The 144179-nt window shown below is 41.6% G+C and overlaps 2 protein-coding genes and 1 pseudogene across 7 annotated transcripts in view; all 3 read right to left on the bottom strand.

Annotated features, from left to right (window-relative positions):
- C3H1orf115 (chromosome 3 C1orf115 homolog) overlaps positions 1-763 on the bottom strand; it is a 6637-nt gene extending 5874 nt beyond the window's left edge. The window contains exon 1 of the mRNA XM_054022063.1: positions 404-763. Coding sequence (XP_053878038.1) covers positions 404-661 — 258 coding nt within the window. The 5' untranslated portion in view covers positions 662-763. The remainder of the gene's footprint in view (positions 1-403) is intronic.
- Positions 764-26008: 25245 nt separating this feature from the next.
- MARK1 (microtubule affinity regulating kinase 1) lies at positions 26009-136074 on the bottom strand. 6 transcript variants are annotated; one of them, XM_054021839.1, is made up of 18 exons: positions 135727-136074; positions 86810-87013; positions 86028-86081; positions 70686-70734; positions 69478-69543; positions 68189-68259; positions 65895-65951; positions 57596-57832; positions 57399-57518; positions 51502-51601; positions 50954-51066; positions 49857-50031; positions 48043-48236; positions 44409-44509; positions 36067-36228; positions 35115-35369; positions 29860-29904; positions 26009-26460 (listed from the first exon to the last, which is right to left on the bottom strand). In XM_054021839.1, the coding sequence occupies exons 1-18, from the start codon at positions 135775-135777 to the stop codon at positions 26106-26108; spliced, it is 2409 nt and encodes an 802-aa protein (XP_053877814.1). In that variant the 5' UTR covers positions 135778-136074; the 3' UTR covers positions 26009-26105. The 6 variants fall into 6 exon arrangements, with proteins under 6 accessions (XP_053877814.1, XP_053877815.1, XP_053877816.1 ...); XM_054021840.1 differs by having other exon boundaries at positions 35115-35366; XM_054021841.1 differs by having other exon boundaries at positions 49878-50031; positions 135727-136073.
- On the bottom strand, positions 47702-47871 carry LOC128835168 (U2 spliceosomal RNA; annotated as a pseudogene).
- Positions 136075-144179: the final 8105 nt, after the last annotated feature.

The raw sequence follows: 144179 nt of genomic DNA, 5'->3' as shown, positions 1-144179 counted from the left end.
TGGCACGATTGGAGCGAGCTATTAACCCCTTCCTAGCTCGCCCTCCGCCCAGCGCCCCGCCCCCAGGAAGGCGCCCAGCGCCTGGCCAGGCAGCAGAGCCCGAGCCCGGCGGTGCTCAGCACACGGGCCCATGGCTGGGCTGGGCTGGGCTTGCTCTGTGCGCGCTGATCGCTAGCCGGCGGCTCGCCCCAGGGGCCAGGGGCTGACTGCAGCCTCCGGCCACCTCCGAGCACTCGGAGTCTAGGGCCACCGAGCAGCCGCGTGCCAAGGCCCAGCCCAGCGCCGGCAGGGGCAGGCCCGGGACTCCCTGTGGTCCCGGGAGCGGCGTTTGTTAGCGGCTCCCCCCGAGCCCGGCGGAGCTCGATCCGGGGGCAGCGCCAGGGCTGGGCAGCCGGCTCCTTACCTTGCTGTACTTCCTCAGCTTCCTCTTGCACTTGCTCCTGCCTGCCGAGCCCTCCTGCCGCAGCGGCTCGTAGTTGTCCGGGAGGAAGGCGAAGCGCACTTTCTTGGAGCGGCAGGTCTCCTCTGCCCGGCTCCCCGCGGCTCCCAGGCTCTCCTCCTCCTGCTGTTGCCTCTCCAGGATGGAGATCTTGTCCTCACCAGGCCCCGAGGGAGAGAACTTGGCTTTCACCCTCCCACCCAGCTTGGCCCCCACTGTCATGGTGCCGAAACTCGCTCCCGGGGTGGGACGGCTGGCTTAGAGTCAGGCTAGCTGCACCTTTGATCCCTTTCTGCTTCCCAGGCACAGGACGGGACTTCCCAGTGGCCTGGCAAGGGAGAGCAACAGGTGGAGCTAAAGCGAAACATATTTACATCCCAGACTGGATTAGAACCTCCCCTGCCCAGCCCTGAGTCCCGCAGAGACAAGCAAGTCACAGCAGCCTTGGTGCCATCCTCCTGCAGGGGGCTTGGGCTTTGATCCCTGCCCCTCCTTGGCCTGGGAGAAATTAGAGCTAAGCAGGGTTTTGGTCAGTGTTTGACATACTGAAAGTATTGGGGAGTGTAGAAAGCTTCCTGGTTACCCCCAGCTTTCTAAACCCATTGGAAGTACTTGGCCCCTTAGCAGGGGACATGCTTCCGCCCCTTAGGATTGAAGGAGACACTAGCAGCCATGCCCACAGCTGGCTTTTCTAAAACAAGGTCAGCCCTGCCCTTCAAACACTGGTCAAGGCTGGTCTAAAGTTTTCTGCAAGCCACCAGACTCAACTGGGCTTTGCTTCCGGCCCTGTGCAGAGAACTCACTCTCTAGCAGCTCTGATAGGCAAGGTGGCCGGCAGTTATTAGGAACCAATATGCAGCATTAAGGACTGATGAAGCCGGAAGGCCTCTACCTTGTGGTGAGAGTAACAGAGCACAGATCAAAGGCTGTTCCTGATGTCACAATTATGAATGAATTGATTCTTGGAGGCCTGCATGTGCAGAAGACATCCCTGTAATTCCCCAGAGCTGCCTGCCTTAAAACTATTAATTTGAATGTCAGCCAAAGTGTTGATGTTCTTATCCCCCATCCCCCTTCATTTGTTAGAAAACTCCCCTGGCTGCAGCCCTCTCTGCTAAGGAACCACGGGGTGTGGGGGAGGGGGTTAAAGAGGATTTGAAACCTTTAACTTGATAACACAGATGACAAGGAGGCAGGATCTAGACAAGTATAGTGGGTAGAAGTGCAGCTCTTCCAACGAAAATCTCACTCATTCTTACTGGGGCAGTTGTAGGTGACTGACCCTTGACTTTCTGACTGAAATTCATTAATAAGCTTATCCTGGTTGGCTTTGATGTAGCTACTACAGAAATTTACCCAAGGCCTTAAGCCTTGTTGCATACATCATTGTTCACATATAGATTCTGAACTGTGCTCTTAATAGCCAAGATATTAAAAATTACACGCACTTCCCAGCAACAGCTGTCAGAAAAATCTAATCCTATTGTGCATGCTCCCTCTCCCAAGAATCTAGGCCTCAGCTTCATTAAACGTGAGGAAAGCTTAAGCCAGGCCACAAACCTTCAAGATAAGAAATTTCCAAGATAAAGGCAAAATATAGGGCCCCATTGCTAATGGCATATTAGGGAAATTCACATTGACCTTTAATTGATACTGCCTCCAGTTAGAGCAGACAACAGGCAGGCTGAGCTCAGAGTGCTCTTCTCGGCTGTGTAAGGGAAGAATTGCCTGACATTGATCTCTCTGTTCCTCATTTTCCCCAATCTCAAAGGGGACTTGTGGGAGACCCTTGTTTAACAGGGGCTAGATAAAAGTCCACACTTTTCAGCCATGTCTACTCTACCGATTTGTGTCAACAGTGATGTCAACACCCAAAAGTCGACATAATAAAAATCACAATTTCGTGTTCATGCTTGCTCCCTCTGTCGGCAGATCGCATCCACAGTGGGGGCACCATCATCGATAGTGTGAGCAATGCACTGTGGGTACCTAGATGTTGTGGGATAACAGAGCGGATCATAGCACATCTTGGGACAGTGTTAAATGTCCCATGATGCATTGGTTTCTGTCCCAGCATGCCATGGGCTTCTGGCTTTCTTTGGTGGTATTTTTTCCAATGGCCCCTCTTTGCTGTGCACCCTGGCATTTTTGTGAGAAGAGATGGATCCTGTACTCTTCTCCTGTGCTCTGGTAGCTGTCGTGAAGACATTGCGGATGGCAGTGCAGTTAATCGTGTAGTTCCTAACTGAAGATGACACACAGATGCCCGACCTTCTGCGTGACATGGATAGGAACAACTTTAGATTGTTTTTGGCATTCACAGAGCAGGTGCATAGGGTAGATTATTGCTTTTGGGCTTGTGAAACAAGCACTGAATGGTGGGATTGTATCGTCATGCAGGTGTGGGATGATGAGCAGTGGCTACAGAACTTTCAGATGCGGAAAGCCACCTTCCTGGAACTCTGCGCGAAGCTCGCCCCAGACTGTGGCACAAGGACACCAGAATGAGAGCTGCCCTATCAGTAGAGAAGCATGTAGCAATTGCTGTGTGGAAGCTGACAACTCCAGACTACTACTGGTCAGTCGTGAATCAGTTTGGAGTGGGGAAGGCAACCGTTGGGGCTGTGTTAATGCAAGTGTGCAGGGCAATGAATTGCATCCTGCTACAAAGGACCGTGATTCTGGAAAATGTGTGTGAAATAGTGGACAGCTTTGCAGAAATGGGTTTCCCAAACTGTGGAGGGGTGATAGATGGCACACACATTCCAATTTTGACACCAGACCACCTTGTGATGGAGTACATCAATAGGAAGGCATACTTCTCCACAGTGTTGCAGGCACTTGTGGATCACCGTGGGCGTTTCACTGACATCAACGCGGGGGGGGGGGGGTCTAGGAAGGTGCATGATGCATGAATCTTCAGGAACACTGGCCTGTACAGAAAGCTGCAAGCGAGGACTTTCTTTCCTAACCAGAAGATTACAGTGGGAGGTGTTAAAATGCCCATAGTGATCCTGGAGGACCCTGCATCATGGAACCTTGCACGGGACACCTGGACAGTAGTAAGGAGCAATTCAACAACAGGCTCAGTAGGTGTTGGATGACACTTGAATGTGCCTTTGGCAGATTAAAGGTGTGCTGGTGATGCCTTTATGGCAAGTTGGACCTCACTGAGGATAATATTCCTATGGTCATAGCCACGTGCTGTATGTTGCATAATCTCTGTGAAGCTAAGGCTGAAAGGTTTGCTCAGGGGTGGAGTGCTGAGGCAAACCGCTTGGCTGCTGATTTTGAGCAGCCAGATACCAGGGCTGTCAGAGGAGCCCAGGGGGGCTATTTGAATCAGGGAGGCTTTGAGGCAGCACTTTGACAATGAGCACCAGTAAAGTGTATCTCTGTCTGAGTTGCTTCAATGTTACATTACGTGTAGTTTTCCTAGGAGACAATGGTGACATTTTGGGCCTTATATTTCAGTAATAAAGTGATTAAAATGCCTGTGCATGTATCGGCAGTGCCTTCAATCTCACCGTGTAGAAAAAAAAGAAAAATGATTTGCCATATAAAAGTTTGCTTTTATTGCACAAGAAACAACACACACACAAACACAGATTCTTGGTGGGAAAGGAGGAACCAGGGAAGGGAAGACTTTCACAGCTGTGTGCAAGTCCAGCTATCATTGTGAAAGTTGTCTGAGGGGGTGGAGTGAAGGGGAAACCAAGAAGTCCCAGAAGGTGGAAAGGAATGTGCGGGCAGAGTTGGGGGAGGGAGGCCATGGAAAAGAGTTTTGAATGTGCTGCAGTGGAGGTCGAGCACTGATCTGCCCAGTCTGCAGCATTATTAAGGACTTCAGCATCTGCATTTGCTCCTCCATTACTTCAAGCATCTGCTCACTAGCGTCTTTAACAAACGCATGATTCTTTTTTCTGTCCTGCCGTTTGGCTTCCCAGCACTCCTTTCATTCCCTTTTTTCTGCACTGCAGGACCTCACGGAACATGTTTTCTTTGCTGCATCTTGAGCACTTTCTTATCTGGCGGAGACCCTTGGCTGGGGTGCGTGGGATGTTCCTGAAGGCTACATCTGGCGAAGCACAGTGGACAATGCACAGAAGCAGGATTATTAAATTCACACACAGCATTGAAACATTTCTGTTACACAACCTTTTGCAACATTGCCATCACTTTCTCACTGATTCTAGTCAGGCAGGGGGGACGCTCCACATGGGGAAAAGAGCACACACTTTTTGCAAGAGTCATGGTGCTTCATTCTAGCGAACAAATTCTAAAATTCTCCCACACTTTTCCACAGGCAGGAGTAATTCTAGCAGACATCTCACTGCTAAGGGTAAGCAGAGGAACAAGGGTACATCTACCAGTAACATAGCTAGGGGCGGTGCAGGGGAAGCAGCCGCTTCCCATCAGCACATATTTCAAAAGCGGTGCCTTAGTTAGGGGTTACCATGGCGCCAGCAGGCGTCCCTATAATAAAGAATCCCTAGGCGAGGCTGGCGGTGGACGTGAGCGGTTCCAGTGAGGTCAGCGGCAGGCGAGCCAATGAGCAGGGTGTCTGGGAGCTGCCGAAGCTCTGGGTCCCTGCGTGGTGCAGCTCGGCAGCAGGAGGGGGGAAGCTGCTGTTGCGGCAGCTCAAGACATTCCGGCACTAGGCAGAGTGCCGGCGGCTTCACGGCGTGGAGGGGCTGCAGCAGGGCACCTGGCTCAGAGCGCGGGAGACAAAAGTGAGGGACGGGAGGAGGTGCTGCCACTGCCCGGGCACAGGTGCTGCTGCTGCTCCAGCTCTCCGGGCGGTGGGGTGCAAAGTGCCCCCTGAGCAGCGCCACCTGCAGAGGGATGTACCAGCTGCTTGGTCTCCGTTCCCTGTGGGGAGCCGGCTCCTAGGTCGCGCCGGACTCAGCGGGAACCAGCAGGAGCTGGGCACCCTGGCACTGTGGGGGAGGAGGAGGTCGCTCATCGGGGCACCTGGGCAGCCAGGTAAGCGCGGACCCAATGAGCAGGGTGTCTGGGGGGGGGAGGGGGTTAAGGAACCGACCGTCTGCTCCCCGCTCACGTCACGTCCGAGACTCCAGCCTGCCTGGAGCTTCCCGTGTGCCTCTCCCCTCCCCCTCCCCCTCCCGCGGTGGCCGCCTGCCGCGGTGTCATGGCTTCCTCCGAGGTCGCTCAGCAGCTAGTGAGTCCCGCCCGGGGGTGCGTGAAACTTTCTCGCCTCTTCTCCCCCCCTCCGACCGCACCCTAAAAACTTCCTTGGCCTGGCCTCCCTCCCCCGGACTGAGCTCCTCAAAGGGGGGCGGGTGCAGCATGGCCGCAGTGTGGCCGGAGGAGCCAAGGGGGGGCGCGCGGCGCAGGCGGAGGAGCCAGTGGAGTGGGGGGGCCTGGAGTGGCCAGAGGAGGAGCCAAGAGGGGGCATGGCCAAAGGAGGAGCCAAGGGGGGGGCACCTTTTTTATGTTTGCTCCCCCTGCACTTAGAACCTGGCTATACCACTGACATCTACTCCATGATTGTGGCTTCCGCCTTGCTCCCCATGCTGTTTGCCTATATGCTGCTTTGGTCCCTATGCAATTGATTGCTGAGTGGCATGGGAAAGTTTCCTACAATGGAGGAAGGAACAAAAGTGCTCTGCCATGGAACCTTCGGCAGAGGATTACCGAGTACCTCCAGAAAACTTTCCTGGAGCTCTCTCTGGAGGATTCCTGTGAGATCTCGGTGTGCATCAACACCCTTTTCCGCCATACTGATTAGCTACACAAGGAAATGTCCAGCTCACAGAAACACAGCCAGCCTCCCACATTTTTATGCCCTGAACCCACCTCTGCACTACAAAAGCCACAGCCGCTTACCAGGAGTCTCATCTGCTTCTTGCTCGCTGGAGAGTAACTGCTGAGACTGGCTAGACACCTCTGGAGTGGAGAACAGTTCCTGGCTGCCTGTCCCACCGGGCGACCCCACCAGGAGATGCACATCCTCATCTAACTCCACCTCTTCATCAATAACTTCGTCCTCTGGATTAGGTCCTCTTTCCGTTGCCTCTGTGCCCCTCTGAAGTATCCACAAGGCTCTTGGCGATGAAGGTGGAGTCGCCACCGAGGATAGCATCCAGCTCCTTATAGAACCGGCAGGTCTTAGGTGAAGCACCTTAGCGACAGTTTGCCTCCCGTGTTTTATGGTACGCCTGCCTCAGCTCCTTTATCTTCGCTCTGCACTGTAGCGTGTCCCAATCATAGCCCTTTTCACACAAGCCTAGAGAAATCTGCATGTAGGTATCCCAATTTCTGCGGCTTAAGCGCAGCTGGGACGACTCCTCTCCCCATATACTGAGCAGATCCAACAACTCTGCAGTGGTCCAAGCAGGAAAGCGTTTGCTGTAACAACCCTCCCTGGTCACCTGGGAAGATGCAATGAGACTTCTCCATGCCGAGCAAACAGGAAATGGAATTTCAAAAATTCCCGGGGCTTCTAAGGGTGAGGGGTGGATGGTTGTTTATCTGGCTGAAGGGCAGTGGAGTTCAAATTGCTGACCAGAGTGGTCAGGATGTGCATTGTGGGACACCTCCTGGAGGCCAATTAAAGTGATGAAATGAAGCGTGGTGTCTACACTTGCACGTTGTTGACAAAAATGTACAGGGAAAAGATGTAAATCTCTCGTGAGGGTGGATGCATTTTGTCACCAAAACCGGGTATTCTCCCTGGCAAAAGTTGCCTCGCAGTGTGTTTGGGCTGACAAACGGCAGTTTTGGTGACAAAACTTAGTAGTGTAGACAAGGCCTTCCTTTTTACTACAGTATGAGGGGACATATACCTACCATCATTGGCATGTGCGGTACACACAAAGGTTAATCGGTTTTTCTCCAATGATTTATAAACTGGCTCTGTAGAGTCATATTGTGAAGAAAGTTGATGAACAAGATGCAACGTTACTGTAATTGTTCTTCAAACTAACAGTCAGACTATGTAGGCAGTTTCACGGGTTAAGATATTCACAGCAGTTTAGGATCTTAAACGTCTTCCAATAAAATGAATGGATGACGTGTCTAAATCCTTTGGCTGCTTTGAAAAGTCTCAGCCATAGCCTCTAATCTTACAATTGTCTAGTTTCACTGAAAGCAAAGGATTGCTTCCCATATAAGAACTGTGATATGTATGCACAGTGGCAGTTCTTTAGGAGTCCAATTGCCTCATGGTCAAAGGAGCTGAGCCAGTGTTGAGAGGAATCTCTTGCCAAAGTCACGCCACTGCCCTCATGCTGGATGATGGTGCCTCCATTGCTGAAAGAAGCATTGTCACGATCAAGGAAAAACAAGAATTGCTACAAAACCTCATTTAAAAGTAATTTTCCGGTATTCATAATTTTTGCTGGTTACCAAGATAGAAATGAGGAAAAGAATGAGGCTAATGATCGACCACCACTTCCTCTCAGTAACAACTCAGCACTTCTGAAACTCAAAATCACTCCTGAGAATTATTTGACTGTCAAGTGACCTCCAGTGGCTCATTTAGTCTGTTTCCATTCCCCCAGGGTGGCAGGATCAATTTCATTAGCACTGACGCAACTCTGCTGGGGAGGATTTAAGTCAGCCTCAAATATCCGAAGAGGATGTAGAGCCCCTTGTTCCACTTCCAGCTCTTTTTATATACAGTTTTTACCAGTATTTCAGTTTAAATGGTCTCTGCTGCTGCTTGCTTTGACCTCACAATAGTAATAATGTGCATTTAAGCCTCAGTTCAGCAAAACACTTATTAGCTTAAGCACATTCTTAAGTGATTTGATGAATCATGGCTTTATATAGCATCTTCCCCCTAAAACTTCAAGGCACTTTACACATACAGATAAATTAAAGTCTGTTCTACACACTGAAAAGCAACATTGGCCAGGGTGTGAAAAAACACACATCTCTGACGGACGTAGCTATGCTGATATAACTCCCCAGCGCAGACACTACTATGGCTTCCCTCGACAGAGCTAGCTTCGTTTGGGGCGAGGACATTCCTACACCAATAGAAAAGCCCCTTCTATTGGTCAATCTCGGGTGGCTGAACGCCACTTGTCCCTCTAAGAAGTTGGACGCCGACCGCTCGGGGGTCGCATAACTCTGGCCTTCTATTGGGATAGGCTGTGTATAGATATACCTAAAGTCTTGCAACATCTGTGTGAGTAGTAAACTAGGCCTGTCCTCCATGCAGCATTCCTTTTTTATGTTTGTACATAAGAATTTCCTCTGTTGTCTTTTCCAGCACCAACATCTGCACGCAAACACTACCTGCTTTTTATAGAGATCCCGCCAATGTGTCAGATTGGCAGGAAATGGGGTCTTTGCTGTGGTGAGTGCTGGGGCTTGGAGCTCAGCCTTTCCTTTTCAACTTGTAAAAGAAAGACTTTTGTGCACTATGAGCCTGATCCAAAGTCTATTCCAGTCTGTGGAAAGACTCCTGTTAACCCAAACAGGTTATGGAGCAGGTCCCAAAGCAGTTATTGACCACTGTACGCCTCCCAGGACCTGCTCTTCTTACCCCTTTAGATCTTTGTTCACCTGTTTTTCTTGTTTAAATATTCATGCTCTTAAATTTAATCCTGTTAGTTTTTAGGTTACAATGCTCTGCACTCAGAGTACTTCAGTAGCAGCTAGAGCAGTACATTTTCCTCAGCTCTCTCCACGTAAAGGTGGATTTTTCAAAGGATATAAACTTTGGTTCATAATAAAATATCTCCCTCACACATTCAAATACTGAAACCGGAGGGGAACCAGTATGAACCAAAGGAAAAAAGTTAGTTTGCTTTTCTTTCCTCTCTTCCATTTCAAAACATGACATTTGAAAAAAAAAAATTTTTTTTCAACAAGTTGCTCAAGTGGAAGATTTTCATGATTTTTTTTTTTTAAATTCAAATTTCAAAGTTTGAAATTCCAGCAACATTAGAAAAAAAATTGTTGACCAGCTCTAACGAACATACTTGTTAGAGAAGAGTGCTAGTGATTTCACTCACACAAGTAATCCCATTGAAGTTTGGAGGATCACCTGGTCAGCAAACCAGCAACATGGTAGTCTGCATTCTTTGAGGCCTGACTATACTTGACTTTAATAACTTTGCTTTGTAAATGGGGACAATTTCTGACAAGCAGCTGAAATAACCAAAAAGTATAATAAATGGCAGTTTCCTTTAATGAGGTTTTGCTAAGCAAATTGCCTGAGTAGAGATATGCTCGTTTACAGATTAAGCACCATTAAATTTAACATGAGGCTTGTGTTCTGAGCACATTTTTTGCATTGAGATTAGGGTTGCCAGGTGTCCAGTTTTTGACCAGAACGCCCGGTTGAAAAGGGACCCTGGTGGCTCCGGTCAGCACCGCTGACCGGACCATTAAAAGTCCACTTGGCAGCACAGACAGGCTCCCTACCTGGCTCCATGCGACTCCCAGGAAGCTGCTGACATCTCCCTCTGACTTCTGGGTGGAGGGAGAATCATGGGGGCTCTGCACGCTGCCCCTGCCCTCAGTGCCAGCTCAGCAGCTCCCATTGGCCAGGAATTGCAGCCAATGGGAGCTGAGGGGGCAGGCGCAGGCAACACGCACAGCCACGTGGTCGCGCCTCTGCCTAGGAACCAGAGAGAGATGTCACTGCTTGCCAGGAGCCGCCTGAGGTAAGCGCCGCCCAGCGCTCAAACCCCAACCCCCCTCCCGTGCCCCAACCCCCTGCCTAGGCCTGGAGCCCCTCTCCTGCACCCCAAACCCCAGAGCCCGAACACCCAGCCGGAGCCCTCACCCCCTCACGCACTCCAACCCCCTGCCCGGAGCCCTCTGCTGCACCCCAAAGCCCTCATCCCTGGTCCCACCCCAGAGCCTGCACCCACAGCTGGAGTCCTCACCTCCCCCTCACCCCCGCAACCCCCTGCCCCAGCCCAGTGAAAATGAGTGAGCGAGTGATGGAGGGAGGGGGAATGGAGTGAGCAGGGGGCATGGCCTTGGAGAAGGTGTGGGGCAGGGGGCGGGCCAGGGTGTTCGATTTTCTGCAAATAGAAAGTTGGTAACCCTAATTGAGATACCCCCTGCCATTACACTGCTAGCAGCATTAAGTGATTAGCTCAAGTGCTATAGTAATTTTTGGAATTATGTTGCAGTCATGTACTGAAGTAGCTATGCTGTGGCAGACCAGCAGAGTGTTCAGTGGGCAAATAAGAAGTACAAAAGAGTGGTCAAGAAATGTAGGTCCTTAAACTCACTCCCTTAACATGCCACGCAAGTTACAAGGTACAGAAATGAAGGTTACTTACTTGTAACTGGAGTTCTTCAAGAGAGAACTTCCCATATATCGTATTGCTCCTCCTGGTGGTGCCTAATGGTAGAACCTTCTCCAAGCAGTGCCAATTCAAGAGTACATGGGGCCCTTGCTACTCCTCCTTCCCCTCAATATTTCTGGACGTTCTACCGGTGAGACTATATAAGGGAGCACTGAGCCCTCCATCCTCTCGGTTCCTTCCACTGATAACCCAGAGAGACCATAATAGGCCTATGAGAAAGAGGGGAAGGGGCGGGGGTGGGGGACGCAGGGAGCGGAGGGAAGTGTGAATTTGCAGAACCATCATGAAGATCTGTTTATAAATAACTAACCTTCATTTCTTCTTCCAGTGTCTCTGCATATTCCCATTTGTGGGAAGTTTGACAAGCAGTGCGGAAAAATGCCAGAGGTGGGAAGAGAGTCCTAATTAAATAAGGAATGAAGCACTGCTCTGCCAAACTTGGCATCCGCTCTAGAAGCTAGATCCAGAGCATAACATTTAGTGAATGTATGCAGGGAGAACTCTTGCAAATTTCCTGGTCTAAGGATCAGGTCTAAGAACCACGTTATCTTTATGAATGAGGAGTGGATCTAGTTTCCTTGAATTTTTCCAAAATTTTGTCAGTCTTATTGCTGACCAGACCATCCCCTTTGAAGGGGAAATCTTCCACCTTCACTTGTGTCCTCAGCCAAAGAAGCGTAACAAAGCCAAGCATGCCTCTTCAAGGTAACTGTGGAGACCCAGGCTCTGGTGAAAGAGTCTGAAGCATCGAATGATGCTCTGCTTTGCCACATTCTGCCCTTCTATCAAAATAGCATTAGCCAACCTTTTATTATCTGGCAAATCTTGGACAAAGAAAGCCATCCTTTCCCGCAGGTGGAATTGGTTAAGGGCCATCACCGGCTAATTAGCCACTCTAATTCCCAGAAAAGAACAAGAAAACTTCCCCCACAATTTGTATATATTTTCCTCCCTTCTCTATCAGGAGTGCAGTGAGCTTGGCCAGAGCCAAGCCTGTTACTGGCAGGAGCCACCACTGGGGAATTTGGTACACAATGTATGTGAAAGTTAGAAAACCCTTCATGGGGAATCTGAGACAGTTTGTCTGCTTTCTTGGAAATTGGTCAGCTCCTGCTTCTGGACAGCCTAAGAGTCAGAGAGTGACATCTTATTCATGGAGGTACCCACAAGGATAGGAGGTTTCCTCCACAGCCTCCAAAGGTAAATTTAATGGGGCAACCACATCCAGGGACTGTTGAGCCACTGGATCCTTATTAGATTAAACTTCCCTTCTCCATCTTTACAGGAGAATGATCCAGAAATTCTTGTGGTGGAACCTCTGTCTGGTAGCTGGGATCTGGAAACAGGAGGAGGAGCAGAAGTATAAGGAGGCATAACTTGGCATGAAGAAGGTTCTTGCTTTATCCTCTTAAAGAAGGAGTTGAGCTCATATCCGCAATGGAGCACTGTAGAGATAGCAACAGAACTGTCGGGTGAAGAGAAATAAAAAGTGAGAAACATCTGCCTGAGTTCTTATTGGAGTCTTAGGAAGAGGGTGCAGAGGTGGATCTGGAGAAAGACCAACAATCTCCTCTGCTTGTCTCTTTTCAGGAGACAGAGAAGCAGATAGTAGAACCCTATAAGACTGTCTCTTCCTCCTCATCAAGTTTCTCTCAGTCAGATCAGGGGAACACTCAGACGCAGGAATCTAGGCTTTAGCCACTACTGTTAACAAGCTCTTTGGATCTGAGGAGGGGCCCAAAACAAGAACAGAGTTCGGAGCCAATGCCACAGGCCTGGGGAGTATCTGATTAGAAGAAACACTCAGCTCCACGACACTGGACTTTGAAGTGGAATCTGGAAGAGATTTAGGTTTCGAAGTTGGAATCGTAGAGGCCATGTCAGAACTGGAGAGAGCCGATAAGTCTGATGTGTGGGATCTAGCACTGCTAACAGTGACAGTCTTCTCATTCTGCTTCTCATTAGGAACCGATACACTCAGAACTGACATGGCTTTAGGCTCTTCAGCAGACAGACAGCCCTTTTCTTTCAACGGTGCCTTCAAAGCCTTGACAGCTTTAGCTGAAGGATTGGAAGCCGGTACCAACAAAGATCCCAATGACCTGGAACCCTTAGATAACTTAGCCTTGCTGACGGAAGCCACTGGAGCCAAACAGGCCTTTTAGTCTTCAGATCCAATGACCCTCCGGAACCAGACAGCTTAGCAACAAGAGATTCTATAAACAGAAGCACCTGTACTCTGTTTTGCCTGTCCTTGTGTGCTGTATTTTCCAGACTATCACGCCTGGAACACCCAGGAGGAGAGTGACACGTAAAGCACCTAACATGTTCGTCTGACATTAAGACAAGAGCTGGGCATGAAGCACATCTCTTAAAGCCATTCTTCTTTTGTGATCCCACCATCACACATGGATTCTCACAAATTATATTAAACTATCTATACTAAACTAAACAAACTGCTTATACTAAAAAGTGTATGAAGGACAACAACTATAAAGTAATAAGGCACTACCGCTGGAAAAATCCCAGATCTGAGGGACCGGAGCTGTTCACTTCCATCTGGTGTAGCAGTTGGCAGGAAATGAAGCGGTAGAGGGCACAGCACCCTCTTATAGAACCTAACCTTTGGAATCTTTGGAAACACTGAGGGAAGACATAGGAGGGAGCTTGCACACACTCTAATGGACACTGCTTAGAGAAGAGCCTATCAGCATGCACCACCAGGCAGCACAATACCCATAAGTGGGAATATGCAGAGCCCCTTGAAGAAGAAACAGAATACGTTGATATCAATGCAAAAAGGTTACTTTCCAAGACCTATGACAACAGTGACGAAGAACACAGCACCATTAGGTCAGAGGCAAAGCAAAGCACTTAATTTTTTTTTGCAGTATGCAGTTGTACCTTGTAGACCGTGCCCTATAGTAAATTGACCAGCCAGAGTTATAAAGCTACGCTGAGGCTAATCGCCAAATGCAGCCACGACAGTACTTTGAAGTCCGAGGGGAACAAAAAATAATAATAAACACCTACTGAAGCACTCAGTCTCCTTCCTGAGCTGAGTGAGTCATCAGAAGAGGTTCAAAGCACATAGAAATCATGCAAACACAGAATGCGGTAGAGCTTTTGTGAAGGAAAGTAGAACCCTGATCAGCCTAGTTGAAAAGATGACAGACCCCGAGCAATTAAAAAGAAAAGGGGGGGGGGGAGGGGAATCTCTCCCCTGAAAGTTAATGATTTGACAATACCTGCACGTAGCATCTTACAAACCCAGTGCACTTTAAAATTTAAGATCGTATAAAGACAGTCGATTGACATAATGCAGCTAGTTCTGGGCTGGGAAGCAACAGCCATTTACACCTATGCTACACAAGAGAGTTTAGTAAGGGTATCAAAGTCAGCGAACGCTGCAATGAAATTGGGCAGTTAGATTGTTTACTAAAGCTGCAATTTTGTCTAGAACAAGATTGAACACCCCAACCCATCTGAAAAGTGTCCTGGGATCTTTATTGACCATAAGCAATCAGGATATCAGTTTTAGTGTCTGTCCTCTGGAACAGCAATGCCAGCAGGACAGCATTTACCAGCGTCATGCTGGGGCATTAGCTCAGTATTGATTCAGAGAGTAGAGTGCCACTGACTGTATTGCCAATACCACTTCCTATAGCACCCTTAAGAAATGGTCCACACTAGAATTTTTTTGACAGTATTATAGCTGGGGCTTGTCTTTGCAACCTTAAATAATGTTCTTTAAACAGGTGTGTGTGTGTGTGTGTGTGTGTGTGTGTGTGTGTGTGTGTGTGTGTGTATGTATGTATAATAATATCATTTAGGGGAGTGATTACTTTTACCACATTTTTATACTGGCAAAACCCCAACTGTAACTGCAGTTCTACTGACACTGAAATGCGTTTGCCAGTATATTTAGGTCACAGAACTGGTATAAAAGTCTGTGGCAAAGGTGGGAACAGACCCAGGTCTCCTGATTTTCATTCCACTATCTTAAGCTCAGGAGCATCCTTCCTAACTCGTCTTGGTCCGTCCTTGCTTAGCTTGTGGGGTCTGACAGGAGAATAGAAAAAAGTGGTAGGGCTGCAGACATTCTCAGGGCTGGTCTTCACAACCCGCCCGGATTGGCAGTAGAAAAATCAATCTCTCGGGGATCGATTTATCGCGTCTCATTGGGACGCGATAATCGATCCCCGAATCAACGCGCGTACTCCTCCAGCCCACGTAGGAGTAAGCGCCATCGACGGGGGAGCCACGGCAGTCGATTTGCCGCCATCCTTACAGCGGGGTAAGTCAGATCAGATATGTCGAATTCAGCTACGCTATTCCCATAGGTGAATTTGCATATCTGAAATCAATCCCCTCCCCCCCTAGTGTAGACGTAGCCTCAGATTAACAAAAGGAATGGTATTAATGCTGGTCTGAGCAAGAGTTTGTCTAGTTTACAGCAACTCATCTCAGACTTCATTTGTACCATACTATTGTTTTCTTCCTTGCTCCCGCTTCAGTTCCACACTGATTTAGCACATGTGAGAGCTGGACGGCTTCTCTAGGTATCTTGATTTTTTCTTAGGTGAAACGGCAATACAAAAATTACTTCTATGAAATATATGCATCAGACAGGGTACAATGGGACTAAGTTCATTGTTAAGTCTTTCTTAAAATATAGGAAGATCACTAGCCTCTGGAAAGTAAATATCTGAGTACTTGACTGAAATGACTTAATTGGTGTCACCATCAGTGCCTAGCACGAAGCATCAGATCACATAGCCGAGCACATTATCATACTCCTTCGGAAAAGACAATGAAAGCTTTGTGTGCAGAAACCACAACCTATCATAATGAGAAGCAGCCCAAAAGTTTCACATTGCAGCTACCAGAAAATAGAACACAGAACTAGCAAGATTGTCCTTCCCCCAGCCCACCCCCCACTCCCAATGCAAGGTATCTGGGTATTGAGAAGGAGCTGGTTTACCAGGGTCCATAAAGATGCTTAATGCATGTAGAGGAGGTGGGGATTGAGATGCGTAGGGGAATGAGTGAATGTATATAATCAAGGTGATCAGACTTTATGATCATAATGGTCTCTTCTGGTCTGAGAAAAGGCAGTCTAATGAGGAGATCTGGATTCTATTCCCAACTCTGCCAACCTGTTACTCTCAATCTCCAGCAAGTCACTTACTATCCCCATTTGACAGATGGAAAAAATGTGAGTATAGTGGGGGTGAGTTTTACTCCCTATTGTAAAGAGCTTTGAGATGTATAGGTAAAATGCACTATGTAAGTACTAAGTATTACTCACCGCTTATCCAACTTAAAAAAGGCAATCACAACATGTACTCACTTTGGGAGCTAATATTAAACTAAGAAAACCCTGCTTATTCCCAGTGCTTGTGGTCCAGTATCATCAATACCCACACAGCTCTGGTATTAGTCAATTATTGCAAACACAGTGTAAGTAACTTTCTATTAAAAACCCACACATTTTTTGACAAAGCAATACACTGAAATATTTTCTACCTATAAATTTCTCTTCTGCTCTAGGAGTCATGGGGAAAAAAATCAAATAGAAACATTCAATCTATTTTTAACTTCTGAAATGAGTGAAACAATTCTAAATAGCGTTCACATTCACTGAACCACATTCACACTGGAACTTATTCCAATCACGGCCATTTACTAACTGATTGATTTCATTGCTTTTTACCTCTAAGATAGTATATTCTAAAGTGTGGGATTAACAGAACAAGGTGGGGTGGGGGTGTGGATGGACCACCACTGTTCCAGAGTCTGAGTTTTAATTAAAAACAAGAAAAGACCATATTCTGAAGAGCCACGCTATCAGAGTGACAGTTTGTAGCTTATTGCCTCTCCAGTGCCCCCTCATGGACAGAGGTTGCTCTACAGCACCCTGCCTCTCTGGTCATCCAGTCTCTTCAGGGGCCCTGTAAGAATCACAGGTCACAAATTTCTTTAAACAAACAATCCCCAGAAGGGAACCCATTTATTGAGCCTTCTGGTGCATGCTGGTCCTCCAGGTCCCAAACCGAGTTCAGTTGCCCTCTCCCAGTAGTCAAACACAAAGTCTTTCAAAACAAAAGACAAACTAATGGAATCTTCTTCCCAGTTTCAGGTGGGCACCACCCCCTCCTCCCTGCGGGTCTGCTCTCAGTGTCTCGCCTGCTTCCCGGACAGGGTGTCTCCAGGCCTCACTGCCTAGAGAGCTTTCTCCTGCTTGTAATTTTGGTTACTCTCTCTCAAAGGAATAGGTTACCTAGGGAAGTGGTGGAATCTCCATCCTTAGAGATTTTTAAGGACCGACTTGACAAAGCCCTGGCTGGGATGATTTAGTTGCGGTTGGTCCTGCTTTGAGCAGGGGGTTAGACTAGATGACCTCCTGGTCTCTTCCAACCCTATCTTCTATGATTCTTCTATGAACCCCCAACTCCTGCAGCTTCCTGCTGCCTTTTAACCTGGGATCACTTGATTCCCCTCAGGTGCAGCTCATTATGTAATCAAGGCTGTCTTAGCTCCAGGCTCTCCAACCCAAGGGCAAACAACTCTTACATTCCTGATCAAGATCATCCATCCCACTAACCAACCTCAGAGCTCCCTTTGAGATGTTCTGTCAAGAGGAAAAAAGTATGTTGCCACTTTGCAAGAACAATTAAAATCATTGTTAGATAACACTATTATGAAACTTGAAAACTAAATGTTTTATTTGTTTTAAACAACACAAATAACTTGTGTGCATACATTTCCCACCACCTAATACTGAATATACATTATTCCTTAAAATAAGAACATAAGGATGTTGTAGAACACAATTTAAATTCTAAAACATGGCTAGCCCTCTAACAAATGGAGGTACAGGGGGCACCAGTGATTTAATTTTCTCCAAGTGGGGAGGTTCATCTTTCAGACTTTTGGGAAACGCCACTCTAAACCATGAGTTACTGTTTCTCCATTTGTTAGATGAGGGGAAACTCAAAGGTAAGTGCCTCAGCATTTTTGTGATGACCAATCATTTTTCTCTAGGTCAGGATGTGTGGGTCTAAAGCTCCTTTTAAGACAGGATAACCTGCCTTGATAAACAGCACAATGCACAAGAGAAAGATTCCATTATGGGAAAATGTTTCTTTACATATTACTGTCATCTAAGTGTTGTAAAGTGATGCCATTCTCATTTGTTCTTGTGCATATTTTCATTCAGAGAAGAAAAAATCAAAATTGAGAAAATTTTTCATTGTCCTGGATGCTTTCAATCAGACTCTATGAAGGGTTAACTGGGTTTGGAAATGATAGCATAAGTTCTTACAGTGGAGGTATGTTGGTTCTGAATTTGGCTTTATGCACCTAGAAATGCAGCCAATGGAATCACCATCAAGAATGTAAGGCGATCTGAAGACAGACATCTTTGTCACTTCCTGGAGCTGTAGAACTTGATATGGCATTTATCTCTGCATGTCAGATTTTCTCCATGTTTAAGAAAGCCAAGCACAAATGAACGTACTGATATTATGGTACATGATACCTTCCCATATAAGAGTCAGATTGCGTCTTAAATCAGAACATTCTTATCCCTCTCCACTCAAATTGTAAGGTGTAGAGCTATAACAGGGCTGCTTTAAAGTGACTATACAATAGGCATTGATGGTTCTGTCCTACTAATTTCCATATGAAGTTTGTTCAGTTTGCACGTACAAATGAATTTTTAAACTGCCAACCCTGCAAGTTTGCTCTGGGATCTTTCTATCTCATGCATCCCTTCCAGTAACAGAAGTTCTGAAAGTCAAATGACATCCTCAGGTACACCAGTGCTTCCCCACTATCTCCAGATTATTTCCTCAACAAATTCTGCGGTGTCTAATTGCCGCTGAGAACATCATTTGGTCCACATGACAACTATTAATGGTGGCGATGCACAAGACAGAAAGAACAAACCCTTACTTGGAAACATGGGTAAGTTTGCTGTGCTGGCAATTAGAGGAAAGATTTTACTTGAAAGTTAATCAAGTCTGATATAGAAATCAGATACACAATGAATATGGAACCCAGTGAAATAAATTGATTAAAAATAGTAACCATAATAATATAATATATGGAGATATACCTATCTCCTAGAACTGGAAGAGACCCTGAAAGGTCATTGAGTCCAGCCCCCTGCCTTTACTAGCAGGACCAAGTACTGATTTTTCCCCAGATTCCTAAGTGGCCACCTCAAGGACTGAACTCAACCCTGGGTTTAGCAGGCCGATGCTCAAACCACTGAGCTATCCCACCCCCCCATATAGGACAAAGGTTAACTGTTTAAAACAAAATATGTGAAAGGTAGCAGAAATATCAGAAGGATTTAATATATTCCATCAACATGACAATGTCATGATTTTATGCAGAATTTTCCAAAAAAGGATAGAATTTTATTTCATTACTAAATTCAAATATAGTCTCAGACTATTACTATTCATTCTCGTTGTGTATTTTCACATGGAAGGGATCAGTCCAAACAAACGAATAAAAAAAAAAAAAACCCACACAGCCATCATCTCTCACTGTAATAGAGGAGATATAAGCTTTCCCCCATGGACTTGATATGTGAGTTTTGGGCATTTTGCAAGGGAGTGCTTCAGGTGAAGGATCAGCAATTACGTGGCCCCTGGGATGAGTTTGTCATCTGTTTGTTGTTGTGTGCTTGCTTGACGTGTGTCTGCTTGGTTGAAGTTCATAGTGTGATCTTTTTGGGGGGCCGTGCGCCGAGCCTAGAGGCATGCTAGGCAAGGCTGAGTGCTTCCTAACAAGAATCTAGTCGGCCATCCTTTGGCCCCTAATCCCTTTAGGATCCCTTGATAAGGGATCGGGGCTTACCCAGGAAAAACAGGGGGGGTTGAAAAGCCAGTTTGTAAGTGACCAGAGGAGCAGCAAGCAGGGAAGTTTTGTGAGGGAGTTTAGAGAGGGAGTGTGATACACCTAACATTCTCTAAACTTAGGCCAATAAACCGCCCCAAAAAAACAAAACCCTGCAGAAGTAAAAAGAATACAGGCTGAAGTTCAGCAGCAGAGTTGGGGCTATCCAGTTTATTGCACTGAACACAGCATGTACAATTACCTGCCTTGTGAGCAGGTGACATATGTTCATTCACTGCAAGTAGCTCATGGACCTCAAAGACAATACGGGCTCTTGAGATTAGAGTGGTTGAACTGAAGGAGCTAAGAGAGCTAGGAAGATACATAGGTGAGACTTTCAGGGACCCAGTAGAGCAGTCCCATCCTCAGTCTGACAGCCTCTGTGCTGTTGAGAAGGATGAAAGTCTCAGGGAAGGAGAACATCAAGCTGGAGCGAGATCCCATAGTTGGGATCCTCCTTCCAGATGTCATGGTATCCACTCACACTGAGGATACCTTTCTGAGGATACCGAGGGAGCCCTGTTATTAGGAAGAGACAGGTAATAGCAAGGGGGGATTCATTAGAAAAATAGCTAGTTGGTTTGTGATGAGTGGGAGAACCGCATGATGAATTGTCTGCCAGGTGGAAAGATTGCAGATCTCTCCAGACATCTAGCCAGATTTATGTGCGGTGCTGGGGAGAGCTGGTGGTCATGGTACACATAGGTACCAATAACATAGGGAAAGGTGGGAGAGGTCCTGGGAGGGAGGTCAAATTTAGCCTGCTGGGTAAGAGATTAAAGTCCAGGACCACCATGGTAGCATTCTCTGAAATGCTCCCAGTTCCATGTCAGGGCCACCTAGACAGGCAGAACTGCAGGGTCTTTAACGCGTGGATGAGAGTATGGTATTCAGAGGAGGGGTTTAGGTTTATTAGGAACTGGGGACCTCTTGAGAAGGAAGGGCCTATACAGGAAGGATAAGGCTCCACCTAAACCAAACCAAAACCATATTGCTGGCATGTAAAATTAGAAAGGTCATAGAGGATAAAAGCCAGCAGGGGAAATGTGACAAGTGGGGAGGAGCACACGGTTCAGACAGATACATTCCATAGGGGAGGATTTATTAAAGGGGATACTCTATCAACTTATATCCTCTCCTCTTTATTAGGACATACAGTACAGGTGGGAAGTGAAGAGAAACAGTTAAACAAAAAAGAGTCCCATTCAAATACATCACATGAAGGCAGATGAGTAAATATTGACAAATTTTAATAAGTGCTTGTATACAAACCCTAGAAGTCTAAATACTAAGATGGGTGAACTTGAGTGCTTGGTATTAAATGAGGATATTGATATAACAGGCATCACAGAAACTTGGTGAAATGATGATAGTCAATGGGACAAGGTAATACTAGGGTACAAAATATACAGGAATGACCGAGTAGGTTGTGCTGATGGGGGAGTGGCACTGTATGTGAAAGAAAGCAGAGTCAAACATAGTAACAATCTTAAATGAAGCAAGTTGCACTATGCTTGAATAATAAAGAGTGTAGCTGTAGGAATGGAGTACTGACCACCTGACCAGGATGGTGATGGTAATTGTGAAATGTTTAGAGGGTACAAAACCAGAAAAAAATAAAAATGGGAGGGGGGGAATTCAACTATCCCCCCATTGACGGGGAACATGTCACCACAGGATGGGATGCAGAGATAAAATTTCTAGACACCACTGCGGACTGCTTCTTGCAGCAGGTATTCCTGGAACCCACAAGTGGAGAGGCGATTCTTGACTTAGTCCTCAGTGGCACACAGGATCTGGTTCAGGAGGTGAATATAGCTAAACCACTCAGTAAATTTAATTACATTATGGCCACTATTAACATCCTTGGGGGGGAAATACAAAAGCAGCCCATCACAGCAGCATTTAACTTAAAAAAGGGGAACTACACAAAAATGAGGAAGCTAGTTAAATGGAAATTAAAAGGAATAGTCACAAGAATGAAATGCCCGTGAGCTGCATGGGAACTATTTAAAAACACCATAACAGAGGTTCAAACGGAATGTTTTACCTCTTCCCCCCCCCAAAAAAAATAAAATAAAAAAAAGAACCCCACACCAGTAAAAGGAACAACAAAAACAGCCATAATAGCTAAACAGAGTAAAAGAGGTGGTTAAAGAAATCCTTTAAAAATTTTAATTCAAATCCTACTGAGGAAAATAGAAAGGAGCATAAACTCAGGCAAGTCAAGTGTAAAAATATGATTAGGAAGGCCAAAATAGAAATTGAAGAGCAACTAGCATAAGACACAAAAACTAGCAGCAAATATTTTTAAGTACATCAGAAGCAGGAATCCTGCCAAACAATCAGTGGAGCCACTGGGTGGTCCAAGGGGCTAAAGGAGCACTCAAGGAAGGCAGGCCATTCCGGAGAAGCTAAATGAATTATGTAATTCAGTCTTCACTTCAGAAGATATGAGAGAGATTCCTACACCTGAGCCATGATTTTTAGGTGACAGATTTGAGGAACTGTCCCAGACTGAGGTGTCAATAGAGGAGGTTTTGGAACAAATTTATAAGTTTAACAGTAGTAAGTCATCAGGACCAGATGGATTCACTCAGGAGTTCTGAAGAAACTCAAATATGAAATTGCAGAACTACTAACTGTGGTATGTAACCTATTGCTTAAATCAGCCTCTCTACCAGATGACTAATGGATAGCTAATGTGACACTGATTGTTAAAAAAGGCTCTAGAGGTGATCCTGGCAATTACAGGCCAGTAAGTCTAACTTCAGTACCAGTCAAATTGGTTGAAAGTATATAAAAAAGACTAGACTTATCAGACACATAGATGAACACAATATGTTGCGGGAAGAGTCAACAAAGGCATGATTTCCCTTTACAAATCTATTGGAAACACAACCTGGGTCAGGTAATATTTTTTATTGGACCAGCTTCTGTTGGTGAGAGAGATAAGCTTACAGAGTTCCCAGACCTGAAGAAGAGCTCTGTGTAAGATTGTCTCTCTCACCAACAGAAGTTGGTCGAATACAAGATATTACCTCACCCACCTTGTCTCTCTAATATTGTGGTACCAACATGGCTACAACAACATTGTATTCAACAATTAGAATTCTTTGATGGTACAACAAATAATAGGACAAAGGTGATCCAGTGGATATAGTGTACTTGGACTTTCAGAAAATCTTTGACAAGGTTGCTCACCAAAGGCTCTTAAGTAAAGTAAGGACTCCTGGGATAAGAGGGAAGATCATTCCATGGATCAGTAAATGGTTGAATAATAGGAAACAAAGGATAGGAATAAATGGTCAATTTTCACAATGGAGAGAGGTAAATAGTGAGATCCCAAAAGGATCTGTACTGGGACCAGTGCTATTCAACATATTCAGAAGTGATCTGGGAAAAAGGGGTAAACAGTGAGGTGGCAAAGTTTGCAGATGATACAAAATTACTCAACATAATTAAGTCCAAAGCAAACTGCAAAGAGTTATGAAGAGATCTCACAAAACTGAATGACTAGACAAGAAAACGGCAGATGAAATTCAATGTTGGTAAGTGCAAAATTATGCACATTGGAAAACAATCCTGACTATCCATACAAAATGATGCTTACCACTCAAGAGATTTTGGAGTCATTGCAGATAGTTCTCTGAAAACGTCTGCTCAATGGGCAGCAGCAGTCAAAAAATCTAACAGAATGTTAGGAACTACTAGTAAAGGGATAGATAAGACAGAAAATACCACAATATCACTATACAGCTCCATGGTACACCCACATCTTGAATACTGGGTGCAGTTCTGGTTGCCTCATCTCAAAAAAGTTGCATTAGAATTGGAAAAAGTACAGAGAAGGCCAATAAAAATGATTAGGGGTATGGAACAGCTCCCATATGAGAAGAGATTAAAAAGACTGTTCAGCTTGGAAAAGAGAGAACTGAGGGGGGACATGAATGGTGTGGAAAAAGTGAATAAGGAAGTTTTATTTACCCCTTCCCATATCATATGAACCAGGGGTCACCCAATGAAATTAGTAAACTGCAGGGTTAAACAAAAGGAAGTATTTCTTCACACAACCCACAGTCAACCTGTGGAACTCGTTGTCAGAGGATGTTGTGAAGGCCAAAAGTATAACTGTGTTCAAAAAATTTTTTTTAGATAAGTTTATGGAGTATAGGTCCATCAATGACTATTAGCCAAGGTGGTCAGGGACGAAACCCTGTGCTTTGGTTGTCCCTATATCTCTAACTGCTAGAAGCTGGGATTGGATGCCTGGGAATGGATCACTCAATAAATTGTCCTGTTCTGTTCACTCTGAAGCATCTGGTATCAGTCACTGTCAGAAAATGATACTGGGGTAGATGGCCCATTGGTCTGACCCAGTATGGTCGTTCTTATGATTCATGGATAAATTGACAGAGATCTAAATCATTCCTGAAGCAGACTGGTGGTGAACATATGAAGGAGCTCCTTGGGAAACTAAGAGATCACTTTCAAAAAATTGGGATATGGATCTAGATGTGTCCCAGTGACCCAATTCTATGAGATGCAAAGCACCCTGACCCCCCACTGGCACCTTCTAGAAGATGCTCAGCACTTTGATGAGTGAGACCATAAAAATTATGCAGGGACTGATTTTGCACAACATAGAATTTTTTTTTGTAAACCAAAGGAACAAATAAAATACATAACCGCAAGAGGAGACCTTTAGGGCTGTTGCATAATAAAAATATCTACTTGGAATAGATTTTCATTTTGATTAAGGGCAAACGACAACCACTTTAGTATGAGAACTGTTCAAGTAAGTTTTAATAGAGTGCACCAGTGAAAGTGAATCAAGATGACTTGCATCAAAATTTGTTTGAATAAACACCAGGTAAAAAGGGGCTACAGTTGTTTCTTTCCAAACACCACCCTTTTTCTAAGGCAACAATACACGTTCATTTCAGAATATAACTGTTACAGAAAGCTACATCACAGTATAGTACAGCATGTAAAATCCACCTCTGTCAAGAAGCCATTATTGAATGGCACATTAGCTACACTTACAGCCTTCTAATTTAGAGTTACAGAGTTTACCACAGCTTTTAATTTTTTTTTTAAAGTGACAGATTTTGAATGAACTTTCTATTCTCCACAAGAGTGTGCATATGGGGGGATATTACAGTAATTACGACATTAAATAACATTGCACAACCAACCTCTATGGTTAATTCAGTACAAAATAACAAGTATTAAAAGGTACCATTACTAGTGGTTTTACATAGTTTATATTACTAATTATGGAAGGAATTTTTTTTTCCATAGGCAAATGCCTAAATTACAAAGCTGCACATTACAGGCATAATGATGTGGTATAAATACAAGAAATCTGGTAAAATATTAAACACAAACAAGTTACATGGGAACAAATTGTACAACCACATAAGATAAATCAATCATTATTGTTTAGCAGTAAAATATCATAAGGAATTGCATGTTGTCTTTGGGGGCAAATATTCCAAAAGCCAGTAAATTCCTGAGGTGGTATTATTAACTCATACAATTGGTCAACACTTCAAATTATTTTGTGCTATGAAACAGTCCCAACATTAATATATTTCCATATGCTAGAATTTGCAATATATTGAAGGCAGCAAACAAGTGATATTTTACATCATATTATTTAAATGAAATAATTTGCTCTTCTCCATTTTGATGCTACATTTTCAAGAGTAGAGTAAGCATTATAATTTGCACACAATAAACATTACCTAGATGTGATTTCTGTTCCCAAGCAGCTCTCAGCTGGCCCAAGGCAAAATCTTTTTAAATCTGTAAGTGCCAACACTGTAAACATGTTTGTATTTTTCAGCTAAATACTGTCCAATACCAAGGAGAAGAACCAAACATAAGCAGGAACAGTCTTGTGTACCACAAAAGCCGATTTATCGACTTCTGATTCAAATTCACATATGATTTTTAAATAACTAAAAATGGTCATGCTACAGTTGTGAAAACTATTTTTGTGCATTTTGACTCTGGACACAGTTTTAAAAAAAATGCATGATAGAATTATTAAAACCACCAAAAATGTAAATAGTGATAGGGAAGAACTTTTTCAACTCAAAGCATCAAACATACACTTTTGTGCAGAAATCTAGACAACTATACAAGATCTGTATTTAAGCAATCATCTTTTTTATTATACAACTCTATGAACATAAAATGAACAGAATGCTCTATATACTTACCTGTACATGTGAACATAACTTCTTTAGCTACAGTTATTTAGTATAGGTCATACTGAATTTAATTTTACAATTCAGAATAACTATGTATAACCTTATTGCAATAGGGACAATTTCTACATGGGGAGTTTCACAGGCCAATCACACTAGGCGTAACCAGTACATTCAAAACGTAAGTGTAGTTCACGTATGAATTTTCCCTGATCCCATAAACTTAGTTTTTCTTTACAGCTTAAGCTCATTTGCAATTTTGGATGCAATGTTCTTAAATGCAATAGAAGTCCCAGATATTCTCTTGAAGCGGACTCCATTGAGTGACAATCGTGGCAATTTGCAGACTTCCATCTCCCATTGAACAAGACTATCCTGTCGTGCATCACCATGAACACAGAAGAGCAAAAACCTCTCTTTTTGTTCATAGTCACAGTTATTAGCATCTAACACTTTTCGAATCTCTCTCATCATATCATTCGGGTCCATGGAGCTAGTGGTCTTCATACTCCATGTGAATCGCAAAGAACGTGGTTTGGAATCTTTGCTATCCTCCTTTTCTCGGTCTTTTGGTTCCCCAGAAGCACTCCTGGAGAGAGAAACATGTTGCACACTCAAAAGTAAAATCCAGAAAATAGATTTAAGTGCTAGAAAGTAATAAAGTTTAAGAAAATCCTAACTGTAATACAGTAAAGCTGTGTTATCCGGCACTTTACCAACCAGAAAGCTCTAGAAACTGGCATTTCAGGAGGGGGTTAGGAGTGTGGGCTCTGTGAGGGAGTTTGGATGTGCGAGGGAGCTCGAGGCAGAGGGTTGGGGCATGGGAAGTGTTTTGGGATGCCAGATCCAGGCGGCGCTCACCTTGGGCAGCTCTCTGCAAGCGGCAACCTGTCCCTGCTGTTCCTAGGTGGAGGTGTGGCCATGGGGGCTCCGTGCATTGTCCCTACCCCATCCTGAGTGCTGGCTCCGCTGCACCCACTGGCCAGGGACCGTGGCCAATGGGAGCTGCAGGGGCGGTACCTGCAGGTGGAGGCAGCGCGCAGAGCCGCCTGCCTGCCATCTGCCTAGGAGCAGGAAGGACATGTTGCCACTTCCAGGAAGCCGCCCGAGGTGAGCACCGCCCGAATCCGGCAACCTGCACCCCCTCCCGTGCCCCAACCCCCTGCCCCAAGCCCCCTCCTGCACCCAAACTCTCGCCCAGAGCCCACTCCCCAACCCTCAGCTCTGAGCTCCCTCACACACCCAAACTCCCTCCCTCTTAGTTAACCGGAATTTTTGACTTACCGGCACCCTCCATTCCCCCAACATGCCGGATAACATAGCTTTTATTATATATGCAATGGTAACCACAGATAGATACACATCCCTTTGCACTGCTGTAGCAGGAGACAGTGGAATCTACATTTTAAGGAGTATCTTTTGATTTCTATTGAGCTCATCATTTGGAGCACACCATACAGCAACAAAAGGTATTAATTTGTGGGACACATGGTCTGGATGTGTAAACATGCTGTAAAAGCAGCAAAGGAAGGAAACCCACCCTGCATTCCATACAGAAGTTTTTGCTTTCATGCTTGTGCATGAAGAGAAACTCATTTCCTATATTTACAAATTGGGGAGCATTATGCTCACAATTAACCCAATTTGTTTTTACAGATTCTTTAGGGACTTTTGACCCCTCTTTCTCCTCTTTTTTAAAAGTGACCTTATATTTTGGCAACATCCTATTTTAACTGATGCAGTAGAATTTTATATTACAATTACTCAACTGGGTGGGCAAACAGCTTCTTGGTCTCTCATAACAATACAAAGCCAGAAGACACGTAACGGAATAGTGAGGGAGAGAGACAAAAATGTAAATTTTAGTTGATAAAATGACAGATAAAATCCCAAGTAATTATCTTTTCATGAACACAAACAGTGGGACTATAAAGCTTCTTTACCCATCAGCTCACTCAGCATAGGTAAGTTTGGAACGCAGTTTTGTAAAATATTACTCATTTTAAATTTAAAAAGAGTTCCAGATTCTGCTATTTCTTTTCCCAGATGCCCAAGAGCTGCTGATGCTACCACCCACTATTGAGGAGAAGGTGTTTCGTTGGCATGGGCTGTTAAATGAAGAGTGGAGGTCAATTTCAGACCAGATTTTCCTCACCCTCATTTTCCCCATTTCCTTTCCTTGCATCTCTGCTGTTCTCCCTTCATTCCCCACCTCCTGCCCACTTGTACTTCTCGGGCAAGCAACTTAGTTCTCAAAACACTGCCTCACTCAATCACGCTAAGGCCAACACTGCTGGGCAAAGCCCTGCACGACAGTTGTTACTGGTATTATTTTTACTTAAAATGTGCCAGTTGTTACACAAACACATAGGAAAACAGTCTCTTCCCCTATATTTAAAGTGCTATATTCAACAATGAGGTTCTCTCCCCCCCCCCCCCCCAAGACAATAACCTGCCACTTCATTTAATAAACTTTTCACTATTCAGAGAGGAGCAGAACCACTCTAGATAATGTTTAAAAAGCATGCTTTTTTAAAAGCTAACAATTGATGGTTTATTTTCATTGCTGCCACCACATCAGTATTAGAAGACTTGGCACAGCAGCACAGTCGAGATTTGGACTCGTAGCATTTCAGGAAGTGGCCTGATGCCCAAAACATACTAGGCTGGAAGATAACCAGGAGGCAGCAGAGAGAAAGTTAGAGAACAGGAATGAGTGGTGAGATCAGAGCTGAAATCCACTGCCATGATTAATTAAATTAACAGACTTGACTATACTATAGTGTCAGCAGCTTAAGGACATAGGGGAAAAAATGCTGAAACAGGTAATTCAGAAACACACAGTATATTAGTTATACTAAGGAATGTATATTGTTTAAAGAGCTGCTGCTCTTTTAAATACAGATGCTTATTAAATGTTTTCTCAGAAATAAGCCATTCTTTTTTATATTTAACCATTTTAGAGTATAACAATAACTGCAGTGTGTGTTCATTGTTTATTCATTAGATGCTTCATGAATGTACACCTGCTTTACCAAGCACATTAAAAAGGCAGAGTCAACATGCTGAGACATGCTAGAAGAGAACATATACTGAAAGGCAAACACACTGAAGAGTATGTTATTGCTTATGTTACAGCTACAGTTTTGTTTGTGTGTGTAGTGGTTGCCACACAAAGTCAATATTTACAATTACCACCCAACAATATCTGAATACCACTGTTATTTTTAAGTGTAAAGAAACACTGATACCTCAGACATTACAGGGTGCTCACTGTTGGTGAACAGTGACTTTAAAATGATGAATACAATATATGACTATATTAATATTTTTACTCTACATGTACACATTAAGTATTAAGTATCAGAGGGGTAGCCGTGTTAGTCTGAATCTGTAAAAAGCAACAGAGGGTCCTGTGGCACCTTTAAGACTAACAGAAGTATTGGGAGCATAAGCTTTCGTGGGTAAGAACCTCACTTCTTCAGATGCAAGTCTGCATCTTGCATCTAAAGAAGTGAGGTTCTTACCCACGAAAGCTTATGCTCCCAATACTTCTGTTAGTCTTAAAGGTGCCACAGGACCCTCTATTGCACATTAAGTATTAACCTATATATTTGCTACTTAAACCTATATTATATTAAACAACATTAAACATAAGAAGATGAAAGAAGAGCCCTATGATTTGGTTTAATCTTGTAGCCGGGATTGCTTTCATAGTACTGTGTTAACTTATCAAGTTTGCTTCTTTACAAAATGTACAATACAAAACACAGTTTTGAACATATATCTACAAGTATTTAAAAATCAAAAAGTGAATTTCCAGGGAATTAAGAGGGATGGGCAGGGACCCACACAAAACATAACATTTTAAAAATACAAATTATTTAGGCACTATTCTATTTTAAATCCTGGTTAAAAATCTTTCAGAAATCACTTAAACTTTTAACACAAAGGACCTAGCAGCGAAGTATTAATCGTGGCTCCTCACCTTGAGGTGTCAGTTCTGCCACTGGCTTCGCCTTCACTTGGATCCCTCAAAACAAAGTTAAGGTTGAGATTCAATGATAAAGACGAAAAAATAAAAGTCAAGAGAACCCATATCTATTACAGAGTTAAAGTAACTACCGAGCAAAGATTCAGCATAAAAATGTCATATTTACTAATTTTTGTTAAGTACTATTTTTCACAGCTGCAAATTTGACTTCCGTTTAGGATACCTCAATTTATTGCAACACTGATATGTAATTTTTTTTTTAAAACTCTTGGTAAGATTAGCATAAGTTAAATTAAATTAAATAATGGAGATATCCTATCTCCTAGAACTGGAAGGGACCTTGATAGGTCATTGAGTCCAGCCCCCTGCCTTCACTAGCAGGACCAAGTACTGATTTTGCCCCAGATCCCCAAGTGGCCCCCTCAAGGATTGAACTCACAACCCTGGGTTTAGTAGGCCAATGCTCAAACCACTGAGCTATCCCTCCCCCCTAAGTTACAGAGTTCTGACCTATTACAGACTGAAAAATGGCCATATACGATTCCAAAAAGTATAGTTATAGCACTTTAGTCAATGAGGACCTGAACCAGAGAGGTGCTATGAGCCCTCAACTACTATTGAAACCAAATATAGCCAGCTGCAGTGCTCAGCTCCTCTCTGGGTCAGGCCCTTGGGCTCTAATCCTGGAAACCTTAGGCATCTGCTTAGCTTTAAGCATGGTCACATATTTAGAGCTAAGCATCTGCCCATGAGTTTCTTGGATCAACCCGAGACCCTAATTCAAAAGGTTACGTATGCATCTGTTTAACTTTAAGCGAACAAATTATCCAATTGAATTCAACAGCACTACTGATGGGCTTTAAGTTAGGCAGGTGCTTAGGTCCCTTGCTGAATTGGCATCAAGATTTGTAAAATAATTACTTAACAATATGCTTTAGTAGCCTCTGGCTGTTTGGGAAAAAAAAAAAAAAAAAAAAAAAAAAAAAAGATATGCACAATGCATATTATGTAAGCCAAGGTATCAAAATCCAATAAGTGGGTACATTCCCAGTGCTGCATTACAAGCATTTTAGTAAATATTTTAAAAGATTTATTTAATCAAGCACATAACACCCTTCAAAATTATTCTATATGAACAACTAATTAACTGACCATCTAGATATCATTTGGCACAAATTGTTAATACATATTTCAACAAAATGCCTCAATACTCTGTATCCTAAGCAAGATGCATTTTAACTAATGTATAAAAGCATTTACTGTATATAAATACCCTACATACTTACCAGAAAAACACATGCAATTGCCAGAAATAAAATAAAATAAAAACAATCCTTCTGGATACCTTTGTAAACAATATACATATAAAACTATTGCTCACTAGGGTAATGTTTCATATTATTCAAAGACATTAAGAAATAAATTACTAACATCAAGACTGAGACAATCCAAACACAGTCAAAACAGTTAATTTAAGATTGGTAGAATATAACGAAATATCTTTGAGGCAAGCACTCCCCCGCCCCCCAATCACTGATCTGAGAGGCAGGGAATGTCAAGCTTTTTTAGTTTGATGAAATTATTAACACTGCTGAGAAACAATTCTAACTACCTGTTTCGGGAGCGTTTATTTTTTTTAAGAAGGGGTTAACAGCAAAAGTCTCTGAGGTTTGAAATTTAGGACTTGTAGTCACGGACACCAAGAAAACACCAGAAGTTAGTGCTAAAATTCTAAGAAAAAGCTATAATTAATAATCAGATCTAAAACAAAAACAATCCCCCATCATGCATAGAAGTAATTTTTTGTTACAGTTTGATTTAATTAGGAGACAACACTGTCAGTGTGTCCTATATAAATCTATCAACTGCATATGATGAAAAAGCAGAAGTCTAAAATTGGCTATTAAAAAAAAAAAATCACCATGCTTCGCAATGTTACATGCATACCATTTTATTTAATACAGTCTCAGAATGACATTTATAACGACTAACAATTAATGTATCCTCCTGAAATGATTAATTACTTAGTGGAAAATGCACTTCACCCCATTTGGAATTTTGTTGCACAAATAGAATGACAGAGCACTTAGTAGCGGGTTGTAATGTTCAGAAAGGGAACAGAAAATGAAAATGTTTCCACTATATATATGCTGCTAATGCCATTAATGTAGGTTCAAAGTTCTGTATCCTCAAGTTTGGAAGAAATTCTGGCAAAGGTAGATAATACATCTTATTTAGATAATTAACCACACATTGTCAGCATCTTAGATTAATCTTATTTTAAGAGGATCAGACTGATTTTTATTCTGAACCTGTCATGCTATTTAATTCCATCTCCCCCTTCACATTTTGTTCATGAGATCAGCTTGTACATTGCAAGAAACTATTCTTGTCACCTTATAACTATTCTTATACTAAAATGGCAAGTTTCACTTATGAAGGGATTTAAGACTAGAAAGCATATCTGTGGAATTTAATATAAGATATTATGATTCTCCAAAGAAAGCAAAGATCTATGAGATTTAATTTTGTTGTGAAATTGACAGTTGCGCAGTAGAGTGCTATTTGTAACCTCTGTAACTTGCCTACTACTTTCTGAAAATTGTAGGTAAATCCCTGCAGCGGTTTCAAACGAAAATCAATTGATCAGCTACTGCCAGACATAAGTGAAATGTGAAAATTAAATTTTCTGTAAGAAAGCTTTTAAGGTAATCGTGTAAACAGTCACTTAAGATCAAATAATTTATCTATATATCTTATGTTTTTCTATGGCATCCATCATGGTTATATGTAAACATTGCTGTGCTTCCTTGACTTTCAGATTCTTTATCAATTGCTTCAAAAATAAGTTTAAATGAAAGAAAAAAGGTTACTTAATGTTGACACAAATGAGGATTTCCAGATGCTAGCAGTTAGTGTACACTTTTACATGTCATTTTTACTGTCCTCAGTGAGAAACCAAAATTCTCTACAATAACCTGTGAATAGGGAAAACACTGATTTTGTTTGAATAGAGAAAGTTCTCTAGTGATTAATAATCTTGCTATTGTAGGAATGGGCTTTGTAATTAATTACATCACTTGATTACAATTCATCATTAAAATGTAAATGTTCTCTTTAATGTTACATGATCACTTGTTTAATGAGAGCATATCAATTTTGCAGATGGAGATATTAATTTTTTCATGTATAGATCAAACTACCCTTTCAGTTGTGCAAACCAAACCCCATTTTTATTTTTTTTCCTCATAGTGATGTAAATAGGAAAACATTGTAGTTACTGCATGAAATATATGTGACTATTTTGTTTAGGACTGTTGATTAATCACAGTTAGCTCAGGCGATTACCTCAAAACATTAAATTGCAATTAAAAAAATTAATTGTGATTAATTGCACTGTTAAACACTATAATACCAATTCAAATTTATTAAATATTTTTGGATGTTTTTCTACATTCTCAAATGTATTGATTTCTATTACAACACAGAATACAAAGTGTACAGTGCTCACTTTATATATATATTTTTGATTTACAAATATTTACACTGTAAAAATGATTAAAAAATAGTATTTTTCAATTCACCTCATGAAAGTACGGTAGTGCAATCTCTTTAGTGTGAAAGTGTAACTTACAAACGTAGATTTTTTTGTTACATAACTGAACTCAAAAACAAAACAATGTAAAACTTTAGAGCCTACAAGTCCACTCAGTCCTACTTCTTGTTCAGCCAATCACTAAGAGAAACAAGTTTGTTTACATTTATGGGAGATACTGCTGCCTGCTTCTTATTTATAATGTCACCTGAAAGTGAGAACAGGCATTCGCATGGCACTTTTGTAGCCAGTGTTGCAAGGTATTTATGTGCCAGATATGCTAAACACTCATATGCCCTTTCATGCTTTGACCACCATTCTAGAGGACATACTTCCACGCTGATGATGCTTGTCAAAAAAATAATGTGTTAATTAAATTTGTGACTGAACTCCTTGGGAGATATCTGTATGTCTCCTGTTCTGTTTTACCCGCATTCTGTCATATATTTCATGTTATAGCAGTCTCGGATGATGACCCAGCACATGTTCATTTTAAGAACACTTTCACAGCAGATTTGACAAAAAGCAAAGGTACCAATGTGAGATTTCTAAAAATAGTTACAGCACTCGACCAAAGATTTAAGAATCTGAAGTGCTGTCCAAGATCTGAGAGGGATGAGGTGTGAAACATGCTTTCAAAGTCTTAAAAAAGCAACACTCCAGTGTTGAAACTACAGAACCCAAACCAACAAAGACGAAAATCAGCCTTCTGCTGGTGGCATCAGACTCGGATGATGAAGATGAACATGCGTCAGCACGCACTGCTTTGGATCGTTATTGAGCAGAACCCGTCATCAGCATGGACACATGTCCTCTGCAGTAGTGGTTGAAGCATGAAGTGACATATGAATCTTTAGTGCATCTGCACGTAAATATCTTGTGACGCCGGCTACAACAGTGCCATGTGAATGCCTGTTCTTACTTTCAGGTGACATTGTAAACAAAAAGCGGGCAGTGTTATCTCCTGCAAATTTTAACCAAACTTGTTTGTCTGAGCAATTGGCTGAACAAGAAATAGGACTGAGTGGACTTATAGGCTCTAAAGTTTTACATTGTTTTACTTTTGAATGCAGTTTTTTGTACACAATTCTACATTTGTGAATTCAACTTTTATGATAAAGAGATTGTTCTACAGTACTTGTATTAGGTGAACTGAAAAATTTCTATTTCTTTTGTTTTTTACAGTGAAAATATTTGTAAATCAAAATTATAAGTGAGCATTGCACACTTTGTATTCTGTGTTGTAATTGAAATCAATATATTTGAAAAACGTAGAAAACACCCAAAAATATTGAAATAAATGGTATTCTGTTATGGTTTAATCATGTGATTAATTTTTTTAATTGCTTGATAGTCCTAATTTTGTTCTTTTAAGATAAAGAAGCAAGAGAATGGCTGGCCAAATCTGGATGGATATATACAGAGAAAAGCAAAGCAAAGCAAAGCAAAGCAAAGCGGGTTCTGAAAGGGTAAAACAAAGCAAAAAGATAATCCTATTCTAATTAAATTTACATTTATGCTAGATTGTCACATTGGCAATCCTCTAAAAGAATTAAGAATTTGAAAAATAAATCTCATTTATTATCTTAGAGGAAGTGAAAAATATCCAGGAAATAAAGCAAACACAAAAAATTCACAGAAGTCTGGTACTAACCTGCGAACAAACTTGGAAGTTATCTTGCTTATAATACCAGTTGAAGTGCCCCTTCTAGCGTGTGTAAATGCACCAGTTTCATGTGAAGGTGAGGCAGGTGGTCCATTGTAAGTGGCATTGCGCCGCTCCCGTAACTGCTCACCGTGGAAAGTGCTTCGACTTGAACTCCCACGAGGAAAGCGGGTTCGGTCTGGAGTAGTAGTGCTAATACTATGAGCTGATGGGGAAGCAGCAGGCACTCTCTGAGTTGCACTGCTGGGAAAACAGAAGAATGCTTAACACAAGACAACCTCCCATGTTATTTTTATTTATATATTTGGGAGACTGTTCACTCCTCCTATGAAAAAAAAAAAATGCTGACTGATTTCAAACTCTAATACACACAAGTCAGGTGGTCAGAGCTGAAATCTTTCCAGCATTCTCCTTGAGGAACACAGTTGAAAAAAAGCCATATGCACCGCCCTTCCACAAATATATATGAATATATATATATATATATATATGATATTGTGATACCAGTTTTAAGCTCTTGACACTGAAAGGGGAAATTTTATAGTGTTTTTCCTGACACCAATAGGTGCAAAGTAATCTTCAGTGCTAACAGGTTTACAATTTATAATTCAGTTTAAATATGTCAGCATATATATTCTATGGATTGAGTCTGCATCAGATAAACATGTAGCTATTGCTGTTTTTCAGGAATTATCTGATGACTGAGATCTAGTTCAGAGATATGTTTATTGTGTGATATGAGCAAAATATGATGTGTCCTGGACAAAACTGAACCTAAACCACATGTAGCATTGTTACTCAAACGAATGAATTTTAAAACTATATTGGAGTACTGTATGACGTAATACATTAACAATATATATACTATATTATGTTAACAATAGTTTGTACAGAATTTTGAAGATGTAAAACACTATGCAGCCGCTATGTATTATATTACCTTGGTCGATAAGCTTCAGTGCCATCTTTGATGGTTGGTAGCGTAACTTTTATAGGATGACCAGAGGCAGACATAGATTTCTGGTGTCGAGGTCGTGTTGATACAGCAGGAGCAACAGCAGAGCCTGCAGAAGATGTGCTACTCGCAGACATTTCGGTTAGGCTTTTATCACAAGAAAGGAAGGAGGGCCACAACAATAAGAAAAAACACATTAGATGTGCTTAAAAGTCAATTCCAACAACAGAAAAGTTCATGTCAAACCCTGCAACTAGATAAAAAACTCTGCAATAAAATTAAAAACACAAAAACAACAAAACAGACTTACAATGATTAGTCATAAAAACAATGTTATTTTTGGTAAAAATGCACATTTTTATAATCGGTTTCCATGGAAAAAATCTCATTCAAGGATACTGCAGGATGTTTTTTTATTGCTTACATTCATATAGAGAAGACTATTTTCCTTTAAATATACAAGAAGCTAAACAATAACTTTTTTCAGTAAGATTGCCAGCATATTTTCCATTATAACTTTGCCTAACTTTACCTGTTTGGGCTTAAATTTTCCATGCTAGGTATCTGCCTCAGCCTGATTTTTTTGTGGGGAAAACTTCAGCCAAAACACAGTTTGGTTGTTTCTCAGAATGACACTAGGGAAAAATACCTTCTCTAATTTAGAAATAGTCTGCCACTCTAGTAAATGAAAACTCTAGTTTTTTTAAATGAAAACTCTAGTACCCTCATGCTTTCCGATAGGGACTTGAAATTGGTCAGAGATGTGCCTTCTACAATTCTTGTGAAAATCTGCCCAAATTTGGCCTTTGAAATATCTCAGTTCACACACACTCATTAGAGACCTGTTAGAGTTTAGCATCTAAAACCTCCAAAGATAGTATGTGATCATGTAATTAAAGACTATATCATAATGCATGTGCACAGAGGGGCCAAATTAAGGCTGTACAGACAATTCTGTCATTGCCTAGCTTTTTAGCGCTTGACGTTGCATCTTATATGCTCTTTTAATGCAGTTTTTCTTCAGTATCTCCCTGTCTCTCTCACACACACATTCCCATACAGAATATTTCCGTCAGAAGTTGATCATCCTGAGAATGTGCCTTATGTATCACATTACTGCCTCAACCTTGCACCTCTGGAGCCATAGGCTCAAATAGTTATTGTGTTTTTAGTCACTAGTGGACATTTGTCCGCCTGTCAAAGTGACCACACAATTTTTCATAATTCATAGCCTCTGCTTAATTTGTCACAGGACTGAAATAAGCAAAACCACTGCAAGTTAGGACTGGAGTACAGGGTATTAGGCAGAGGTGTACGGAGAAGATGATCCTGTACTGCTTACTACAGTTACCAAAGATAACTAACTTCAGGATTGACTCACTTTCATGCATTCAATTGAAACACTAAATACAAACTGAACATCAAATAATAGGGTTACCATATCTCATAAATAAAAAAAGAGGACCCTCCACGGGCCCTGGCCCCACCCATTTCCCCACCCCTAGCCCCGCCCCAACTCCGCCCCTTCCCCACCCTCACTCCACCCCCTCCTCCCTCCCATTCCCAGCCAGGGGGAAAGGGCTGCCCCAGTGCTACTGGCTTCAGGGTTTGCCGGGCAGCCCCCAGACCCTGCGCCCCCAGCCGGCGCTCCCCCAGCGCAGCTGGAGCCCGGGAGGGGAAGCGCCCAGCCGGGGGCACAGGGTCTGGAGGCTGCCCAGCAAACCGTGAAGCCAGTAGCGCTCGGGCTTTGGGCAGCCCCTATGCCTCCGGACCCTGCGCCCCCAGCCGGGCACTTCCCCTCCGGGGCTCCGGGGGCTCTGCGTAACTTACACTGTGTAAGTTACACAGAGCCGAAGAGGAGCAGAGCCACCGCGGCTGGAGGCTCTGCTCCTCTTCAGCTCTGTTTAAGAGCCAGGCTGCCCCAGCGCTACCGGCTTCGGGCAGCCCCCGTGCCTCCGGACCCTGTGCCCCCAGCCGGGCACTTCCCCTCCCGGGCTCCGGCGGCGCAGGGTCCGGAGGCACGGGGGCTGCCCAAAGCCGGTAGCGTTCGGGCAGCCCGGCTCTTAAACAGAGCCGAAGAGTCAGGGAGGAGCAGAGCCGCCATTTTCCCGGACATGTTCGGCTTTTTGGCAATTCCCCCCGGACGGGAAAAAGAGAACATATGGTAACCCTATCAAATAAGTATAGCTAATAATTGCAATTTCCCTAAATCAACCACTTCTTACAAGCACTGACAATCTACATTAACAGTTAGGAAATTCTCACTTTTTATATTGCAGGTTCCTAAATTAATGGATGGTAACCAACACATAAAAAGACTCCTACAAAGCAGCTCATAGGAGTAGACTGCGGTAAGTTAAAAACTCTATTGAATTCTCCTCATGATGTTTTTAGGAAATTTCCCTGTAGTGGGGCTCCCCCACTCCAGCAGAAAAAGGGTTAAAGTCAGCCCTGGGAGAACGTTGTGGCTGAGAGCTGCTAAGCTGGGCCATGCCCCAATTAGGCCACAGCTGGCCTGTATAAAAAGGCTGTGAGCCAGAGGCCCAAGAGGAGTTTCTCTCCAGGCTGGGAGAGAGTAGGGCCTGGCTGCCTGCAGAAAGGGTACTGGGAGTGAAGCAGGGCTGGGGAGAGCCAGAGGAGCAGGGGAGCTCCACGCTGGCAACTCCCCAGGCTGCAGGGCCTGGTCCAAGGCCCACAGAGGTACTGGGAGGCAGAGGAAGGCAGCAGGTCCGAACCCCCTTGCCTATGATGAGTGGCTTTTACACTGCAGTCTGCCCCAGGGAGCAGGGGCTTGGTGATGAGTGCCAGTAGCCCAGACTGAGGCAAGGCGGGGATTAGAGGGTTAGGGGTTTCCCAGAGAGGGGAGACCCATAGAGACTGGTGGGGATATTGCCAGGGGTCAGCCCCAGGGTAAAGGAGCACCGGGGTCCGGGAGGGACACAGGGCCAGCTACAAGCGGGACACCAGCCCTGCAGAGGGCGCTCCGGAGGCTGGAAAAGAGCTAATTCCCAACGACCAGCAGGAGGCACCAGTTCTCTAGTCCCTATTGTACTTTGATAACTACAACCATGTCACCAATACTACTCCACAAGCTTATCGTTTAGTAATTGTTGCTACATAAATGGGTTTCTTCCATGCTTCTGGAGATCTAGAACCTATACAAATTATACAGGCTCCAATTGCTCAAGAAAGACTTCCAGTCAAAAAGCTATAAAGAGTCCTGTGGCACCTTATAGACTAACAGACGTATTGGAACGTAAGCTTTCGTGGGTGAATATCCACCTTGTCAGACGCATGTGACACATCTGACGAAGTGGGTATTCACCCATGAAAGCTTCTGCTCCAATACGTTAGTCTATAAGGTGCCACAGGACTCTCTGTTGCTTTTTACAGATCCAGACTAACATGGCTACCCCTCTGATTAGGGTTACCATACGTCCTCTTTTTCCCCGGACATGTCCGGCTTTTCGGCACTCAAACCCCCCGTCCGGGGGGAATTGCCAAAAAGCCAAACATGTCCGGGAAAATGGCGGCTCTGCTCCTCCCCTGACTCTTCGGCTCTGAGCGTTATGGGCTTCGGGCAGCCCCCTTGTCTCTGGACCCTGCGCCCCCAGCCGGGCACTTCCCCTCCCCGGCTCCAGCGGCGCAGGGTCCGGAGGCATGGGGGCTGCCCGAAGCTGGTAGCGCTGGGGCAGCTCAGCTCTTAAATAGAGCTGAAGAGTCAGGGGAGGAGCAGAGCTTCCGGCCGCGGCGGCTCTGCTCCTCCCTGACTCTTCGGCTCTGTTTAAGAGCCGAGCACTAAGGGCTTTGGGCAGCCCCCATACCTCCAGACCCTGCGCCGCCGGAGCCCGGGAGGGGAAGTGCCCGGCTGGGGGCGCAGGGTCCAGAGGCAAGGGGGCTGCCCGAAGCCCAAGCGCTACCAGCTTCACGGTTTGCCGGGCAGCCTCCAGATCCTGCGCCCCCGGCTGGGCGCTTCCCCTCCCGGGCTCCAGCTGCGCTGGGGAAGAGCCGGCCGGGGGCGCAGGGTCTGGGGGCTGCCCGGCAAACTGTGAAGCCAGTAGCGCTCGGGCAGCCCTTTCCCCGTGGCTGGGAGTGGGAGGGAGGAGGGGGCGGAGTTGGGGCGGGCCTGGGATGGGGAAATGGGCGGGGCCAGGGCCTATGGAGAGTCCTCTTTTTTTATTTATTAGATATGGTAACCCTACCTCTAATACTAGTCAAAAAGCTGTTCATTGACAGAAAATTGGGTTTTCAATAAAACAAGGATTTGGGGGAAAGTGTTTGCTTTTTGCAGAAAATTTAGAATTGTCATTTAAAAAAACACCTAAATATTGCCTTGATGGTGATATAGTTAGACCAAGGAGCCTGGTTTGTAGAGGAGAAGGGGAATTTAAGGTACTCGTATTACAACTTCAATGAGGTAATGCGACAGCATTTCAAAATTGAAATGTTTCTGTATTTGGCCAAAATTTGTTGGTATTCAAATTTCCACTAAAAATCAAAAATTTCTACAGTAAGAAGAAACATTTTTGACTACTTCTAATTAAATTTTCCGAATATCAACTAGTTAGCTTTGTTACATAAAAAATTAAAAGTTAAATCTACCTGAAAGAAGAAATAAAAATTGCAAGACATAAGTAGTCTTATGAGGTTTACCATATTTTGGATTTGAATTTTTGAATACTTGGGTATTTCTAAGGCAATCATCACAATGCTGTCTGAGCACCCTACAAATTACTTCAACCTTTTTGCTATACAATGCTTTACTGTAACCCTTAACCACCACAAAGTTATACATTAGTTCTTTAAAAGAGCCCATGTTCACTATGTAAAGCATACGACAATAAGGCAGAAAGCACTGTAGTTTTAAGAGACATTCTATTACTTGAAAAATACCACAGCATCAGAACTCCTGGCTGCTGTGCTACATAGACTCCATGAGATGAAGTCCCTGTAGGAAAATTTTACAACTTAAGAAAAAAAAAATTGAATATAAGAATTTTCAAATGAGCTTTGAAACTGAAAAAAGCTCTAACAGCTATAAAAGCAAGCCGGGGGAGATACTTCTCAGACAGAAGGAGTCTAATATCGCAGACAGGGTTTCAAAGTTTTCACATGACCCCCACAAGAACCCGTGTCCTGTCCCATGAGGCCACAGTACTTAAAATGACGACACCGTACATTCAACAAGAGAACATTCTTTCCTGAACTTCCTAGAACAGACACAGTGGTGGTTTTGCCCTTAGGTCAGCTGGGGCACCACACCATTTTTTTTTTTTTTTAAATTAGAGAAATAAAGTTTCCTTTACTTCTCTTCCATACATCATTCATAGCTGTTCAATTAAACATGCCCCTTCATGATATATTCATGCATGGGAATCTGTGCTAGTGCTTTAGTGCCTTCTGTATACTAAGCAGACTGAAGCAGCAGCAGGACTTCACTGAATAATCTGCTAGCCACACTGAAGAGCACCAGGAGTCACTGATAAAACTCTCCTACATATGGCGAAGAGTCCTGTGGCACGTTATAGACTAACAGATGTTTTGGAGCATGAGCTTTCGTGGGTGAATAACCACTTCTTCGGATGCATGTATTCACTCACGAAAGCTCATGCTCCAAAACGTCTGTTAGTCTATAAGGTGCCACAGGACTCTTTGCTGCTTTTACAGATCCAGACTAACATGGCTACCCCTTTGATACTCTCCTACATATGTGCACCTAATGTAAATTATATTGTTCCCCCAAAAATTTAGGCTCAGGGGTGCCTCTGGATGGAGAACTATGGTGTTATGAATTTTGTAAACCAAATTCAAGTTGTCAAAACTGAACAACTACTGTGTGTCCAAGAATTTTTAGACCCTTAACGTAAAATGTTTAGCTTCACCAAAACATGAATGAAATCCATCAAAAATGCAGTAGAAACAATAGTCCCAAAGCTAAATTACACCAGATAGAAATTGTTATAATAATGGTGTTGTAGAAAAGCCAAAAAACACACACATAAAAGGTGAAAGGAAAAAAACCTTGTTCAGCTAGTTTCAAAATTCAGTTTCACAAGAAACCAAGCACATGACAAAAAGCCAGCCTTCTCTTAAAAAGAAAATCACAGAAAATTAATAATAAACTGTAAAAAATAATAAGTCACCCATGGTGGTCTGCCTACCTACTTCTGTACAGAGAAGTAATGTGGATCTTGGGGAAGCAAACACTCCCAGTAGCAAACCTGCTGCATTTGGAGATGGGGAAGCCAAGAGAGAATTGATTCAAGTAGTCTGAGCAGTTACTTCTGAAATTGTTTCTGCAGCACTACAAAGCTTACAAGATAATGGGTCACCCAGATCCAGGATATTTGAACGAACAGACCGCAGGACATGAGAGCAACGCAGCTGGCAGGGACAAGTGTGACCATAGCTATGAGAGAAGTTCTATAAATTTTGTGCAATTTTAGAAGCAGGGAGGGCCTGTCACCAATATGGCCCAGTATGGAGGAACAGGTGCGGCAGTATATGGTGCTGTTAGCAACTGGGCAAGTGACATCATCAACCATTTCCACCCATCTGTCGGCCCTTACGTTTGTCAATATGATGACTAGTTACCAAGATCCTTTTGGTTTTTAGTTGGAGGTTTCTAGCAGGGTGGTCTCAAAGCACTGGTCGTAGGGAGGATACACACTGTTCCATCCCTGTTAATACACTTAGGGATCTGGTGCAGATCCTAGAGCCCATACATCAATTTGGACAAGAGGCAGCCTTGTTCAGGGCAGCATTTCTGGTAGCATTTTCTGTGACTTTGAGGATCAGCGAACTAGTACCTGGGTCCTGCAGTGACTCTTGTAGAAGAGCTCTGGCATTAAGGGATATACATTGGCAGGGTGAGTCTGGGATATTAACTTTGATCCATTTTTGACCTCTTCAAAGAGACCAAAGTAAATCCAGTATCTCTTCAAAATCATGGGCAATTAAGAATAATAAATTGTAAAAAATAATAAGTTTCCTATATACTGTACTATATATAGTTAAATCTATTTAAAAGAAAACATCAATATTTTGTGCAATCAGAAACTTATGATCTATTAGATATTTTAAACTTAAAACTATTTTACCCTATTTTTAACTACCACCTCAGTTCTAATATGCAGCAAGGAAGCCCATCAGTAACCAAAATATAATTCTTACCATGGAAATAATGGATGTCTAGTCCTCTATAGATTCAGATGGAAATGTGGATCAACTGGTTACACTATTATACCCAAAGAGTTCAAAAACATATTTCTAACCCATCCTTCTGTGCTGCTGTGTTAATTATATAGTAGTGTTAGAATGTTCTAAGTGTCATAAAAAATATTTTAAACAATCACTTCTCCCCCTTTCATATGTTACATGGTTCTTTATAAATGCAAATTAACAACCCCATTCTTCGGGAATTCAGAGAAAAATACTGCCTGTGCAGTAAAATTGATCAATATGAAACTTCCAACACTACTGATACAATAAGAGTGGATAATGGAAACATAGTAGTTTACTGGCTTTACTTTGATGGGGCTTTTCCATCCTTTTCAACTTTACGGTTTTACATTTAAGTACAGCACTCACAGGCATGTAGGTTGGTGCTTTAAAAATACAAAAGAATTTGTATGCTCCTTCAAATAAATCTCGATATAAATTTTATAGATATACTTTGCACTCAAGTCAGACACTGCAAATTACAACTCCTATTTTGTGAATATTTTGTAAGCTAAAAGTAATTTTAATGGTCTGTGTCCATTAACGTGAAAGATGTTTTGTTAAAAAAAATAAAAAATATTTAATACACAGTAATCACCCCAACTACCAAATACAGTAAAAGGGCAGAGTCAACTACAGAAATATTTGGGACAAATGAGATAAGCAAGACTCACAAAGCCCTTTTATGCCAATTAAATAGTTACATCTTATTCAGTAGTTATTAGGGAACTTAAAAAAATAAATAAAAAAACCACACATAAAAACTTAGCTATACTGTAAGAAAGAACCATCCTCTGGATCATCCAGAATATTTTAATGTCTGAATTGTTTTTCTCTTGTACTCTTTGTACAGTGATGGAGGCAACTCCTGACAATATTATTGCATGGAGAGGGTTAAAGGCAGAATCACAATATTTGTCTAATTTGTCTATCTATGACAAATATTCAGGCACAAACTTTTCAGCAAGATAAAACAAACACGTGTAAAGTTTAACTTGCTCCACACCACAGCATCTTTCATAAGCATATTGGCTAAATGTTTGTTTTAACTTCTGTGTCATACCTCAGCACAAACTCTCAGATTTTTGGCTAAGTCAACTGAGTACCTGTTATCTTTCCCATTCTGTATTGCAGAATAGCGATCTGAAGAGCGCTCACAAACATACGTGTTCCTTCTGGTCATTCCACCAACAGGAAATACGTTGTTCTAGAAGGAGAATAAAAATGAGTGAAGACAGATACAGTTAATTAATATATACACAATTTAAATGAAGTTATCCAGAAAAACACAACTCAGCATACAAGAATATATTTGATTTTAAAGTGTGGCATCTAAATTCCAGACCAGTGGTTTTCAATCTTTTTTCATTCGCAGATTCCTAAAAGATTTCGAATGGTGGTGTGGTTTCCTTTGGAAATCTTAGACATTATCTGTGGACCCCCACAGGTCCACAGATCACAAGATGAAAACCACTGCTCTATGGTAACAACAATCTTTCGCAGACATAGTCTACGGACCCCCAGGGTCCGTGGACCACAAGTTGAAAACCACTGCTCTAGACTGTGTGAGAGAAGACATTAAATGTACAGAACAACTTAATTAAACCTGTTGACAAAGTACTTATTCGATCATCTATCCATTTCTAATGCTCCCATCACCATACTGTGTAGGTTCCACTGGAATTCACTGAATAAAAGCAAGGAAACGTGTAGTTAAGGAGAAAACTTGCTTTATTAACATCCAATTCCTGCACACAATAAAGAAGTCCTATAGGTCTTGCTCATCCAGTGCGACAGGGACACCCACACAGAAGTCACACTGAAGTCAACAGGACTCCATGCATGTTTAAGGGCTTCCCTGTGTAGATTTAATTGCCCTCACAGCTTCAATCCTACAATTTGTTGTCCTTTGTTGATAATGACAAAAATCTTTCAATCTGCACTGCAGTATTCAATGTCAGTATTCAGCTAAAGTCAGGTATTAACAAGAACTAAGGAGGATTTTGTCCTTAGCCACCATAGTGATGGGTGCCAAATAAATATGTGTAATATTAATAGTAAGAAAAACATTCTCATTGATTTTTTTTTTTTGCTAGTTAAATGTGCTTCCCTACCTAAAACCTATTTTTAAAATGTTTCTGACAGCTAATTATCTCTTAAAGAGCTAATTATAGTATAAAAATTTAAAGTAAAATTCTCAATTTTTAGATGGGATTAATTGAATTTTGATTTTTCAAAATGTTTGTGTAGTTGACGGGTTGCCATTAATTCATAATTACATGTTAAAATAATTAGTGTACTGTAAGACAGAATGAAGTTTGTAAACATGCAGTACATCTTATAAAGTGTTTTGGAAAATATACTACATTAATGCAGATCATTATATTTCAGCATGGCCGATTAAAATACTCCACAACCTATGTAAATGCAAGAAAGCGTGTGGAATAGGCTGTGGTCATAAGACAGACAGTTACTTCAGCAAGGACAAGGCACACGAACACTTGGATCCATACTTTCATTCATTCTAAAATTACAAAAATCTCTCGTACACAATGGGAAATTTGGGATAGCTGCTATGAATTTTAAATATTGTGTATAGTAGAATCATAGAATCATAGGACTGGAAGGGACCTTAAGAGGTCTTCTAGCCCAGTCTCCTGCACTCAAGGCAGGATTAAGTATTATCTAGACCATCCACGACAGGTGTTTGTCCAACCTGCTCTTAAAAATCTCCAAGTACGACTGTTATGCTTATGTGTCAATGTTAAAGACAAAAACAGGCATATTTATGTGAACAGTGCCATTGCCTGCATAGTTCTTTACAGCCAAGAAGAGGGCAAGTTCTTCTCTCTTGAAAGTTTCAAAGGTTTTGCTTATTCTTTTAAAAATGCTTTCAGGCTTATGTATTTTTTACTCTTTTAATGATACATTTGAAGTGTGCTTTTTTTAAAATTACAAACAAGGGGGCCTTTAGACCCAGACAATCCTGAAGTATGGATTGTTGTACAGGAGTTTGAATTTTCAAGTCAATCCACTGTGGTTTTTGATGCTCTTTTAAAAGTAAGCTGAAGCTGCTCTTGAAAGAAACTGAAGTTATGCTGTTTTGAATACAGTACATCTGTCTCCTTTATCCCCCCCTCACACCATAGAACAAAAACTGCAAAGAACTACTGAGTAATCTGAGAAATACAGTTTCCTCATCTGATGTTATTTTATAATATAGATTAACCAACTGCAACATTTGGTTTTAAACTAAACTGTTACATAATAGGAATCAATGTGTGTTAGGGACAATAAACATTTTCTAACAAATCTAGTCTTTCCCACCACCATGTTAGCCTTAAAATGATTCAGAAATGGGTGAATTTTTTTCACCCCATCCCTCTTTGGCAAATTACAGTTAAAAATTATTTTTTTTACCAACAAGTTATATAGAAAGAGGGAATTTATAAAGGAAATGGTTGTTCAACCTCAACTACAGCTGTAATATCAGATGCCACTACATCTTAGTCTTGCTCATCATGAAACCTCTTTCACAAGTGCTCTAAAATAGTAACGGATTTACAATGAACAATTACTGTAGTGCTTATTAGCAAGTAAATCAATTTCTCACTCTACCACTAAGATACTTCATTTAATTAGTTCACCGTAAGCAAAGAAATGTTTTTGACATATCAGCCTACAACACACATCAGCATAATCAGTTTTTGGGAGACACAGTTTTGGGAAAGCATGGAAGATTTACAATCCAATGAAATCTAATCTAACAGGACAAAAAGTTCCAGTACATGTTCCACACAGCCACCACTTCGAGTCCCCCCAGGGAGAGATTTTAAAACAAAATGAAGGCTTAAAAGCAGCTGTGTGACGTATTACAGACATGGTCTGTGAGATTAAGGAATCCTTATAATTTCGCAGATTTAAAAGTTGATTTTGTCTGAAGAGAGAATTTCTTTAGCAGCGGCATGGATTCCATCCTCGGAATCCAACATGGAGGTCACAGTGTACTAAATCCCAATGGAAAAAGCAAATTCTTACAGTCTATCACATGGATACTTTTTCCCTGACTGCACTGTACAAGCACTACTATCTTGATACTTAACCAGTTTTTGTCTTCTCTTGAAAAAATTAGCACAGGTTTGAGTCGTATTACAAAATCTGAGACTTCTGTACTACAAATAAATTTTTCTTATTACGAGTTCATGCTTTTAAATGAAGTATCATAAATTCCTGTAAAGGTAACAAGCAAAAAAATCTGACTGTATGCCCCGAAGACCCATGATACTGCACAAGCCTGCCAACATTTTTAGGTTAAAATATTAAAGTATAAGAAAAAATGCTTCCAATAACTAGTCCAACAGCTGTCTGGAAGCTTTTTTTTTTTTTTATTCTCCCCAAAAGGAGATGCACCGTTTCCGGAGACAACACAATATCAGGTCGATGCCTGCGGTGGACAGAGCAAGCTGCTATTCCATCCCTGTTTCAAAAATAAATTTAATATACAGTCCTCAAATGAAGGACGTATCAGATATTAAACTGATAAGAACAGATATAAAACTTAGAAGATAATTTATTTTATTTTTAAAAAGCATATACAGCATAGCTTCTTATTGGTACACAGGAATAAGCTACCAAAATACACAGTTAACAGAATATTCACTAACTAATATAAGGCTAATGCTTATATAAGATGCCAAGTATACAGCAGATATTGCCCCAGCCGATTTAAAAAACACTCACACTTGGAATTGCAGGCGCTTTCTTTCTTTCTGGACCTACAAGTGGACTTGCTGCCATTTCTCCTTTGGATCCAACTGTAGTGCTGCTAAGTTTACGTGACACATCTTTGTCCCATTCCTCTTTCTGTTCACTTTCCACACTATTTGCCTGAGCCCTTTTTGTGTATGATACAGCAGGAGGAATTGATGGACCAACTGTCAAATAAAAACAAAATTATACTATCTAAAAACAATCATTGCTTCTCCCTCAGTCAATATACTCTGAAGTATGATTCTCTACATGTGGAAAAAAACCTTTGGAATGACTGTAAGACTGCAAGGCTGCTGTATATGTTACCTGTAAAATGTGATCGTTACACACATTGTTATCTTTAAATCAATTTGAACCACCTGTCTCTTCATTACAAATTTGAAGACATGTAGTGTACGTTCAGTACTTCGTGTTACATATTAGTATTGATTTAGAAGTTTCGACTTATATTTTAGTTCTAATTTTAACCGATTTTAACCATCGATTTGCTAAAAAACAAAGCAAAGAAAATGAGATGGGCAAAATGATGAAAGGGAAACTGTTCCAAAATATTTTTATTTTTTAAAACCTTTCCCTACTTTAGGATGGCCACTAACGCATCTCCTGAATACTGGACAATCCAATACTTTTGGGAATGGCATGGGCCCATTCCCGCCTGTGTGACCTCATCTCCATCAGCGTGACCTTGCAATCACCATCTGTGCGAGGTCATGCTGCATGCAGGATCCCTGTATCCACTGGGACAAAAGGGGTGGGGGTCACACACAGGCAAGACCAGAGCAGCACGCTCTTCAAAATGGTGTCCTCCATGCGTGAGACTGGATAACGTCACATCTGGTTTTACATTAGTGTCAGACGGGACAATCTGGACAAAAGCAGAACTGCTTTGCTTAAAAGCGGACATATGGCCTGTCTACCCTATCCTCACTCTCCTTAACCCATGAGTAAAGCTTTTGTCCACAGAATAAATTAAAACTATTTTATTTACTTTATGCTTATGTGGGAGAATCGCAGCTCTCCCCTCACAGTTCTTTCTGGGCAGATCCTCAGCTGGTGTAAAATACACAACTCCATTTATTTCAATGGAGTTCGACAGTTTGCACTAGCTGAGGATCTGCCCCAATGTATTATTTACTTCTGTGAAAAAACCCCCACTACTGACCTGTACAGGAGGGAACAGGATTGGTGAGAGGTGGAAGTCAAAGTAGGAGGAGGAAAGGGTCAAGAGTTTCTCAATAAAAAAAGTTTTAGCATTTGACTGCCTGGGTTTTTTTGTTTGTTTTTGTTTTTAAACTTTTCATATTTAAAATGTGAATATTTACTCCATTTTGTATACCTACTACCACCTGAAGATGCTTCCCAATAACTCTGTAAAATGATTATCCCTGGTTAACCCAATGATTTGGCCTTCGGTCTCAGAACGCATAAAACACAATAGCCTGCAGTCTTGGAGTTTATTCAGATCAGGAGTTAACGAACTCTTCCATGAACTATGAATTTGCAATACAGTGTTTTTTTAAAAAAAGTATAGTTTTGAATATAACAGAAAATTAGAACTTGTATTTAATTCCATACAGAATTTAGAAGGTGATAGCTACACCAAAGTAACAAACCCAAAAGGGTCAATTCTATTAAGCTGGCCCACATTTACCACAGAAGCGCTCGTACGGATAAGAAGCATCATGGTGTGGCGTGACGAGGCACACAAGAAATGCACAGAGAGGTGGAGTGCCAGGCTCACAAAACACTGCACACTCAGATTTAAATTGTGTGGGTTACTTTACTTGTTTGAATGTCATCCCCACCATGATCACTGAACCGTCGTTGTTTCTGATTGGTCGATATACTCCGCTGGACTTTCAGGTGAGCAGGAGACTGCATAGAGCTGTTGTTGAGGTCACTGCTGGGTCGAGACCTTTGACTCAGGTTACTACTGGACAGGGATTCACTTCCTTCAAACTACAAGCATAAGAAAGCATTTTAAATATTTTTGAAATGTAGACAAATTAACATTATCAGCACTACCACATTATTATATAGTGAAGGATTCCTATATAAAGCACTTAATTTGGTCGTTAAGGCTTTTAAATTAAATAGGTTGGAATAGTCATCTCATGTCCATTAATTCTTGGTGTGGCTGAGGAAGTACTGCAGAAGAGTTTTATTCAGTCTCTTTCATCCTATAGTGCTCTTAGGAGGCCAAGAGAAGCCAAGCGTAGATGATGCTGATTTACAATTAAACAGGTTGCCCAGGTTTCATCACTTTGCCCAGTGAATATTTCAAAAACCATTTTATTGGTAATGATTTTTTCTAACTGATGTCTGTTATTTCCATAAAACACTTCGGACGAGATCCAAAGCCCATTGAAGTCTACAGAAAGACTCTTGGGAACTTAACGGGTTTTGGATCAGGACCTCAGTAAGTCTCTTCACTTTGAGTAGTGGATTTCTCACCTCTCTCCAATTCCATAATTTTAATGGACACAACGGACAACAGTGAATAGAGCTAAATTTCCAAGTGCTATGTAATTTTCCATAAACACCACCACCACTGCCAATGGAACTCAATCCTAATAATTAATGCCACCACTGTTACATTCTTGGACCTCTCCTGAATACCATCAAATCACGTACAATGGCTAACTGTCTTGTAATGTGGAAAAATGGAGACAATTACATTTTATTTGTTCGTTAAAAACACACTTAATCCAGGTCTGCAAAGCAAGGGCAGAGCATAAATAAACTGTCACCCAACCCAAGCTAAACTAATTTCTGAAAGTCTTATGCAAAGTGAATATAAAATAAAAAAACCAAATATAGCATGTTCAGTACAACTAGATTTAGAACTCAAACTGGCAGATATAAATTAGATAAAACTTACTTCAGGTGGTTTTCTGCCTAGAAGCAGGTAAGTAGCCATGACTTCATCATACTTTTGCTTTACTAAAGACTCATGGATCTCCTCTCTTGAAAACCCCATAGTGACCATTATGTCTAAAAATAAAAAAATAAAAAGCATAGTTTATTCTTAGCAGGACAGGTGCCCTAGAGATTCTTGGCAATTTCTAACACTGAAAATTGAAAACATAAAATTAGAAGATAACTGATGATTCAAATGAATCCACATTGTATTTATTGTTCAGTAATGGACAGACTACAGCCCCATTGTTTTCATTGTTAGTTACTACTTTCTTGAAAACTTTGTGCCTATGCTATTTAAATGAATAAACTAAACCATACCTAACCTGGCAAACACAAAGTATCTCTAGAAAGGGCACCGCGACTAAGTTAAAGTTTCTCTTTTAAACAAACAGCAAATACATTTTACTTTTGTAATAAACCAATTCCCTTTGTGGCACTTTCTATCAAATTGTTTTATTTGCAATAAAACATTTATCATCTATTTCCACATAATAGGAAAATCCTTACCTATTCTTTTGGTGTCATTAAAATCTGGTTCTGGCTCAGTATATGGCTTTAATTCTTCCTCGTCATGGCCAACATTCATCCACCGATCCTTCATAATTTGCTAGGAAATTAAACAAATCTCAGCTAAAGCATTACACTGTTTATTCAATTAGGGCTTTAAAGTAAATTGAAAGCCTCCCATTGATTTTAATGGGAATTGAATCAGCCCCTGTAAGCACCAGTTTAGAAAACAAGATGTTTCTTAGTTCCAGCATCAACCAATACATATTTATGTGAACGACAACAATACTGCTTGGCCAATTAACTAACCAGGAATAGGACCTTTATAAAAGGAGATCTTGTATCACAACAGAGCTCAAAAGCTTCCATTATCTGCATGGTAAAAAGCTGGACATAAGTTGCCCTTTAATGTAGTTACCATAATAATAAACCACAGTGATTGCTATTAGGAGAGACGTTGAAGGAAATTTTTAGGAAATTATCTGAAACTTATAACTTGAGATGGAGCCCTGCTAGCTTAATAGGTTCTTTCTATCTCTATAATTTTCTACAAGGCTTTTCAAAGAAAAAAAATGAAACAATTATGCTCTGTCATTATCTCATTAGAATATTCTATTACTGTACATCTTTACACACACTGGTTACACAGGCTGACTTGCATGTCATAGTTGTCTAAAGCAAAAAGGGTCAAGCAGCAGCATCTAAACAAGGCTCAGTGGCTGCTTAACCCTGCTCAGGAGCAAAGACAGACTCCCTTCAGTGTGTGCAGCTGGAGCTGCACTAGTGTATCTCTGGTGACGTCAGATTGAGGTTTCCAGTTTAGACTCTGAGCATTATATTGTTTTCTGATGAGCTGTTTATTCTGACCTCCTCCCACTCTCTTCTTAACTCCTTGTGCCCTCAATACTCTTCTATACCCTTTGCTTCCCCATCTCTTCTTCCATGTCCTGGTCTTTTGAACTCCTTTGTTCCAATTCATTCATCCCTCCTTACTTTCTCCCTCACCCCTTAAAATATTTAACATGAATTAAAAAAATAAATAAAAATTAAAAAAAAAACCCAACCAAACAAAACCCCCCCCCCCCCAAAAAAATCAGATTAAAAAAAAAAAATCCTAACACAGTACATTTGCCAATCAGCAGTATGATTGGATGCTGAAACCCTGTCTCTGCCTCCCCTATTTGTCTCTCTCACACTCTCTGCTTGGACATTACCTAGTACAACGGGACCCTGAGTTTGGTTGAGACTTCTATGTGCTACTGCAAAACAAATAATTTATTCCAAAACAATTTTTATAACAACAATTTCTTTACATAATTTAAGAGCCTGTGTAGAAATGCCACTATGTTCCCAAATGACTGTTGTCCTTTGCAAGCTAGGACAATAAACACTGGCTATGACCATTCATCTTTTCCTGTGGATTGTCTCTCTTTAAAAAATATTCACAGTTCATCTCAAGAAAGAACTTTGCATTTAACTATTTCCATGCTATGCAACCATCTTTAATATTATAGATTGTATCTATACATTTTTGCGAGATTTCTTCCTGATACACCTTGCCATTCCTGAACAATTATTCAGAGGGAATCCCAAAACTCCACCAAATTTACTCCTTAAACACATACCTACCTCCTGCTGAATAGCTAGAAACAATACTTATCCTTCAGCTACGATGACAGGTAGCAAAGCCTCTTTAGAGATCGACACAAATGCCGCTCACCAGGTTGCCAAAAGAGAGACGTGACCACCAATCTATCCTCCCCCCACAAATTCCAAAAATGTCACCTCCAGAAAACACTTCAGTTGAATCCCTCTAAGAGAGAAAGGCTCAATTTTCCTAGGATGTAACCTGGGTCTTGCACTACTACATGGCTGCCAAACTAAAGACCCATTTTTGTCTTACTGCTATTAATAGCACAGAGAACAAAATCTTAAAAACAGCTATTCAGATATGTCAGTTCACTTATTAGCCAACTAATGTTTTGCTGACAGTAAGATCACCAGATATATGATTAAAATTCTGCCTCAGAAATAATCTTCGTAATTATTTTTGCTAATGGACACAAACTGCTGCTGTCTTCTGGCCACAGACTCAGCTGACAGTTGACTGATTATTTACAAGGAGTCTTATCACATGATTGTCGCTAGGACTATTACTATCCAACTGCAAGGTTCACAACAGACAGAAGATGCTGGAATGCTTCAGTTCATTAGTAGTATTCTCAGCAAATAGAGCAGGAATGCAAAACTATTTCTACAATGATATTTTTGGCAAGAGGAACCACCCTTCTGAGAAGCATCCCATTCCTCCCTTCCATCCCCACTAGATCTTCCAGCAACATGACTGGACCAACACCATTTTTGATGCAGTGCTATTAGTTTTGTCCCTCTCCTTGCTATTCAGTTCTATGGTTCAAAAACTTCTCTAATCTAGTTCTCCATATTTTAAAGATGAGTATGTTTTTAAGCTAAAATTCAATTTTGTCAATTAAGTACATTAATTTAGAGATATTATCTAGTTATTGTTCAATATCCAAAAGAGCCCACTTGCAGTAAAAGCACTTTTAAAGCGTATGGAGATGATCTAGCCTCAGAAGGATCAGTATTACATTTGTAGGGAGTTCAGTCTGGCTTTTGGTCAGCTAATTGTACAGCAACAGCTTTGGTCGGGATATTTTAAAATCTGATTATCAACCCAAACTATATTTCAACTGACTAGATGCTGTGCAATGCACTTTGCCTGAAGTCTTAGGGAAGGACTATCTAGTAATGTTCTGGCTTGGTTTGAGACTTGCTAGTCTCAAAAACATTCATTTTGTTATTCTTCGTAACTGTAAATCTGCCCTGTTGCAACTTCCCTGCTTCTCATTTCTTTTAGAGAACTTGAAATCTTGTCAATTTAAAGAAGTCCCAAGTAGTTTCTGGTATTGTACCTGCCCCTAAATCAGGGGTTTTCAGGACAATTTTTTTGGTGGCCTCCAAGTGCAGCCACCAACTCTTGCTGGTGGCCGCTCTCACACTTTTCCCTAAAATACCTGATTAGCTTTAGGAAAACCAAATACATATGCACATATACATGTCCAAATCATTGTAATTTATTTATTGCTAGCTAGTATGTCTGTTGTGAAAAATGGTATAAACAAACATACAAGTATCACTTTTCACAGCAGACTGACTTAGCCCTGGCAAGCCTGGGAACAAATTAAGCCCTGGATGCAGGGTTGGGGGAGGCAGTGGGGCCAGGGGAGACAGGAAGGCAGTGGGGGGCCAGAGCCCGAAGCCCCACAGCTGGAGCCCAGGGACGGAGCCTGAAACCATGTGGCCAGAACCTGCTGCCCCTCCACCCCAGGGCTGAAGCCCAAAGCCTGAGCCCCACCACCCCTGGGAAGGTGGGGAACTCACTGGCTGCCTGCTCCTCCAGCGTTGTGCCCAAGGTATCTCCTGAGTGGAGCAGGGCACAACCCTTGCTGCTGGCCCCAGCATCCAGGAGCAACAGAGAGGGGGAGAGGGTTCTACTTTGCCTTCCCCACCCCACCCCCCCATCACAGCCCAGGAGGCTAGGCTGCAAGAAAAGCCCCTGGTGGCCACATTTGAGAAACACTGCCCTATATATCCCAGCAACATTTGTGATTTAAAAGTAGGAAAAGGTTGTTTTACAAATATGTTTCCCTGTTCCCTGTTTGTATGGTTTATAATATTTACATAACACATACCAGCCCAAGGGCTAAGCCTACTGCTTAAGGCGCTGTTTCTTCAGTTCCAATTTTGTTACTGTTGTTACTGGTAAACACCCTCTGGGGGTGGGGGGGAAACAAAAACAAACAAACAAACAAAAAAAACACACACTGGATCTCTTACCAGAGCAGCATGAGAGTGTCATGCTAGTGCATGGCTCAGAAACAACAAATGACCAGTAACAAAAAAAAAAAGTGAAGCGGACTGAGCAAAATACTGTCAAAACACACAAACTAAAAAGAGAAAAATATTCTCAAATCTTTTCCAGTTCCAATAACCATATATATTAATTGTAACAGTAACAAGTGCAGCATTTTCTGATGGAAATGTGAATTTTAAGTTGATTTTGTCCCTATAGTTAACATGCTGAAGAGGACTAGAAGCAGCACTCAGGCAGGTATATAAAACAATTTATTTCCAAGCTAAACTTTTCACCCCAAATAATACTTCATATCTCATTAATAAAATGCATTTTTGTGACGGTGCTCATCTTCAAATTAGAGGATGGATTCTTGCCCTATGTTTCATTTCAAGAGTGCCTCAGATTCTGTTTATTCACTCCCTTTTTGCAGATATTTGGCAGTAACCCATTTTCTACCCTAGAAAAGTCGGCTCCTGTATGGCTGCCATCAGCAACACTCTACAGGGACAATGATGGGTTTCAAAGAATAGGAGTATATGATTGTCATACTCAAACACTGAGGAGCCCAGTTATGCCTCCAGGGTTTCCAAGAATCTTTAATCTGAAGTGCTAGACCTGAATCTCTTTACAAGAAGAAACTTATAAATGGAAGGCTGGAAGAAGCCATTCATTCTGACGTCAGTCTTTCAGCTTCTTGCAGTTACTAAGCTCTTATCAATGTATTCTCTAGGCAGGAATATAATGTAATTTATTACAATCAACCAATCAGAAAACGCCATTACCCAACTTCCATCCAACTGTTGAACACAACAGTTATTCTGAAATGAAAAATACTTGTGCCAGAAAGCTCAAACTACTACACTGGAATAAAAAAAAACCTGCTTAAATAGGATGAATTCTCTGGAACACCACCCCCTGCTAGGAAAGCAAACACGCGAAGATAAAATAAAGGTCACTAGTGACTAATGCACATTGTACCTCAAACATTTTATCATCCGTTGTACTTTTTATTTCAGATACGGGATGGGCATTATCAAATAATAAATCTTTCTTTGCCAGAGATCTCCAAAAGCAATATAAAACGGCAATTAGATTTGTGGTCTAAATCTATACATAAAAAAATATTTGGTGTAATATACTACATCATCCCCGGAGCCAATCAGCAAACATATGCTGTTACAGGAAACGGCATTTTACATTAAACTACTTGACTAAATTGTACATTTTGAAGCACCTTACAAAACTGTTAAATAACTGCTTAAAACCAGATTTCCCCACTCCTGGTAAATCTCGCATACATTTTTACAGACAAAACCGCATGACTCAATTCACTGTAAATTCTCATAAAATAGATTTTTAGCTGAAGGACAGGACAGAACTAGTAGTATTATTTCTTGGTTACCAAAAAATAAAATTATTAATGTCCAGGAAATTAGGAGAGGAAACAAGATTAAGCAAAACTAGCTAACAACTATCAAGTTTACCATTGTAATGGCTTTCAATATTTGTGTTTATGATACCAGACAAATGAAAACTCATTTCCAATTATAGTCAGAGCTATTCATCTTGCCTCCACTCTCTAGGCAGTAGGCTGGCAATTTTAAATCATGGCAAGAACTCTTGGGGCATTGCTTCGCACTGCTTTTTGTTTTACCTCAACCAAAAAAATGTTCCCCAAAACAGCCATCTACAACCCCATTCTGCTTTCCACATTTTTTTGAACTAGCTCCATGTTTGACCATTTGCAAGAAGCCAAATGGAAGCAGTTTGCACTTTGTAATGCTCTTAAAGTGACAGTCCTTTGATCAGCCAAAAGTTAAGAAAGGGAAAAGACTCCACAGCCTCGCCTCATATTCAAACTGCACTGCCCTCTGCAATGCTTCCTGACAATCCTAGGAACTGCAGGCCTCTACAACAGAAATAAAGTGGGATCTCGCTTTCAGAAACAATGTCCTGTCTAGTTATTGGAGTAAATAGCTCATTCTTGCTGTGAAGATAATTTCAGAAAGAAATTACTTACTTCTAAGCTCCCTCGTTTGATTGGATTCAGTACCAATAGTTTTTTCAGTAGATTTTCACAGTCTGTGGACATATAGAATGGAATACGGTACTTCCCCCGTAATACTCGCTCCCTCAGTTCCTAGATAGAAAAGAAAATATATTCTTGACGCTGAAAAGTTAGCAAATTGAAATTGAGATGTCAAATTTCAACTGTACCTTTAAATTCTGACCATCGAATGGCAAGGAGCCACTGACTAGTGTGTAAAGAATAACTCCAAGACTCCATACATCCACCTCTGGGCCATCATATTTCTTTCCTTGAAAAAGTTCAGGAGCAGCATAGGGTGGGCTTCCACAAAAAGTGTCTAGTTTGTTACCAATTGTAAATTCATTACTAAAACCAAAATCTGCAATTTTAATGTTCATGTCTGCGTCAAGTAGAAGGTTTTCTGCCTAAGAGAAAAATATTGAAAGAAAAATGGCCAAATGTATACATCACAATAAAGATCAACATATAAGTGTGCATCGCTTGTTGAGAAGAAAAGTTACATTTTCCAAAATAGTCAGTTTGACATTAGAGAACAAAGGAAACAAAACCTGTGAATTCACTACTTAGAGTATTGCTATTTAAAATATCTGGAGTTCAATTTTGAGGTGCAAATAAAGTTAAATTCAAAGGATTTATTGTTCAGACAATAATTTACAGTGTATAAAGCTAGACAGCAGTTAAAACTAGTTGACTGTGGATTCAAAAGCAATCTAGTGCTTCTAAATTGAAAGCTTTGCCTAGAAGACTTAACTGGTTTGCTTCCAAAGGATATAAATTGAGTCCCAGGCATTTTGCCATGTGTATGGGTAGGTGTGGGAAGAAAAGGGGTTGATTCTCATTGATTAGTAAAGCATGTTGATTTGCCATTAAATATAGCTTTTACACTAAACTTGGTACATTTTGTTAACTAAGAGAATACACAAAAAGAACAGGAGTACTTGTGGCACCTTAGAGACTAACAAATTTATTAGAGCATAAGCTTTCGTGGACTACAGCCCACTTCTTCGGATGCATATAGGAGGATACGCTACATCTATATGCATTTATTTAAGCCGTTAAATAGATTAAGATATTTATTCTTATTTTTACATTTTTATTGTGTTAGAAAATAGTGAATGATGCATTTCTTATTTACTAGATGATTAATATTTACTTGTGATTTATGTTGTGATGTATATGGATGAAAATTGGAATTCAATTAACTGCATGAAAACAGCATTATAATATTGGTTTTTTTTAATCAGTTAAATAGAACTACCTTAAACATGCCACATATGTAAGTAAAAAGGTTGATCAAAACAAGTTCTGCATGCAAAACTAACTGATTTATTAGACAAAGAAGGTACCTTTAGTTAGTAAATGTAACTGTTTGTTTCTGGTCACCATGTCCTTCAAGATTTTTAGAACTAGAAGATCATCCTCTCACACCTCATTTTTATTTAGAGACTGGAAGAGGAAAACAAGCTTTCCTTGTTTTTTCAACTCTCAGCCAGACTAGTCTTTGAACTGTATTAGTTGGATAAACTGAAATGAAGAAAATAGTCCCTGCACCAGGAGAAGAGGTTACTGCTATCAAAAGCTGATTTGGCATTTCAAACAAAAGTTCTGGGTGCCTAGCCAGTGACTTCCACCATTTCAGTGGTTTGACTTTCTTTAAAAACTTCAGCAACAAATATGTATTGCTTAATTACTTAAAATTAATTATAGTAAGTTTAAGTCTTACTTCATTTTTAAACAGGTTTATTTTAAAAAAGACAATTAAATATTTTTTTTATTTTAAAAAAAACTTCAGTTTTTTTCCACCCTCATTTAGGACTTTAAAACACAAGTGTCTGTTTGGACAACAGATATTTCCTGATACTTTCTGTACTTTATTTCATCATCCTTTGCCAAAGTTTCCCCTCCTCCATCATTACTCAGCATGCTTTAATAGCAGCAGCAGCCAGGCAAATCTCAGAAACATTTACTTCAATAATGTGCTGTGTGTATTTACACAGGTGGAATACAGGATAGTTACTATAAAAGTTTTGTCAGCTTGAGTTTGTGATAGTCACATTACTCAGGAGCAGTGAAGCTACAATGAGTTATGCAGGTCAACACAAACAAGTGCTAAAGAAAATCTTCATACCACAGCATTCCCCCGTCTTTTGGATATGCGATGTGTTAAGGAGAAAACTGTTTTAAAAACCTGTAAAAGGTTCCCAAGCAGTTTTATTTTGACTATTTCTAGTATCCATCTCCCTGCAAATCCAGGAGCCTTGGTTACCATGAGTACAACTGTATAAGCCTCAGAGGGAGAGAAATTCAAAATTAATATAAACACACCTCTATAAATAATCAAAAATAGAAAACATCCAATGTCTCGTGACTTTATGGAATTTGAAGTAAGTGCTGGGTCCCACTGGGAAGCCAGGAATCTCCCGCTTCCAAATGGCATAAAGTTCTCAAGTCTAACCCTGGAATAGCTCAAGACATTAGACTTTAAGGCTGTCATATTTTAATATCTACAGCCACTGTTACTATCCCAGCATTGAATCCTACCATACCAGGTGCAACTTTGGAGGAAATAGAAAGGCTGAGTGGAGGAGGAAATACTTCTCTGGAAGGTTGATTATTTAAATCAGCTCAGGGATTTGGAATGTTAGAATATGCCCTGGGCTTATTAGAGGGCAGAGGACAGGGACATTTATCAAAAATGTATGATAAGTACAATTAGCATGTCTCTAACTTCTCACATGGCAATCCTGTATGTGTGTATTATACCGTATACATATAGATACATATAAAATATTTTGTCACATTCAAATTTAGCAAAGTTAAACTGCTAAAACTACAAATGGGTGAGATATGGTGAAGACAGCTGCAGAAATGCTAGTAATTTTTTGGTGAAATGGAATGCCTCAGCCACAATGCAGAGTTACTCTTCAGTTAACTGAAACAGCACTAATTTCTGATGGTATATTACAAGGAACTATACAACTATCAGAAGTGAAAGTAAGCCGGTATGCCCCAGAGCCGGTACAGCATACCGGACTGGCTTCCCCAGGCGGCAATTTAAAGGGCCTGGGGTGCCCAGTAGTGGCTGGAGCCCCAGGTCCTTTAAATTGCTGCCAGAGCCCCCAGGTAGCGGAGGTGGCCAGGACCCCGCTGCGGTAGCCGTGGTTGGGAGCCCCTGGCCCTTTAAGTCACCGCAGGAGCCCCGCTGCTGCTACCCCAGGACTCCGGGAGCAGGGCTCAGGCAGCGACTTAAAGGGGCGGTAGCAGCGGCGGAGCCCTGGGCCCTTTAAATCACCGCCTGAGCCTCACTGCCGGAGTCCTGGGGTAGCAGCAGCAGGGCTTGGGTAGCAATTTAAAGGGCCTGTGGCTCCGTCCGCCGCTACCGCCCCAGGCCCTTTAAATTGCCACTTGAACCCCACTGCCAGAGCCCTTGGATAGCGGTGGCAGCCGGGACCCCCAGTGGCAATTTAAAGGGCCCGGGGCGCCGCTGCAGTAGTGATGGCCAGAGGCCCATGCTCTTTAAATGGCCCCCGAGCCCCAGGGCTCCTAGCCGCCACTACCGCAGCCCAGGGCCCTCTAAATCTCGATTTAAAGGGCTTGGGGCTCTAAAGGCCCCACCCCTTCCGGTTGAGGCCCCGCCCCCTGCTCAGGACTCCTGAGTACTGGTAAGTCCTTTAAGTTACTTTCACCCCACGTGCCAGTTCTGGAAGTGTGATTTGCCTAATTACTGTATTGTTATTTCTCAATGAACCGGTTGTTGGATGTTTTTTCGCGTTAATCGCACCCCTTTGATTCATTCTCCAGGACTTCAGTATCGCTTGCCCTGAACCCCATGGAGTTCTTTTAAAAATCAAAGTGAACCAAGATTGGCCTACCTCATCATTCCTTCCAACTAGTCCAGCAAGGTTCTTGGCACACAATGCCTTTACATTATTCACACTGGGCGAATCCCTGACTCTCCCTTCTAATTTGTTTTGAAACCATTGAAAAAATAATACTGAGTTATTTTGGAGAAAAGAACCTTTGCTAACCTGTAGGAAGTAATTAGGTAGATTGAAGGAAGATGATGAAAAGCAGGAGTGGGGGAAGGAAATACACAAGGAAAGAAAAAATTCTTGCTTATGTTAATTTTTAAAAACTATCTTTAAACAATTTGATAGACCATTTTTGTAACCTTAAACCTGGACTCGTCAAACAATTTCATTATAACTTGAGGATGCTTCCTGTTAACTTTAACCAACATATCCTCGGCTATAAACAGTTCAGCCTTTGTTTGTTCACCTCAGGCTATAATCATTATACATTAAAAAGGAAATATCCTCAAGTTATAACAAACTCTTAAAACTTTCTCTTTATTGGTTAATCCTTTACTGCTGCTTCTTTTAGTTTGTTTGGTTGGTTTTTGCGCAAGCAAGAGACACCCCTATAACCAATGACAAACACATTGCGGTCCTATACTGCAGCATACTGCCGTCGTGACTATCTACGTTCACACATGTGGAGATGATGTGCAGCATATTTATTACCTAGCTCAAAGCTTCTCTTTCTTCCCCCTTCAACAGCTCTTGGTAAATATAGGAATAACTAGAGAGGAGGGCATGTCTCAAGATATTTTTTCTCCGGCTTGTAAAGTTTCAATTCCCATGTCATGGAAGTACAGTACAATTTGGAATAGGAGTCAAGTTTCAGAAAAACACATTCAAACTATAAATTAGTCATAAATTGTAGTCCAATATTACATCCAAGAGAAAGGATGATTCCGCTCTTTCTTAACACAGAGTTACCATCTGAAAAGCATGGCTGATTTACTCATACTATAGCTGGATGCACCCTGAGGAACCTGTTTTGTAACAAAGGACTGTTATAGTCTGTTTTTCATTCCTCGGACTTTTTATGTTTCAGCAGAATCAGGTACTCTTAATAAAAAGCCAATATACTGCTATTTGCTTTATTCTGCTTAGTTCCACTATGCAAAGCAATAACATACTTTATGTAGCAGTTCAAAGCAAAGAAAAATTTCCGGAAATGCTTCAAGAAACCACGATACAGAAATAAACTGATATTTGCTGTCCTTCTACTAGGCCAAAAACTGTAGTTTGTTGATCAACAATCAGAAAGGAAACGGATATAAAAGTATCATAAGACAAGAAGGGACATTAGAGAGAGATCAGATGCATAGAGACCCTGGATCAAGACCTCCTCTCAGGCAGAAGTTTTGACATTTCTTGTGTGACATCGCTAACAGATCTGTAGACTGTTGATTCCAATTGACAAAATAGTTCTTGAATGTGAAGTCCTTCACAGACTATTCAAGATTGCTTGCAGGTTTTCACCTAAGGCAATGGGAAAGCACAGTCTATAGGCCTAGAGGGTGGAGCGCCACTAAAGTTATGTTGCAAGTATAAATTCCCGAAGACCTTAGCATTGCATGAGAATATTTTCAAAGATTAAGGCCTCATCAATCTTTGTATTCAACTCACATCCTTCAAAAGGCCAGTCTTCTCTGGTAACCTGTACCTCCTTAGGAACACCAGACACTTGTAGCTAGGATGACTGTCCATGTCAGCTGAGGTTGCCATAGACCTAGCTCCTACATCCAAAGCATCAAGCTCTGCTTGAAGGGAAATGCATGTAACATGCTGTCCTTCAGTAATCAGCTATTTAAATTCCTCTCTGCAGTCCTGCAGGATCTTGCCAGTGAATGCTGCAATATTTTCATAATTCAGAAAGTCATTTTGCCAACAGCAATTGATAGTTGGAGATTCTCATCTGTAAGCTTGCCGATGAGTAGTTTTTACATCCAAAAATATTAATGGATCTGACGAAGTGGGTATTCACCCATGAAAGCTCATGCTCCAATACGTCTGTTAGTCTATAAGGTGCCACAGGACTCTTTGCTGCTTTTACAGATCCAGACTAACACGGCTACCCCTCTGATACTTGATTAATTTTCTGGGCTCCTGTCCCAGGGGATAACTTTCAAAGGGCCCTTGTGTCCATCTTTTGTAGACTGCAGATACCACAAGGGATCCTAGAGTAGAATGTGAGTAAAGCAGCTCAAATCCAGAAGACAGGACCTGGTACCTATGTGCTGCACTTTTTCATGTAGGAACTTTCAAAGTTGGTGTTTGCCAGAGTAGTTTAGCAGGATCCAAAAAGCCTTCAATTAAAGGCATTCGTTAGACAACTTGGTATAGGGGCGTGCAGGATGTCCAGGAGCTTATGAGACCTCTCCTGGACCACTTCTACCAGTACCTCCAGCATGTCTGCCTCCATTCAGAGCAGTTCTTGGAAGGATTTGTAGTCATCAAGTTTGAGGAGGCTTACGGCAGAACCACCTTATCAGGAGATGGTACATTAAGATCCTCAGTCTGAAGCTCTACATCAGAGCCATGATCCAGATGCTCACCAATAATGAAGGTTCTTGAATAGTTTTGGGTGCTACTCTCTGTAACAGCAGAGACAGAGCTTTAGATCTGGCTATGATGCAAATGCTGCTCCCCTTGTAGACTGAAAACCCCATGTGTCCAGTACTATCAAAGCTGTTGGTAAGCATAAGGACCAGGGGGGCCGGGGTGGAGGACACCAGGAATTAGGATCCCTACGTCTTTTGGAGATAAGGTAACAATAATAAACCCTGGATTCCCTTTCAAAGATGTAAGTCATTAATAATGACCCTAGGGAATGAGAAGGCTCTTTGCTATCATCAGAAGCTGAGGGCTGCTGCTCCTGAAGTAGTGGAGCTGAAGCAAGATTCCTAGTAGACACACTCTCGTCACCTGTTCTAGTCACTACCAGTCTGTGAAGTACTTGGTACCAGAGGGGACAAACCTTAGTATTAGCTAACAGTGGTTAGTTGGTACAGATGAGACAGATCTCCCAGTACCATACAATTCCTTGGTACTGAGAACTCAGGTGCCCAGAAGAGGTGAATCGATGACACTGGTACCAGGGTGGTTGATACCAAAGATGCCAATACTGTGTGCTTCAGTGCTGCACAAGTAGTACCTGGTGAAGTTTTTCAGTCTGAGGAGACCAATACTGGGGCTCAGTGACTGGAGTCCAAATGGGTCACAAAGGGACCTTGCAGACAAATGCAGAAGATTTATGCTTCTTAGAGCTAGTTTCCAGTAGAGGAGAACTAGATCTCCTCCCTTTAACATCAGAATGCTCCTCTGCCCCTCTGTCATTAGAGGTGTTACCAGTTGAGAAGGAAGACTGTTCATATCAAAGGAGCAGGCTGATGAGGAGGTGACAGCAGATGACAACTGCTGCCCCAGGGATCCTGGGGTTTTAGGAGGGATACATGCATTTTTCCATTAAGAACATTTTTAGATATGCATCACTAGCTTTCTGCATCCTCATTGAGAATGATTTACAAATTGATCACCTGTCAATAACATGTCCTTCCCCAACACGAAACACATTTGGTGTGTCCAAAGTTAAGAGGCATTACTGCCTTGTTGGAGGGGCAATTCTGAAACCCTGGCAATTTCTGCTTCACCATAGCAGGCTGATGCTGTGCTGGGTAGATCCTGAGAAAAACAAGTTCCCTATAACAGGTACAGAAAATAAAGAGGGAGGACAAAAAGAGGAAAGACTACCCTAATCACCAACCTAACTATCCTCGCTGACAATAACTATCTACAAAGAGCAATAAAGGTTGCACAGTGAGTGAAAGCAGTCAGACGCTGCAGGACTCCAACTCTGAATCACCGGATACTTATAGAGTGAAGAACAACAGATGAAAAAACCCACATTCCTTACAGATTTTTAAAAGACGTGGTCAGTTTAAGCATTTTACTATAAATTGTCTTAATCTTGAAACCATGATAGCTGGCAGCATTTATGAGTACAATAAATATGCATTAAAATGAGCTTTTTCATCTTCAATTTGCAGATATTTGTATATCATTAGTAAGGTTACGATTCTGTCACAGGTATTTTGAGTAAAAATCCCTGATTTTTACTAAAAATGCCTAGTCGGGGGGAAGGGGAGGAAGGAAGGGGAGGACAAGCAGAGCGCTGCTGGGGCTTGCAGCCACTCCTGCCCCGCCACTGATCCTGCAGCAGGGGCTGACATACTGGCCAGCTGCTGCTTTGGCAGTCCTGAGGCTGCTAGTTACAGAGGTCCCGGAAAGTCCTCCATGACAGAATCCTTAATCACTAGCTATAATTTTTGGTCTTGTGGTTAAGGCACTAAACAGGGACTCTGGAGATCTAGGTTCTTTTCGTGTCTCTTTCACAGGCTTCCTTGTGATGTTGGGCAAGCCACTTAATTTCTATGTGCCTCGCTTTCCCAAGTATGGAATGAAGACAACAGTACTTCCCACCTCTGTTATGAAGCTAAAGTCATTAATGTGTTTGAAGCATTCATACTACAGCAATGGCAGCAACATGGAAAGAGAGGTAGATGAACCTGCCCTAATACTGTCAATTAGTTACGTTTAAAAAAAAGCAGCACCCTACCTTGAGGTCACGATGAACAATGCACTTTTGATGACAGTATTGCACAGCAGATACAATCTGAAACACCAACATTTTCAATAAGAATTAATTTGAATCCCTATATAATTAGGGTTTTTCATAGCTTATACTTAATTTTGCCTCCTAGTATGCATTAGTGGAGAATGAAGTATTTTTACATACAGGGAGTGCAAAAATCCTTAAAGTAACTGATGTTCTCTTGGGTGTTTGTGCATCCCCAGTGCTGGAGATCGGGACTTTTTTTTGATAAGCAGCGTTTACCAGCCTGAGTCTGTGCTCCAACACCTTCATGCCCCTCTTCAAGGTTATAAAAAGAGTTATAACGATGGAGTCTTCTACCCCCCTCTGATGTTTTTGGAGCTACAGCCTTTGCCAAAGGAGTAGAAGAGACAGAACTTTAGTACACAAACACCCAGAGCTCTTTTTAGTAGAGGAGGAGGTCTGCTCACAAAGAGAAGGATCCTGGGAGCCCAGATCTGAGGCTGGCCTCAAGCATTTATGGAAAAAGTACATTTTCAGTCTGGCCTCTCTGAACTTTTGTATTCACTTTGAAAATGAACAGCAAATTGAGCATTTGCTAAATATATGCCCTTCCCCTAAGCAAAATAAACATTCAGTAGTAGGATAGCAATACCTCATAAAGAGCCATATTTGAAACCAGGTGATTTTGGCTTAGCAACGGAGACTGAGAACCCAGTACTAGGCAGCCAAGAAATTAAGAACAAAGTTACCCAAATGAAACGTATACTAAATATAATTCCTAAATTATACATAAATATTTACTAACTAATCCTATGCAAAACACAAACAAAATGGACAGCGCTAGTCATTTCATCTCAGCCTACGCTGCAGTTAGAAGTTACTGACAGGTGGCTGGCCCACACTGAACCTTTTCTACCCTCAGGCAGGGGTTGCACAAGTGCTCTGAGCTGCAAGCACAAGCCAACAAGTTCTGCTAGTCCAAAAAGGTCCAAATCTCCTGTGTTGGGAGCGCACAAACACCCTAAAATGGAATACTTAAAGACAATAATTCAAAGAAGAAATATCCATTTAAAAACTTTTCCACTATGTTGTTATTTTAGTGAACAATATGCCATAACTTTTATATCCTATGTTATTCAGCTACCACATTATAAATTACTAATTTGTTGACATTAATCTTTTAACCCAGAGGACACACTCCATAAAATGGTAAAAGGTATTTTTATGTTATTTATCCTTCTAGGGTTAAGCATCCAAAACTTCAGGGCAAAAGATTTCATTACAGAACACAGTCCTCAAAGTAACAGAAATTATCAACATATGAAGGGAATCACTTTAAATTAATTTAGCCCATTGAATGTGGCATCATTCTAGTCAAATTATTTTATTCAATACAGCACTAGCAAATGCTGTTTGAATGACTGTATATCACAGATGGATGTAATGAAGATTTTTAAAATTTTAATAAATATAGACAATCTCCCTTTCAGACTCTCTCCTCATACACTGTCCTGTTACTCAAATGACTGAATGGACTTTGCTCAGTTTCCCAAAAATATTACTTCTAGAAAGAGAGAAAGCATATAGTTTCAGCCCAAATGGAGAATTTTAGAGGAAGTTGTGAACATGTGACAAAAAATAACTAAGTTTAATTTTCTCTATTACAGAAACTATCATGAAATGAAGAGATTGGTATGAGGAGACTTCAACAAGTAAGTTAATTTGGTATTAAGTTAGATTCTTTATATGGTTATTTTGCATCTTAATTTTGAAAAAATGAAACACCAAGTTATTTAGATAGAATAAGCTATTTATATAAACAAAAGTGCACAAGTAAAACCTTCCCCTAATCCTCTTGACAATAACCACACATGAAGATTAGTACTCGGGAAGATTAGTACTCTAAAATGTTAGAGTATTTTAAAGTGTACCCCTAATAAAATACATGATATATTATAAATGAGTAAACTAAACGTTTATATAGCCATATAACAACCTCACTGAAGAACATCTGTTTATTTCAGGAGACTCAAAGAGTTAATAAAATCTGAAGTGAGTCATAGTGAAAGAAATTTAGTTTCTCAAGAATATCCATTAACAAGAGCTTAAACAGTCTGTTTCTATTTTTAAATTATGCTCAGGATCTAGGTATTTTCCTCTTGAGAGATTTTTCCATTCTAGCTTTAATACATATATCACTACAACTATGAACTTTTACTTTTTTAAAAAAAAAAGTGCAAATATTTTTGAGTTCAAGTTCATTAAAAATACTGTAAACAGAAACAATTTCATACCTGCCTAAATTTTGCACGTGCCTCCTTTTCTTTCATTCTTCCATGTGCAACTAAGTAGTCAAACACCTCTCCTGAACCAGAAACAGATGAAGCATAAGTTATCTTGCTCAGGTTTTATTATTTATACCAGACTATCAAGAAGAAAAACACCCATATACTATGAATTTGGGCCAGATGCTCAGATAGTGTTAACTGTTGTAGCTCCATCAACTTCAATAGAGGATCTGATCCTCCGTGTACAAAAAAACCTCAACACATATATGTGTAAAAATCCACCCACGCAAGTTACCGACTAGGCTTATCAAGGAAAAACACTGTCTGCACGTTTCAGAAAACTAACTAGTCTGTTTATTAAAACCATTCCAAATATGCCCACAGTCTTGAGGAGGAGAGAGGGAGAAGCAGTCAGGAAAGATTCCTTTTTACTGCTTGTATTTGTGTTCACTGTTCAGACCTACAAGAACAGATTCCTTCCTAGTAAGACTTCAGTTTTTTAAAATTCTTATATTAAAACGAGCATTAAATGAAAGACCAATTTAAAGTGTAGTTAGGGTAATAAAGAATAACTATGTAAAAGGGATAAGGTTCTAGGTGTAAGGGGTAGCACCTTCTTAGACACCAGATTTGCACTGCATGTCTTCACATCAGTTTTATTTTGTGAGAAATTTAAGGCCAAAAAGCTCTTCACCAAATGGCTCTCAGATTCTCATTGCTAGTGGTCTCTCTCTCCCATGGTATATGACAAATGGCCATCTCCAGTTGGTGGAAGCTCCACTCCCTTCCAAACAGCCATTTCCCCATCTAAATGGGTACCAATTGTGTTCCCACAATTCACCTGGCTTTCTTTTCAATCTGCCTGGCCAGCTGTCCCATGTTCTTATCCCCAACTCCCAGACCTTCTTGCCTCTGTTGCACTGCTCTGACAGAAGGTCAAGATGAGAGGCAGGTGCTCTCTCTATTGCTGATGTAAGTATAAGGATGGGAGACGCACAAGGCCTGAGCCTCTGCTAGAAAAAGTCAGATTATCTCCTGGTATATCATCAAAATCAACAACTACACAAACATTTGTAAAGTAAAGTAATCTACTGTGCATAACACTGTTAATCGACAGCAGAACTGTACCTTAAAGTTCTGGTTAGGGACTCCATGAGGCAGACAGCCAACATGCAATACAAAAGACATAACACAACCCCAGATGTCAAGATTGGTTTCAGTTGCGCATCTGTGCATGAAGATTTACTTTCCACTTTTCAGTTTAACTACAAAACTGGAGTTCAACAACTACTTACCCCCACTGGCATATTCCATTACCAAATACAGTGTCTTTTCTGTTTCAATAACTTCAAATAATTTTACTGAAAGAAAAAGGAATGAAAGATTGCATCAAGCAGCAAAAATTCATCAAAATTTTAAAAACACAGCCCAAACACTTATTCTTTAAATTAATATAATTTATTAACCAGTGATACCACCAAGTCAGAAGATTTAAACAGTTTTGAAAAAAGGAGAATTAAGTTGTAAGAACATCATAGCTATATAAAATCTTCTACAACTTTCTCAGGAGTATTTCACAAACACTATACAAATATGAAATTTATGCTGAAATTAGTGTTTAGTTCCACACAGGAATTCTTATAAAAAAACATACAAAAATCCCAAGTAAATTACTTCTCTATTACAAACGCTCCAGGTTAGAGAAACTATGAAGTTTTGATCAACTTAAAAAGATACAAAGTTTAGGTGCCAAACTGAGCAGATATTCTAACTGTTACAATCTGAAAGGCTTTCCCAATCAGAATATAACACTAATAAAACTACCACTGTCACAGGTGGGACGGAGGGGGACCAGTAGGAGCTCAGAATGCTGGAAATGCAACACACTCAGCTCTAAGAATGGAAACGAGGGAATACCTAGAATGTAATAACTTGTATACCTTGTATGCAACAAGCCCTCTGGCCGATTCAGGAACATTAACTGTCTCTGGAACAAGACTGTCCAGCCCTCCTCAGCCAGAAGAATTGTCATCACAAAGTAGGGCTCTGAAGGTGGGGGGAACTAAAGCAGAAAGGGAAAATTACATACTTTGTAACTTGGTTTCTCTGAAGATAGCACTTTGCAGGTTTCTCGGTCCTAGGTCCTAGTTTCTTAGTGAGAGTGGCAGAACTCATTAGCTCTAAGGTTTCTTAACCCATTTGAGCAACAGTAAGAGTACGAGCCAGATCCCCTATTGGCCAGCAGACACCACCTCCTTGCTGAGCGTTAGCCATTTCCGCTGATTGAGCAAGTTATCCTCTACGAGCCAAATTTCTGCTTGCCTTACTCATGCAAGTAGTTCCACTGAAGTAAACAGGACAAGAGCAGGATTTGGCTCTGAGTGTACACTATTCATCCATCTTAAAGATTTTATGGGTAAATAAAAACAAATATCTAAAATATATTTAAACAAAATAGATAAGAGTAGATTAAAGTCACCAGAAAAACAAATCCAATTCCTACCTATACTGGGATGATTCAATATCTTCATTATTCGTACTTCTCGAAATAACTGTTAAGAAAAAACAAAACAGCTTTATTGAAACTGTGTTTACTAGGGAAGAGCTACTTCAGACACGCTGCTTTATACGGGGAATGGAAGGTGAAAGGCAATTTAAGACGATATTAACATAGCCTTTTATGTTATAATCCAGTACTAGACACAATTACATTATTCACTGTACTAGATAGACATCAAACTCATTTTGTGGACAGCACTGTATTACATTTTTATTATAACATTTGGCTGGGTCGAAAAACCTAGGGCCATTTACTATCTTCAATGCACAACAAAACTGCACTTGTTTCAAAACAAGGTATGCAAAAAGATATGTAGGCTCTTGTATAGTAACAGCTTTTAGAGTTTCCATTGGCTTGAAACAACAAAGGGCATTTGCAGGACCTATTGCTATTTCTGCCCTTTTGTTTATTTGGCCATTTGCATATGCAATTAATTACCCAGTCTGTATACATAACTCCGTGTGTGTGTGCGCGACTTTGTGTTTCTGGTGTTGGGAAAAAAAACTGGACTGTGAAGTATAATTAGGCTTCAGGGGTAACAACACGAAGATGAATGGAGTCAATTCTCACATACCAGAGCTGAACAATACCTACATCACGTCACATCTGAAAGGGTATACATCCATAAGGGCTACACAAATTTTTTAGTTTTAAGAACATATAAAGTGTGCCAGGCGTGCAACGGCAGTAACAACTCTGATGATTCTCCCCCCTCCCCTCCTTTACTGAAATTGAGAGATGTCGTGAAAGTCTCAGCTTTTATTTAACAAAAATTCTAGTACTCATGGTTGCAGAGAGAAGCTTGAAAAGGTGAAGTGAGCATACCCTAAAGGCTCAAAAACCAGAAGGTAAATTAAAGGAACTCCAGATTTTTATTTTTTTATTTTTTTTACAGTCATGATTTTTGAATGTTTGGGGTTTGGCAATACTGATAACACCTGAGCCTTCCTTCACTGAACAATGAACATCTGTTTTCAAAAGGTATTTTCTGTGCTTGACCGCTCTCTAGCCTTATGATTAGGATGGACGTGTTGCAGAAGTCCTGTGCTGAGATACAAGAAAGCCTCACACAGCTTTGGCAAACTGTCCGACTATCTCAGCGACTATGAATGCTATATCCTGTCCCTTCTTTGACAAAAGCTGGCTAAATCCACAAGTGAGGTTCAAGAGCAAAAACAGCAGTAACCCCTGGACACCTCTGGGGACTTGGGACTGAGGGATATTTCCAAAAGAAAGGGCATTGCTGACAGAGAGGAATACTGCTAACCCTCCCAAAAAGATTAACTGCCCTTTTTTGTATTCTGCAACTAGCACAATCTAAAAATAGAAACAATCACAATTATTTTCCTTAGACTAGATTGAACATTCTCTACTCAATGCACATCCTTGTTCTCCTCTTCTTAACTACAATTAATATGATTTTGATCAAGCAAAAGTCTCACGAGTAGATATTTTCACTGGTTAAATGTTTCTAGCAGGACGCCATCCTTTCTCCTTATATAAATGTTCAACAACTGCCTTCAAAGGAGAAAAAAAGGATGTATGTGCGAGTGTCTGGGGGGCAGGGAGAAAAATCAAATGAAAGGCAACATCCTACACTTTACATTAGTTAATCTGGATCTAAAAATACGACTGTCTGGTAAATAATAATATTGTGCTAGGATTTGTGTTATAAAATGTTTTTGCTTTTCCATGAACTCAATTATTCCATTAAAAATATGTCAGGCAGGCTCTGTTTTGTATTTTGATTTTGTACATTACAACTGAATTGCTCACAATTATGAAAAGCAATCCAATTAAACAAAATTTGTCTGAAATGACCGGACGCAAGATAACAAATCTAAAGGAGCAACCTGTAGAGCATGAAAATTTCTGAAGAACTTCTAGGCAGACATCTGAAAAACTGCAATATTGACAAGAAGACAACAAAGACAGGCTGCACAACATAATAGTATTAGTGTCTAAATATAAGTTACTTTTAATGAACTCATGTCTGCCAAAGCAGGATTAAAACATTACACTTCTATAAATAAAAGGATTTAGAATCTGGAAGAAAAATCCTAAAGAAATACAATTTAACATTTAATCTGAAGCATGTAGTAATTGCCAATATTATTATTCTGTTCAAAGATTCCAAAGGGATTAAAAGTTTACTAATTAGTTTAAGACTCAAATTGATTTCACAGTGACTAACAATTTACATCATATGCAAATATACAACAAGAAAAAAACAAATTAAAAAGCAGACCAAAAAAATCTGCTTTCCTAAAGCCAGGTCATGAGGGACTAGAGCAGGGGCGGGCAAATTTTTTGGCCTAAGGGCCACATCAGGTTTCTGAAATTGTATGGAGGCTATGCCTCCCCAAACAGCCAGGCGTGGCCCAGCCCCCACGCCCTATCCGAGCCCCTCTGCTTCTCGCCCCCTGGTGGCCCCCCTGGGACTCCTGCCCCATCCAACCCCCCGCCCCCAGACTCCTGTCCGCTGACAGTCCCCAAACCTCCCGCCCCTGACTGTCCCCCACCGCCCCATCCAACCTCTCCTCTCATTCTTGACTGCCCCCTCCCCCCCCGGGACCCCTGCTCCATCCAACCACCCCCGGAACCCCTGCCCCCGACTGCCCCCTGCCGTCCCATCCAACCCCCACTCCTTCCTGACTGCCCCCCCAGGATCCCTGCCCCCATTCAACCCCCCTGCTCCCCGCCCTCTGACTGCCCTGACCATTATCCAAACCCCCGCCCCCTGACTACCACCCCGAACTCTCCTGCCTTCTATCCAACCCCCCCACTCCCTTACTGCGCTACCTGGAGTACTGGTGGCTGGTTGCGTTACAGCCATGCCGCCCAGGGCACCATGACAGGCAGCAGTGCTGCCTGGCTGGAGCCAGCCATGCCACCACGCAGCACAGAGCACTGGGTCAGGCCCCGGCTCTGCAGCTGTGCTGCCCAGCAAGAGCTCGAAGCCCTGCCGCCCAGAGCATTGCGCCGCGGTGCAGGGGAAGGGGGAACACCAGGGGAGGGGCTGAGGGCTAGCCTCCCGGGCCAGGAGCTCAGGGGCCTGGCAGGAGGGTCCCGCATGCCGGATGAGGCCTGCGGGCCGTAGTTTGCCCACTAGGCTGGACTAGAGCCATAAAGAGATTTAGGCACCTAACTGCTGCTTTAGAAACATAAATCCAAAATTGAAATCCTCAAACCCTGCAGACACTTATATTCCCTAGATGCCTAAATTTGAGCCAGAGGTCATGCACAAAACTGCCTCAATCCGGATGCCTGGCACTTAGCTCATACCTAAGCCCCAGCAGGATCCTCAAACTATGCATTCCTCTGCCTCTCTCACCTGTGAGCTTGAGCTGGTAGGCCTGTTATGACAAGTACACAGCAACAGCAGGTGATAATGATATTTCCCCTTTTTACCCTATAGCCCAGTGGTCAGGGCACTCACCCAGAATGTAGGAGACTTGGGTTCAAATCCCTGTTCTGCCTAATGTGGGGCAGGAATTTGAAGCCATGTCTCCCAGATCCCAGTTGAGTTATCCACTGGGCTATAAGGTATTCTGGGGTGGGTGTCTCAATCTCTCCTGCTGAAGCTGTTCCACTTCCTAGGAAATACTCAGTCATGGAGCAGGGACTGGAAGCTGGGTCTTCCAAATGCGTGCCCTAACCAGAACTATAGTCATTTTCACTCTCCCTGACCCACTGACTAAATATTTTATACGAAGTGGAACAGCTTCAACAGAAACGATTGAGAGATCCACTCCACAATATCCCAGAACCCAGTGATTAGGAGACTCACCTGGGATATAGAATACCTGGGTTCAAATCCCCTGCTCTGCCTGATTTGGAGAAGGGAACAGAAAACAGGTATTAGACTGTACTATACCCCAATGTTAATCAAGTGTGATGGGGTAGTACATTGCATACAGCTGAAGTTGCATACCATTTTTTATTACAGAAACTTTTCAAACACCAAGTTCCAAACTCTAAAATCGGGAGCTACACACTAAGTAGATGTCTTGGCCTCGGCAACATGGTTATTCAGTCTCTTCCCTAAAAAACTTCTCCCCTTCTCGCCTGTTCACTACTGAAACTACCCAGTATAGGACCAACCAGTTACAGAAACCTTCCCAGGCATACTTTTCTGATAGCTTGTAAGCCTGCAGCTGCTTGTCTCTGCCACATTTCAAGTGGCCTTTTAGCTGGTACCTTGCTCCATCCCAGCCTGTAGGCATTCCTAGTATGTTTTCCTCTTACTATGGAAATTCAGTTTCAAACCTAACTCACAACAGTTAAGTTATATAGACACACCAGGCATACGTACTAAAATTTTGTTATGATGGGGACTGGGCAATCACACCACCTCATTGACGCTATTGGGCTTGACCATTTGCCTTCCATTCTGGCTAAATAAGGGAACAATTAAATGCCCCTTTGTTTAATGATAGCTGAAACAATGGAAAGTCACTGCCCAAGGAATAGACAGCATGCAAAAATGGGCATGGCTGGGCCATGCGGTCCTAGGAGGCTGTCAGGGGATTGATAACAAATGCAGGGGATTGATCTGATTGCACTGTGTGTGCACAAGAGAAGAAGAAACAGAAAGGCAAAAGGAGCACACAAGAAAGGCAGGTAGGAAGACCAGCAGACAGCCACAGAAACACTTGCTGACCCTGAGAAAAAGCTAAGAGAGCTTTTGAGTAGCACTCTGGCTCGAAAGAGGCTTCGAACGGTGAGCAAACAAGCTATCGCCTGCTGTTTGGTTCTGCTGTGTTCAGGGAAACAACACTATGTACATTCTTTGTAAATAAACAGGCTTGCATCAAATAATTTGATCATTATTTCATCCTTAACTTCTCTCCCCATCAGAAGCAATCCACATGCCCCCGAATATCGGCTAACAATATTAAGGCATTGTGAACAAGTTGAAAGAAGGAATGCAAGGTGCATTTTTTAATTCTGTAAATAAATAATACAGACAATGCAAGAGAGAGACTATGTCTCCACTACGAGCTAAGGGTGCGATGCCCCTGCTTGTGTGCACATCCACATGACTATAAATAGCAGTACAGCCACAGTAGCAGCAGCAGAGGCACTGCTGAGCTGTGTTGGATGTATGCCCACCAGTTTCAGGCAGGTTTGTACTCTGCACGGCTCAGTCCTGCCTCCGCTGCCGGTAGCTGTGCTACTGCAGCTCCACTGCTACTTACACTCACCCGAGCTCAGTGAGAGGTAGCATGAATGTGTGTACACAAGCAGGGGAATCACATCCCTCATTCACACTGTAGACACAGACAGAGAGAGAGAGGGAGAACATATTTAGTGTTAATGGCCGAGACATCCGCTCTGTAATTGTATAATTTATGCCAGAGGTATCAATATCAAAAAGGTATATGTCAGCTACAACCACTCGAGTCGATCATGTAACTCTTGGGCACACTACCATATATACACTTTTAAGAGGCATATTTAATCAACAGATCATATTTAGTTTTTTTCAAAAAGCAAATTAACCAAGTTGAAATTTGGCCAGAATATTGGGGTTAATACCCCTTTTCTTGTAAGAAAGGCTATACAATCTTTAAGGATCACTAGCTCAGAATCTGAGTTTTCAATTTTGTCCTCCCCTCCCCCATGGCACCTTCAGCATCACAGTATCACCATACTGTTCTCAGACATTTGGTTCACAACTGAGCCAAAGGGAAAAGAGCTCCCTACTGAATCCCCAACACTACTTCCTGCAGAGCTCAACATTGCTTACTGTAGCTTATACGACCTGATGAGATCACAAGGTAGTATGTTTGCAAGCTACTGGTGGCACATTGAGAACACTGATACATTAAAGCAAATGTTATTCAGTACTAGTTACATGAATATTAATAATGGCATTTACAGCAGAAAAAAGGTTCTCTAATTATGGGAAGATTTCACGGTGTTCTTAAAAGTGCATAGGAAGTGGGGAAAGAATGATCAGCTACCCAAAAATCAGGTCTCTAAGCCTAATGGATTTCAAGCATTCAGATCATATCACACCAAGTAGTTCTGGCCAAGAGTTCCTGTAAAGGTAGAACTACTGAGACACTTTGGTGAGTTTCTAACAAACTTCCCAAGCCAATACGATTTAAACGTAAGAGAAAAATATTTTAAGTATTAACATTACTAATCTAATTCATAAATTCTATTTAGGAAAAATTGATTTAAACTACAGGTTGTCATAACCAAAATGTGTGGTGTATTTCTCTCTTCTCTTTTGGCATAAAAACAAAATAGAAGGTTAATGTCTTCTTGAAGATAAACAGCATTCACTTACATTTAACTATGAATAGTCACTTTTGATGACCTAATTCAAAACAATCTGAGCTAACAAACAAAATAATTATTTTAACAACAGTCTCTCTGCCTTCCATGTTGCCCTCTCCAATCTACCCAAAAAAATGTGCTCCAAGGTCATCCGTCTCAAACATCAGAATGACAGTATCATTCATCCTTAAATCCTACGTTGGAACCCCCATCTCTACCACATCAAATTCAAGCTTCTTGTCATTTGTTCAAGGCCCTGCATAAAACATAGACCACCCTTACTTATCTGCCCTTATCTGTTTTCACACTGCCCCTTCTCCCATCACTTCTACTCCAAAAATCAGGCCATTGTTGCCTGCTTGTTTATCAGATTCTCACATAAACATCTGCTTCCATACCAACCCTAATGTGTAGTATGCCTTTTCCTAGCTTATTTGGTAGGCCACTGCTCCCTCCCTCCACATTTAAATCCCCCCTGGAATACTCACTTGTGTTGTGACTCCACTAAGAAGCTAGCAGATTACACTAAGGAGGAGATAGATACTTGGAGATATTTTAGGCAGAGCTGGTAGTGCCAGTATCCTTAAGGTTGGCCAAGACACTTCCCAACAAAAAGCCCTGGTTAGCTGTTTTTAAGAATGAGAGAGATTATTTAAATATAAGCAAAACAATGCCTTTCCCCTTTGTTCTTGGAAACACTGGAACTGATTTAGCCAAAATTATTATTATTATTTTGTAAAAACACCGCACAGCCTGAGGCAGATACATGGCATGGAAAATTTCCGTCCAAACAGTCTGGAAAAGTTACAAGCATCCGATAATAGAATCTTATAATGGATAGCATTTGGCAGTTCAACTATAGGCTTCACGACCAGCTCCACTGCTGCTGCTAATAAAAAATGGACCGCCACCTACTTAAGGTAAAGCATTGCAATGAACACTTACAACCTTAACCACCTTTATCATTTCCCATTTGTCTGTTTCTCTAACAGCTTTTAAGCATTTTTGCTCTGTCCACACTGGAGAAAATGTTCCCTACAATTCAAAATCAGATTTAAAACCAGTTGGGAGCCACAATGTGGACAAAGTAGCCAGAACCATTTGTATATCCTGTCTAGCTACGCTTATTGTCAGAAGCCTTAACTCCACCTATCTTCAGAGGCCTTAACTACACTGGTTATAAAGACAGCTTCAGCTAATAGAATCTGGTTTTTGCTCAGGCTCCAACTGGTTTTAAAAGCAGCTTGAACTTTTGCGTAAGTTTCCCCAGTGCAGGTAAGGCTTTTGGGATAAGGACTATGTATTTTTGTGTGTTTGGAAAGCACATAATACACTGTGAGCATTACCTAAAACAGGAACAACAACAACAACATGTTCGACCTGTTGAAAGTTTCTTACATTTTGAATAGGTTTGTAAAGTTCTAGAGAAAACATTCTATCAATTGTCAGACCACCTAACAGGAAACACACACGCAGAAATATATAAGTATGCAGTATGGAAGAGTGAAATATGTAGGTTAGTTCAAATTATTTTTAAAAAGCACAAAATATATGGGGTCCTAATTTGCATACAAGTTTAAAATATGTAGCCTTCAATGAGGTCTTTTCGCCATTTACTCCAAAAACAAAAAGCAGATTGAAAAATGAGACTCTCTCAGGTGTAATCATCGTAAACTTCTGATGTTCAGAAAGTAGAAAATACACTCCTAAAGCACATCACAAAAAGTCAAGCACTCTTCCACAAACACCAGCAGCTTCATGGCTGCTTAACAGAAAAAGTCATTGCAATTCAGGAATATTATGTCCATATTTCCAACTTCTTGAAACCTGCATTGAGCACAAGGATGACTGATTAAAATATAGTACACATTTTACTACACAGGACTCTACAGGGAGCTTACAAAAGAAATTGTAAGTAGTTTTGGAGGTTCTTGAGATATTATAGGTTACTCCTGCTGGATTCTCAGTTGAAATCTTCCTTCATCTAATTAAAAAAGAGCTGGAAGTACACAAGAAAAAAACTGAAAAAGTGATTTGGAGATGTTATGGAACCTTTCCATTACTTAGCTCAGGGGTAGGCAACCTGCAGCACGCAAGCGGATTTTCAGTGGTACTCACACTACCCAGGTCCTGCCCACCGCTCCAGGGGGCTCTGCATTTTAATTTAATTTTAAATGAAGCTTCTTAAATATTTTGAAACCTTATTTGCTTTACATATAACAATAATTTAGTTACATATTATAGGCTTATATAAAGAAACCTTCTAAAAAGGTTAAAATGTATTACTGGCACACAAAATCTTAAATTAGAGTGAATTAATGAAGACTCTGCACATTTCTTCTGAAAGGCTGCCGACCCCTGATAGCTAATAATATGACACTGAGTTTTTCCTTCCCACAATTAATACTGAAAATTCACATTTTTAACACAAATTTTTTTTACATCAAAATGCTGAAAACTTGTGGATAAAAAATTACAGAAGATGGGACAACTGAATTCAGAAATTTGTCAATTTTTTTAAAAACATGCACTCCTGTTCAGCCAGCTCAGTTTTCATCAAGCCATAGCTCCACCACATTCAGATTGGGTATATCCAAAGCTCTGAAATAGTGCAAGTGCTGAAAAAATAAATAAGCTGCCAAACCTGAATTGATATCTCAGGGCAGACACATATGCTAACTCAGGGTATGTCTAGACTGCAATTAAAACCTGCGGCTTGCCTGGGCCAGCTGATTTGGGGTCATGGGGCTCTGCTAAGGAGCTGTTTAATTGGGCGTAGACATTTGGGTTCAAGTTGGCGCCCAGGCTCTAGGACCCTGCAAGGTAGGAGGGTCCCAGAGCCGGGGCTCCACACAGCCACAATTAAGCAGCCCCTTAGTCTGCAAGTCCGAGCCACCTAGCATGGGCCAGCTACGGGTGTCTAATTGCAGTGTAGATATACCCTCAATTAGTCAAGTTTATCTAGACTGGAGAGACTAACGTTGTGTTAGTGTGTTTTCCCTACAGAACTACACGTTTTCCATTTTGGACAACATGTCTATGTCTGAAGAATAAATATGCTTGTGAAGTTAATCTCTCAGTATGTATTTTATGTTTCATTTTATAAAAATTGGAGTTTCTTCCTCCCCATCCCCAAAAGAGAGAGGATTAAAAAAAAAACAAAAACAAAAAACAAAAAAACAGGAGGGTAAAAACAACCAATGAACTAAGATCTGAGCCACAGGAAGTTTATTAGCTTCCAGTACTGGCACTTAGATAGGGAGTATGACTGGTTAAACAGGATTTTAGAGAGTAATTGCATTCAAGTAGGTCACAGCTAGTACACTTCTGGGAGAGAGACATGATTTTCCCCAAGCAAAATAATCAAGTTTGTTAGTCATCTGCAAACAAGTCAGATACAAAGTTCTCACATTTGAAGCACAAGAATTAAGAATTAAAAAAAAAAAAAAAAAAAGTTCTCTCAGACATCCTAATTTTTGTACCAATATTTCCTTTGTACAGAATCCCCCAATACCAAATCTGAATGTCAGAATAATTTTTATTAATCAAACAGCTTTCCTAATCTTCCTCAGGACATAGTAAAAGTTTTATTGGGAAACAGGCATTGGTAAATATCTGAAGTTTGACCTTTAGACCTTCTTTTAACTTCATCGGGTCTTACTTTACCAGCTGGCCTTACTAAGCGAAAAAGCAACAGAAGTGAAACCTTCTAAGGGCTTGATTCTGCAAAGTGCTGAGCACCCTCAACTCCCACAGATTTCAAAGGGAATCAAGGGTATTCAGGATCTCTCAGGATTGAGCTCCAAGAAAACAAGAGATTTCTTGGAATGCTATGCTAAACAAATTCCAGAAACCAAAATAAATCAATGTGAGACTGTGTAATTTCTTCTGACAGAAGTCTCATGACAATGCTGACTTCCTCCACTACAAATTGTTCTCTTCTTCCATTTCTGCCATTTACCCAGCTAAGCAACTCTACTTCTTCTCCACCCTGACTGGCTCCCACAATTCCAGCCACCTATTTGCTATGTGACCCCTTGCTCAAATCCTCTCCCTACTTCTTTCTGTAGAAAATTTTGTTGACTTTTTCAAAGAGAAAAATGACAAGATTGGTGTGATCTTCCCACTCTCCTTCCCTTTCCCTCCTACCACTTTCTCCTCCTCCCCATATCACTGATGCAGATGACCCTCATCTCCTCTCTTCGTCTAACTCCTCCACCTATCCCACTCACCCCATTCCATCTTGTCTCCTAATCTCTTACCCTACACTCATCCCTCCCTTAACCTTATCCTTAACCTCTCCCTCTCCTCAGGTTCCTTCCCATGACAATTCAAGCATGATTTGGGGCATGTCTACACTAGAAACATAAATTCACACCTACACTACCCTCCTTCTGTTGGTGATGCGTGTCCTCACCAGGAGTGCTTCTACCAACTTAAGAGGGGCAGTGTGGGGGGCTGAGAGCCTGGGTGTGACGTTGCACTCCATAGGATTCTATGAAAATATGCTAATGAGTGTGAATATAATGTAAGTGGAATGGGCTTCATGCAAAAGGTCCCTTGTAAAATATCATTACAAAGCTTATAACCTACAGAGTGTGGTCATCCCATTTGTATAAATGTATCATTCTTGTATCTAAAACTAAAAATATGAAATATAACTCTGAGGTCCTATAGTAATTATGCAAAGTGTGGGCCATTAATGGTGGTTTAGAATCTTGATGGCTCCAATAAACTAGGACAATTGGTTGTAAATGGCTCTGTTTACTTGCAAACCTTCCTGTGAGTCAGGCCAGGAAGAATGAATGCTTGGGGTTCTCCCAGGACATGTGACCATGGATTCCAGTACCAGAGGACATCTTAAACCTGGTGCTTTTCCATTTAGAAGGAGGGGTGGGGACCCAGAGAGACAAAAGATTCCTGCCTTGTGCCAAAGCTATATAAGGGGGTGGAACAGAACAAAGGCTGCAGTCATGAGAAATCCCCTAGCAACCACCTGAGCTGGAACAAGGACTGTACCAGGGGAAAGGATTGGGCCTAGACTAGAAAGGAGTCTAGTCTGTGAAAGCAGCTTATTGGAACATCTTTGAGGGTGAGACTTACCAGTATTCAGTTTCTTAATGTATTAGGCTTAGACTTGCGCATTTTGCTTTATTTTGCTTGGTAACTTACTTTGCTCTGTCTGTTATTACTTGGAACCACTTAAATCCTACTTTTTATATTTAATAAAATCACTTTTGCTCATTAACTGACCCAGAGTAAGTAAGTAACATTGGGGAAGCAAACAGCTGCGCATATCTCTCTATCAGTGTTAGAGAGGGTGGACAATTTATGCGTATAAGCTTTATACAGGGTAAAACAGATTTATTTGGAGTTTGGATCCCATTGGGAGTTGGGTGTCTGGGTGCTGGAGACAGAAGCACTCCTTAAGCTGTTTTCAGTTAAGTCTGCAGCTTTGGGGCGCACAGTTCTGACCCTGGGTCTGTGTTGGAGCAGAATGGCGTGTCTGGCTCAACAAGGCAGTGTTCTGGAGGCCCAAACTGGCAGAGAAAACGGGCTCAATGGTAGTCTCAGCACATCAGGTGACAGTCCCAAGGGGGTCTCTGTGACTGAACCTGTCACACTGGGCTCTCAGCTCCACGTAGCTCCCCATCACCGAAAGCCCAACTGCCCCACTGGGCTCTGGGGTCCCCGCCGCCTGGAATGGGAAGCCTCTGGGCAGCAGCCAAGAAGGGAACCGGAGCAGTGGGCCTGGGAGCCGGGAGAGCTGGGAGCTGTGCGGGAGCAGCCCGACTGGGTTCAGGGAGCCCAGGAGCCCCACCCACCCCATTGACAGTGCAGCTTTCTTGTCAATTTCATGGCTCCAGCACAGAGCCGTGAAATTGACAAGAATGACAGCAACAATGGATGTAAGTGTGACCCGGTGTCTATATAGACACCGCATCACATTAAATACACCAACATAAGCTCTACGCCGCTTATGGAGCTGGAGTTATAATGTCGGCGTAGTATGGCACTTACATCAGTGGGAGCAAGGCTATAGTGTGTACGCTACCATAATGAGGTCGACTTAAGCTGCCATATCACAACCTAACTTTGTAGTCAAGTATCGGGGGTAGCAGTGTTAGTCTTTATCCACAAAAACAACAAGGAGTCCGGTGGCACACTAAAGACTAACACATTTATTTGGGCATAAACTTTCATGGTTTTTTTTTTTTTTAAACCCACCAAAGCTTATGCCCAAATAAATCTGTTAGTCTTTAAGGTGCCACCGGACTCCTTGTTGTTTTAACTTTGTAGTGCAGACCAAACTTTAGTCTCTTCCATCCTAAAAAATCCCACTCTTGATCCCACATGGACCACCCCACCTCTCTTTTCATCTTGAATTTCATTGAATGTGCTGCCTAAAACTGCCATCTGAAGTTTCTCCAAGACAATTCCATCCTAGACTCTCTCCAAACCATCTTCCACCCCTTGTGCTTTAGCTATCAAAGTATTTAACAACTTCTTCCCAGCCAAAACCCAGAACAAGTACTCTATTTGCATCTTTCTTGACCTGTTGGCTGCATCTGATGTCAACCACTATATTGTTCTTTTTAACAATTTGTCATCCCTCTGCTTTAGTTACAGTCCTCTCCTGCCAGCATACATCACTTAAAACTTTAGTGTGTCATTCGGAGATGGTCCTGCTCACTACCCCCTCCACTTTTGTGGGGATCTCACAGGGCTCCATCCCTGGTCTCCTCTTCTTCCTCTACATATTATCTCTGGGCAACCTAATCCACAAATACAAATTCAGCTTTCATGTCTATACTGACTGGTAAATCTAACTCTCCACTCCAGACCTGTCTCTGCCTGTCCCAACTAAAAATCTCAGCCTTTCCGATACCTCCTCATGGATGTCCTGCTGTCAGTTTAAAGTAATCATGACTAAAATATCCGTGTTAGTCTGGATCTGTAAAAGCAGCAAAGAGTCCTGTGGCACTTTATAGACTAACAGACGTATAGGAGCATGAGCTTTCGTGGGTGAATACCCACTTCTTTGGATGCATGTCACTTAGATTGTGATCTCTTCAGGGCATGGACTATCTGTTATCTGGTTTTACAGTGACTAGCAAAATGGGGCCCTAGCCTCTAGGCACTAGCATAATGGAAAAAAACAATTGTGGCAACAACAATTATGCAGGACAAAAACAACTGTGGCAACGACCAACAGTTTCAAATTAAAACATTACCTTCTCTCTCAAACCAGTTAGAGGTCAACCTCACATAGATAAACTGCATATATTTTCATTATTTGGGTGCATGTCTCATCTACGTTAATATTAACATTAGACAGATTATTTACAGCTCATCACTACCTCTAGAAACCAAATAGCAGTTCCTGGAGTTTTTCGGATATAGTGTTAGATAAAATATTTGTTCACCAAGTATCTTGCAGGTCAAGAGCCGCAAAGCAGCCCTGTGAGGCTGACGATGGAATTACGGAGGCAAGGATTGCCACCACCCTGAACCTGAGGGAACTAACTGTCTTCATTCATTGCTTCGAGTCCAGGTGCCATCCCCCTTTTTTCTGAAAATTTTTGGCCATGTGAATAGGACAGACAGTCTTGAAAAGTAGAACTACGGTGAAGAACACAAATATTTCCTCCAAAATGATTGTTCAACAATTGTTTTAGTCAAAAAGGGCACTTACTTTTTTTTGTTTTTTTGTTAAAACCCTGTGCAAATGCTGTCATTTCAGAATGTAAGAATTAACAAGCTATTGTGCAAATTTTCACATGCCTCAGCCACAAATTCTATTTAAAAGGACAGGAAGAGAAGACAACTACAAAAGATTTTGAGTAGGCTGGCATTTTTACAAAACACTCGCTAATCAGCATAAGTGTTTTCAGAGTGCATCTCTTGCTTTCTACTCATTTTTTATCCCCTCTTCTCACTAAATTCATCCATCCCAACACAAAGGCTAAATAACTAAGCTTTCTATGAGGAACTAAACAAGGGTGAGAGAGCTAAATTCACCCCAGCAACAGGCAGTGAGGCACACCCCAAATGGTCCCTTCTTAGCTAGCCTAAGTGGCATTAGCATGAAGATTACCTTTGTGGGGGTATAGAAGCTCCCCATATGGCTGTTCCAATCTACTATGGAACTTAATTAGGAAGGATAGAGGGCTGTTGTATGGATTTTCCATATTTGGGTGAACTTAAACCTTAAAGAAACACTGGAAAATGGTCAAAATTTAGGACAAATGATCTGTCATGCACCTACTTAAAAAAAAAAAAAAAATTAAAAAAAAAATTAACTCTTTACTGAAAATCAGAGAAGCTCTGAGTTGGCCCAGCATGGGCAAATACAGTTATCACAACAATATGGATGGCCTATAAGGGGTTTATGAATAGTTTGTACTAACCAGAGAAACAGGAGGCCAGACAAACAAACCAGCAATTTCTGTAACCACTTAAGTAATTTCTGTGAGATTATATATAAGCAAAGTAATTGACAAGAATCCCTTGAGTAACAAATATTTTTAATAAAATTGTGTACATTTCAAACAGAGCTTCAAGTCAATTAAGCCTTACTAACTCTGACTCCTCAAAAGGTGTTTCATTATTATGGAAAATCCAACAGGACAAGTTATATTAGGGAAAACTACTGTTCCCTAGATTTTAAGTGAGGAGATAGACATTTTTATATAGAATTATCCTACGTTTGATTGGTAGCAAAACTTCAAATGACAGTTTTCAGACCCGGCAAAACAAAACCTGCTTGGGGGGGGGGGGAAAGATGAGGGGAGAAGTGAGCAAGTAAGAACCATGTACAAAAACTATTGTCAGCACAATTAGGAATCCGGATACAACTAGGATAGCATACACGCAATAGTCAGCACAACAAAAGATTTCTGATTTTTGATATAAAGGAGTCAAAAAATCATCTTTACTTTCCTTGGCAGCACAGTTCAATTGTTTACAAAATTACAAAAGTTCAATTCTTACCTTTTGTAGGCTGGTAGGATTTAGCTGGGTTTTATCTATTATTTTCACAGCAACCTAGGGGAAAAACAGGTATTACTAAACTTGTGAAAAGCTCTGACAAAAATGTGCATGTTAGTAGCTAAACACACTGCGTATCTAATGTGCATAAACAACTATAAAAGTGCGCATACAATGGGCGCATTTGCCAATCTATTTTCCACTCCATCTAGCAGAATTTTTTAATAAGAATCCAGCTGTGCTTTATCACTTTCCATTGCAGCTTCAGTAGCATACAGTCAGTTTTACACTCCTGCCAGCACTGTGGAAAATGTAACATTGCACAGAGAAACAGATGAAATCCCAACAACAAGATATTTTCATTTTCTTTTGGAGGTGCCTGAATTTTTTTCAGGGTGGGGAGAGGGAGAGTGGAGAGGCTGGGAGGGAGGAGGGAAGAGAAAAGGACAGAAAGAATTTTCATTTCTGTACTGAAAATTCTTTTCTGAAAACTTTCTTTTTTGGAGAGGCTGTATAGTTTTAAGTCAGATGTTAGGTTGTTTATTAATTATTATTATTATTATTTGTTCCTGAAGGTTTTCAAAAAAGAATTTTCAATACAGAAATGAAAATTCTATCTTCACACATACAGCAACTGGTTCTATTTTCATTGCATTATATTTTGCAATATTAAACAAGTCTCAACAACCAAGGATGCAGTTGGAAACAATGTTAGGAACATTTATTAGAAGACTACACATGAAGGCAATACAAAATACTTCATTAGCCATACTCAAAAAGCTTACTTCTCTTCCAGTAAGAACATGTCTTGCCAGCTTCACTTTGGCAAAATTTCCTTTTCCTATTGTTTTTAGTAAGCGATAATTTCCAATGTGAGGGTGTTCTTCATTTGTAGATGTAATTGAGTTTCTACACCGGGGGATGTTTTGTCTGCTACTCGATTTGGTGGGTTGGACATGTGGTTCAGCGTATCCATCCACGGAGGTATGCTATAAGAAACAAAACCAAACCACACAGGTTTTAAACAGTTACAAAATACTTTAAGAGTAAAAATCTGAGTCCCCAGTTTTTAAAAAACTTGATCAGTAACTTTCAACTGTAGCTTAAGCAGATTTGTTGCCACTAGGTGAAGTTTGATTTAGGCATCAAGAAAGAAATTCAGAGGCGCACTAGAGCTGCTTCTACATGTAAGCAAGAGCGATATTTAGACTCCTCAAAAACAATTAAAGCATACACAGTTTTTTCTTCAAATATGAAAGTATGCTATTAAAACATAACAAATTATGATATAGTGTGCATTTGTTAATCATCAAATCTTTATGTAAGCATCCTTGAGCCCTTAAAATATAAAAGTACTTTCATCTTTAAACAGTCACCCTTATTTTCCTGGAAGTTATGAATAAAAAGTATATGTTTGCAAATTGCAAGGAAGATGGATTTATCATTTGTTTGAAAATGTTTCCAGTAAAACTGTACTTGAGATGAAGGAGAATAAAATCTTAAAAGCAAACTTTGCTCCAAGAATATTTTTACTTTCATAACTTTTACTTCCACACTTTCTCTAGAAAAAAAATTCTGAAGTTATTAGCACCCTAGTTTTAATAAAATGGACTGTTTTCTATCAAAAAAATATTCCCACATCTATTAAGTCCACTGCTAATAAGTCACCAAAACAAAGAAATAAAAAGGCTGTGCTGACCACCAGTAACAGTATCACTGTTCTACTGTGAAAATCAGTAGCGTGATCCTATAGTGTCTCCATATCTCAGCCTTCAAATGGCTACCTCTGCTTCCAGGTGTTGCACATACAACATCACTTGTACATATGACATCACTTCCAGGTGTTGCACATACGACAACACTTCCTCCCACCTTAAAGCACAAGAAACTGTCCCTCAAAAAAAAAAAAAAAAAAAAAGACGAAACAAAAACATGCAAGCGTTTATATCTGCACAAATTACATCTGGGCTGAGGAGGTCCCAACTTGAAAATATGGTCCCTTATGCCTTTTGTATTCCCTTCTTGTGTTATAAGCCAGAGTGCTAGCAAGCTGAATGCAGTGTTCGAGGTAAGGAACACCATTACATTATTTCTATAGTCTCTGCCCATGTAGTAAGTTTAGCCAAGAATGTGGGCCAATATTCTGTAAAGCAGAGACTGAAGAGGATCTACAGGTCCTGGCTGGTAACCAACTGAAACGAGTTCCCACTGTGATAGGTGACTAACAGGGGCAAGATCCTTGGATGTATGTGGGACAGATGTGAGACCTTGGAAGCATGGAAACTTCAAATGACAGCTACACTGAGATGCACAAGACAATATGGTCTGTAGGATTATTCATCAACTTGTGCATCTGTAAATATTATATGTTTACATGTGTGAGCTAGGGGTTGTATTCTAGCTGTATTACTAAACTACCACTCCCACTGATTTGGGCTCAGGAGGGAAACAACTGCAGAGAAGTACCACCTCCTGGGCAGAATTGCATATAATGATTTCAACCAGGTTCAAGACGCCCAACGGACAAAGAAAGGGCTTTTGGTATAAAGAGTCAATGTAAACGGATATGAAATTGTAACCAAAAGGGCAAAACCCTGCTGGAAGGATCTGAAGGACCGGAAACTGCCAGGATCTCCATGTGGAAGGCGGGTTGCACTTGGTAAGTGTAACCAGCATGCAAACTGTTTTATTATGTTTTCTCTGTAACCACTTTGTCCTCAAAATGTACTATGTTTTGTGAAAGCTGGCTGGTCACCAGTAAACAGTGTCAATTGTCCTTCGAGAGAGCACAAGCCGCAGATGCTGGACTAAGGTCAGACCTGCTGGGAGAGTCAAAAAGAACTGAAGGGGGACTCCAAGACTACATCCATCAGTGTAGAGGGAGAGGAATGTGCCCTTACCCTGGTAGTGAAGATAAGCCCTAAGTCGACCTAAGTTACACTACATAGCTTAGGTCAACTTACCCCAGTATCTTCAGTGTGCTGCGTCAATGGGAGATGTTCTCCGGTCAACTTGCCTGGAGTACTGGAGTTGACCAGAGACTGCTCTGCTGTCTATTTAGCGGGTCTTCACTAGACATGGATTGCAGCAGCATCGATCTCCTGGGTAGTGAAGACAAGCCCTTAGAGAGGTGACAGCTGGAGGCCTCAGACCTAAATGGGCGCTCTTGGGGAGGATAACAGAGGGGGCAGAGGTGCTGTTAATCCCAGAGATGACAAGTCTGAAAAAGTGCACTAAGTGAAAGTAGGGAGTTGGTATTACCTCTGTATACTGCATTAGTGATACTACTAGTGGAAACCTGTGTCCAGTTCTGCTGTCCACACTTTAAAATGGACTTTGAAAAATCTGAAAATGACTAAAAAAAGACCTACAAAAATCATTCAAATTCCAGAAAAGATGCCTTACAACGAGGGCTTGACAAAGCCCTGGCTGGGATGATTTAGCTGGGAATTGGTCCTGCTTTGAGCAGGGGGTTGGACTAGATGACCTCTTGAGGTCCCTTCCAACTCTGATATTCTATGATATCTATGATATCTATGATATCTATGACTTTAAGAAGCTCAATCTGTGATTTGATCACAGTCTAAGTCCCTACACAGGGAGAAAGGTATCTCATAGCAGTGGGCTCTTTAATCTAGCAAACAAAAGCATAACAAAAACCAATGTCTGGAAGTTGACAAATTCAAAGTGAAAACAATGTGCACATTTTTAACAGTAAGAGTAATTAACCATGGAACAATTTACCAAGGAAAGCAGCGGATTATCCATCATGAAGTCTAAATCAAGACTGAATATGTAAGAAACATGCCCTAGCTTCAACCAGAAGTTACTGTGCTTGATGCAAAAATTAAAGCAAGATGTTCTAAGGTGTATAATACGCAGGAGCACAAAGCAGATCATAACATTCCCTTCTGGGCTTAAAAATCTATGAAGGGTAAAAGTGCTACATAATTTGGATTATTTAAAATTGCTTTTTGAGTAGTACTTCAAGCCCTTCATTAGTATAAGTAAATTGCAACAAGCCTAATTGTGTGTGCCTCAGTCCCCTTGAAAAAGGAAAAGGACGCTGCCAGGTCAATCATTTTAAAGAAAAATAACTTATGTCACTACCACCACCATAAATTATTAAAAATGATTGAGGGTGTAGCTTTAGAAGTATATCATTTAATTTTTGCACTAACTTGCATAGTAAAAATACACTAAATTTCTTTTACTTTGTTTATAGTCAATATTACTTTCAAGTTCTCATACGCCAACACAATTCTGTAATGTTTAGGTTGCTTATACAAGACCGAAGATGTTCGTTTGTCTAATAAAATGATAGCATGTTATTTTTATTTAATTACATGTTTTTAAAGTACACGTTTCCATTACACTTGGAAATAGACTCTCACGCTAGGCCAAAAACTTCAAAAAGTTTCTTCTAGCACATATAGGTAAGCAGGTCTTTCTTGACGTTTTTACATACAGTTAAGAAAGAGCCTAAGTAAAAATTATGCACACATCACGAAAAGGCTGCAGAAAGAGGATTTTAAGATTTTTCCTGATTATATTACAGTTGTAACCAAGTGCTAGATGCTGTACAAGCAAATTTTCAACTTTTCTTGTCTGGAATCATCTCTTACTAACTCAAGACGAGATGCAAGTATAAACAGAGACTGGGGGAGAAGGAGAGCAGTGATTTGAATGTATGGTTACATTCTACATTTACCATCTACAACTAGACAGAGTCAGATAAAAGTTTGTTATAGCTGTAATGTATAAACAGCTGTCAGAAATACGAGTGGCCATCCAACTAGACTTTACGAGTTAATTTCCATAGGCATAATGGGATAAGTGCACCTTAAGTAGGGATTTAAAGACACCTGCTGGAGTAGTAGATGAACAGACAATACACAGAGTGGAGATTTCTTCATGGGACATGTCATTTCATCCAGATTTTGCAGGGAAAACAGTTATTAATCTTACATCAGCATCATACAAATGATGTAGGACCACAGTCTAAAACAGACAACACATCACCCTATGCATATTTCCACTGTAGTCCTAATCAGTCTTCATTGAGGAAAAGGGTGCAGTGAATCAAGCTGCACCACCCACTGCAGAATCGCTGTGACAATGGATGCTTCTGCTAAAGAAGCTTGTACCAGGGTGTAATGCCTAGTAAAGATATGCATAGAGCCCCAATGTTGCCACTCTACAGAACTCCAGGAGCTGGAATATCCTAAAAAGAAGTCATTGAGTCAGGCTGGGCTCTGGTCAAGTGGGCCCTCATACTTTGAGGTGAAAGAGTCTCCAAGATCTCACAGCAAAGTATAATGCAACTTGAAATCCATTCAGAAAGTCTGTGAGGAGACTGCTTGACTCTCTTTTCCTCCGTTCACCAATAAAAACTAAGTCACAGAGAACTCCTGAAGGGTCTCATCCTTTTCAGATAGAAAGCTATGGCCTGAGAGACATTCATAGAATGGAGGCTCCTGTCTTCTCTGGTGGCATGAGGTTTTGGGTAGGTGTATGACCTGATTTAGGTGGCATTCAGAGGGAACCGTTGGAATTAATTTGGAGTATAACCTCAAAGAAACCTTCTCTGAAAGCCATGTAGGGAGGGTCCAGCAAAAGGGCCCCGAGTTCAAGTAGTCTTCTGGCAAAGGTGACAACAACAGTCAGGAAAGTCACCTTCATAGACAAATGAAGAAGGAAGCAGGGGGCCAAGAGTTCAAAGGAGGATACATGAGCACTGACAAAACTAAATTTGAGTCCCAAGTTGGTGTCGGTTTCCATTCCAAGGAAAAGGTTCTGGTAGGGCCTTTCAGTAACCTTACAGTCTCAGGGTGAGTGAAGACTGAACAGTTCTCTACTGGGTGAAGAAAGGTGCTGGTCACTGCCAAATGCACACACAGTGAACTAAGAAATGGCTTGACTTCTTTAGGGAGAGAAGTTAGTCAAAGATGGTAGGGCTCTCGGAGGTACATGACTATGTTGGCACGATTTAGGAAAATCTCAGAGGTTTTCCTAAATGGAAGAGATTTTTCTAATATTATTGAGGATGGATTTTCCTTTCTCTGAATATGACCTCTCTAAGCTCATCATCCATCCAAATACCAGAATGTCAGATGTCAGGGTGCTGAGTTGGGATGTTTGGTCTTGCCTTTGTCCCATGTCAACAGGTTCAGAAATTGCAGGATTTGTATGCATGGTTGTGCTGACATCTGTAGGAAGCTAGGGAACCAAAACTGCCTTGGCCAGCAGGGCGCCACTAGAATAACAGACATGCTGTCCTGCTTGATTTTTCTCAGGACTTAGGGTAAAAGATGGATGGGTGGGAAGGCATACATCATCAGCTCCTGCCACTGAACTAGGACTGCATCCCCACTGGAATCATGACTCCAAGCTGCTCAGAAACAGTAGACTGGCATCATTTGTTGCTTTAGGACACAAAAAAGTCCCACAATGGGAAACTGCTAGAAAATGTTCTACATCACCGAGCTACACAGTTCCCACTTGTGATCTCTGTCAAAGTGCCTTCTGAGGCTGTCCGACAAGGTATTCATTACTCCTAGGCGGTGCAATGCCAAGAGGGGGAATCTGGTGACAGATGCACCAATTCCAGAGCTTGATAGCTTCTGCACAAAGAGGAGGGAGACTTATCTATGACACAGAGACCCCTTAGCAAAGAGCTCTCACCTTGGATCGGACAAAATCATTACACCAAATACATCTCTTACAGGATATTTATCCATGGGTGAGGTCCTAGAGGACTGGAGAAGGGCAGACATAGTACCTATCTTCAAAAAGGGGAACAAAGAATACCCTGGAAATTATAGATCAGTCAGCCTAACTTCAATTCCTGGAAAGATACTGGAACAAATTATTTAAGAAGCAATTCCTAAGCACCTGGAGGATAATAGGATTCTAAGGAATAGCCAGCACCGATTTGTCATGAACAAATCATGTCAAACCAACCCAATTTCTTTCTTCAACAAGATTACCTGATCAGTGGATAGGGAGGAAGCTGTATACATGACACATTTTAGTAAGACTTTTGACAATGTCCCACATGACATTCTCTTAAGAAAATTCGCTAAATGCAGTCCAGATGAATTTACTACAAGGCAGGTGCAAAACTAGTTGAAAGACAGTACTCAAAGAGTAGCTATCAGTAGTTCATTGTCAAACTGTGAGGGTGTATCTACTGAGGTCTTGCAGGGATCAGTCCTGGGTCCAATATTATTCAGTATCTTCATTAAATGATTTGGATAATGGAGTCGAGAGTATACTTATAAAATTTGCAGATGACACCAAGCTGGGATGGGCTGCAAAAACTTTGGAGAACAGGATTAGAATTCAAAAAGGACCGTGACAAATTAGAGAATTGGTCTGAATTCAACAAGATGTATTTCAATAAAGACAAATGCAAAGTACTTCACTTATGAAGGAAAAATCAAAAATGCATAACTACAAAGTGGGGAATAATTGGTAGCAGTACTGCTGAAAAGAATGTGGTGGTATTCACAAATTGAATATGAGTCAACAATGTGATGCAGCTGTGAAAATGGCTATATCATTCTGGGGTGTATATGAGTGTTATATGTAAGACAAAGGAGGCAATTGTCACACTCTACTTGGCACTGGTGAGGCCTCAGCTGTAGTCCTGTGTACAATTCTGGGCACCACACTTCAGGAATGATGTGGACAAATTGGAGAGAGTTCAGAGGAAAAAGCAACAAAAATGAAATATGGTTTAGAAAACCTAATCTATGAGGAAATGTTGGGGGAGGGGGAAACTGGGCATGTTTAGTCTTCAGAAAGAAGACTGAGGCGGGACCTGATAATTCTTCAAAGATGTCAAAGGCTGTTCTAAAAAGGACTGTGATCAACTGTTCTCCATGTCCACTGATGGCAGGACACGTAGTAATGAATTAATCTGCAGCAAGGGACATTTAGGTTTGTTATTTGGAAAAGCCTTCTAAACTATAAGGATAGTTAAGCTCTGGAATAGACTTCCAAGGGAGGTTGTGGAACTCACATTACTGGAAGTTTTACAGAACAGGTTGGTCTGCGATGGTCTAGGTTTACCTGGTCCTCCTCAGCATAGAGGGGTGGACTTGATGACTTCTTGAGGTCCCTTCATTTCTATGATTCTATAAAGGGTATCATGTAAAGTGTCTACAGACAGCTTGTAACTTGTCAAGACTCAATCACTGCAAGATGTATGCTTTGGTAACATTTAAGGAACAATATATTTATATTGAAAGTAAAGATTAGTCACCAGGATATTTCAGTAATGGCCCATTGGGGTATGAGGAAGTTGCCACCACACCCCTTCTAGCCAGTGATGCAATGCAAGGCTAAATTGTTTAGCCTTACACACTAGTAAGACTTAGAACGAAGAACAAGCAGAGGCCACGACAGAGTCGAAGCCACTTAAACATAAAAAGGAAACTTTACAATAAGACAGGGGTTCACCCTGTCTGTGAATAGAAACAAGAGATTGTTTTCAGAATGATCGAGTGTGTGGAAAGACACTGCATCCATTCACTGAGGAAACTCCTTAAGGAGCAGGGTGGGCATTCATGAACCCTTGGATCCTGTCTGCAACCAGCCAGTTCTGCAAAAAACTGAACTTGTGGGAGAAAATCTACTTTATAATATAGTATAGGTAACTATTAATAAGTGTAGACCCATGTTTTATGTTTTTTGTATTGTAACTACTTGTTTCCACCACTCTTTCTTATCTCCAGATACATCTTTATTCTTTCTTAATTACTACTTTTATTTTATCATAAGTGCTCACAAGTGCTATGTGGTTTCCAGGAGCGGCAGTTTAAGGTAAAACTGATAAACTGGGTTACACTGCACCTTTGGGTGCAGAGGATCTGGAAATTCTGTGAGTAGCCAGTGTCAGGGGCTAAATATCATAAGAGAGCGATTCAAGTATGATTGGGGTGCACCAACTGGCATACTGAGAGGAGAGTGCCTGCGTGGTTGAAAGGCTGGTGGTACTAGGGAGCTGACACCCAGCTACCACAAGAAAGACTCCCTCTTGCTGATGCAGGGAGCTAACAGGGTGACTCAGAGTTTGGGGGACCCAAGAACCATCACACTTACTCTTCCCTGTTTATGTAATGAAGTGTGGTCATGCTGTCTAACATGACCAGAACATTATGCGAACAAATGAAGGTCAGAATTATTTTGCAAGCTTTGTGAACTGCAGTTTGAGGAGGTTGGTGCGTAGCTTGTACTCATGTTAGGACCGTGAGGCTTGATCCACATGATCGTCCAGGTATGCTCCCCAACCCAGTAGGGAGGCATACCTGTGAGGCCAGGGCAGCCCAATATTTCCTCAACTTGCTTCTTCATGGGTGGGTAGGTGGAAGAATGAAGGGAACCACTATACATATGGGGTCTTTGTTCTTCCACCAGATCTATGAAGCCAGGAAACTGGATAGGATCAAGACTCATTTGTCCAGTTTGTTTCTGCTCAGACCATAGGTTGTCCATAACCACGCCTGGAGGCGCCTGAAATTAAGTTTTAAAAAATGTACTGCATGGGTGCAGGAGGCTATGTGGCCTAGAAGGACCAAGTCAAATCGAATTGTCATTTGAGGGCTCATTTTGAAACGGAGGTCCCTCAGAGCATGGAATCTGTCCTCATGTAGATATGTACTACTTGAAATCAAGTTTGTAGTCACTCCAAAAAAGTCTAATTTGCATTGGTACTAAAGTGCACTTTTCTAGGTTCACTTAAGTCCTATGGCTTGAAGGAGGCTGTGAATTATACCATGAGCAGCCAGTCACAGAGGTGAGGAAATACTGGGCTGTCCTGGCAACACAGGTATGTCGCTACCATGGACAGCACCTTTGTGAAAGCTCTGGAGGCCACTGATAGATCAAAGAGAATTACTCTGTATTGATAATGATCTAGGTCCACCATAAAGCACAGGAGTCTCCTGTGGGCTGGATAAATGTCTATATGGGAAACAGGCATCCAATCAAGAGCTACAAACCAGTCACCTTCATTTAGGGAGGAAATCATAAAGGCCAGGGTGGTCATCCTGAATCTCAAATGCTGTGTGAAGCCATTTAGTTGTCTGAGATCCAAGATGGGTCTTTCAAGACCCCCCTTCTTTTTGGGAATGAGGAAATACCTTGAGTAAAAACCCTTCTCCTTTGTTGAGGTGGCATACCATTGGTTTAGAGCATGAGGCGGCACAGGAGCAGACCAACAGATATCACTAGTATAAATTCTCCTTTCTCAGGTGCTTGGGGCACATGTGCACCCATATTGGAAGAAACATGACCTGAAGAAGAATCACTGATACCCCAAAATATCAGACTAGCCCAAGCATACTATCTAGATCAGTTAAGATTACAGCTGCCTTGTATCACCAGAATGGCACAAAACAACTCAAGTGTGCTGGTGAATCTGGACTTTAATTTGCAATTGACCTATTAAGTTTAGAGGCCTGAGTTAGTTACTATAACTATAAGAAAGGGAGAGGAGAAAGCAGAGTCTCAACTTATTTGTGCATTAAGGGCTTCCCTTCACTCCTACTTCAATTCTATTGACAATGCTGCCTCAGTACATATGTAACAGAAGCTGTTATACCATGCGGAGCCTTTCAAGCACTGATGCCAAAGCCAGCATGCAGCCACTTAATCTGTAATTAGCAGTGACAGTTGAGCCAAGTAATTTACCAATGAGAATTTGACATGTGTCTAGTCTCCGGTACGCTATTGAATCATTACAACCAACAGATGTGATGCATGCAAATTAGCTGTAGAGAGAAGTTGGTGATTGGTTGATTTATTTCTGATGTCACAGTAACCCTGCTTGTGATTTACTGAGCTGTTAATCTGAGCCTTGAAAATCTAATCATAATTAAATGTAAGAATTATTAATAACTGATTAATTGTAATCTACTTACTTCAATTATAGCCTGCGCATAAGATTTCAATTTAAACTATATGTAAAGTTTAAAGTGTCTGTTATTCCATTAAGACAATTCAGAACAAGGAAAAGTTCTACGTTTCTTAAAGGAAATAACTTTTAATTAATTGTAACTCAAATTAACTGGTTTAATTATGAATTCTTAGAAAATTTATTCCGTATTCAAAAGAGTAAGTGCTGTAAGTTTTAGGATGATAAACTGTATAGTTCCATAAAATAAAGAGGTTGAAATGTTGCTTTAAATTCAGAAAGGTTGAGTTCTGTTATAGAGTCGCAACTAGTGCCTCCATAACAATGAAAACAGCAACTGACACTGTTCTATGCAGGGGACCTAAATTCTGGAATTTGCTTTTAGCCCTGATACAGCAGAGCCCATATTTGTTAACCTTCCATGAACACTGCAAAGACTGCCTTTTCTTATGCATTCAGAGAGACAGAGCTTCCTAGGAAGAGAGGCTGAAGGAGAACAAAAACAATGGCAGGTGGGAAGAGGAGAAGAATTCTGCTTAGTTTTTTTTATTAGAACGTACAAATTATTAACCAACCTATTGGAAATATTGATGAACGAACATTTTGTATTGAAGAGTTTGGGTTTATAATTGGGTATTTACAATTTTAGACGGTGTGTAGTCTACTGGATATGTGCCAGAGTTTTTCAAATATTAAACTGGGTTGATATGGCACGTGGGATAAAGAGGATGACTATACTCATACAATGATCCTCCTGATTTGCTGAAACAAGTCACACATTTGGGAAGGTTTCTCAAGCTGAATGGTTACAATCCCCCCTACACCAGCCACAAACCGCCACCTTCATGCTACACAAAGCATTGGTCACCTTGAAGGTGTGTCCTGATCCCAACCTTTTTTCGAGGCAAGAGCGAGTCACAAGCAACTGGTACTTCTAACTAAAACATTCACCGACTTATTCAGTGGAGGAATTTCCTTCTTCAGAACACAGAACAATGTGACCAACCTTGAAGAAACGTACACTAGATGCATGGAATCTAGCCAGTTACTGCTCAGTTTCAAACTGTTCATTTCTGACCTAGCTTATAGAAGTTAGCCAAAGGATACCTACAAGCTCATTTAGTCAAAGCCAGTAATCCTAGATTCAGCACAATTTGGTTTTAAGCCAAAACATGTAATGGAAACAGCATTAGTAGTCCTATTGGATTATCACCCCGCTGTTCTTTGATGGAAGAGACATCCATTATCACTCCGCTGGTCCTCTCTACAGCATTTGACAGTCTATCATGAGATACAGTGTCTTGCTTGAGGGAAGTAATGATTTAAAATTGTCTGAGTCCTTGCTGAAGGTACACAGAGAGGGGTAATGGAAAACTGTACCTCTGCCACCAATCCCCTCTTGAATCCCTAGGAGAACCAGTGAGATATGGACTTAAGTGCCAACAGTATGTAACAACATACAGCACCACATATGAGAATACTGTGATGCTGGCAGACCATGTGCCAGCTCATGACAAGGTCCCCCATGTCTCAGCTGGACACGGAGACACATAGCTGGGTTAATATTAATAAAATAGGTATAACAATTATAAGAAAGTGTTTGGTGTTTAGACTATTGAATTCTTGGGAGTTGCTGCATGCATTAATCTTAATTGTAATATCTATGTTCCATATTACAATATAATATTGGAGCAGTTATTATTGTGAGCCTGTGTGAGAAAATGAATTGCCATTCTGGAGAAGGATGTTAATTAGTGCAAAGAGCTCCCGAAGAGAAGACCCACTGATATCAGACAAGCTATGTGCCAATCATACAGCTAGACACTCCCTACATCTGGACTGAGGAACTGTCAACAATTGTCAACAAAAAGACTTGTTGTTGTTCTGCTCTCCTCCCCATGAAGCTGAGTCATGCAAGTGGACTTCTCCTACCAGCTGAGTTTGCAGATCAGAGCACACGGCAGGAGGGGAATAAAAATCCCAAACAAAAGGAACTAGCTATCTCTATGCTGCCTGGACTCTAGGAGAGCAAGGTGTTTCTAGGCATAAACAAGAGATCCTCAGCTCCTTAGCCTGGGTAGCCCTAAAGGACAAACAGAGCTTGCTGATTATATCATCTTTTGAAACCAAAGACTAACTCATTCATGTGTCTATGTTTGCTTGCTTTAATCTGATAAATAAATTTCTAATTTCCTTTTCCTTTTTAAGGAATCTTCATATAGTTTACTATAGTATTGGTTACAAGTGTTGTTTTTGGTGTGAAACCTAAAGTGCAACTGACCTGGGCTAAGTGACTGGTCCTTTGCTGAATACTGCTGGGATTCTTGGTGTAAGGGCCCATCTATTACAGAGATACACTTGCCAGGATAGCAAGACAGAATGGAGTACCCAAAGGAACCGTCTATGACTGTGTTAAGGGTGTTAAAGTGCCTGAGGAGTTTGCACTTGGTGTTTGTGCTCTGTTTGGAGGGAGAGGGGGGAGAAGGGAGGGGGATTTGGTTTTTAAACAGTCTGCCCTGAGGTTCACACACACAGTCTTGAGTCATCGTTGAGCACATTACAAATACCACTATCACCAAGCTTCCCCAAAGGCTTGGACGAAATCAGCTCACGGATGTAGAGTAATTGGTTGAACCTGAACCCAGGCAAGAGGGAGGTTATGCTAGCCAGTGGAGGAAAACACTTCGACACTAAGCAGTCACACTGAAATCTCCTTCCACCCATAACTGATCATACCGATTTATAGTTTAGAATTGCTCCTGGAATATTCGCTAGTGATAAGCTGTCACATAGCAATGTCTGCAAACAACGTCACAATACCCAATCCGGACAACTCCGGGCCTGAGTTATACATGCCTTTTTGACACTTCTTGGCTGGACTACAGCAATATTATCTACCTGTGCATGAAGTCATCAGGTTCCACCAACTCCAACTAGCACAGAACACGGCTGCACACCCCCTCAGCAACATGGACTACCGTGAGCGCATTGAGCCTATCCTCCATTCACTATGCTGGCTTTCAGTATAATATTATTTAAAAATTCTTCGTCATAGTCCTTATCTTCAAAATACTCAATAGTCTGAAAGATGCTGCTCAGAGGCTACATCTACACCACACTTCTTGTGGCAGTGTGCAAAATCTGTGTAGCTACACACTGCAGTGTCCACATGGCAGTGAATAGCTACGCATGTCAGTGAAAGACTCTGGCAGAGGGGAGGGGAGGGCAGCAGGGAAAGGCTCCAGCAGAGCTGGACAGTAGGAAACGACTTAGCAGTGTAGACAGGGGAGGTGCTGCTTGGGTGTGTAGAGAGATGTATAGGTAGTGCCCTACCAAATTCAGGGCTGTGAAAAACATGTTACAGGCAGGGAAATAAGCCCTTCCTCCTGAAATCTGATCTCCCCCTTGCTGCTGGGAATGCCCCAGCCAGGGGGCTCCTAGCTGCAAGTCCCCGCTTGGCTGTGAAGGGAAAGGACTTGTCCTTCTCCTGCATTGCCGTTCCTCCTCTCAGGGGGAGATCAGACTCACCCGAGTGCCCCTGCTGCAGGAAGCACTGGGAGGTTCCTGCAGCTGAAGGAGACTTGTGGAGGTAGGTCCAATCTCCCCCTGCTCCTGGAAGTGCCCCAGCCGGGGGCTCCTAGCTGCAAGACCCTGCTGGGCTGGGGAGGGACAGGACTTATCCTGCCCTTGCATGGCAGCTCCTGGCGGAGATGAGACCCACTTCGGATACCTTTTGGGTTGGGACCCCCGCCGTTACAATACCATGAAATTTCAGATGTAAACAGCTGAAAACATGAAACTGACCAATTTAAAAACCCACTGGCCGTGACACTGATAAAAATGGACCATGAATTTGGTAGGGCCCTATGTATAGGGTACATTCCCACAGGGTCCAGGCCTGTCCTTACTCACCATCTACTACACTTTATTTATGCCGATGCTAGGGAGGCCTGTGATGTATATACCCTAACTGCCACGAAGAGAGGCATGCAACATAGCTGTACATGGAGAAAGAATGAACCCACATGCAACAGAAATTAAACCATGTAGCTTTATGCACTTCTGGGAAGCACTCTGATAACAGTGAAGGGGATAGTACAAGCTGAACAGAATTTAAACTATTGAAATCAATCATAATATTACAGAAAGGCTAAGAAGATACGGAAACATAAGAATAGGTGAACATGTATATAACCATTCCTAATTTCTCTGCTTTGATGTGACTAAAACATTGCAAATTTGTTAATTTAGCTTTGGTCTTCCTTTCATCTTTAAACCTTATCTTGTGACAGTTAATTAAGAAATTTGACTGTGCAGTACTTATATTTGCATAGCTTGCACAAAGCACTACCTTGAAATGCTAATAGGTTCAGTTTGTCTGATGGGCTATATGGACAACAGTTAATGTGGTCCACTTACGGCTATTAGGATGTGTTATGTAAACTATGCCTTGAGCCAAAAAAGCGGGTTTTGAACAAAACATTCTACGAGGATATGTATAATTTATGGATATTTAAAGATGAAACATTTCTGATAAACACGTACTTCTCCCTGAACACATTTCAGGAAACATAGAAATTATTTTGCCCACTGCTTATTTCTTTCATATATTGTATTTTCAAATAGAGTTGACTTTAATTTTCCAGTTCCTTCAGCAAGAAAAGAATGGGCTAAAAGATCAAGAAAAAATTCCATCTGTTATTCTGGGGTTTCATTCCATAAATTGTACTAAGGTGTTACTAATGAACTCTAATACCCTTTGTCAACAGCTACAATGAAAGAGATTTAATTGAGTATTACGGTCTCTTATCCAACCAATGTCAGTATTCATATTTATATATAACTTGACACAAAATAAGCAGCAAAGCAGATTTAGTATTAGGTGTTTTATAACAAGAGAAAGAAAATGGGTTATATTTGTCATAAAGGATTGTGGTTTGTTTTTATCATCCTGGGTGTCTTGTTCTTTGTTCTCCTATTTTAGTATATTTTATATAACCGTTTCTTTGGCGCTAGTGAAGTTACTGATTTCAGAGTGGTAGCCGTGTTAGTCTGTATCAGCAAAAAGAACGAAGAGTACTTGTGGCACCTTAGAGACTAAACACATTTATTTGAGCATAAGCTTTCGTGAGCTAAAACCCACTTCATCGGATGCATGCAGTGGAAAATACAGTAGGAAGATATATACACAAAGACGACATGAAAAAATGGGCGTTGCCATACCAACTCTAACGAGACAAATCAATTAAGGTGGGCTATTATCAGCAGGAGGGAAAACACACTTTTGTAGTGATAATCAGGATGGCCCATTTCCAACTGTCAACTGTTTTTTCTTCTCCTGCTGATAATTACTGTCAGCCATACAAGCAAAGATTTTTCTTTCACCAAGATAAAAATAAAACTGAAGCTAGCAGAGTCAAAGTTTAGAAGGGTCTTCATGATGCTCAGTCTAGAGATCAACAGCTGTGCCAATGCAACTCCATGAATCATCCACCTGGAGATGTATGGCGCTCAAAGCCATCATGTGCTTCAAATGTCAGTACTCCTCCATGTCACCAAACGCAAACCCCAGTCCTTTCTTACTACTTGTATACTGTAGAATACTGTACCATTTACACAGGGCCACATCAGACTTCAGTGAAAGCAAAGCAATGGTCGTTTCCCTCCTCCTCCCCCCTATTTTTCACATTCACACTTACGCTTTTATTTGTAGGACTTTTTAATACAGTACTTTTGAGACTGATATTTTAAAAATGTCTGGTGCAGGATTCTTTTCATAAGTCTTTGGCTACAACTAACTGTATATGGGAAACAGAATCTCAACACTATTAAAGACTCAATAAATATTAATTTAATTAGTTTCCTTATTCATAACAACCAACTCACTCAACTAAGTTTGATCGAAATGCTGAACTCAGTCCTCAAAAGCGGCAAAAGGACTAGCACATCTTAAATATGACACCACACTGACTGGGTCTAGGGTATTCTCAAATATCAAACTGTCTGTACTGGGCTAGCTTGATTATCACTTCAAAAGGTTTTTTTTTTTTTTCCTCTTAATTAATTGGCCTCTCAGAGTTGGTAAGACAACTCCCACCTGTTTATGCTCTCTGTATGTGTGTATACATATCTCCTCAATATATGTTCCATTCTATATGCATCCGAAGAAGTGGGCTGTAGTCCACGAAAGCTTATGCTCTAATAAATTTGTTAGTCTCTAAGGTGCCACAAGTACTCCTGTTCTTCTTTTTTCAAATACTGAAGATTTTCATTTATAGTTTGACTACAGACTTAGGATTGTTCAAGTAACTGTTTTCTAGAAGTCAGTCAGTCATATAGGTAACAAGCCTTATGTTGACAACAGATTTACATAATATATAAGCGCTTCAAGCTCCATCAAAAGATCATGACTTGAATTATCACAGCAACAAAAATTATTCTGAAAACAGCAAATCTGATGCATGACTGAAAATACAAGAAGGGACTACATCATTAACTGATGTTTAAGCATTTAAAAAGCATAATTTATTAACTACAGAAGGCTGAAGGAAAATTTAAATATTGAGTCCATATATACTGGCAAGCTGGAGATTAACAAATAACCCTTCTACCTAATCTCTTTTGTACAGCCTTCTTTCCCTTTCATGACAGGTATGAGATTTTATTATACATGATGCTTCTGAAGAAAAACCACACACATTTCTGCTTCTAGATACAATACAATTCATTTCTTATATATTGAATAATTGTATTGTATAATAATTATTCCCCAGAAGAATACATATATGTTGTAGATTAGTTTTTATCCTGCACTTGTTAATATGGTATCTAAGCTCCTCAAATTTCTAACATTTTTCATACTTTTCACAGGGCAAATGCCCAGCATTTCCAGATCCCTGCAATTATCAGAATTGCTTTTCTAATCACAAGCTATTTAAGACAAGACATGTTTACAACTCTGTCCCAGGCACTCTGAGACAGAAGGCTGAATGTATCTTGTATACATCAATTATATTATAATATCAGGTCACCTGAACTGCATTAAAGCATTTATACATTTGAAACACAAAAACAAAAAAGTTATTTAGGACTGTGATTTTCATTTAAAATATTAACTTAATAAAGAATGAGAGCCTTTTAATTTACATTTTAAGTGGTGCTCAATTTCTTTTATTTTGACTGAATGTGATAACACATGACCGTGCCGTTCCACACCCTGACTTTCCATTGATTCAAAAGGAATTGACACACAGACTAAAGGATCGGTGCCTACAAGATTTTGGCTTTGCAACATCAGTAACCACATGACAGAAACCCAGTATGGATTAGTCCTGTTAAAAAACAGTGTCTCTCTTTCTTAGAGCTGGAAAAAAAGAATAAACTGCTCTTACTACAGCATCACTGAAACATTTAAAAAATCCTTCCCCTGAAGAGTTGTGGGTGGGTGGGTGGGTTGGTATTTTTTGTTTGTTTGTTTGTTTTTTAAATACTCCATACCAACAATTGGTCATCTCTTCTCTGTCAGTTAGCAATTTAACCCAGTGAGTTTTGTCTGAATTAGTTTAATTCAAGAGAACTTTAAACATGTAGATACAGAGTACCAAGTTGAACATTGAGATGAACACAGTAAGAATGTGTGAGATGCTGAGTTCTTGCAAACATGATTTGCAATTGCTATGCAATCAAAATTTGCAAAGAGAAATATTAAAAAGAATTAAAAATAAATTCATCTTAAACCAAAAATCTGTTTTAAGAGCAAGCTGAACCAAACAAAAGTAGGGAAGGTTGAAGCTCAGGGAAAACATACCACACAAAGGAAATCAGCAGTAATTATTACTACCATAGATAGCTACAGAAAAATTAATTGACTCAAACCGCATTTAAAAAAAAATTTAAAGTGTTTCCAAAAATTCATTGCTAAGATTCGGGCAGATGAAGAGTCCCTGAGAGCTGACACTGGAAAGCCAATTCCAACAGGAGAAACAGCCTGATTATGTCATCATGACAGGCAGATCAGAGGGCTAGCAGACATATGAAACAGCTGGCATTTCCTACACTTTTTAAGAAAACTTCACTATCTTTGTGCATATATGTGTGCATGTATATTTTATCCTCAGTATGCAGTACATTTCTTTTCATGTCTAGTACTACCAGAGTGTCGATTGCCTCCAAAATCTGCGCCCCCTCTAGTTCTGTAAGCCAGTGACAAGAAGCATGTTTGGGACTAGAAACAAGCAGCTGTACAGTAATTTCCACCCTCACCTCCTCTCAACTGGTAAAATACTTCCTCTGGGTTTTAGAGATAGACAACAACACAACCAAACCTTGATCAAAAGCTCACCTTGCCACAGTATACACATCCTGACAATACATCTGGGTTTTCCCAGACTTCTTTCAAGGTGTCTGCCTCCTGCATCTGCCCTTGACAGCTCTCCACCACCCTCAAATCTTTCCCCTCACAAACGCTGACCTTCTGTGGCTTCGCCCCAATTTACACTACTCAACTACTTGCTCCTTCAGCTGGGTTGCAAATAAAAGGCCTTCAAAATAGTCAAGCAACATCCCAATATAACTTTCATGAAAATTGAACTACCTGAGCTCGTGATGGCAGAGCTCCTTGCCTCTCATTTTGTAAGTAGCTATTATTTAAAAATTAGCTTAGTTCTGAATGAAACCAACATTGCAGGATGGGAAGTGGTGTGATGGTTCCATTACTGGAGGTGGAAAAGGATTCTGGACAGCTCACTTCTCCTCTGGTCTGATGAAAAGGTGGAGGATGGGAGGGACAAAAAGGAATTAAGAAATAGCCTTTGCAAACTACTGAAAAGATCCATACACCTGACATAATCCTGAACCAGGAGTGCAAAACTCAGAAATTTTAATTCTTGACTTCAACGAGGGAGGGGGAAAAAAGTCAGAACTTTACCTTTACTGTAAGATAAGACAAAGTTTGTATTTTAAAAGGGACTGCTGTTATAACTTGACTGGAGACCACCATATGGAAAAGCTAGGCTTGCCCCTATGGAATAAAGATGGCAATGAAGAAGACGATTTACTCACAGAATGAGTGCCTTGCTGGTAAAAGGACTTCATTCAGGAACTTGAGACTGCATGGGGATATTCTTTATCTCCAAAACCTTAAGATTAGAATGGACAGGATAAGGAGCATGAGGAGTTTTGATTATGTGTAGGGCCCTACCAAATTCATGGTCCATGTTGGTCAATTTCACAGTCATAGGATTTTAAAAATGGTCAATTTCACGATTTCAGCTATTTACATCTGAAATTTCACAGTGTTATAACTATGAGGGTCCTGACCCAAATGAGGGTTGTGTATGGGGGAAGGGGGCAGTGTCAGAAGGCTATTATAGGAGGTTGCGGTATTGCCACCCTTATTTCTGCACTGCTGCGGACAACGGCACTGCCTTCAGAGCTGGGCAGCCAGAGAGTAGCAGGCAGCACAGACATGAAAAATAGATAGTATGGGGGAGGGGGGAGAGTCATCACTTTTTAGGAGGGAAGGGCCAGCCTTACAGGTGGGCGACCACCCAGGGCCATGTGGTTTGGAGGGCACTTTGGTTCCCCCACACACATACACAGCCAGCCCAAGGCCTCTTTTACCCCCGAGTGCTGGGCTCGGAACCAGAGAGGGGCAGGGCTGAGGGCCAAGGGCGCAGGAACCTTTGTAGAAAGGGGAGGGGAGGGGGAGAGAACCACTGGTTCCAGAACCAGGGGTTCTAGGGGCCATGCCCCCCACCTTTTTAACATAGGCATAGTTTGGGAATGGGGCAGTGTTGACACTGCCCACCAAACTGCAAGTCTCCGCAGCTACTCCCTGTGCACTGACCCCTCTCCCCATGCTGGGAAGGAATGGGGGTAGGAAGTAGGCAGGGGTGTGGCGCTTCCTGCAGCCGGAGGAGGTTCTCAGAGGTGGGAATGTCCCAGCCCTGGGAGTGGCCTCTCCCCAACCTTCCCAGGAGGAGCAGCTGGAGCTGGGCGCATAGTAGGAGATGACTAAGAATCCATTCCCTCTTCCTTTTGAATCTATGAAGTGGAACTTTCTTTTTGCATGCCAGAGACCCAAACAAAACAACACAGATGACAATGGACCCTGCTCTTAGACCACTTTTTGAGGAATCCAGAGGCAAAGGGAGCAAACAGCAAAACCTCAACCACCAGACTCTTGCTCCCTTCCTGTAAGAAGACAGGAAACAACTGTGGAACAAAGTCAGGAGGACCAGGCTCCAAAATTCTACCTTATCCGAATTGGCTCCCTAGCTGAATGACCAAAGGAGAAGGAACATGCAATGTATGTACAGGAAGAAGCTACATCTCAAATGTATTACGTGAATCGACAATTGTCTTAGCCATTAGCAATAGCCCTGCACAAAGGATAATTCAGTTATTCAACAGGCAAACTGGAAAGTTTGCTGAAAGTCTTTTCAAGACGAAGGGATGAATCCCCATTTAAGTTTGCATATATTACTGTGCATCAAGATTTGATTACACTCTGAAATAGTCAACATGAAAAAACACTGTGCAAAACTTAAACCTGTGCAAAACTGAAACTTATTAAATGAGACTATAGAGTAAGGCCTAGTCTTCACTTACCGGCTGGTCCGGCGGCACGCCATCGATGTTCTGGGATCGATTTATCGCGTCTGGTTAAGACGCGATAAATCGATCCCGGAAGTGCTCACAGTCGGCGCCGGTACTCCAGCTCGCCGAGAGGAGTACGCGGCATCGACGGGGGGAGACTTCCTGCCGCGTCTGGACCGCGGTAAGTTCGGACTAAGGTACTTCGAATTCAGCTACGTTATTAACGTAGCTGAATTTGCGTACCTTAGTCCGATTTGGGGACTTAGTGGGGACCAGGCCTAAGAGGCATACATAGTGTATACCTACTTTTAACTCAAACATGCACTTTAATTATTAAGAAATATACTATTTCTTAGCAGGTCAAATATTTCAATTGATAAACATTATATAACGGAACAGCAGTAGGGGTTAACTGAAGAAATATCCTCTAGCAACAACCTGCAGAGGACAGTGTTCCCTTTACTAGAGACAAACTAAAGGCCAAGAACTGGTTAGTCTCATATGTCAGGACAGGCCTTTAGTATTTTGTCTCTAACTTCTCATTGGGAAAAACTATAATGCAAACATCTGGATTGGTATAGATCTATTTGCACAATAATTGTAACACCGAATTAGTGTAAGATGTATGTGTCATGGAGAAAAGAAACAATAAAAAACAGCAGTATTCCCTCATTTAAGAGTTTTTCCTGTCCTTTTGACATATACATAAAGTTATTATAAATTAAATTCAAAAATCGTTACAAGGCACTGAATGTTAAAATTAAGTCATTTTGATCTAATTTCTCATTTTTAGTGCCCAAAATAAAATGAAGTTATTTAAGACAAAATTAAACTGTCTCCATTATTTTCAAAACTCAATTTATATCAAACCTTCAATAGCATCTACAGTACTTTGATGGGTTAAGGTATCCTGACCCAATTAAAAAAACACACCACGTATTTCATAATCATAACCATTGTGAAGCTGCATGACTTGCAAGGCTTGTGGGCTAAAACTTGTCTCTAATACTGCCCCATGTACGACTATGAGGAAACCCCAACACTGACACTATTCCACCACAATGGCCCATTGCAGCAGAACAATCTAAAGGATTTAAAAGCATTTTACTTGTGCTCAAAGTTATAACGATCAACTTTAATAAATTATCCAAACTTCCCATAAATTTCAGTGTCTAAGTATAAGTGAAATACTATGAATTTAAAAGAAACAAGACAGCTGAGAAACATAATTAGGACTTAAGAACATAATAAAGCAAAGACTTAAAACAGATCATTTGCCATAGCAATGAACAACTCTAAATCCTAGAACTCCTTATTTTGTTGTGGATGAGAGAATAGGAGAATAAAAATCACACTTAAAATTTCCTAATTTGGTAAAACCTATGACACAGAAGTTTTCAGTGTATAAACTCCAATTGCTATTGCCAATTCCCATCGCAATAATACAGGACAAAATGTTTTTGCTGCATTCTTTATTTATAGAAGAAGTTCCACATATTAAGGGGGGGGGGGGGGGGGAGTATTAAATGGGATCTCCTATTCACCAACGGTAAAATACCAAAATTATGGGAGAATTATATCATCTGAAGAAAACACGTATATTTCTATTAATTTTTGTATTAAAGGTCACTGTTTGTATATTGAGTAACTGCTAACTAAAATCAAAATAGGCAGAGAGCAGGAACAGAAGCAGTCAGCAGGAGATCTCATCAAGGTTTTAAAAACTGTGTGAGGTTCCCTTGTTTCTTGCTTAAAGACTTAGTACTTATTATATTTTATTTCTCTCTCCAACTAGGACCCACAGCAAAAACTTTAGTCTTAAAATTATCCCTGACTTTGCAGGATTAAAATTGGTCTTTAACCAAAGCACAAAAACTGTTTATATTTCATGAGATAAACGAGTGCTTTGGCTGACTATTTTATCTAGCATACTTTTATCTATTACTAATTTATTTTTGCTGTCCCGGTTAGACTACTCTCGAAAGGCTTCAAAGTGCATAAAAACATTTCGTATGTCAAGCTGAACAAGTACCATAAAACATCAGTTTATACTGTCAAATGCTAGTACTGACCTACAGTAATTCATGGCTATAAACCATGATTTTCTGGGGTTACACAATATGCATGATAGAGCAAGTTTCTTGTAGCTCTAGCTCCAATTCTCCCTCCCACATAATCTGTTTTTGCTTGGCATTAGAGTGCACAATTTGCTCTCTTTAAACCTTTTGCTGGTGAAGTAACTGGTCAGTGCCCAATATTAGGACCAACAGTAGTAGTACAATGCAGAAGACTCCAAAAGAAATGAAATAAGGTTTAATAAATAAATTGTGACAACAGGCCCAGATGCTGCTGGAGATTAACTGCTTAATTTACAGATGGCCAGGGGAACTATAGCAGAAGTAATTAATCTTACAAACAGTTTTAGAGTCAAAATTTATCAAAAGGTGGAGAGAGAGTGGGAAGAGGAATACACATCCCAGACCCAGAACAAAGTTACAGAGTCTAATCCAGAGATACCAGGCCCTATAGTGCGCTTCCAGAGACATATTAGTTGAGAGAAGTAAAGCAGCAGCTCTTAAGGGAATAGGAGTGCACCATCATCCCCCTGGACAACGATGATATCAGACTGACTTCCTCAATTCTAACTCTGGACATTACTTTCTGCTTGCTGATTCTCATTTGTGCCAAGCTCTCTCTTGCTTATTAGCAAGTGCACTTGTCTTCAGATGCAACAGAATGTTTACAGGACACCTTCTATCAAGCAGAGTAGTATTAAAATCTAAACGAAATAAGGATTTATAGGATCCAGCGTCTTGTAGACATATCTCTAATAAATATAGATATTAAGATTCTGACTTAAATACAGTACAGGCATCCAGATAAGAGACAATAATGCCTAAATTGGTGCCCTAAAACCAAATGGGCTTTATAAAGAGGAAGAAGCCCTTACGGAATATGAGAAAACCTCTACACGTCATACAGCACTCAAGGAGCTCTCTGATTGCAGAAAAGGCTTTTGATTTGGCAGAATACCAATTTTTATCCATATGTGGTTTTGGGGGATACTATTAGAATTGGATCAAAATAACGCATAAAAATCCTGCATCATGTATCTAGGGAAGAAATCAGACTAGTTATTGGAATGAGTCTCTATTGGAGAGAGTCCATCATGCATACAAACAGAACCGAATCGGGCAAGACAGTCACGTTACAAAATTGTGTGCTAGACACATATTCCAAAATTCTGGCATTCATAAAACATCTTGTTACTTAAACGTGCTCCTACTAACTGAACATATGTGAGGCACTTGATCAAGCAAAAAGAGCAGATTGTGGTGATATATGAAATAAATAATGGTGCTTTCACACTTTGGCTGAATAAGAATATATTCACATGTTGGGACAAATATAACTGGAAAAAAATTTCAGGGATGGACAACTCTTAAAACAAATTGATGTAGGCAAGATATTAAAAAAGAAAAAAGTACAATGAGTTTATACAGATTGTTTGGGTCTTCTCTTTTATGGAAGTTTTTTTTAATAAAGTAAGCAAAGCTATCTGAACTAGAAATTTTCATACAAGGATTTGAAGTTTCAGCAATCAAGATGGTCTAGAATGTATAATTTCATTACTATGATTTAAAAAGATAAACTAGATTAAGCTATTAATTTATTGAGTACAGACTGTAAATATTAAGCAACAGCAAAAGAACAGAATAATACAGACAGTAATTATTGGGTTGTAATGCTAATCAGATAGTACTACACATGCATTATGTGGTTCACAGAATGTATGTTTCTCCACCTCTATCTATAACATGTAATACTGTCCCACATGACAGTATAAAATGTAAGATAGCCAGATCCTCTTTCATACACATGATATGGAAATGCTGGATAGTAAAAATATTTTGGAAATCTAGCCTGAAATAAAAAAGAAAAAATACTTGAGACAGAACTCAAACAGGACTTAAAGACATGTATTGGGAGCTGGTCTATAAAAAGGATTTAAAAAGAGGGAACAAGGAAGCTACACTTTTTCTTGCCCTTTACAGCAAAAGAAGAAACCCTATATCCATGGACCCAAGGTAACAGGTCATACTGTAGCTCACAGGAATAAACTATTAGTAGAATATCTACTAATGAAAAATTTACTATGAGAACAGGGAGAGACAAGCTCACAAAAGATGGATAAAAGTAATATTACAACTTTCACAAAAAAAAACAGAGAAATTGAAATCATTGAGACACTTAAATATGGACACAATCTTGTACTTTTAATACAGATAATCAAGAAGAGCCTATGTAGACAACAATCAAATTACATCCCTTCTTTTAACTTTCTGTACTTATCTTGAGACTCTCTCTCTCTCCCACCCCTAGAAAACTATCAGCTTCCCAATAAAAGACTTGTTTAAAAGTTGATACATGTATATTTAACTATTCATACTAAAGTATGGTTGTGTTTAAATAATTTTAAAAAACGAAAAGGCTAATGAAATAACAAATGTACAATTAAATACTGTTAATTTTGTAACAAGATAGGTACTTATGTGTCATGGCACCAACTGAAATGTTTTATTGTAAACTACCTGAAATATCAATAAAATGTTCTTCCCTTAGGTTTTTTTATTATCCTCTGCCCCTCTCCATCTCACTCCCCTACACCCGCCAGCGTTTCAAGCCTCATACTCCCTTGTCCTGCTTGCTCCTTTCCATTCTTCCTTTTCTCTCTTCACTCATTTTCCCATTTTTCTTTTTTCCCCCTTCCTTCCAACTTGGCAGAAACAGCAAGAGTACAAGAGGTCATAGCTGGATAGCCTCTCTCCCCTCTTCATTCCACCCCCCCCCCCCCACCAGAGTCAAAAAATGAAACAGACATTGTTCGGGGAATACCATCTGACCATAGAGGGGAACACCACTCTACCATATCTCCCCACTCCCAACCAATGAACACGCAGGGCTGCAGCTAGTGCCCTGAGAGTATGGGGGGACTAAACCAATAAAAGGAGGCAAGAGGTAGCAGCAGTGAGAATGCATGCATGCAATGCCTTGAGAACCCCAATAACATCACCAACCGCTAACTGCATGTCTTTTTTCTAACTAAGTGGGCTTGACAATTAACTTCAGATAAAATGGTATCACCTGAGCATGGGCAGGGTCATATTATTATTTAGATTGTGGGGTTTTGTTTTTTAATTTGAAAACTATAAAAACTGTCCTTTCCTGTCCTTATTATGTTTTGTAAAGATTAATATTAATCTCTCCTATTTCTATTTTAACCTAGGATAACGAGACATTTGGAGAAGCAGAGAGTTTAAGCACTGGCAGAGAATAAATATTTAAAATATTTGTATATAAATAAAATTAAACTTGTCTTGTCTTAAAATTAAGATTGTAAACTCTTTGGGTAAGGTCCATGTCTTACTATATATCTGTAAAATACCTAGCACAAGGGGGCCCCAATCCTCACAGAGCATTTAGACTTTACTGTACTGTAAACACCTCCAACACAGAAGAGATGAGCATTACAAGAGCAGAAATATAGAAAGCAGTTTCAGAAATGGAAGGACAAAGTTCTAAGTGGACAGTGAATTAATACCTATGGAAGAAAGAGCAAATAAAGTAATTGGCTGACAAATTGGAAAACCTTGAGACAAAATTAATGCAGAAAGTAACATCTAAGAATGTGTTTACTTCCACAAGGCATTGAACAAACAAATTGTTCAAAATTGTTTCAACAATTGATTCCTTGTGGGCAGAGAAAAGAGATTACCATCGCCAGAAAAAACAAAAGATGGAGAACATGAGACACCATATTACCAAAGAATCCAACACTCTACATACATACATACATACACACACACACACCCTACCAAAGATTTAAACTGAAGAAAACAATAGCTAACATTCCATCTGTGCTCACTGAAAGTAGGAGGAATTCACGGAAGTCAGGAAGATATTAAAACAATTAAATTTGGTTTCTCATATGTAGTAGCTAAAAATGTTACACAACTTCTATATGTCCATCTTTACATCCCCAAAAGCACCAAAGCTTTTTCTCAGCAGACTCGTCAGACTCAGAAACAATTTGAACCTTGCAATTAATCTAAAATAAAAATTATATACCTCTCACGCTATACATTACAGCTTTCCTATACAGAATATTTGAACCAGCTACCTTCACAATAGGGATCTGAATATCACACACACAAGTTTTAACAAATAAGAACTTGACTCAAAGTAAGTAAATGGATCCAAAAGGTATCTATTGTCAGCCTAAATCATCGTTACTAACCTCTCCCCCACACCAATAATCAACAGGTCAAGTCAAGTTATGATAATCACAAAACAGAATTAAGTGTTCTATGACAGTAAGGCCTGGTCCACACTAACTCCTCCCCCCCCCCCCACTTCGGACTAAGGTACGCAAATTCAGCTACGTTAATAACGTAGCTGAATTCGAAGTACCTTAGTCCGAACTTACCGCGGGTCCAGACGTGGCAGGCAGGCTCCCCTGTCGATGCCGCACACTCCTCTCGCTGAGCTGGAGTACCGGCATCGACGGCAAGCACTTCCGGGATCGATCCGGGATCGATTTATCGCATCTAGACAAGACGCGATAAATCGATCCCAGAAGATCGATCGCTTACATCTGGACCAGGAAGTAAGTATAGACATACCCAAAGAGAGAAGTATTTTTTAAAAGTTTTATTTTTAGGGAATAAGCCCTTACTCCAGAAAAACTAAACTTATAATGAAATGCTGGTCAATATACTACTATATTTGATGCTAGCATGTCATAGCTTGAAATTTTTAAACTGAAGAAAACCAAGATATTTTTGAAATAGAATTACTGGAATCTCCAGAGGTTACATTGCTATCTTAAACAAAATTTGAATTATACACAATCTGTCAAACAGCTGTGCTATGATAAAACACTACCTACACTCTGAAAACCCTTTTTAAACAGTGACACGGAGCAGAGCGGCCCTGCACAGGGGTTAACCCCTCCTTCCTAGCAGAGGAAGCCACACCCCTGAGGCTCTGCTGGGCATGCTCCAACTGGAGAAGAGGTATAAAAGCCTGCAGAGCTGCTCTGTCTGGGCTGACCGCTGGAGGGGAAGGAGGCATGCCGCACTCCCAAGGAAAGACAGCCTGCGCTCCAGGATCTGGAAGCCAGCCAAGCTGGGATGCTCCCTGACGCAGTACGTCACAGAAGGGGAACAGACCAGAGGCCCCCCCAAAACAGAGGACCCGGAGGTTATGGTAGGAAATGACCCAGGGTAACTTTAGAGGAAAATGGTGTTAGAGCCACACATAGGATCAGTGTGTTTGGGGCAGATCCCTGCTGAGCCGGTGGCAAGGGGAACTTAACACTACCAGGGTCCTGGGTGGGGACCCGGTGGAAAGGGCGGGCCTGGGTCCCCCTACCCCTCCCAGCCACCTGCTACACCTCCTCTTTCCCCCCCCCCATGCAGGGGGGGGGGGGGAGGAAGTTTGCCCAGCACAGGAATCACACAGACTCTGGCTGCTAGGTTGCACTATCCCACTAACCAGGGGGATTATATGGACTCTAGCCATTAGGCCGCACTGCTCCAATGCTGGGAGCAATTTATATGGACCACAGCCATTGGGCCACACTGCCTGGACATTTGGGGCGAGTTTCATGGACTCCAGCCACTAGGCTGCACTATCCTGCCTGCGAGGGGAGGGGGGGGGGGAAGGGAGAATATATGGACTCTGGCCACTGGGCCGCACTGCTTGGATGCTGGGAGCAATTTATACGGACTCTGGCCATTAGGGCACATAATTTTTCTGACTAAGGGGTGATTGCGTGGAGAGAGGCCATTAGGCCGAATCAGGCCACCCACAGAGAAGGAAGCACATGAACTTGGGAGTGGTGAGGTTCCGACACCCCATGCCTCCCCCGCCCCAAAGGGGCGGTGAGTTGCCAGGCCCGCCACAAACAGCTTTTTGGAGAAAGAGGTACAGCCAGAGACAGGACTGCTCTTAAACTGTAGTTAGCTCAATGTGAGCAAGAGTTGTATTTTTCTACTGAATTCACTTTCCCAAAAGGTGATTGGAGAGCAGGTCAGACAAGTGGGCGAATGATGTGGTAGAGAATTTAACATTGATAGTAAACAACTGAACTCTCCACACGAAGGCAGTTTGAGGGTGGGACTGGGAGAACACTGGGGAATTCCATTCAACACACAAACTACTACCTTTAGGCATTAGATCTTAATACATACCATTGGGCCATCTTACCTCTGAGATGTCACCAATGAGTTATGTGAATGTTATCAGGATTGGCAAGTTCAAAATGACCTCTTTTCTCTTACCTATTTGTGAAATAATTAATATTTCCCCTCCAAAGTACCCACACAACCTAAACACTAACTTTTCATTAAAAAATGCAAACATCTCAATTCTCATGAATATGATAGTAACAACATTTTCATACATGATTAAGGAAGAAAGTCAATACAATCTGATTCTAATTATTGTATAAATACTGCAAAAAGTGTTTAGTAAAAACTATATTGATACTTCTCTGAAAATAAGAACTTATTTTTTAAAGTTCTTACTATACCTGTCTACATCCCTCAAAGATGGGGAAAAAAAGGTAACAGGCAACAACAAAATATGACAGATATTGGAAAAAAAAATCAGGTTCTTAATACTGAGCACTCAAATTAAGAGCTCTACAGGGCTGTCTCTTGCTGTTCTTGCAGAGTATCACAGCAGAATCTTCCCCTGCCAACCTTCTCTACCAAGCAGCAGAAAGACCCTATGCTCTCTGAAGAAATCCAAAAATGAAACATGACACAAAAACTGTACCACCTCGTCGTCAGGGTGCTTGTGGCCAGCCCAGATAGCCACAATAGAGGTATACTGGGGAGAATATGGAAGTGGGGGCGGGAGTCACTGAAAAGAGGGGATACAAGACCAACTGAGATGTGAACGAGGAAAAGAAGTATAATTGAAGGGCAAAAATCAACAGAAAGCAAAAATGATGGGGGGAAAAAAAATTCTGAACAGAAATCAAAGACACAAAGGAAGAACAAGAAATAAGATAGGGTTTGGAGCAAGATAATGGGCTGTGAGAGTGGAAGAGACATGGGTAACATAGCTAAGGTCTGGTCTACACTGGGCGGGGGGGCGCATGTAGGAGAGGGAGAATCGATCTAAGTTACGCAACTTCAGCTACATGAATAACGCGGCTGAAGTCGACATACTTAGACCTACTCACCGCAGTGTCTTCACTGCGGTGAGTTGACTGCTGCCGCTCCCCCGTCGACTCTGCTTGCACCACTCGCAGCGCTGGAGTACAGGAGTCGATAGGAGAGTGCTCGGGTCGATTTATCATATCTAGACGCGATAAATCGACACCCCCCCCACCCCCACTGAATCGATCGCTGCCCACTGATCCGGCGGGTAGTATAGACATACCCTAAGACTAGAAAAAAAAAATCAGTAAAGGAATGTGGAAAGAAGCATTTAAAACCATCCAGAATTATTATTAAGCAGTTGTTTACAGTGCCACTGGGCAAGTGTGGCACTTCAGAGAACAAAAATGCAGTCGTTGCCCTAAGCAGCTTGCAATCTAGGTCAGATATGACATGACACAACAATCCCTTACTTCTCAGTTGCCAAGCCTTCCTGTTTCTCACCCATGTAACAGATGACAGATTTTCACTTCGAAAAATCTGGTCACCCTATGCATCCCCCAGGTCTTCAGGGTTAGGGAGTAAATCTCTGTGGTAACTAACAAGAAACACTACCAGAAAGCTGTGCTTTAGCAAGCAGCAGCAGAGGCAAAAAAGTCACCCTTAGACTTTGCTGGGAGAGGTTTTACACCCTGTAAGGCTGGAGTGTTAGGACCATTTGGAAGCTGGAGCTACTGCAGAGCGCTACAGCCCACCTAAGTGGAGTTGCAAACTGGGAGCACTTTAGACCACTTCTCTATGATCTGCACTGGTGTCCAGTAAGTTTCCACGTGGAATGCAAGATGCTAGTTTTTAACCTATAAAGCCCTAAATGGATGGTTACCTGAGAGATCATCGCTCTTCCCATGATATACCCTCACAGTTGCGATTAAAGACCAATATGTGGGATAGGCACTCACAGTAATGGATGGGCACCTAATACTGTATTGCAACATACAAACATTGTATATAATCCTAAGAACAAAGAGGAACCCAAGTGGTTTTGTTGTTGCATTATTGTTCTCGGTGTGCCCTGAATATTGGAGACAGTCACTTGAAATGAAGCAGGCAATTGGGGGTTAGATTATTATGCATGAAGGATCTGAGGTGGGCAAATAAGGGTAACAACCAATGTTGTGTGTTACAAAACAAGTGTCCCTGTTAAGTGCACAGTTCTTGGTATCTAGCAGAATTATGAATTTAAGTTCCTAGGTTTGCCTTTTGAAGGTGCTGTGCCAGTTTCCCTTGAGGACAAGCATTAAAAGATCAGATGTGGAGTGATCGTTTTGCAAAAAGCATATGCCCATGGGTGATAAAAACACACTATCTTATTTTTCTGAATAGATCATTCGAGGGCATAGCGATTGTCTGGTTTCACCCTCATAGTTACTAGGGCATTTTAGACTCAGGATTAGGTACACCAGACATTGTTATAAGCATATGAAGTAACCATGAATCTTGAAAAGGTATGTTGTGGGGGGTACTGATCATTGTCGCACTGGAGATACATTGGCAGGTTTTGCATCTGTTTTTCTTGCAGGGTCTGGCTTTGAATTGGTGCATGCTGGTCTGTGGGGAGCTTACTTCGGATGATCTTGGTGAGATTTGGGGGGAGGGGGGAAGGTTGGAAGGCCCAGAAGAGAGGGTTCAGAAAAAAAAGCTTCTGTCAAAAGGTGTTCCTCATCAAATATGGGCTGTAAATGTTCAATGATACCCTATATGGATTCAAACAAGGAGTGTGCAGTCAGTGGCTCTTTTTCCTATATTGATGCAGGTTCTCCCAACCTACTTGGAAAAAGAACGAGGAGTACTTGTGGCACCTTAGAGACTAACAAATTTATTTGGGCATAAGCTTTCGTGGGCTAAAACCCACTTAATCAGATGCATGGCGTGGAAAAAACAGTTGGAAGACACACACACACACACCACGGCTACCACTCTGAAACCTGTCACTAAATTTAGCTGTATGAAGTAAAAATCCATCAACTTCATGAAAAAACTTGAAGTACAGATACAGACAGACATCATCCTCCTTTCCAAATGCAAACAGATGGACATCATACCAAAAGGACTGAAGGTAAAAAATCCATTACAATCTACATATCACAGACACTATGCTGAGAGATTGTGCCACACACTCTCAAAGAAACTGAGGAACCACCTGATCAACATCCTATACAGCAAACAGGGAAAGATTAAAAATGAGCTCTCAAAACTGGATACTCTCATAAAAAAACAAACTTCCACGTGGCTGGACTTTACAAACACACACTTTGCTTCTCTACACAGGAAAAAGGACACTAAACTACCTAAATTACTACATGCCACAAGGAGCCACAACAGTGGTTCCCTTAACCCACCCAACAATATTGTTAATCTATACAGACTATTTGAACCAGGAATCTTCCTCTGTTAATTGTGGTGTGGGATTTTCTGAGAGTTCTATATAGTAAATGGTGTCCGAGAGTTGTCTGTTGGCCTCATTGACATAGTCATCACAATTAAGGACTATGATAGCACCCCCTTTGTCTGCTGGTTGGATTTCAGGGACTGTATAGATATCCTCTCGGTAGTAGAGAGATTGTGGTGGATGTAAAGTTTGTTGAGGATTTCAGTCAATTTTTTTCCTGACGCAATCAACGTAATGATCTACTGTATGGTTTTGTCCTCTGAGGGGTGTCCAGTCAGATTATTATTTCTTATGACAGTCAGTGGGGACACTGGGGTTAGTGTAGTCTTTGCTGTGAAAGAATTCCTTAATGCAGAGTTGGAAGAATTCTTCTAGTTCATGTTAGTATGTTATCATATTCTATGCTGGGGTAGAAGTTCACACCATTGGAGAGTACAGAAACTTCCATTCTGATTAGAAGTAGTTTTTGATGATAGTGGGATATTGTGTAGTGTCCATGTGGTAGGGCATTTGTCTTGGTTTCTCCCGGAGGTTGTGTTCCATTGGTTGTGAAATTGTTGTACAGTGAAACCCCGCTATACCGCGATGTTTGGGGTCCAAAATATTACATCGGACTAAATGCGGGGTCACGGTATAGCAGGGTTTCAAGCCCGTCAGCGGTCCCCGCATCAATGTGCGCCACCTAGTGCCCCTAGTGCCTAGTGCCCAGCAGGGGAGAGAAGCTGCAGCACCGCGCCTGCCGGGGACAGAGAGCTCCAGGGCTGCGGGCGCCGGTGCTCTCTGTCCCAGGCAGGCGCAGGGCCGCAGCTCCTCTCCGGCTTGCAGAGAAGCTGTGGCCTCGCGCCCGCCAAGGACAGAGAGCTCCAGGGCTGCAGGCACCGGTGTTCTCTGTCCCGGGCAGGCGCGGGGCCGCGGCTCCTCTCTCGCTTGCAGAGAAGCCGCGGCCCTGCGCCTGCTGGGGACAGAGAGCTCCAGATTCCTCCCTGCCCATGGTTCCACCCCTTTCTGCTCCTTCCCTGGGGTGCCACTCAAGGTCCCCCCATTCCAGCCCCCACAACTGCAGCTCCTCAACCCGTTTGCTACTTTATGTCCTCCCCACCCCCCACTGCGGCCCCAAGACTGGAGATGCCCTGTCCCCCCGTCACAGCCTGAGGCCGCAGTGGGGAGTGAGTGCCCCCCCACTCCCCCAAGCTGCGAGGCTGCCTCCCGGGGCCGCAGTGGGGAGGGGGTCCCAGTGCTCAGGCTTCCCCCACCACCTCCCGCGCTTCTGCCGGGGATGGGTTAGAGAGCTGGGGGCTTCCCCTGCCTCCTCCCCACCTTCTGCTGGGGAAACCGTCAGGGAGGCGCGGGGGGCCCCCAGTTGACCACTGCCCCTGGGTGCTTCGGCGGCGCTCTGGCCGCCTTTTTTTTTTTTTGCTTGGGGCAGCCAGAGCTACCTTATGACTGCATTACATCCAAATTCGCGTTATCGTGAGGTGCGTTATGCCGGGGTTTCCCTGTACTTGGTTCCATGTTTTATTTTTGCATTGGATGGCTATCAAGCTTTTTTTTTTTTGGTTTGGGTTTCCTGCATGATCTTCTAGGTAGGATTCCCAATGTGTTTCTGTAAACAACTTGTTAAAATTCAACAATTTTTATGTTGAGAAATTTTCCAGCTCTAAATATTTTTTATAAATTCCTTATGAGCCATTATTATTAGCAGCATGAACCTTTTAATAAGTCATGTAAAACATAGGGTGTTTTTTTTTTTTTTTTTTTTTTTTTTTAAAGAAAATCATTTATAAAACTACACAGAGTGCTCTATGAAACAAGGGTTTATGCTGGTTAGTTAGAATTTCTGTATCCGAATAGAATATTTTATGTCACACATGGTTAGACACATGCACATCTCTCTCAAACAGTCATTTGACTGACAGTCTGGAGAATGCAGTTTTATTGAACGCCACGTGTAATTATTTGGATAAAAATATATGTAAGCTAAAAATGAATTTATAAATACCAAACAACAAGATAATCAATAGGAAGTGTGTGGAAAAACCACTGTCTGGTTCTTAATTTGGGCTCAGGATTTACATTTCATAGAGACTGTAGTCTTGCTACAGTAAGGGTGGAACTAGCTTTTTGTTATAAACCCAAATGTGGAAACCTTTTCCGGTTCGACATTTTATAAGTAAGGGTAAGTGTAAGATACGGTCACCAATGAAACCACCACCATAGTTGGGGACTCAGTTAAAACAAAATAATTCCCTGATAATGTTTAACAGTTTGCTCTTACCATAGGAATGAACTACATTTTAACTGTGTCACTTGCTGAAGTAAAAGGGTATTGCACTGTTCAAGAACACTGTTACTATGCAGTCTGGTCCTTTTTATCTTGCAAGAGAAAACTGTTTTAACTGTGAAACAGGATAACTATGTTGTATCCAACTAGTCAGATGTAGCAGTACTTAGTGTTGATTTGAGCTAAAAGAAAAGGCATCTTCAGATTATACGGAAAACAATCTTTCCTTCTTCCAATAGGAGTGCACTCTGTCCCGATTTTTAATACAGTTTTAAATAAGAGATTAAATAGCATGCAATCAGTTGAGACTACCCTAACTCCTTAGGAACAATTCACCTGTGTGTCAGAAATGTTACATTGCCTTAGGATATAGCAAACATGGCCCCAATCCCACAAAGATTTATGGATGTCCTTAACTTTATGCCCTCTGAGCACTTACAGGGCACATGGACTACTTACAGGGGCACATGCTTAACTTGGTGCCAAGTCTTTTCAAGATCAGAGCTTAAGTTACAAATACCCCATAGTATTACATTCCTGAGTTGATGTTCTCACCTAATTTAATCTTTGAGATTTAATTTTCTCACCATCCATGAGCTCAGACTATCCTGAGTTTAACACTAAAATATTTGAGACTCTGAAAGTTAAATCTTTCTAAGACCATATTTTCAGTCAAAAGCAACATTCACCAACTGAGAAATACATGATACACATCCTAAGTCTTTAAATCATCAGAGTGGACTCATTCATTGATAACAGCTTTTTTGGATACTGTCATTCATATTGAAGTATACTGTATTGCACAAAGTTTCACAGCCATTTAAAGTCAAACTATGTACAGTAAGCTATGGCAACTATACTCTTGTGACACAGTTAGAGTGAAGAGAAGTGCCAAGGTCAAGGAACAAGCATTAACAAATATAAGAAGCAGAACTGGATTATTTTATTAGCAAGAGAAGATCAGAAAAAGTCTCAGGGACACAGAAAAAATATTACAGATAAGTGACAGTGGGAATAGGACCTACTGTCCATGAAAGCAAGAAAGGAGGGCTGGGGGGAATCTCTTGAGAAAATTAAAGATGAAATTGAGGTTGAAAAGGAGAAGTAGAGTAGTAAAGAAATTACAGTTACAGGTAAGGAGAGGTCAAAACAAAATGAAACACTTATTCAAAGATACAGAAATTGCCATTACTCTCTCTTCAGTTCTTGGAGGGCTGACATAAACACAACTTCCAACCTGCAGCCTTCTAACCGTCCCATCCAGCAAACCATCAAGGTGGTTCACTGGATGAGACTCTCAGTATCACAAACTACAGATGTTTCACTGACTCCAAACTTATGGGGGACAGTGAGGGCATGAGGGGGAAGCATTTTTGGAGCACTAGAGGGAGAAGCTATTTTCAAGATCATTACCCTGACCTTCCCTGTGTTCGTGGGGACATGGGACATTTTCTAATATGCCTTCACTTTTCTGGAGTAAACGTCCCAGATTTTTTTGAGCATCCATTTCCCCCAAATTGTTAGAATCCACTTAACCATCACCTTGAAGTGTAAGTGAATCTGCCAATCATGAGCTGTTCCTGAAGAATAAGGATTATTTTAAATAGAATGGAGGAAATTCAAAGGATGACTTTTCTTCATCTTGTGCAGAATTTCTTCTAGAGTACCTGGAGAATTGCTAATTATGAAAGGAATACATGTACTGTAAAATTTGTAATCCTTTGTAAATTGAAGACCTCTATGCTCTCTTCTGGGAATGCCTGAAGATGTCAGAACTCACAGGTGAGAAACAACTGAAGATGCTAAAGGTCAAGTGCTCTTTATAGATGAGTTTTTGAAAAACTCACTAGTTCATGTGAGTATTTTTCCAAGAGCCATACATGTAGCTGTAATATATACTCTAAAATCTTCTGTTCCGTCATAATTCTTCCTCAAGGTATCAGATAACTCTTTATATCAGGTTTCAGAGTGGTAGCCGTGTTAGTCTGTATCAGCAAAAACAAGGAGGAGTCCTTGTGGCACCTTAGAGACTAACAAATTTATTTGTGCATAAGCTTTCGCAGGCTAGAACCCACTTCATCAGATGCATGAAGTGAAAAATACAGGAGCAGCTATAAATACATGAAAGGATGGGGGTTGCTTTACCAAGTGTGAGGTCAGTCTAATGAGATAAATCAACAGAAGTTCCCTCTATGAAGAAACTTTTAGCTAAGAAAGTTACAGTTAATATACTACCTTACAGAAACAGAACAATATGCTCTCTCTCAACAAACAACTTCTGGAAGTGTTTAATCTCAGTTCATGCAGAGGAATTCTCATTATGTATTTATTATATCACCCAGTACAGAACAAAATGTGATTAACTTACTTTACACTGATTAAGGAAAAAACATTCTCGTCATATGGCTGAGCATTTAAAATTGTAATAGTCTACAGTCTAATGGTCTCTTTTCACCAATAGGTTCAAAACATTCTGTAAAGTGTTTCTTTGGTCTCTTCATCAGAACTTTCTGAGTCAGATTATTTCCCTCTTAAAATGCTATTTAGGATGCACACACACAGCTATCACTTGCCTGACAAAGAAAAGATAATAACTATGTAACCCTGGTAAAGACACTGAGTATTTTGTACAATTTGGTTCACATAGTTAACGAACAAAAAAATTGGAGATAGAAGAGGGAAGGATGGAAAACATAAAGTTAGGATAGATGACCAAAGAGGAGACAAAGGATTTTAGAAAATACAGTTTAGAGAGAGAGAGACAGACAGACATAGACAGACAAAATGGAGTATTACTTAACAGTTTGCAGGACTAGCATTTGGAAGGGGGCATAGGTGCCAACTCCGTGGGTGCTCCGGGGCTGGAGCACCCATGGGGAAAAATTAGTGGGTGCTCTGCACCCACCGGTAGCCAAGCTCCACCCTCCCCCGGGTGCCCCGCCTCCTCCCCAGAGCGTGTTACGTCCCTGCTCCTCCACCTACCTTCCAGCGCTTCCTGCCTTGCCGCCGCCAAAAAGCTGTTTGGCGGCGTGCTTGGAGGGAGAGGGAGGAGCAGGAACGTGGTACGCTCAGGGTAGAAGGCAGGGATTTGGGGAAGGAGTCAGAATAGGGGCAGCAGGGAAGGGGCGGAGTTGAGACTGGGACTTTGGGGAAGGGGTTGGAATGGGGGCGGGGGGCGATCGAGCACCCACTAGTGGGAGCAAAAGTCGGCGCCTATCGAAGAGGGTAACTTATAGTAGCACCATAATGAGCAGAAGTAATGTGTGTCTCAAGATGATAGATATTAGAAAGCATGTAATAATAAATCTATTCAAATGAATCAGCTGACGTGGTGGTTGAGATCCTATCACCATGTTTCAAATAGATTATATAAGCAAGGCCTGCTTAGTTTACCATTCAATAAAACCACAGTTGCCTTGTTTCCACTCTTTTTACAATGGAATAAGTGGTTTTTCCTCTCACCTGTCTATAATCAGCCATCTTTAGCAGAGGCACAGTGCTAACTTCACAGTAAATATTACAAAAAGACTTTTTTTTTTTTTTAGGATTTTACAGTGAGAATCCTAATGTGCAAGTTATCTCACTGTAGGAGATTTTGTTATTTACTGAGCAAACAGAAAGCAGAGAGAAGTCCTTAGTATGAAGCTCTGCGCACACACACGCTTCTGGCACCACAAAGAGGTGGTTCTAAGAGTACTACTTCTCCCTCTATCATCCATCCAAGAAGGAGACAAGATCAAAGAGCATAGCAGAGCACCTGAGCCTCATGTAGAGAGCACTTCCCAAAGAGACTACTGCCAAACAGACCAAAGCATGCATAATCACATTTTGAACATCTACACAACCCACTGTGAATGCTGGTTCATTATAGCTTTTCAACTGGTTGGATTTGATATGAACGCAGAGCAGACTGATTTAAATCAAAGCAATATTCTCTCTCTGTCTGCAAAAGAGGTTACTGCTGTAAAAACCTGGCTTAGCACTTCAACAAATTCTGGTTCCAGGCACTCAGTCAACAGTTCAGTGGCTTAACTTTCTTTAAAACTTTGCAGCAAACATATACTGCTTAGTACTAACGTTTTTAATTTAAATTTTAATAGATTACAGTAAGTTTAGGCCTTAGCACAGGTGTCATCCTTTTCAAATTTACTTTTAAATCTATTTTTAAAACAAAAAAAATTTTAATTAAGAAAGTCAATTTAAATACAAAAAAAATATTTTTAAAATATCATTGATTTTTATCCCCTCTGCTTGGGAATACCACATTTGTTTTATTTATTTGTTTTTCCCCTTTCCCAATTCAACCCCTGAAATTACATGATGAATATTGAATCTTAGACTGCTTACAGTTTAGAGCTCAATACCTCAGGACCCAGCAAAGCTAGAAACAGGAGACGGTTATTTTTGGACTGGATACAGCTCTTTCCCTTAACAGGTCCAGAGTTATTGGATCTTACAAGTCCAACCTTAAATATGGAAAAATATTTTGTATTATTAAAAGTTTAAAATTAGTTATAATCTTTTCTCCCTCTAAGCCTTGAAAACTGGACTCCCAGGAACTAAGGCAGCATCATTTTACATGGGGGAAATGTAACATGCTGTAATACCAACAGAAGTGTTTAAAGACAAGTACATTTTTAAAAAACTGTCTCTATATGACATACAGTGAATTCACAACGGTGTTGTGTGGCATAAAGTTTTTATTGGTGCTGGTATTGGCACTCATGAGTAACAATGTCACCTAAACTCAAGCCAATAAAACCACAATATTCACTGCCATGCAGTCCTCATTATGTTCTGTATGCACAAATACATATTTGTGTGTGCTTTTCAGAAGCAGTCCATTTCATTCACTACTGATATGCAATCACTGTTGGGGGAGGAACAATGGAAGCTGTTCAAACAACGCAAGGACATCATAAAATAACAGTTTAAGTGACAAAATTAAGAACATGAGTAATTACATTCTGTAAGCCTAAATTTGTTTGAATTATCTCAACAGTATTTTTAATGTATTCATCGGGGTTACAAAAAATAGTAAATAGTTATTTTGCTATTAAAATATATCTATTTCTTATGCCATCTTCAAGTTTTAAGTTATTACTTTAAATTATGGCGTTTTTTGTAGTTAAGATATTGGATGGGAATTCAGGAGATGTGGGTTTAATTTCCAGCTCTGCCACAGACTTCTTGTGTGACCATGAGCAAGTCACAAACCCTCTATGCATGTGTTCCCTCTCAGTTGTTTGTATGTTGTATCCCTTTTTCACCCTTTGTATGCCTGCTCTGTTTACATCTTGATCCTATAAACACTTATGCATGATCTTAACTCTAAGCATGAATAGTCCCAATTAATTAAATGGGACAGCTCATGTGCCTAGAATTCAGCTGTGTTAAGTGTTTGCAGGCCTGGTGCTTAAACTGTAAGCTCTTCAGGACATGGACATTATTACTATGTTTTTGTATGGTGCCTCATATAATGGTCCAGTCTCTGTTGGGCTTCTACTGTAATAATAGATAAGAATTTGTCACCACTATTAACATCTCTTACTCTTGCAAAACAGAACCACAAGATCTTAGGTGGTGACAGATGTTCCACTATATGTACTGCATGAATTCTTAGTACCAGAGTTGAAATAAGGTCCTTTCTTATAACACTAGTTTCATATCTACAGTCTTATTAGTTTAAAAGACCAGTGTAGAAAGAAATATTATTTTAGGTTCATTTCTATGGATTAACTGGAACATATTACATTATTTTAACGTTATTTTAAGTTTGAATGCTACTTTCTCTTTTCATTAACATCCTTCATTTTGTAACTCTCACAAATAGCATACAAAGAAAATATAGAACAGAAGTGGATTCTGCAATACCACTCAACCACCTAAGCAGAAAATGCTGTTGACAGTTCTGTATTGATCAGTATTGGTATTTGTCCGCACTTATGAGTAAATTAAATATGCTTGCGTAATAAGCTTTCTACAGTATTTCAATCAACATTATCAATCTTAAGATTTCCCATATGAAGTACTATGAAATTATTTATTATTCATTCATTTAGTGGGTTAAATAGATACCTGAAGATTTTCAGAGAGACTTCCCATACTATTCAGGCAGACTTTTTTTTAATTCAAGTTATATCTCAAACTTATACTACTTGCTTTTTGAAAAAGTTTGTTTAGGGTTTTGTATACATCTTTACTGAAGACAGTGAAAATAACTAGAAATTTACCACAACAGAAGTGAAACTTTTTGGTCCTCACACATTACCACAGCACTGCAAAGCTGGAGTTCTAAACAGTGCAGGGAACACTTAGATGTAAACATAAATGTTTCCACTTACATAATAAAACTGATTTGTTTTGAATTTATAAAATAACTCAAATCTCAACCATTTTTCACACAAAGGGCTTTGTTCCTGACTAGTACTGAGGAATTACCAATCCTGTTGACTTCAATACGAGTTTAGAGTGGTCAACACTCCGGAACAGAGTGGAAGTTTTAAAACTGAACAAAAGCAAGCCATAACACTCGAAAGCTGGTAAAGAAAATGTATTTACTTCAACAAAAATATTAATCTGTTCTATTATCTACTGCTTCTCACAATCACAATGATACAAGCGCACATCAAACTAAAGGCAAATCATCAGTCTTGATAGGACAAATAATTTTAGAACACTGTATATCACTGTAGGATTTACAAGCTGATGCATAGAAAATCTACTCAATATTTTACGTGTAAACAGCCTTCTATTGATTTGCCACTATAGTATGAACCATGCCATTCCTACTTGATTGTGTCTGGTTCATTGCCTTAAAGGTTAATTGTAGCCCGGCTGATTTTAACTGGGCAGAAGCCTATTACAATGAATGTGAACATGTGTCCTTTGACAAAAGTAAATATTTTCTTTTAAAGTTTGCACACACAAAACCCTAAGACTCATCTAAAAGAAAAAAAATTCCTCATCTGTCCTCTCAGCTTCACAAGGATGCAAAATTAATCTACATATGACATATACCTTTCAATTAAGCAACCTCAGAATTATTTTACAGAATTATTTTACATTTACTGCATATGTTTGGTCATATTTATGTAAATTAAGTTGAAAATAGCAGGTCAGGAAACCTGCCTTGCAAAAAGTCCTATTTTAACAATTTACAGTTTCTTACCTTGGTTTCCCTGGGATACCTGCCAAAATTCTGCCTAATGGGCAATATCCTATCCCATTACAAAACTCAAAACTGACCTTGAGATAGCAAAAAGGTCTTCTAAATACTGAGACTAATTATCTAGCCTGAGAAGACATCACACAGTATTATTCTTCATGGCATTTAATTACAGGAAAACCACCTACAGTTAAAATTGAAAGTTTTACTTTAACATTGGACTGAGAGACTACCAAAAAAGTTCATTTACAAACTCAGGAAGTGAAAACAACGCTATACATTTACTGTATCTAGCAGTAAACTTTTTTGGGGAGAAGGAAGATATGGAGAAAAGAATCAAAATTGATTCTGTAGTTAAAATTGAAGAAAAACTATTAAGCTATTTTATAGCATGTACTTCAAACTTCCACTATAGTGAAGGTTATAGAATAGTTTCCATTTTAAACCTCTTGTTTTCACATGCCCATAACATTCCAAAACATTCACCTTTTGCTCTGAATCTTTTCATGCTTTGCCACTGCCCAAAAGTGTATATTATATAGAGCAGAAGACACCAGAGCAATTTTAAGAGAGTTTTAGCAAAATCCCTCCAGTGATTCTGAAATTGTGGAGAACAAAAACAAAAAATCTGTACTGTTAAATTATAGACACACATTTTTAAAAATGGCTAAAGGATAAGGGCCAGAGTTTGAAACTTGGCATTGGCTGCATTGAGGAGCAGTGTTTTTTGGTGAAGGGAGATGGAGGAAATACATGCTATGAATTGAAAGATCACTTCTGAACATTGCCAAAGAAACCACACTCTCTTTGGGACACCATGACACATTCTACCTGCTTGCCCTGATCACCAAACTACTGTCCCAGCAGTAACTTAAATCCGCATGAAGGATATTTTGGGGATTTGTTTGCACTTGGAAAATTGGAGGGGAGAGCGAGGAATTGTGCTTGCACCAGTGAAGCTCCTTCAGTATTACCAGTGGTGGAAACTGTAGCGAAAACCAGGCTTACACATTTTCACTCTAATTGAACAGCTCTCAGAGAGGTCAGTAGTAAAATCGCTTTTGCCCTGTCCACACAATAGCTTCTGCTTGCAGACATCAACCAATGCAAAACACAAAAACAAAACAAAAAAACCACTTCTAACTTCTTATAGCATAAACACTCCCTTAAGTTTTACTGAAACTTCAAACTCTTCAAAAAGACAACTTCCTTAATTTCAGGGCCAGAAAAAAAAATCATAAATGCAAATACAAACAGATCAGTCTAATTTTGCCAGATTTTACAAATGCTGTATTTTCATTTAAAGGGAACGTTAAAGCTCAATCTTTTCTGTTTTCTATCACGATTAAAAACGTATAGAAAACTGACTCCATCCAAACAGCAGCAGCCCAGGGAGGAACTTAACACTTGGCTGTGAATGGGTTAACTTCTAATAATTTAACCATTTCAAGGCTCCCGATTTATTCTTTGAAAAGGCAAATTAGTTTTCCCCTTTTTAAAAAAAAGACAAAAAGGTATTAAATTCAAAAAGCTGCATTCATGCAAATTAGGTCTGCAGAATTAAAATCACAATGTAAGAAAAAGTGAAGGTCTCAACAGCAATGATAATTTGGCAACATTGCACATATTTAGTATTTTTCTTGTTTTTCTGGTTAAATGTGTAACCAATTAGGATTGGTTGTAAAATTACAATTTTCAGGATGTGGAACACAAGCAAATTAATGTTACTGTTACATATGAACCTTAAAACCCACAGAGTCAGGAAATAAAGCTCAAGTCATGTATGGAGATTTTTTTCAACTTGCTTTGCTGTAAACATTTTCTTCTACTTAATAAGAAATCAAAATATGGTTTGACACAAGAATTGCCTGAAAAAACATGAACTCAAGAACAGAATTATGAGATGAATTCCTTTAACAGAGAGGTCAGAAATTAAACATTTATTCCATATGTCCCATTAGTAGCCATATACATTTTAAATTAAAAGTTAAATTCAAACTGGTTGACAGTTTTGTAAAAAACAAAGATGCTGACCTACATTTAAAAAGGTATTACACATTTCATCTATATTCTTCTTCTACAATACTATGTTTGGACAACTGGTTTTTCCCCAGAGCATGAAAACCCACTCTGTAGATGCAATAATACTGTACAACTTTGACAGAAGCAAAAATCATCTCCAACGGAAGGATATGACAACATTTTATGTTCCCACCACCTAAGCCATGTACAACCTAGTGGCACACTTACATACAGAGAAAAATAATCTGACATGGAGATGATATGGCCAATATTCACACCACTCCATCAAATTGTTTAGAAAAAAAGATGCAGCGTACTTTTGAACCTGCAAGGTTCAGAAACCAGGCCATGCTGTTGCTTAAGGCACTGAAAGAAAGAATTCTTGTCAGGATATTTTCTCCCACGACCCCTCTCCCCAAACCAAAACCATATGTTCTTATCATGTAAAGCAAATCCAGGCAATACAAATATTCTAACTATAGCATAGTTAATACTACCCCAATTAACCCATCCCATGCTGTCCCCTTATCTCCCTCAAGCCCACTTTACAGTTTTATCCTTCTCCTCAGGAGAATTTCAGTTCCCATGGTGCAAAATAGCCAGACTTCATGTTAGTACTTTTGTCCGGGTTGCTGCAGTTAATTGACTAACCTGCTTATTCCCTGCTAGCCATTTGTACGAGGTGGTCCAATTAACCCCCAAAGAGAAATTAAAACTCAGGGCATTATCGGTATACAATAGGTTAATAACCTTATCTTCATGAAACAGAAAATAGTAAGTCATGGTGGGGGGGGGGGTCATAATATTGTCACATTGCACATACACTGTTGTACAGGTGGCCTTTGAGTATACTTTTCCTGCCACACAATCTTTTCCAATCCAATAATACAAACACAAATTTTCCCATCATAGTATACTTCAAGCTACATACTCTACTCTTGAGGGCATTCTGCGCCAAAAACTTTAAAACTCTGCACACAATATTTTAAAATTCTGCAAATTTTATTTGCCAAATGACTGTGGAAGCTCCAGCATGGTACTGGGGAGTACAGGCCACTGGCTGCACAGAGGCTGGAGATCACTGTGCAGCTCCCCTCCCCCCTCCCCACGGACACGGACTCAGCGTGAGGCTGCACCCAACCCTCACACCGCACAAGGACCCGGCCTGCCCCAGAAACACCCCAGGGTCCTGCCCTTCTGTATGGGCAGGCAGGCTCAGCAAGGCAGGATCCAACTTTGGAGGGGCTTAATGTGGGGGGAGCCAGGTGTGGGTTGAGAGGGTTCTGTGTGGGGCAATCTGGGTGTAGGTGGCTCAGTGGGGGATCCGGGCATGGGGGTGTGGGGGAATCTGGATGCACAGGGGTTTTTGGGTGGTTCTGGGTGCAACGACAATGGAACGCTGCAGGGGGGTCCAGGTGAAGGTGGTTGGGGCTCAGCGGCGGGGTGGGGATTAGGTGTGGGGGATAGAGCTTGGCAGGGGGGTCTGGTTGTGGGGAGCTCAGTGGGGGGGTTCAGATGCTGGGGGAGTGGGGCTCAGTGCAGTGGAGATCCATTGTAGCTGGCCGGCGCTCAGTGGGGTGGGGATCTGGTTGCACAAGGCTCATCAGGGAGGTGCAGGGGGAATGGGGTTCTTCGGGGGGGGGGGGGGGGTTGAGGCTCAGTGGGAAGGTCTGGATGCACAGGGGGTGGGCGGATATGGGAGCAGCTCCCTGTACAGGAATCCCTCCCCCTGCAGCTGAGGAGCAATGGGTGCAGGAAGCAGGGGCGGGGTGGTTTGCAGAGCTTCCTGCTGCTGGGAGAGAAATCTGGGGGTGGGTCTGACCTGGCCCTGGATGCTGTGCAGGGGAAGAGGAAGTCCTGTCCTCCCCAGCCCCGCCGGGACTAGAAGCTGAGACCGGCGCAGGGAAGGAGCCAACAGCCGGGTCTTCCCCAGTCCTGCCTCTTGCCCCACAGTGATTTACCTCTCTGCCAGCTACCCTGGGAACCCGAAACATACTGCTGGGGAGGGTCACATGACTGTTCTTGGGGCTTCCCTTTGCTTCCCTGCCAGAAAGTCATTTTTCTACAGGAAAGCAAAGAACTATGCAGGGGACAAATTCTGTGCATGTGCAGTTGCACAGCATTCCCCCAGGAGTAATACTCAAGCCTTCACTGTCATCAAAAAGGCATCCCACCCACCTCTCCAACTACCGTGTTCTCTCATTCAGCCGCCAAGCTTTAGGGGAATCTATCAAAATTCATAAAGCCACTTTCTTCTCCTCTATATCTCTTCTTAAAACACCTCTCTGCAATCAACCTACCATTAGGTCTGCAATTTTTTCCACCTGGCATTAGTTAGACAAGGGGCAAGCTGCAACTTCTATTTTTCTTCTCAACTCTGTTAATTTTCTTATCTCATCCTTCCACCCCACCCCATCCCCACATGATTTTATGCACTTGTTACATGCTGCTTGACACCTACAATGCAAGCTCTCTCGGGCAGGGACTGATATCTTTGTTATTTGTCTCTTTAGTACACTGCACAATGGGGCCCTGATCCTTGGTTGCATTTCCTAGGTGCTACCATAACACAAAAAACACTAAAAAGATCCAAAAAAGTTCAGCTGAAGTTGACTATGGAATTCCAAAGAGTTCCCAGACTGGGAGGCTAAGTGGCCTTTATGTCAGGAAGATAGCTAAAGCCATTACTACCTTTACCAAAGCAAGCAAGAAAAGCCTAACCTCCACCATCAACCAACATTGTCTTCTGCAGGACAAAGAGAACCAACAGACCTGGAACTTTACAATAAATAAGGAATGGTATTTATAATTACAAACTTATTTCTCCTCTTTTGCCTTTACCTCAACTAAACCATTTTCCAACTATACCACGTGATGTGACATGACATGAAGGGGCTCACTTCTCTTTTGACATCTGTTACAGATCGGATAGATTAATTATAGTCATGTATATTTTTACACTTGGGCTACAGCTAGTATGGCTTGTTATGCCAGTTAAGTTTTACTGAATTATGTACATTAAAATATTCAGATACAGAACAATTAAGTTATGCTAATTTATGTAACCACATGATCTTATTCCTGTTACCTTTGTCCTCCCTTTTCTAGTGCCTGTTTCTTATTTCATATTAGACTGAACTCTTTGGAATAGGCACTATAGCTGCCTATGTGTTTATACACTGCAAAGCACAATGAGGCCCAAATCTTAGTTAGGGACTTTGTATACTACTGCAATATAAATAAAAATATATCTTGTTCCCTCTCACATCCCCTCCAGTTTCCTAATAACCATATTTGCCCACTAGAAACAGTATGTCTAGACATAAGGCCAGATCTTGTCTATTGTCTCCATTCTTCCTCCTACCCCTTCCATTACTTTCCTAATAACTATTAATGATAGACACTTTCTAGACATATTTGTTTTAGGTTTGCATCCCTCTATTCCGTACTCCGACAAAAAAAGTTTCATATCTCGTATACTACCACTGTGTATATCTATAAAATGTCACCACTGGAAAGGAACATAAAAGATATGCATATACATAAAGTCAAATATTTTAAAACTTCTCATTTACCCTGCTCTCCCACATAACAAGCTTAACATTGAAAATATCCACCCCCTTTATGGTGGCCAGTATTATTTTAGGCCTCTGCTCTGTAAGTAGGACCCTACCAAATTCACAGTCCATTATGGTCAATTTCACAGCCACAGGATTTGAAAATTGGTAAATTTCACATTTTCAGCTGTTTAGATCTGAAATGTCACAGTGTTGTAACTGTGGTGGTCCTGACACAAAAGGGGATTGTGGGGAGGGTCGTGAAATTGGTAGGGCCCTATCTGTAAGGCACCACTTCGGTGGCAGAGCAAGGAGGAAAGGGTCATGGGATGTTTAAGAAGAGCACAAATGGAGACACAGCTAAGTAGCCCAGTGGAGTACTAGTCAAGGGGATACAGCCTCTCAGAGGAACAAGATGCATCAGAGGAAGTACAGTAAGGGGAATGCAAAGAATATCCCATCCCCAAAGGGCTACAGAGTGAGAGCAGCTCAACCTAAGGGACGCAAGATGGGGTAGCATGCCCAGCCCAGGCAGAAAGAGCATAAAAGGTTTCCTGCCTCTGGTGTATGGAGGGGCTAGAGAATATAGAAAAGATGCAAACCAGCTTCTCTTGAGAGGAAACGTGCAGCTAGGCCAAGCCTGAGGGCTGGTCTACACTAGAAGCCCTACATCAGTGCAGCTGTGCCGATGTAGCATGTCTGGTGAAGACGCTCTATGCTGACAGGAGAGCTCTCTTCCGTCAGCATAATTAGTCCACCTCCCTAAGAGACAGAAGCTATGTCGGCGGGAGAACGTCTCCCACCAACACAACGGCAGTGTGGACAGCGCTTCGGTCGCTGTAACTTGCGTCGCTCGGAGAGGGAGAGGGGGATTCTTTTCCGCATCCCAGAGCGACGCAAGTTAGATTGACTTAGTGTAGATCTGCCCTGAGTGAAGGACATAACCAAACCTGATTGCCGGTGTGGGGAGATGCAGACTCTACCCGACTATCCTTATGCACAAGGATAGTCCAAACCAACCTGAACAGATAATGCATAAGAGTAACTGTCCAGCTTGGGTATGTCAGAGGTGGTTGCCTAGCCTAGGGGGTGGGTGTAAGATGGGAGAGAGGAGCTCAGTCTGGCTCAGAGGTGTGGGCAGGGTGGGAGGAAAGGGGGCACATGGGAGGGGACCTGGCTCACGCAGAGAATGCAGGAGGGAGGGAGAAGCCCAGGCAGAGAGTGGTGCCTGGCCTAGGGGCCAAGAGGAGCCGGAGGACTAGGCGAGCCGGGCCAGCACGGCCCAGGGAGGAAGGGCAGAAGAAGGGTGCCTGGCCCGCCCGGAACGTGCATACGGGCAGCAGCCCAGCTGGGCTTGCAGGGAGGCGGCGGCCTACACGGGCGCTGTTACCTGGGCTGGGCGAGCCCGGAGAAGGAGGCCGGGGCGGGGGTGCCCGGCGGGGGGCAGCGCGGGAGCCGGAGGAGGCTCGCGCGCCCGGGGGCTGCCGGAGGGGAGCGCAGCGCGCCCAGGGGCCCGGCCCGCCCGGACTCACGTTCTCCGTGTCCCGCTCGTTCACGGTGGGCAGCGGCGTCCGCGTGGACATCTTGCGGGCGGGCGGGCCCCGCGCCGGGGACGGGCCGCCCGGGACTCCTAGGCCGCGGCGGTGCGGGGGCTGCGGGGAGACCGGCTTCCCCAGCGGGAGGGGACCCGGAGACGTGCCGCGGCGCCGGCCCCGCTAGGTTCCCGGGGCCATGGCCTCCTGCGCGCCCGGGCCGGGATCGGGGCAGCCCGACCGGCTGCGCCTCCTCCTGCTGCCGCTGCCCGCCCAGGTGAGTGGCCGGCAGCGCAGGGGAGCCGGAGCTGCCTCCTCACAGCATCCGGCGACGGCGGCTCCTCCCCCCGCGGCTCTGCCCCTCCCAGCCCGCGCCGCGCCGCGCCGCGGGGCCCGGCCCGGCCCAAGGCACCGGCTCGCTCGATCCGGCCGCCGCTGCTTTTGCGGAGAGAGAAGCCAGCGGCTGCTTCCAGCGCGGGCGGGCGCAGCAAACAGGGGCGCCTCAGCAGCGCCGGGTGGGCGGGCGCAGAACAGCGCTGATGGCAGGGCGGGGGCCGCGCTCCCTCAGTCTTTGCAGGGCCCCTGCCCGGGGCGGCCGCTCGGGGTCCCGCCTGGGCCGAGCCGTGGCAGCGCTTCGGCAGACGGGCCTTGCGCTCCCGGGCCAGCGGGGGGAGTTCGGGGTTGGGAGCGGAGGGGTTAATTCTCTCTCTCCTCTCCCCCGATCCGAAGGGGGCCGTTCACACCCGGGGGCAGAGCCGAGGTTCGGGTGCTGGGGGAGCTGGCAAGGCCCTGGGGGTCGGATAAGCGGAGTTGGGAGTGACTCAGGGCCCGCACGGGTAATCGCTGGTTCGGATAATCAGGAGTTCGGGTAACGGGGAGGACAGAAACTTAAGAGGGTAAACTATGCCTTAGGGCACGATTGAGGTCGGGTAAATAGGGGTTGGGGGAGCGATTTATGCCCGGGGTACAGACACTGATGTGGATAAACCGAGGTTCGGGTACCCCCTTCTGTAGGGGGCACAACTAAGGGGGAATCTGCACTCTTGGATGGGCTTCACCGCTGTTAGGAGTCCACACTAACGTGGCTAGGTAAGGAGGGAGATTTCCGGGGGACATAAACACATGTGGAAAGAAAGAATTTTGGATTTAAGGGATCCAGATGAACACCCTTTTACTGCAGACTCATTAATGTTTCCCCAGGCAAGACTTGCAGCGTAGGAGGTTTGCAGTGCATATTTAAGGTCCTGGTTCTTTGGGCATGATAGCATGCCTAAAGTTAAGCATGCACAGACATTTTTACCTTAATTTTTACCAATACTCATTATTAGCATTGAAGAGCAGGCAGATTTCCCTATTTCTTATGGAGTTTATGTAGCTTGCACACCCAGACTTTATGGAGACTGGGAAATCCTGGATCAGCATCTCTGCAAATTAGGCTATTTATGTATGAGCCCAAATATGCCAGTCTAATTTAGGCACCTAAACAGAAGTCACTGAGACATTGCGTAGGCACAGATGCTGCCATGCAGCGCACATTGCTGGACAGAGGCCAGTTGTGTGGATTTTGAACCTGAAAGTGACAATGAATTTCATGTTGTTGAAGTTAGAAACGTTTTATTTTGTTCTTTGAGAAATTATCAGCTTCTACATAACATCAGTTCTTGATACAAAACCAAATCTTGTGGATCCAGTCTTCCTCCCTCCGCAAATTCTAAAAATGAACATTCTAAACTAAAAGGAAAAAAAACAAACTTCCCTTCCAGGAAACAAAATTAAAAAAAAAAAAAACCACAAAAAACCTTACCCAGTATTCTATTACATTTCACTAGATTTTAAACTTTAATTTTAATAAATAAATAAAATCTCTAAATACTGTTCTTCCTCCAAAGCAGCCTCCTGATGAGCAAAGTATGTACTTCTGAAATGTGCCGATAGACTATGTATGAGAGTGCCCTTCTAGGTTTCCCCACGAAGCAGTCCCCATGCACTGTGATGCAATTAGTGGGTTCACAGGTAGGTACCTCTTTGGTACTTCTCACTTGTAGGTAGATGATACAGGAAGTATTGGATGCATACTCACCATCTGCTAGCTACTCACATAACTGTCATTCCCAAATGCCCTGGAATCTGCTGGGTGGGTCCTGTGTCTCTTAAAAACAAAAGAATCTAACACAGGGCAAACAACTGTGATCTAACCACTATGCCAAAATAAGTTTGTGGCCCGCCTGGGTTATTAACCCATTTTGGTCACTCAGCTCATGTCAAAATGCATTGTTTTATTCCAAATTAGAACCTTGTGGAGATAAACCCAGATATCTGCTTAGGGCCCTTACGTCGGCAAAACTCCTGCTGACTGCAAGATCAGGCCCATCGCAGTATGGATTTGTTCATGGATTTGTGGTCACACAGCAGAAAACTAAAATGTGTATAAATGTATTCAATGTCACCAGTGAGTCAGGATAGGCTGTCTGACTTCCTGTAATAGCATTTGAGCATGAGCCGGCTAATAATACATAAGAGTCTTCGCCAGAAAAATGTATAATACTGCCTTACGGTTTGTGTAATTGAAAGTGCTATTTTGCATTTGTCTCATCCATGCTTGTTACCTGTTGTTTTAGTAGCTCAAATATATTTTGTTATTAATACAGACACCTCTGCTACCCCATGCCAAGTGGTATAGAGAGGCACAATATCACAGAGAAAGCAGCTGATGGGCTATGTGGAACAGGAAAATTATTACAGTGATGCTGCCCTATTCCCCCCCCCCCAGTGGGCAATGGGTTGTGCAAAAAAAGGGCAGGGCCAGGATGGAGGGAGGAACTGCACCAAGCTGTATGCTCCTCCCTCCCTCCCAGAACCATCAAAGATCTGCAGTAAAATATGTAGAAAGTTATTGCTGCTTCACGCAGTATTAACTCCCACCTTGTGCTCTGTAAGAGTCCCAGAGGATAGCCAGATCTCAGAAGCGCAGTGGCTACTAGCTCAGCTGCTCCGCTGTAGCTGGGCGGGACTTGGAGATCAGCATACAGCGAGAATAGTGGCTGGATTTTGGGTCCTTTAAATCCCTATCCACTCTATCTCTGACTAATCTTGGAGGCCAGTAGAGGGGATGCAGAGTACTAGGCTACAACCATGAAGTTATTTTATTTATTTTTTTACATTTTTGTTCCTTCTGCATTTTTGTCAGAAATGTCACACATGTATTTGTTGTTTGCAATGTTATTGTAGTCCTGTTGGTCCCAGGATATGGGAGAGACAAGGCTGATGAGGTAATATCTTTTATTGGACCCAACTTCTGTTATTTCTGTGGAAATAACAAGCTTTTGAGCTTCCCAGAGCTCTTTCTCAGGTCTGGAGAAGGTAACCAGAGTGTCCAAGCTAAATATAAGGTGGGACATATTGTTAAGCATAAGGAGTTCACACATGCTGTAGAAGACCATTTAAAATAAAGAGGGCAATTAAGGGTGAGCAGGCAGTAGGGTGTGTTACAAATTGTTGCACTGAGCCATAAAACCAGTGTCTCTTTTAAGACCATGGTTTTTAGTCTCCAGCAGAGTTTGCCCACACTGATAGGGTATTTTTCTCTTTTATTATTTTTCTGAGTGAGTTCATTCAAGAGTATAGTGATTATCTGGTTTCACCCACATAATTGTTGTTGGGGCATTTGGTGCACTGAATGAGGTACAACACTTACTATGATATGCATGCATAGGACCCACGGATCTTGTATTTGTTAACGGATACCACAATACCCTGTTCCATGAAGAAACTACAGGCTCAGTTGTGCCTTGTAGGCAGTGGCCCATCTATCCAAGGGGGAGCTCCAGGAGTGATTCTGCTTTAGCTTCTAGGCATGCAGGCAAAGTGGATTCACTGTTGTGCCTCTTGTGGAGTCCAGGACATTCTCTCGTGTACCTAAAGCCAGCTGGCTGGTGCCTAGGCAGAGCCCGTGGACTCTACTCTTCCCCTTCCCACTTGGAGGTGCACTAGACAGAAGCAATCTCTGCAGTCAGGAGCAATGGGACTGCAATTGTGTCCAGTCTCTGCATAGGGACTGCTTCTTGCAGATATTTGGAGTAGCTAGGCACATTCTAGTTTTCATTAAAGGATCAGTTTTACCTTCAGTGACTGAAGGGTTGATAGTCCATTATTTTAATAGTGATCTACAAGTTAAACAGTCCCAGTGGCAAATTTCAAATGCTAACCTGAATGAAATCTCTTCCACAATTTTCAAATTTAATTCACAATGATGTAATAGTGGCAGACACTAAAATTGCACAGAAAATATGATCATTTAAATGTGACCAAAATATAGGGTGAAATCCTAGTTCCACTGGAATCAAAGTCAAAACTATTGACTTCAGTCAGGCCACAATTTCACCCTTATTGTGGAAAATTAAATTTGAACTGTGTCACAGCTGGCAGAAATGTAAGGAATAATGTATCTCCCACTGTACATAATAAGATGCAATACCATTAGGGGGTTCTCTGGGGCCATCATAAACCACAGAGACAGGGCTCAATTGGTTATTTAATTTCATCAGAGTCCCAATTATGATTATAGCTCTGAATTTATGTAGACTTTAGAAGTATACTATTGGCTACAACGAAGGTTGTGATTCTGACATGGCAACAATTAGGAAATGTGGTCAAGGTGAAATGGTCAAAAGGAAAAGACTAAACTAAAACATGTCAAAGGGAGTTGTTTTGTGCCCCAAATAACCTTTACTTTTTTTTCTTTTTAATAGGAACAGTGCATTGTTTGAGGAAAGAGTGATCAAGTTTGGAGCATAAGTTTGCATGTGTGTAACAGAGGCCAGAATTTGTCCCAATGTCTCCTTTACCAAAGTGTAGCTAACGTGTTTCTCCAAATTTCCCAGATTACTGGCCATTCTCACAGCACGAAGGAACATTGTTATTCTTCTTTACTATCCTATACAATTTTTCAGTGGTCAATCTGGATCCCTAAAAGGAGTGTAAAAAATGTATTTAATACATGTATTAACAATACTTTATTATATAAATGCTTATATAGCTTTTTTTTCATTAGCAGCTCTCAAAAGGCTTTACAAAGGTGGTAAATATCATTATACCCATTTACAGAAATAGGGCTAGGTTGTGTGCTGCACCTTTCAGGAGTGACCCCAAAGGCTCCTCTAAATTATGCTGGTTGCCAATGGCTCCAAGAAGCTGATACAGTAGCTGGAGATCACAAGGGATCTCTCTCTCTCCCTGGCTATACCACTTATGCCAAACCAGGAAGAACAATGATGTAGGAACCACTATGCACTTCTACAGCACAGGAGGATTCCCCTGTTGGCCTTTATGTAATTCATAGCTAAAAATAACCAGTTTCAATTGACATTTCCCAGTCTGTACTTTGATATCTGGTCCTCCTTTCCATCTGCTCCCTCTCTTCACAACCATATCCTCCTTCTCCCCACTTCTAAAGCATTTCAAAAAGGAAACTGACAAGGTGCCAGAGGGCTGTGGTGGAGCCATAGTGAAACTGGGGCAGTGGTAATAGCATGCATTTTAGCACCTGGTTTTCTTTGTTGCTGTCTGTGTTTGGGCTGCTGTGGCTTTCAGCAGTGGTTTGTTACCTGCGGTCTTGAAAGTTTCATTTTTACAATTCTTTCTTGTACCTAATATAACTTGTACTATTTCAAAGTACATAATATAACTTGAATTTACATTGATTATATTTCTGCAGTATGTAAAGTTCAGTGTCACTTTCATGCACTGACATTGCTGAAGAGGAACTGTTTATTCTGGAAGCATGATCAACTTTATAAAACATTATGGTACATATCAGAAATTAATGGAAATACATTGTATGTTTAATATATAGAGTTTGTAAAGTTTTGAGATGTTTATGCATCAGTGATGTGTTGTTGCTGTTTGTGTTTGTTTGGGGGCATTGTTTGTTGTGGTTTTTGGTTGTTGTCTCTTTTATTTAAGAATATTCATTGTGGTGGCTGAGCTGCAAACAACAAATTGATACTGAAATGGTATAAGTTTAATACCTGATGTGGAACAAGATTGTGGGAAAAGTGGGGGTGCTGACAAGAAAGGGGGACTGTCCAAGGTAGCTAGGGAGAGGATGCACTGATTCGGCACATCCCCTCATCAGCGTCTGTTGGTTTGGCTTCTTCAGAGAAGCTTCACACACTAACTCAAGACACTGCCAAGCCACTTAGTGCACAGAAACGGCGCAGTTTCAGCGCTTTAAAAAAACCACCCCAACGAGAGGCGTACAGTTTTCTGCGCTGGGGCTACAGCGCTGCGGTCCAGTGTAGACACCGTGGTGATTACTGTGCTTTGATTGGCCTCCGGGAGCTGTCTGACAATGCCTGTTCTCACCTTTCTGGTCATTGGTTTGAACTCTACTGCCCTGCCCTCAGGTGACCAACCATCATACCCACCCTGTAAATTCATTTAGAAATTTGAAAGTCCCCTTCCTGTTTGCTCGGTGATGTGTGCAGTGGTCTCAGCGCATCTTTCCAGGTGGCTATGCCAGCTCCACGCACAAGGCGATCCCCCGCTTGGAGCAATGCCAAGCTGCTGGTCTTCATCTGCATCTGGGGAGAGGAGGCTGTCCAGTCCCAGCTGTGCTCCAGCCATAGGAATTATGATACCTACGGACAGATTTCACGATGCATAACAGAAAGGGGTCATGACCGGGACACACTGCAGTACAGGGTCAAAGTGAAGGAGCTGCAGAATGCCTACCACCGGGCGCGAGAGGCAAACTGCCGCTCCGGTGCTGCGCCCACGAGCTGCCGGTTCTACAAAGAGCTGGACGCAATACTCAGCTGTGACCCCCCACCTGCACTGCGAAGACCACTTTGGATACTTTAGTGGCTCGCGTGCCAGTCAAGAGTGGACCGAGCCATGAGGAGGAACTCTTGGATGAGGAGGGGGACCCAGAGGCAGAGAATGTCTCAGAGGCCAGAGATGCATGCAGCCAGGAGCTCTTTTCTACCCTGGAGGAGGCTAGCCAGTCACAGCAGTCGGATCGTGGTGAAATGCAAACAGAAGAGGAGGCCCCTGGTAAGTGGATCTGATTTTGGGAAGCGCTGAAGCGAGTTGTTGGGGGCAGGAGGGTTGCAGAAAGCAGGCTTGTCTCCCACCGCATGCCTAGTCTGAGTGGCAGAACAGGCTATTGATATTGACTCCCTCACTTCACAGGAATCTCCCTCAGATCTCCAGGAAACTCTTGTGGTGGTACTGGGCAATCCACTGTCACAGGTTCTTCAGCAGAGTTGCTTTGTTTCTTGGCCCATTAATGGTAACTTCCCCGTGCCACTGTGCTGTCATGGGGGTTTGGTGGGGGGACCATTGCTGCACACAGGCGAGCCACATAGGGGCCAGGGCAGAAGCTGCAGGCTTGGAAAAGACCCTCCCTTGAATCCCTGCTCATCCTCAGCAGTGAAATATCTTCCATAATGATATCACAAGGAAAGTGTGGGGACAGGAATAATTATGAGGTTCCCCTATAGTGCTGGCTCTCCACAAGAGCCACATGCCCAGTGTATAGCAGGGTCCAGGAACAGTGATTTATCCTGCCCCTGTGTTTGTGGGGTCTTGTGGCTCATGTGTGCTTGCCTGGGGTCAGCCAGTTAGTGACAGGTGTGTGAGTAATGGCTGTGTTTTAAAGCACTGAATCAGTGTTGTCTGTGTTGCAGACAATACGGCTTCTGTAAAATGTTGCTTAAACTTCACAGAGATGACCTTGGGAGCCCAGCCTCCCTCTTTGTTATCGGCGACTGAACGGCTGCGCAGAATTAGAAAACGGCCAAGAAGAACTAAGGAGGACTTTGTGTGTGATGTTATGATGCACTCCGCTACTGAGAAACAGGAATTGAAGGAGTAGTGGGACAGCGAGAAGAGGGACCGAAAGGAGAATGAGTCATGCCAGAATGAAGCCACGGAGCAGCTCTTAAAGGTTATGGAGCCCCAAGCAGACATGCTCTAGAGCTAGGCAATACTAGCTCTTCAAACCAAGCAGCTCCACGCCCGCCCTCCCTTGCAGCTGCTGTCGCAAAACTCTTTCCTATGTGCCCCGCAGACACTGCCAACACACTGTTATCAACCTCCTGGCTCCAGTCTATACCCACAGCATTCCACTCCTCTCCCCTCACAGTCCAGCACTGTGGACTTCCACTACCCACTGCACTCACCTATCCCTCTTCAGTTTGGCCTTGTTGAAGTACAGTACAATCTGCTTGTACTCCAAAGGAGAAGGTTGGATATGATCCCTGGACATACACAAATCTTTAGCCATCCCGGGACTCCTGGTACCTTCCTCTCCCCACACCCATCCTTGCTGATTTTTTGTTTGTTTGTTTGTTTGACTTCTCCAGTTGTTGTTTTTTAATAAAAGAATTGTGTTGGTTTGAAAGCAATCTTTAGTCTATTGAAAGCACAAAGAGCACTGCAAAGCAACATAC

The sequence above is a fragment of the Malaclemys terrapin genome, chromosome 3, assembly GCF_027887155.1.
Source record: "Malaclemys terrapin pileata isolate rMalTer1 chromosome 3, rMalTer1.hap1, whole genome shotgun sequence".
Classification (NCBI taxonomy): Eukaryota; Metazoa; Chordata; order Testudines; family Emydidae; genus Malaclemys; species Malaclemys terrapin.
Note: the sequence above shows the minus strand (reverse complement) of the source record. Positions and strands in the feature narration are given on the sequence as shown.

What these genes read in the sequence shown, in the direction of transcription:
- MARK1 (XM_054021839.1), bottom strand. Translation starts at nt 135,777, where the DNA reads ATGTCCACGCGGACGCCGCTGCCCACCGTGAACGAGCGGGACACGGAG. An exon ending in CACGTGCAAAATTTAGGCAG is followed by an intron (nt 65,952 to 68,188) that starts GTATGAAATTGT and finishes TTGGTGTTTCAG; the next exon opens with ATTGTATCTGCTGTGCAATA. An exon ending in GGCAGAACTGACACCTCAAG is followed by an intron (nt 26,461 to 29,859) that starts GTGAGGAGCCAC and finishes TTCTCTCTCCAG; the next exon opens with GAGTGCTTCTGGGGAACCAA.